Genomic DNA, 144,179 nt, shown 5'->3' with positions numbered 1-144,179 from the left:
CCAAATTTCTAAACCTCTCGGTATTGACAGGTTGTGTTGCAAGACAATATATGTTGAGAGATCTGGGATATGCATTTAGAAAGGTAATGCATTGAGTTAGATCGACATATAATAAAAGATGCCTTGTGGAAATGAAATGGGGTTTAACGCCCTTCTTTTCGGCACCAAAAGGGATATAATAAAGCCAGTTTTAAGCAGGGTGTCTTACTTCCTCCAAGCCTCCTTCTCCCTAAAACGTCAAGAAATGCCACGCAAAGAGTCAACCAAATCTAAAAGCAGTGACCAGTCATCAAATATTGCAACTGTAGTTATTAGCAACTGGCAAAACTTCATTAACATCAGTAACCATTATAACCCAGATCAATGACCTTATCTGTTTAATAAAATCAGAGAGCAAAAGCTATAGACACCAGTTATTCCATGTCTAATTTGACGTCAAAGGTGTCCCAATAACGAACCAGTCAATTATAAGGGAAACACAGAAATCTCTAAAACAAAGAGTAAGTATTGTTTAAAACGAGGAGAAAATGAACTCTGGTCAAAAATCAATTACAAAATACCAGGCAGGCACGATTCGTCTAGACTCATTTTCTTTATTAGATTAGCATTTTACGATTCGATGAGTACCTTATTGACATCTCCATTGTTCTAATCTCACAAGTTCCATTTACTGTCAGCTTATATTTAGATATAACTCAACACGCTATCCAAATATTTCAACTTCCTTCTTTCCTTCCTTTCTTGCTATTATTGGTTATCCACATACCCAAATGGTGTCTATATTTCCACCATTTAAAACCTTTGGGGAACATAAAGGAAAACATACCATGTATCCAGAAAAAAAATTCGGAATATAATTCATGTTGTACAAGTTATGGTTTGATATTATGTGCATCTCAAATCTGATTTGGATAAAATTAATTTCAAAGAATCGCTTTATTTCCAAGATTTCTTTTTTCTTGGGTCTTGTATTTTTTCTTTAAGTCTATAATTAGGCGAGTCTAAGGTCAAAGTTATGATCACTTGATGTTTACATAGATTAACTTCTATTGAAGTTGTATGCAACTTGGTTGAACGTCAGTGAGAGAGCACTGTGTTATTTAAGTTTGCAAATATAACGTTCTTTTACACTTGTTTGTGTGTGTGTGGATGGGGGGGGGGGGGGTAACGCGTGCGATTTAGATGATAAGGCCTGTCATTGAGTCAAGTCTCCTGGTTTAGAGTAGGGTCGCCTGTCCAGCCTCATGGGTCCTCCGGTTTCCTCCCATTACTAAAGAGTCCTACGCGTAAGCCAGTTATTGAAATAAAATTTAACCACGTGTGAGTCCCGAAATATATTAGTTTGTGTTGAGTGGACACGACCTCTCTCTCTTTTAAATGTCACTTTTATAACTGTATACTTTTTCACATCGCCATATTTATGAGTTCATATATAGTTGTTCTAGATTAGATAGTAACCAGCCTTTAAGTAACAAATTTCATTTAAAGAACATCAATCACATGTGTTATCCCTTTAAATTAAAGTCCATTTTGTATCTTTTTTAGTTCCCGTCATCTCTTACCTATAATTACGACTTTACTATGACAGGAAGTTGCTCACGAGATCTTAATCATTTATTGTGAATAATTGCTGTATATTTCTGTTTGGTCTTGATTTCTAATAAAATGGCCACTCATAATCTGGGATTGGTTTTTATTACAATAATGTGGATCTTGTTTTCATAAATGGAACCCATAATTGGCAGAATTACCATATGATGATGGTTATTTAGGTTCCATTCATTGCTTTAATATGGTAATCATCCTCCGAGGATGGGCAAGGTTTATGTATGACGTTATTGTGGCTTTGGATTTTCTCTCAACATGAAAACACGACTACAACTCTCGGTTAACAAGCCTGTGAAATTCCCAGTCGAGGTGTTCCTTGTAATGAACATTTCGTCATCGTGGGGAAATGTCTTAGAGAAAAAAAGAGACACCCATGGTGTTACTATTATAAGTACAATTGCTAAAGATATAAGCAGATGGTATCAGCTGTTCTAGAAACGGTAAGTATACCCTGCCTTGTACACGACATCTACCATTACTGACTAACTTTTCCAAATATACTTCTTGAAGATAAAATATAAGGTGGGTTATTTGTGCCAATCGTAGAGTTAGTAGCGATGGAAATCATAATTATTAACAACAAAACACGCCTTGGTGTACAATGGACTCTTGTCATTGACAGGTTTTGTCAATGTAGGTTTCGCATATCGTATAATACATAATATAAAGTAAATTTCTAGAAATGGATTATCTACCATAATCTTACAGTAAAATTACTGTAAAAATAACTTGAGCAACAAAACATTCACGTGGGCGAATAAATTATTAAATAAGTCTCATTATGTTTGCATATTATAGTACCCTTGACTTATGCAGACCTATTATAATAATCCAATTGAAAGGAGTGTAGCGGTTAATCCAATTTGCCGTGGGCGATTTATTGCATAAGAATATGTTCGTATCAAGATAACGTCATTGGTGTTAACTAACTGCACGCAGGTTTAACGGGTATACCCAAAAATCTTAACGTGGGTTTGAGGTATTTTCATATAGTTTCTACCAACCTGAACTTTAATGTGGTGGGTTTTTAGTTAGAAGTTTATTTAGATCAAGAAGTTAAAGGACGGTCTTTTTAGCCCACAATATAAAGCGTTGGACGGGTTCTAAATCTAAACGTCAAGATGAACGCTATGCAGATGACCCAATTAACAATCCGACTAACTTTTGGTGTGTGGAAATACCGTAATGTGTAGGCCGACCTTAAATAATCGATAAACTGTCAAACATAATGTACATATTTATTGGATTTTCCAATGCAGCAAAATGTGGTGGTGATATTTAAATATTTTTTTTTTGGATTATGTATTTCGAATGTGAATTTTATTTACCCTTTATTAATGTAATTTATACTATAAGGGATCATTTTGTTGAAAATTTCAACGTGTGATGAAATCACTTCTCGCTTATTCAGGAGGTCACCTGACGATATATATATTTTCTTGTATTATTCAATGGTGTAGCAATAGTTTTTAGCGAATGGTCATAATAAGGGATCGCATTATGGTTTTAAAAAAACTCCAAAAAACGGTTGTTATAGGCCAGGGCGAAAATGAAAATTTCACATAATTATCTGATGTATGATTATTGACTACTATAATATAGTTCGACTAGGTAGTTATTTATAGTATCAGATATGTTGTGTATATCAGTATAATATGCAGTATAATATATAATCTATATAGACCCAGATGTTCCCTAGTTATAATAGTATTATATATTATATTGTTATATACGATAATAGTTGAAGGTCGCGGTAGTCGAGTTGTTCTAAATATTGGACTACCCAATAAAATATCCAGTCATTTGAAATGTACACGTGAAACAGCCCTTCACAGGTGTAAACGCCACTGCTATGACAAAATATAGTAAATAAAATAAAACTTATTGGGTTAGTCTCAAAATAGTAACGCGTAGTCCAGTCGTTAAACCCCATTCCATGTTAAATTAGTATTTTACAATACAGGTGCGATTGCTGAAATAACCGTGAGGTTATACTTAGTACTCGGACTACCCAGTCTAATTTGTTTGGCGATTATCTCCATCTAGCTATTTCATTGCAAGACCTTCTGGAACATGTAAGTTTGGGTTCATCGGGGTTGTTCTTCCTTGTCAGTGGTGCAGGACAGGGGGTCTGGCAAGGGACGGCGTATACTATACAGTAGGCGTTCAGATGGGACGAAACCCGGGGTCCCGTGTATAAACATTGGAGTGCACTTAAAAGAAACCATGACAGCTGGACTTCGATACAAAAGTAAGCAATAGTGCCGCTAACCGGGCCAAAAATTTCACACATATAGAACACTGTATGGCGTATGTCCGTCTTCATTAGCCCAGTCGGGGAAGAACAGTAAAACGTTAAACCCATTTCATTTCATTTGTGATCATCATCAGGACGGTTGGTAAAACATGTTTATATGTTGTGTAGATAGTTAACTAGTAAAAGTACATTGAAGAAGTTATTTTGAGAAGAGAAGGCTTTTCAAAATTTTGGGAAAAAATTGATTTTGTGAAGTCATTCTGACCTGTATAAGGATGTAATCGTATAATCTGGAAGACATGTCATACGTATTTATATGTATCTGCCTCGTGCTATTTTAGTCCAGATTGAGAACAGAACCGGATATTATATGCCACATTATATAGTATCTCAACCATGTACATTCAAATCACTGATGTTTGTGTTTGTTTTTTTGAAGAAAATGCACTACGGCAATCCTTTTAAGGTCGGCTTCTGTTTTTTTTCCTTCTCATAAATATCTAGACTCAATCTTTCCATCCTACTTTATTATTAATTTCAATCTACTAGAAACATATTTTTCAAATGGGAGCCACGGTGACTAAGTGGGTAAGACGCTGGCTTACTAGCCTGTGGGTCGCGTGTTCGACGGAGGACTTGACAAGGACAGCTGTCTAGTCGTTCTCATGGAACGAAAAATCGAGGTCCCGTGTATACATTGGCGTGCACGTTAAAGATCCCTGGGCAGTTGGAATTCGATACAAGAGTAGGTCATAGTGCCGCTGCCTGGTCAAAATTTCCCTCATGTCACATTGTATGGCGTATGCCCGTCTTCATTATCCCAGTCGGAGCAGAACAGTAGGACGTTAAGCCCCATTTCATTTCATTTCTATTTTTCAAATGGGGTGGTTTCGATTCCCCGGTTGTACGTGACAAGGAGTAGGGTCGCCTGTCCAGCCTCGTGGGTTTTCTCCGGGTACTCGGGTTTCCTCCAACTGCTAAAGACCACTACGCGCAAGCGAATTATTGAAATAAAATTAAACCATATTATATGCTAGTCCCGAAATGGCCTAATGTGTGTCCAGTGGACGTTAAACCCCATTTCGCTCTCTTGTATAATGAAACATTTCGGTATTTGTTTTACAAATTCTAGATTTAGACACAGGCCTGCGATACTCCTTTCATTTGGCCCGGATTTAAAAAGTTTATTTTCAAAGCAACTGGATATTGACAATATTGGTGAGATTCTTGGCACTATAGATTGAAATATTAGTCTTCAAGATTATAGTTTGAAGGTAACCTCTAATATTCAAAACGCTGTTAGTGCAATAGATAGCATAGCGGTATAAATATAGCTTAATATGTACGTGGAACCACGATGGCTAAATGGGTAAGACGCTGGCTCACTAGCCTGGAGGTCGCGGTTTCGCTCCAGTGTTGGCCTAAAAATTTCATCGAGATTTTGCCCTTGTCAGTGATGCAGAACAGAGGGTCTGGCGAGGACAACTGTCTTGTACACTGTATATGACCGTCTTCATTAGCCCAGCCGGGGCAGAACAGTAGGACGTTTAATCCCATTTCATTTTATTTTATTTACTAATATGTACATCGGAAGAAATCAAACTGTGTTTGTTAATAGAGGCAGGTGCTGACAGACCCATGTTGCCATCTGTGTTCCTTTCTAATATAGAGGTTTGATATACATGTATAAAACAAATGTCATGATACATAAAAAGAATTGTCGGACGCTGACTGACAACATGACGACAAAGACCACAATTGCCATTCTCGCCCCAACCTAACGCATTGCAGCCTATCATATAATTTTATCGATACAGACTAGAAAATTCTCGAACGTTTAGATCACTGTACCCGGTAATTATTTGGGTAGTGTCGTAAGTTACTATAAATTAACGCTTACTTGAAAACGGTGATAAAATTTAATCGTACAAAGTATGCGATCATTTATGTCCGGAATTTCTATAAATGAAATACCACCCACTGTAAACACATCATCTACAATATAAATCTATTCTAGCGGTTCAGACAGTCTCGCAGTGTATTATAGGTCATGGTGAATTTTCAAAATAACGAAATTACGTCAAGTTATTTGATAATGCACTTAGGGAAAAAAATTAACGGTCACCGGTCATAGTCACCAAAAAAGACAAACCGGTCTCAATTCACTTCAACCATTTCTGATCCCAGTGTCACGCCAACAAAAAAGACTAAGAGCTGCTTTGAAACTCTAGAAAAAATTAAAACGTTTAGGCTAATAAGAGAAAAATTCTGGATTGACAAATTGAAAACAACAACCCCACTAGGTTTAAATAACCATACGGCTAGCGCAATAGCCCCTTTTGTTGTCCCATTTAACGCAACAGCAGCAAGTGCGTCCAAAACCATCAGAAAACACTATACGGATTTCCAAGAAAATCATCCGAAAATCTTCACACAGAAACTTATAAATGCATATTCTAAAAATAAAAATCTGAACGACATCTTAGTGCACAGTAAATTAGACTAAATAAGACCAGTCCTCACCCTAACCCAAAACAAATAATATATCAAACCCTAGCCCTATCCCTTAGTAAATAAAATCAACTAGATATAAGAACCCCTAGCCCTAATCCGGTGATAGTGGAACAAACACATCTTTAGAAAATCCAATTCTTAGTAGGAAACACACTAATGTGGCTCTCACACGAGAGCCTCAAATTTATTCTTTTGTCTTCAGAACCCAAAAAATACCAGAATACCACAAGCACTACCTAAGGAAGATCGTCAGCGCTACCAACACCAAAAAACCCAGCGAAATCAACTTCGTATATAAATCTAATGTATTTTATGTATTTTTTATGAAATTAGGAAATATCATGAGCTAAATTTTCATCATCCTTATAGGTCAGTGCTTATGTGGAGACTTAGCCTCTCCCCTCAAATTCTTAAACCTAACCTACAATCACGCCAACAATCGCGTGCCTTAACCTTATTTACATCTCAGCAACCTTGACGAAATCTTGAGTTGGCCTTAAGAAATAGATCTAGTCGCAAGCTACCAGTGTCTGATGTTTTTAAATTGTTGACAAGCCAATGCCATGACACCGATGAAATAACCCGTAATACGATTGAAATAAAAGAAAAAGAACGCATTCGCATATGCACGCTTTTGTAACTATATTATTATGATTTCTTTAACCGTTCTTATACATGTAACTATGTTTGCTTGTTTATAATACTAGACAACTAATAGTTGTGTCTTGATTTTGTGGAGTTTATTTTTGACAATATAAGTGTTGTATTCCATATTAACCACATTATGCGGCTTAAAGTATGCGTGAATATGTATAGGGTCCTTCTACCTTTTTTATTATTTTTATTTTTATGAACACAGCGTTGTAAGTTTTTTTTAAATGCTATATAGTTTCTTTATCTGTAGTATACACGCTAGCCTAGTTCAATAATCATCAAAGAATTTGTTCTTATATTTTGTTTTTTCTGATGCAGTTTTAACATAACAAAATGGAAGTTTCATTATTTCGTTATCAGATAATGTCTATAAAATATAACACACCTAAAAAATATTATGATATTTGTTTATAGCGTATATGAATGTTATTTAAGGTCAGACAATGTCTTTTCTACAGCCCATCCTTAAAATACTATTAAACTGGGGTCTAGTAGTTTGTCCTTCACTCAATACAATATGGTAATGTGACAAAACGACAGTTCAGCTTTTGAATATCAGAATACGAGATTATCATTGAAATCTCCTATATTATATTCAGCTCTTATGTTCTACATAAAAAAAACCCACGGTGACAAATATTTTTTTCATCGGGTTATTAGGTTTATTCGCTATCTTACTCCACTTGCAAAACATGCTATCAACGTCTTGCTGAATGATTGGGATGATGATTAAACTAGTGAAAAAATTATCGTCTCTTTGATTAAACAAGAAAAGCGATGATAGAATCACAGAACAGATAAGACAGCCTGTGCTAAAAAAAAAACCCCAAAAAACCATGAGAGACTAAGAGGTGAGAGGTCAAACAACCCTTAAATTTGATTCCACGTGTATTATCTTTCTTTTTAAATTAAAAATAAAACTATTGATAAATACATCACTTGGTCCAAAAAACAAAATCGAAAAAAAGAGTTTAAATAGAAGAAAGAAGGGCGGCCTGATGAATCATGAATGATCTCCTGATCGTCTAAATACTTGACATGCATCTTTGAGGACACTTTGACAAACACAAGCTATCTCATATTACAGATATAGGTTTCATGATCTGCAACTAAGTAAAAATTTGCACATACATAACATTCATCCTATAATTGTCATGCAACTCGATTTACCAAAAAATCTCAAAAGTGCAACATTGTAACCATTGCTGGATTTCAAATTTCAAATAGGATCTTATAACCATGTACATAAAGATTGTATTAGTTAGGAATAATTATAGTCGTGTATAATGTGTCTTTTAGATGTAGTTCAGCAAGGTTCGCTTATTTGTGCTATTTTCTTCTGTTGATAAACACGTGTACTTTTTGCAATTTTAATAAAACTAATAAAACATTCACATTTATATGATTTAGTATTTGTTGTTTAGTGCTTGTAATGTGGTTCATATCTTGTCCACAGGTTTGTCTTTTCGGTTTTGTTTGTGTAGTTAGGTCCTCGTATACTTACGATTATAGTAACGAGTTCCATCACTTGAAGGTTAACAAAATAAATGTACAAACATCCTGTAAATAATTATAGTCAATACAAGAAAGGGGTCTTGTAAACAGTCAAAAGGGTCTTGAAAACAATCACAAAAAACAGAGACTCTTATAAACAGTCAACAAAAGAAAACCTTTTTGTAAATAGTCAATAGGAGGGAAATATATCTTTTTTAGCGACTTAAAATGGATTTAAAGACTATATTATTTACGGTGATACCAATTTATAAGGCCAGAAACGGATATGTGTGTTTGTTCTTAATAAAAGCACAACATTCCTAGATTGTCCTCAGGCCCGTGGGAAAAAGATAACTTGTAACTCAATACATTATTACTGGAGGAACACAGACAAAGTGCCATATATTCGAAATGGTTTTTACTGCTCAGCTTGAAAGAGACTTTCATCTAACATTTTCTTTGTTTTGGGTTGGACTGGGTTATTATGACATTTAATTCTAGATCATGTCGAAGGGTCAAAAATGTCGATATTAGAATGTGGGTCATGCATTTTAGGTTATATTTACAAACATATTTATTACCGACTGCTTATCAAACCAGCATGGGAGCGGCACAAATATAGGCGCGCTATAAACTACGCACGGTAACTCTATACAAAAAGCTTTCTATATTGGGAGTTTATAGAAGAAAAAAAATTATATGATTTGAATTTTTATAGTTTTCTGGATTATTTCAGAATATTTTAGTTTTGAGGTTAAATATTTCTTTTAATACAATATATATATATGACGGGAGGTTTTATGATTTATGTATGAACAGTGTTTTATTTTAACGTCTGCTTCAACATGCGGTGATATCGCAGACAATATGAGAACTGACTAAGTTCGTGTTTACGTACGGTTCAACACAGCATGGTGTCATAGACTGTTTTTAAGAGGGGGAATAGCTGGTTTTGAAAGCAGTAGCGGTTGATTTAACGTCTGCTGTCATAGTAGCGACATCAGGGACAATTTAAACGCATATACACCACTGACAACAAGCAGCGACTGTAAAGGTAATACAGCCTGCTATCAGAAAGCCCGACATCCTCATCCGGCGGATAGGACGTACTCGCAAGTTTTACAAACGCTAGATTAGGATGGCTGTCAAGTAAGTGACGATATGGCATACCGTAAACTACTGGAAGATTTGGCATCCTTGGGGAAATCCGTTTTGATTCTGCTAGACTCTCTAAAAGCTAAATTGTATGTACAATATAGAAGAAACTTTATTGCATAACAGAGATATAAACTTACAATAATATATATTGATTTTATACAAAAGTTCCTAAGTATTTTAATATTTCAACATTCTTATTTTGCATTCGTATTTTGAATTGGTTGGTATCGTTCAATTAATTGAAAATTGGTGCTTAAAATACAATATTACCTGAAGATAAACGAGCTCAGATAATTTCAGTTTCTTTTTTCTTTCGATTCGGTATTTGAACATCGGAGATCCTTGAGTATTAGATTGCATTAGAGTATGGCTGCAATAATTCTCAAAATTTCCACGGCAGTCGAGGTTCTAAATATATAACTATCAGTAGGAAAACATATTCAAATTACTGAGAATAATTTATTTCTTGTCAAAAACACATTTTACTCAATATACAGTTTACGATTCAAGTTATATTTGCATGGAGTAATACACACTATATTATTGAACAATTAGTTGTAACCTTCGAACTCTGAAGTTGTTCAAATAGAGATTTAAAACTCGAGTTCTTAAATAAGCTTGCAATCAAAATGGCTGGGCGCTGACATTACCACGCAATGTACAGTGGTTGACACTTTGTAATAATAGTTCATTTATTGTTAGCTTATTCGTAATTTATACCTTGTCATTGGAATTATACTTTATATAACAAATTATGTTCTACAGCTGGAATATATGTTTTAATGAATATAAAAGTATAATGACTATATAATATCTATATAAACCTTGACTGTTTAAGATTATTCAAGCTGCCGGGATTCAGATATCATTTGTATATAAATAGACAAAACCACATGATAGTACAATTAATGTAGACCCATTGAAACTAGTATAAACTAGATCACTCTTAACTAGTGCAGTCAATTATCAGTATGACCTTCGGGATCATTATGGGTTGACCATTCAATATTTATAAGTAAGCATGGCGTATCTGCGGCGGAAAGAATTGGGATTGCACCCCTTTCTAAACATCATGTTTCTTCTTTTTCTACACTCAGCAGAGCAAGATCACAGAGTCTTCCTTAACCTATGGAGGTTAACTGCGAGTGCCTCTCGGTAGAGCCCCCTTCAAGTTCAAGTGCTATCCAGGGCACGTACACTAACCGACATACCGTAGATAGACCACTGACGACCTCTGGCTAAAACATTTTCTTTTAGTAAAGATAGGTTGCCAGGCAACGAAACATACGCCCACAGCAGCTATATCGTCCGGGCAGTCAACAAGAGTTGCCGGATATTTTTACTTTTTTCGGTAATGAAACATTTATAATACATTAAAATCTGATTGAGAGTAACAACTGTTGAAGTAATTATCAGAAAACCATTAGAATTTGTTTGGTTTTTATAAAGTTCTGCCCCATGCTAACGTTTAGTATACGAAACTTTTAACATCATGGATTTGGCTGTTCAAGTCATAAAGATTCATTGAAAATCAATATACTTGTTCGTCTCAAGATCTTAAACTCTGTGTGTCAATCTGAAGTCAATCGGATATTAACTTTAGCCTCTAGAGCGTCCACAAGATTTTTCAAAGTGATCAAGGGCCATAATTCTGGTAGTAATTATCAGAAATCGCTGAAAATCAATAGGCGTCTTCGTCTCATGACCTTAAACACTGTGCATAAATTTAATGTCAATCGGATATTAACTTTAGCCTCTAGGGCGTCCACAAGATTTTTCAAAGTGATCAATGGCCATAACTCTTGCAGTATGTCAATCGGATATTAACTTTAGCCTCTAGGGCGTCCACAAGATTTTTCAAAGTGATCAATGGCCATAACTCTTGCAGTATTTATTGGAAATTGCTGAAAATCAAGAGGCTTCTTCGTCTCATTACCTTAAAGTAGCTAAGTCTCTAACTCAATATCATCCAAAACCTTCGCCATTGAAAACACGAATTATTTGTCAATTATAATCAATATTAGTGTGGTGATCTTACCGGGAAAATATGGGCTTCTGATATCCAATATTTTAGATAAAATAAACATTTTACGATTGGTACACGAATCGTGTACCATAATGCGTTTCAACGCAATTTTTAGCAAGCGACTCGAAAAATGAGGTTAGACATATTCCACGAGTCATGTCAAACGGTGACCCCATATTCTTATCTGGAGAGCATGCGCAATAAATACTATCGGTGTAGACTGGAATAACCAAACGCAGAGATTGCCATTCGATTGAGACTTCTGGCGTATTTCGCCGAACATAACTTCTTTGAAATTAGAGTAAAAACGAAAAAGATTGAATGTAAATCAGTTTATTTACATTCATATTACATTATTATATACGTTGCGACCCATTTGTGTCAATTTGTAGGTCCCAAATATTAGCGATGTAGCTCCTTTAAACACTGTGTATAAATTTAAAGTGATCATAATGACGTATGACGTAGATGGATCGCTGCGTGCAGTTTGGAAGTAACTCACATTTTATTGCAACTCAGATTATTGTGGTGAACTGATCTCTACCTGCTTGTAGCAACATATGCAAAGTCATTGGATAATGGTTTTGGTCTACTATTCAAGGCATACGACTACTATTCAATGTACAATATGTACTGTACCCTCCCATCCCGTTAAACAATATATTAAAAATCACACACGCACAAAGAAAGAAAGAACGAAACGAAATTACGTTAGATTTTGATCAGAATTAGTACACCCAGGTTTTAAATGAAGCCAAATTAAAGCCCTCTCCAACCTGTCACAATAACGGTTAGAGAGTTTTTAAAACAATACAAAACAAAATTTCTGTTCGTTAACTCCACTCAGCATCTTGATGTGTTTTGGATAAATAACGTAATGATAGTTAAATATGCTATCTGTCCGTACAGGCCAGCCATTTATATTTTTCCCTTCATACAGATAGGCCTACCTTTCTCGCCGTCTTTATTGAGGGCTGTATTTATCTGGTATACTATATAATATGGTAATTAATCTTTTTGTAATTTTTGTATACATCAACAGCTGTGGTCTGTATCATCCGCTTATTAATATAGCTAGTCACGAATACATTCTTGTATCTGTGGCTCTAATCTCTGAAGTCTATTTCTAGTCAAGGATTGGGTGTAAATTTTGAACGAGGTGACATCACCATCATCATGATATTTTTACAGAATTATGTCTGGAACCACGTGCGCGGGTCTAAAAGCGTTATCGCTACAAAAGTGGCGTCACGCGATCACAGAAAAAAATGACTAATGGTACTAATGGATAGTTGATGGCAAATCCGGAAATGTCAGCAATCTTTTGTCCTTTAAAGTGATTTTAAATATCCTTTTGATTGCGATTTAATAAGCTTATTAAAAGTTAATACGTTTGGAATATTTTGGTTTGTCTGTTAAAGCCATAAAAGCAGAGCACTGCGTAATCGCTTCACCGTTTTCCATTTCTTGTCGCTTTCTCCTCTCATTTTAAACTTCTTAGAAATGAAATGAAATGGGGTTTAACATTTTACGTTTCTGCACGGACTGGGCTAATGAAGACGGACTTATGCCATATTGCGTGCTATGAGTTAAATTTGCCCGGCCTTATTTCGAATTCCAATTGCCAAGGGTTGTACGTCCCATCCGAACGACAAGACACTGTTCTATTATCGTTATAATTTTCATTTCTCTCGAGCAAGTACACGTCAAAGGGAATACCCAAAATAGCTATCTATATCGGTATCTGGAAAAAGCTTGATCAGAGTTCGGTTTCTAAAAAAACGTAACTATAACCATAGGATGACAATGAATATTTTCTGGATAAGGACTAACGAATCCCAATTGAAATGCCACCCTGTAGTAAATAATTGTTGTGTTCTTCAGAGTTGTCCTCGGTGTATATCTGCAGTTCAATAAATAAAATGCCATTCAAATAGATCCTCGATTGAACAAATAGTACAACAAACAGTCAGCTCCCCAAATAAAAAGGAGATATAGTGCACTATAGAAAGACTAAGCATACACTCTCGCGTACACAACACTCGTGACTAGCTACGGAGTGGCAGAATTGGCATGGGTTTCAGGATTTTGCTTGTCAAGGTGTGTTGGATGGCTGAAGGTCTGTCATTGAGTCAACTGGCGGGGGTTTTGATTCTCCGGTTGTAAATGACAAGGAGTAGGGTTTCCTGTCCAACCTCGTGGGTTTTCTCCGGGTTCTCCGGTTTCCTCCCACTGCTAAAGACCCCTAGGCGCAAGCGAATTATTGGAATAAAATTGAACCATGTGTTAGTCCCGAAATGACCTAGTTTGTGTCAAGTGAAAGTTAACTCTCTTGCTTGTCAAAGGTAATTTAATGCATGTCAACTTCTCAATAGTCTGACCATTGGTGTGTGTGTGAGATTGTATTTAATGTCGACTTTCACAATGGCGTGATATCAAATTTCTTAACACAATTTTAAAATAATTAAAAGTTTAACAGATTAAACAAATAATTAATTGATATTGTTTTAACAAATACTGGTTCTATCATTTGACCATTTTAGCAACTCTTCGAGGGCACTTCGACTTGAACCATTCTTCGCTCCTGTTGTTTGTCTGGGGTCGGTGAAATTGTAATGATTGTATTTTTTAAAATGACATTTGGCGTGAAGATACATAATTATATCGCTAAATGCCACTCGATGATTATTAAATTCTACTCATCGGCTTTGTTTCCTATACCTTCCACGATATGCAAACAATAGCAATCTAGTTACAAGACAGGGCTAGAGTTTGTATTTTAATTAATTTCAAAGCAGAAAATAATTAGCACACAAAGTAACTTAATCAAGAGTTGATTGTGTTTTTATAAAAAGGGTCAAAGGTTTTTCCAATCTCTGGCATGATCTGGCTTCATTGAAAGAAACCATCTCGGTTATCTTATCTTGGCTAAAGATTAGTTTTTAATAGTAATGAACAATTAGCACTAAATAATAATTATACTGACTGTAATTAACGCTCGCGCAAGTAATATATCGTTATTATTTCTGAGTGAACTTTCATGCCTTTAATAAATATTATTAAATTTCAAAATTATAATTTACAGGTTCGGGAGGGGGTGAGGCTACAGGCAAACTCGATCTAGTACGCACACACCAAGCGCGGTAAGTTTAGAAACGGACAAATAATACTAAAATAAAAGTAATCGTATCAGAGGGTAACGAAATTGGTTGTCCCGCTACGTTTTGAAAATATTTAGAAAAACCAAAATAATTTAAATAAAACAACTATCCAGTTAAAATTCGTTTTTAAATAGCCAAACATCTCTGCTGAGGCAAGTTCTTGCTGACACCACGCACATAAAATACTAAAATACATGTATAGGAATATACTTCTATAATCTCGGATAGTGCAAATGGGTGATTACAGCTGCCCTGGTCAGCTGTAAATATACAGAACACATCCGTAGCCTACGGAAAATTGACACGCAAGGATTAACGATAGATTACCTATATTCGTAATCATTAGATAAGTGTCGATTTAAGAATGATAGAAATGGGGTTGATGGTCCATTCAACACAAACTATGTGTTTTTATTAATAAATCGCTGGTGATTAGGAGACTTTAGCAGGTGGGGAGAAACGGACGACCCAGAGAAAATCCATAAGTTTAGGCAAGACGACCACACTCCGTGTTTCGTGCTTGTGTGATCGAAACCATGCCACCTGGCGCAATGACAGACCTTATGATCAAGAGCATTTCACCCACCACATATTTAAGAATGGACGGGGAAAATTGCCTCAGCCACCACCCTAGAGCACAGTTAAAGCTTTAAACTTAATATTTCGCACCCACTTCCAAATTTCATTCTATTTTTGATTTATTATCTTAAAACATCAATGTAAGTGTTATAACTCTATTTAACTTCCGTATTCTTGGTAAAGTAAATGAAAAAAAAAGTCTTCGTATAGTAACTTACTTGAAGGAGTAATCTAGAAGTGTCCGTTTCGTCACAAGGATGGATTAATTTTGATTGGTCGATTTCTGACGTAGCCACGTGATCGCCCATTCATACAGACGAGAGTTGAACATGTGTCGTCTGCATTAAGTAAATGTTGTAGGACGGCTTCGTACGCTAAGCTTTCCTATGCTGTGAATGAATGAATGTGGTGGCTTCTAGTAATGTTAATCGCTTAGTAACACGCCTTTGGATCAACAACTTTGATCTTTTTAGCGTTATTTAACGTTTGCCTTTCAAGTTTAATACAGTAGCACCCTTTGTGGATTACCGGTGTTGTTTCAGTGATATTAATTCTAAAGAACAATGAAAGACCAGGCTTGTTCCGACTTCGTGTTCATGCCTTTAAAAAGTGAAAAGGTTTCGAAAAACTCGAGAGGTGGCACTCCTGAGATACACAGTAACAGTGAAACGTCAACGACAGAGTCGTCAGAAGACAGTATGGTGCGTTCCAAGATCGTTGTCGTAGGAGATTGTAACTGCGGAAAAACTTCTTTAATACAGCGGTATGTGAAAGGAGATTATAGCGAGGTATGTAGTAAACTTATTCGTATTTTCGGTGTTCTAATACATGTACACCGCCCTTTCTTATCATGGCTAACTGTTTGCCTTCTGCTAACAAGTGTGTATGAACATGTATATTTACTTAAGACACATTCAAGTATTTGGTTCAAAGGAGCCATGCGTGATTTTGAAATGAAAAAGGTCTCCATATTGCAAAACGTTGTCTAGCTCATATATTATCCATTTTCATTGATTAACTAAGTTAAATTATATAGTAAAATTCCTTATAACAGACATGATTTCTACCATAAAGTCTTCCAATATTCTATTCAAGGGTTTGGTTAGTAGGTTAGAGGGAGGCTTGGGGAATTTTATTTTGCGTCGTTTTCCTTGTTGTTAGAATATTTATCACATTTGGTTATGTTTCTTTAATAACACACTAACTTTTATAGTGGGATTAATAATGAGGCTTAGAAATTATTCCTAGATTGTAGGGTATTTTTTCAGAAAATAATGTGAGTAAATTCCCCAAATTATACAGCCTTTTATAAAAAGCGTAAGCCAATTCAACAAAGACATTTTGTGCATTGACAGAGTTGACAACTTGAGATTTTTATCGCTATTATTTATATAACTGTAAAGAAAATAATAGACATATGAAATGCATTCATCTCACAGTTACACCGACTTAAAGGTTCTCATTCATTCAATCATATCCTTGACATTAAAATATAATAGAGGACTACATTTTATTCGTGAGAGCGGCATTAAGTATAGCGGTAACTTCATATAATAAACTTCGTTTTGATCCGTTTATGTCATATTTATTGTATCCCGATTACATACAAAGTTATACCTAAGCGTTGGAACTCTCTCATGAATAAATAGGCACATTCTTTTGATAGTCAGTTGCCCCCTTTTTTAAAAAGAAAAGCCAACAAAATGAATAATTTTATTTACATGTATTGTAGGGACATTGAAACTCACCCACATCCGACCATGATAACTTTATATATAAAACAAACTAGTGTTCTTATTGAAAACAACCCATACACATTCAAATAATGCCTCTTAGTCTACTGTTGTATGTCATTTAATATTCGTTTGGGTTAATGTTTCTTTTCGTAGGGGGTGTAAAAGTAATGGTCATCGACAATAGTGTAATGTTTATTACAAAGACTAGACAAAATACACCGTCATAATAACAATAAACCGTCAACTGGGCATTACAATACGTAAGGGTACATAAAAAGAACTGTTATAATTACGTATTTTGGGTGTATATAACCGTCCGGTGAACCCCAAACGAATAACGAGTTTCCCATTTCCTGTGTAATCAACCGAACAGTAAATCCAATGTACGGTATATAAATCATAGATAACGAATTTCATCACGGGTTATGCCCGATAGCTCACAGTTCTGTCTTATTTCAGCAGACAAGGTAATTGGAATTTCCCAAAATAAGATCCTCATTTCGAAGGGCAATCATGCAGCTCAGCCAAAGTAATGAAATCGTAATGAAATACGGAGACGTTAATAAAGACAGTGCATATAGGCTCGAGGCATAGGTAGCCATATTTTCAGTTAAGAGAAACTGCATGGAGTATTCAAACCGAATAGCGGATTTCTGGGTCCCCATTTGAAAAGTAATGAAATGTTACGGCGAACAATTATTACATATTATATGAAACCATGTTTACATGTTAGCAAATTACCACATTCTGAGTTTGTAATTACTCTTCTACTATCCATTAATATGAAACGGACCACACGCATAATCCTGTATAAACATCGGTGTCAACGAGTGTGTCAGAAAATCTGGATTGCATAATGCCAATGTACGGCTTTAGTTGTTGGTAGTTATATGATCATGCATTTTGAATTCAGTTTTCGTTTTATTTGTTAGTCGAAACTATTGTGTCGAGTGTCACATCATTAAAGACCCCTTTCTGCGGTGGTTTTAAAGTTAAGTTTTTTACACCAATACATTGACTACTTTTATGTTGAGGAACCAACCAAGTTTCAGAGTTTCGGTGGATGCTACGCCAATATAGCTAGAATCTTAGGGTAACATTTATAATTGGTATTCAAGAAAATAAGTAAAAAACAAAACATTTTCCATCTTTTTGGGCTTGAATGCTTCTAATCTGCAAAATGTCTTAAGAGTATTCAGATAGAAGGTATTTTAACTTATGTGCAAATTTAAATTTAAGGAATATATATGACTTTACACAAATCCTTTTTTTTGCGTGTTCGTGACTATAGCAATTATCTATACAAGCTCGAGTTTGTAAGGAAATGGCCACTTGAAACATAACCTTAATTTTCAAAGCCAGTTACAAACACTTGTAAACAGTCTTTTGTAACGTTATCACTTGTACTCGGGTGCTACATGCTGAGAGTCGAAGAGATCATATTAATAGTTTTAATGAAATTCCCACCAAACTATTGAAATATTTGATTACATTTAAAAAAAAAAATAATAAAAAAATAAAAACAGAGCAAGTTTAATGGTGTATTTGAACTGGCTTGACTTGCTATACATAATATTTCTTGGTACACATTTATTTTAAGCCATGATGTAACGACATTCTAATGTTTTTGTATGTTGGAGATTCTATACGACGAGTTTACATATTAAGGCAAATTAAATGAATTGTGGTGTAACATCCGGCTTTTTTTCACTATCCGATTTAATCAATGCATTTCAATTAAACCCAACAGCTGTATTATACCCCGTTCCCCGATTACAAATCCCCCTTCGCGTAAATACAGAGCCCAACCCAAACCTGGTTTAGATCAATGATATACTTAAGTTAGGCCTGATTTAAAAAACAAATGTGCAATGATTATTCAAATTACACTAGAACCGTAATTGCAATGAATTATTCTTGGAAACATATCATCGTGTCAGTTTTATCATCCCGTTTAGGAGTGCCCGTGTTTTAAATAAAATAAAATTAATGAATGACGGATTCATATTAATGATAAGTCATCCTGCCGTAAAATGATATACAACAATGTCTTCGCTCTATTAATTTCAAGATTTACCCAAAACCAGTTTCTTTTCATTGAAAAACCACAAAGAGGTTGTGTTAGTCTATACGTACATGTAGCAGACAGCCCAACCACTTCAGTGACTGCCAATTCGAGATCATTCATTTACTCTCCATTCAAGCCATATCTTAATCAATTACATGACTTTTCAATGTGATCTATTTTATCGGTCTCTCCAGCTATCTTTTAGACAACGATTATGTCAACCATACAAGTATGTCCTTATTTAAAATACCGTATCTCCCATATGAAATTAAATCAATAACGATTAAGCACAATATTCGGCACGTAGACCATTTTAATCTTTCATTCAGTAACTTTATCGTTATATGTACAGAAATATCATTCACCCCAGAAGCTTAGAACATCGAATTTATTCGTTCATAAAACTTAGTTTATATCCATATTTCATATTTTATCGCAGGTATTAAAAATTCATGCATAAATTCGAGATTATTTCAATATAACAGTTATCTCATACTGGTCTATAACTTATTCTATATTCTATGCACAAACCACTAAAACTCGCCAACCACTTTTATTGGGTATTTTTGTATTAATCGTAAGTACCAGCTTTTGTGATGCAACTGCAATGAACGAAGTCTTCTGACTGGAGAGTTTTGGGATTGTTTGAATCACAAGCTATCTTCCATAACTCGGGAGTATGCATAAAGTGCCATTTGCCGAACGAATGTCTCTTTAGACCAGCAATGGTAGATATATATTTAGACTATTTGATTGATGAACGCGATGAATTCTTGTTCTCAACTGGGGGACCAGACTTACTTTGATCTATGAACCCGCCAGATAAAGATTTACCAGAAACCTATTTCTGAAACAATTTCTTGACGCAAATTAATGTCTTTGCTTAAAGTTTACAGATGAAGTCGTTTGTCTTAGTGATAATTTTACTTTCGAGAATAACTATTATTCATTGACTAGATATAACAAGAAACCGTCAAGCGTGTCAAAACATGTTTTATTTCAATAATAAAATACACCGTCTAGAAAATATAGGTTATCATTGTCATTCATTGTGATATTAACTTACGCCTACATATATAGTGCATAACATCTGACTTATGAAAATATTAGTCTCGCGCTCTCTCTACATTTGAGTATACTTCGGTATTGTGAATTTTATATATAATATACATATAAATGAAAAAGATTTCCAGGCCAGTCAAAAAGCCAGATCATCCCGATGCCAAATTCATCAGGAACAGATAGCAATGGAATGGTCGTTGATAGAACATCACCGTAAAATTTCACACATTCACTTACTATCTCTAGACATTTCACCGCTGGTCAAAGCTAATCAGTATAACAATTTGTCACCACGGGGGAATTAGGCTCTAATCACCACAAGTAGGATTTATCACTGATAAAACGCTCTTTTGTTTCAATTAATTATCCATATTCCGATCAGTCAGTAGCCAGGATCAAACACCAAGCTACTGATATCTCTTGGAACAGGCGAAGATCATCTTGTCCAGAATTCTTGTTGAATAACAGCTATTACATTGTGATATAATTCTTTTGATCTCACGATGTAAAGTGGCGTAAAGCTAAATATTACAACTTTATTAAAAACTTCAAAGGTTACAACCATGTTAAGCCCAGATTAGTACTTGCAGAAACAAAATTATAGATATGTTCACCCGCGATTAGCTAGGGATTATAGTTATAGTGGTTTAATTAGGAAATGAATTTGTGAAGAGCCAAATAATCTTCTTTAGTCAACAAGAGATAAGTATGTGGTAGATATTTTGCCTGGGGTGTTGTGTTTTGATTGAATGGTGATAACACCGTTACTAATCCACGAGGGGGACGTGCGGTTAACAAATTCTTTTATACCGCAGGCCTTCGTATTCTTCTAATGTTCTTGTTCTTAAATCTACAGTTAAATCCCGAATTTGATTATCGATAAAGTATGGCTATTAAAACAGCAGACAGCTGCACCTGGAAGCGAAGACGGTAGCACCCAGTATAATATTTCCAACTACAATAGATTCAGTAGGTCATGTAAATGTCGAAAAGGCACTCCTTGCATAACTAACATTGCCGCGAATTGAACCATCGTCCTGTAGGTCGTTTTCTTACTATTAACTTATCGTCACTCACAATACAGATTACATACATGTACGTAAGCGAATATGTTGTTAGCAGTGTAAGTCTATGTGAAAATACTTGAACCGAAATGAATGTATCACTTCCACCGTGCAACATATTATCTACATAGTCACCATTCGTGATGGTGTCCACAGGAATGAAGAGGATGGAATTACTCCATCTTGAAACCAGTCGGAACAGATTGACAAAAATCTGAGCAATTTTGACCTTTTTTATCTGTTAGAACCACAGAAATGTCTCAGTAGCCAGTATCTATTGTAGAAATATTGACTTCGCAATAATATGAATTTAATTTTCTTAACTTAAGACCCTTTATTGACCACCTTAAATACCAAGGTTTGCAATCTGGTAAAAGCATTTATTATTTAGCCGATGACTTGCTTATATTCAGTAATATATTTTACTTGCATGGTTCAGCACTCAAAATGGAGTAGGTATTATTGCCCCAGTCACCAAGATTTCTTCAAATTATGTAAACATTTGGTACCATAACTCATCACACTATAGCAGTAATTCATACACAAACTCTTATAATTAGTGGTATACACTTAATTGGCATTTCCTGGACCGCATGCTTGCTTCTGACGTAAAACCAGTCGCTTATGATCATAATGAAATGTTTGTATGTTAATTTATTTTTACACGTTTGGGGGGAAACTAGTTTAATTTGACACACCAAAAATATACGTACATTTACCTACTACTTATATATATGCCAAAACAACTGGATAATATGAATATTGGTTATGTTACACGTGTGCGTTTAATTAAAAAACCTAAAACGTTGAGAACGTTTTAATTCAAAGCATTCTCAACGTTTTTTTTGTGTTTTGTTTGTTTTAAATCAATGTAACATAATACAAAGCAAACATATTTTGATACTTTGACATTCTTTAAGGTTGTAGTTATGTATATGTTATTTGGATTGATGAAATAAATTTATTTTCTTTTCAGGATTACAAACCAACGGGATTTGACACGTTTTCTACAACATACAACGTATCGGAAACGTACAAAATACAGATTACCATTTGGGACACATCAGGTTCGTATTTCGTTTCCGTTTTTTATTCCGTATTTTGATAATGTCAAGAGTGTATTGATCACAATGGTTGCTGTTTTCTTGTCATCAAGCATTGTTAGAAAAAAAGTTCTTTCAAAACATGTTCATAATACCATATGTAATGAAGAAAAAAGATATCTCTAATATAAAAGTTTAGCAGACATTGTGTCTACGGCTTCTTTTATCTCGGCAAACTAACAATTTGGTAGAAGCTCTTAGCATTGGGCACTATTAAATACTTCTAATGTCATTTTAAATACACACATGTTACTCAACCAGTCAAATTTACATCATTATACAATCTCCATATAAATAAAATTGCTAATGTATTTTATAGATTATTTAATAGACCTTTGGCTTTCGACAATCACAATAATTCAAACTTCGTGCATTTTTTTATTAAATGCCAGATCGTTATATGCATATCATATTCATCGTAACATATTTTAGAAAATATTTTAGCCCGAACAAATTGAATCTAAACCGATTTAATGTTTCACGAAAACGCCTCATATTTTATTAACCTTAATTGTGAGTAATGCCGAATCCATTGATGCTTACTCCTTTTCCAAAATACCCATCTTCGTTCATTCTGGTTGGGGAAATGAAATAAGAATATTCATAATGCTAAACACCCTGAGTAAGAGATTAAAAAGAACGATTAATGGCTGTGAAAATATTTTAAATGAATCCTCTCGATTCTTCATCGGTACAACAGTACCCTATTAACAATTATCAGGAGACGGTGTTAAGTATATCGTTACATACAGATAACACATGTTAATGCTTTAACTTTGTACCAGACGCATTATAAACACTTGACTTTTTAAATCAATTCAAATTGCCGATAATGAGTCCTACATAAACAAAGCAAGTTCATCTGTGGTCTAGAACACCAGGATTTGAACCTTTGGCAGCCTCCAAAATCCTGACTGACATGTGGCAGTGACGACTGTGAACGTTAATTATCGTGATGTGACGTGGGGTGCTTGTGATCGTAAACTTGCCATCATCAACATAAGATTGTTAATTATCGCTAATGTTACACCTATTAACACCCTGTAAATATTCACTTCTGTATGTCAGCACTAATTTGTTCCGTATACATGTATTCTTTTTCAATCTGCACGAAGGGTTCATGATGACGTACATGTAATCACAGAATAGCTCGATAATTACTAATATAATGATTATTTTTTCAATGGCATTGCCGTTAAACATTAAAACAAAAGTGCAATAAACTCGTGTTAGCTACACATTGCTGAGAAGTATCAAAACAGAAGAATACCCTGTTCAGTGTACGATACCCGTCACGACTGATAACCTAATGGGGCGATCGTTTGAATTTGTACTTACCGTTCCTTACCCTGTTAAATGTACATGTATATAATATTTCAAATACTGCATGCTTTAGTAAGATGATTTTGGACGAAAGTGCAAATTGCAAAGAACAATTCCATAAGAATACCATAATAACTTGTGGGTGTCATCATCAAATAGAAAGAGTGAACAAAATTTAGGTTAATGAAACCAAATTAGTCATGATGGTCTTTTCTTAATTAATGAATCAGTTCCTCCAGGCGAATCATTTGTACTTTTGCCAAATGTCTCTGTTAATTATGATATTATACTCACAATTAGGCTAATTGGTTTTTGTTTCTAGCAGACAGAACTCAAAGAGGAAAGTATAAAAAATAGGACGTTTGTGTTACATAGGATATTGATGGATCAATCAAAAAAAAAACCTACACGTGTGACTTTATTGCCATTTTCCGTTCTGATAGATCAAGGGGAATATGTCTTTGATTATGAAGTAAGAACGAATGTCAGAATGGTCTGACTTTAAACAGAAACAAATGTCCGATTTAGTTCATGCGGGTTAATTTAACATATATTCATAATATTAAAATAACTTTTGTTATCAATACGAATATTGAATTTCTCATTAATAAATACACAATATTATAATAATTTTTGATTTCTTAACACTAGGGAGTTGCGGTTGCTCAGTGAGTAAGGCACTGACTCGATCACTAACCAGTAGGTGTAGGGTTCGATCCCAGGATTGACCGAAGATTGCCAAAAGCGTAATTTTCCTTGTCACTGGTGCAGGATGGAGGGTCTGACAAGGAACATTGTCTAGTCGTTCTGATGGGACGCAAATACGACATGTTGTGTACATAAAAGGGTCTTTGATAATTGGAATTCAATTAGTGCCCGGAAAACATTTCCCTTATAGTCCTTTTGGAGCATAAAATCAAAAAGTTAAACACCATTTCATTCATTCAATTTCAGTGGTTGGAAAATGACCAAACTATAAGCTCGTCTTCTATATTCGACTGTTTGTTTTCAACTGTTAAAATTCTGAACGGAATCCAATTTATTGATTCAGTTTATATTTTGTAAAAACTTCTGCATCTTAAAGGGATCAATAAGTATTGCCTCTTGGCGATTAAAATTGCAATATTAATGTCACGGCATCAATGTTTAAATGTTATGAAACATTTTCTACAAATCATTGATTTTCCAATATCGAAAACCCTAAAGGATATCTTTTAGAAATTTGTCTTTGTGGTCCCGTGACCGGATTCGTTTAATACCGATGTTTTTGTCTATTTTTGACGTTCTCAGTAAACATTGCAACAAAGCAGTTCTTGTAATTTCTGAGTTCCAATGGTTGAGCAGGAAAGGCATGGTTTCCTTGGGATGTATAAATAACAATTGAAAGCACTTTTCCTCGAGCTGTTTCATACATTCTTGACACCCTCTATTGGAGTCTGGGAAATAAACTCGTATAGATTACAGTTCAATGTTATCTGAAGAGCATATCTTGGCCATCTTTGTTCTTTTGGAAACAAAAAATCGTTCATGAATGGCTAAGAGAAGTAGCGTAATTTTGATGCATTGTAAAAAAAAATGTTAGAAAGGCACGGTGTCGTATAAAATCTGTTCAAGATATTATGTCATCTCTGTTTTTTGGTTGTTTTTTTTGGTTTTTTTTTTTTGTTTTGTTATTTTTTGTGAAAACATAAATGAGTTCGTTGTATCGCCCGAAGCCTCCTAAATGCATTTTTATTCTAGATGTTCTAAAAGAACCAATCCAGCATGAATAAATCTTTTTGCTAGCATATCTTGAACTGTGATCTGAAGACAAACATTAAGCACATGCCCTTAGGTTTGATTTGGATTTAACAACTTATACAAAGAAGGCTACACATGACAACGGTAAAGATCTTTATACACGCACGATATATTGTTAGCAATTCGAGTGGCTAGTTTTCTCCTACTTGGGGACTACCATATTCATGTAGTTAATACTGATAATAGCTAATTATAATATAACAAACCACTCGAAGAGCCCAGACCGTGAATTTACAAGTTTTGACTGGTATTAGTTACATGATAGACATATTATCAAGAGTATGAAAAGGTTAAATTTAGGGTGTACTCTTTTTCTATATATAACGTTGTGCTATGTGTGTACAAACCAGTGATTATGTTCCATATAAATTGTGTCGTGTTTCTTACTTTTCGAGTCTAAAACAAATACCGTTTTCATTAGCCCAGTCGGTTACGTTAAACCCCATTTAATTTCATTTCTTAAACAAATATGTGATTTCAATGTGCGAATTTATTACCTTTCCTGCTATTCTGTATTTTTGGGATTCCACTTTTATAGTTTAATTGCTGATACTCGATAATTTGGACGATTTGATTAGATTTCAAATTAGAATTGGGTAAAAGAAACTTGTATATTTCATTCAATAAAATCGAGTAATTTAGTCATATATCAGTTTTATTGAGGACATCTTGTCAAGTTAATGGTGGTTATACGGATTTTTTTAATTTGAATACTACTATACTATGACCATTAAGCAGAACGTGTTTGTATCGACATCGTTAACTTGCAAACAGATTGATTTGTTAGAGGAATGAGGCCGAGGATGAATAATGTCATCATTAACTTTACTTTTATATATTAGTGTCAGAAGTAACATAGTTTGTTTCTTGTAAATATTGGACACCATACAAGTTGTAAGAGCTTCATCCATAGCCTTAAATAGCCTGATCTGTATTTGTCTAAGGTTTATTGTTTACTTCAAACTGGTTCAATCAATATCCAAAATCTCGTTTAACCTCTCCATTGATCGGGTTGTGTTCGTTTATTGCCCAGCTTGTTGATAGCAAACAGCGAACTATTATTTCACCTGTTATCACAGCAGGAATCGAAGGAGCAAAGACCTGTTTTATAGGTATAATCTGATAGTCTTGACCGTAAATACATCTACCTGTACATACATGTAGTAATCTAATACCCCACTGGTATATTTGTTTATGTTTTGGGACTTTCGTTGTGTGTGAAATGAATAGATCAAAAGTTTGTTTCTACTAGACAGGAAAGAGGAGTCCAGCCCATATTTCTAATTCGCTTTCTCTTTGTAGAAAACTTAGTACCACTTTCTATTTGATAAGTTGATAGATTACATATCAGTATGTTCAAAAGAGTCTGTCAATCTCAAATTGTACTCTTTGGATTATTATTATTTTTAACTTTTTTTTCTTAAAAGTAAGTAAGGTCAATGGGAAAATCGGTGAAAAACCCCTTCAGAAAATGAGGTAAAGAAAAACATTAAGCTTATGATAATAGCATTCATATCAGTTGTTCGTATGATGGATGATAACATTAATTTATGAATTGACAAATATCAATTGTTCGTATGACTTTATTATCAAAATTCACTAATGTACCATAATATGTGGGTCATTTAAAAAAGGGTATTCTATTTGTTATCGTGAGAGTTGGGTTGTGTAAAACGAATGATCAGTCATCCAAAATGCATTCTGATTAGATTGAGGCCCACCTCAATACTAATAAATCACAATGTGTATCGCCAGGGGCCAGTATAAATAACCACTTATATTTTTTTATCCTTTAAATTGTGTCGTACATCAGTGAGTAAGTGGGTTAATAAAACACTATACTCTACAGAGATCATAGTTGATCTGGGTAACCACAAGTCAAGAAGTTGTCAAAAATCTGTTACCCTATACCCATGACCTTTAGCTTAACCCCCATTGATAAACATATTTATGCTGTCTGGAATTGCCTTGATGAGAATTTTAACGAGACTACTGTTACCCTTTAAGTTTATCATTAAGCTTCTGAGTTAAGAATTCCACATTATATTTAAATGTTATAAATAGTTGAGGTCTGAAATATTTGTACTATGTCGTTTATCTTTGTACGGTTTTGTGTTACGCTGGCTGTTTAATGACCAGTTTTGTGTTTTTTGTGGGATAACTATAATCCTATAAAAAAACAAGTGGTAGTTCAGGATTTCAAAATGTCCTTTTGTGAAATAAAATCTCCTTAATGTCTTAATGATGTTTCAGCGGTATACTCTGATTAACATATTGTTAAGTGTCGAGATTACCTATGGTGGTGTGGTAAGGACATTAGACTCATCACTTGAATGACCCGCTTTCGAGATTTTTCAAATCTTGGTCTCATTCAATTTGTTACGTTTTGTCGTTTTGATGGGGTTAAAAACCGAATGTCTTGTTTATGAATTAATTAAAAATTTCTTCGTAGCTTGAATTCAAAGAAGAGCTGACGGCAAGGTAGCTCTCCGGGACTTCCCCGCCCCCACCATTTTACAATGCACACATCGAAATAAAAACACGTTAAACCCCATTTTTCCCAGAAATCAAGTGATATGATTTTCGTAAATATGCGGTATCTACCACTGTCATTGTGTCAATTTGAATAAATGCACTGACGCTAAGTTCTAACGTACTCTTCAAATTAAAAGTGGTCTAAATACGGTAAAGGCACACCACTTGTGATTTATTGTCTTTTATTATGTCATACACTTACTCGTACATAATGTTTATCTAATCTTCTTCACCAACAAGAAAATTATCATAATTGAGCACCTGAGTATATAAACGAAGGTTTTAATTTCTGGCACAGATTTAGGCAAGCAAAAAATCAGCCACACTTCAAAACTTTGATGTTTGTGGTTGGCAAACAAATATCGCGAGTTAATGAATCTCTTATAAGAAAGGAAAATAAACTCTCTCTCAATTGTTTAGTTATGAAACACGTAACGTTGTTATTAGAATCACGTAATAGACACCGAGAACGTAGTTTGTATAGTATGGTCGTTTCATTTCACGTGTTCAGTATAGCATAAAGTCAATCTGAAAAACCGCATTACGACGATCAGTAACAATATTGTCTACTGATCTTGAAAATTAAATTATTTTTTAGTACACGAAGAACTACCGGAAAGCATATTAAAGCTATGGTGAAGATGGCGTCTGAGCATATTTTCGTTACTACTTGATTAAGTTCATTGCATCTACATGTACTGGATGCTTTATTATAACGTTGTTTTTCATTCCCAATTAGTCGGACAGGTTGATTAGTGATGCTAATGAAAACGTTAAGTACCCCAGTGATTGACTGATCCCTATCAGTAATGAATGGCACCTTCTTCCTTTAAGATACTGATTAGTTATTCTTGTCGACCTATGATTGTTTATTATAGAATTTATTATGTATAAGTTTCAGAAGGTGACCCACGTGTTAAGTCTATAAAGGTGTTAGTAGTTATCAAGGCTTATTATAACATGTTGTACTGCCTTAATCTCATAGACCATGTACTAAATTTAGTGAAAAGATATTCTTCCAAACATTATGTTAAAGTGTAGTTCATGTATCTTTTTTTATTAATATGATGTATATTATTTAGGGAGAGGAGTTTTACATAGGCTAATCCCATTCAAATATCCTGAATAAAAATACCATTTAAACAAATAAGAAAAAACCCCTCAAATATCTGCATAGCGCACTCATCACCTATTTCAAATTATCATACTAAAAATCAATACGATTACAAGAATAATTTTTATAATGCTTTAATACTTATTATGTTTTACTAGTAATTTGTATAATTTAACTTGTGAAAATTTACGCTCATGACTCAAGAATTTCCGGGAAACATATTATCCCACGTAGTTATTACTAAATTTCTTTTAAACAACATTCGAGGATAGGTGTGCTGTGATGTTCAACACCGTGTTTTATAAGGTCGGTGTTAGTTATTAATGAGCATGATACAGTATATGTCTAGTACAAGTAATTTCTAGGATGTTAGTAATGTTATGCCACCTGTTTTGTTAGATCTTAATGTATGGTTTGTGACAGTCAAAGAGACGGGATATTAGTATGTATATTCAGTAATTATCTCATAACATACATTTAATACTTAGGGGGAATTTTACATTTAATTTTGTTGTTTATTCCCCTTGCAATACACATGTGGAAGCGGAAATGTCATGTTAGGTTAACTCCGCATTGTAGTTATAAAATGTGCTGTATGAATTGAATAGGTATTTGAATATTGCTTCCCTATAGCCAATTCATAATTTAGTATTTTAAAAAGTAATTATTTTCAACCTAATATTCTTTTAAACGAAATTAAAGAAAATGTCACGGAAATATTGTCTGTTTTTCTTATAAGCCCTATGTCTGATTTAAATAGGACTATACTAATAACTATTCTTAAGATAAAGGCTTCTATATTTAATTAAACATGTAATACGGGTCTTCTCATTGCTTCGCTGCCCCTTTAGCACTACCATCCCAAATAGTTTCTTTAACCAACACAGCTATTTATGCATCGATTATAAGTGAAATGACCCAAAGAACATTTTGATTAATCACCAGCATATCTTGTCTACGAAAAAAGAAAACACCAGCCGAATGGTTTATGTTCTGTGTTTGTAAGTAAAAAAGCTAGCGAAGCCTTCAGAGTAGATACAAATATATCTCCATTGTAAGATTTATGTATAGGTCTTTTTATAGCTGCTCTTTAAACAAAGATATAGTACTGAAAAGTACCTTAACGTATTCTATTTACAGACATTTCTGATGATTTAAAGAAGTTCGTTTCTAGTACAATCTGTTATCTTTTCTTTGAAAAGTAGAAATACTTTATAGATATCTATACCCATTAAAACAACTTCTGGTTTTTTTTATCGTTTTGGCTAATAGAAAGATGACTTGTATTAAAAATTGACGGAGTTGACGTATGACGTTTTAAACATATGCGATGATCTGTATGGCCTGTCAAAGGAATAGGAACTTCTTAAGAAACAGAGATTTGATACTATCTTGATGATTCCCAACTCTATTCTAAACTAAGTAAAAAAATGTCATTGTGTTATTTTATACCTATTTATCAGAACGCTCTTGGTTTCTTTATCTACATTTTATGGGTAGTATTTTGGTTTAATCTGTTCAAAAGTTATACGTCTGCAACCTGTTCACAACGCCATCGCGCAGGTGGTGATCAGCGTTTATTAACTATGTGGCCAGGTTTGTGCAATCAGGCATTTTCTTTAAACTTTCTTTTCTGTGAATGAATGTTAAAAAAATCTTAACGCGGAAATTTTTGATAGGGATCTTCTAAGTCTCGGTAGACAGTATTCACTTAGATTGTTCCAATAAGCCGTCGTCACTATGCGCACTTTGAATACACGGATGTAGTATACCATCAGCCCATACGCAAATTAATATAATAAAAGTTACACAGTTCGATCAATCATTTGTTGAAATTCATTAAAAAATCAGCAAAGGCTCGATTCATCACCTGTGTAAGTAATTCTGTTGTTGCGGGTCCTGTCACTGTCAGACACAAATCAATCAAAAACATAGATGGCATTAGGTACATAAATCTATAATGCACGTTTATATTTATTTAAAAAGACGTTGACTGTCTTGAGTAAACTTTGTTAAACCATTTGTTGAATAATGTTATCAATACAAAAGAAACACAAACCCCTGGCTAATCCCGCGTCGAAATCTATATTTTAAATAGAAAGAGGGAGAGAAATGACAGTCATTCAACACAAACTAAGTAAGCTATATCTGGACTAACATGGGGTTATAACTTTATTTCCATAATTCGCTTACGCTTAGGGGGCGAAACTCCGTAGAACCAAACGGAAACCCACGAGCAAGACTGAAAACGAAACCACGATGCCTTGACTCAGAGCCACCCCACGCCTATATTAAATAAATTTTCGTGTAATTAAAATAGATTACAAGCAGCCCGTACCCTAATAATAAGAGGTAAATTAAGCTTACGGGTTGATATTCGTAGCAAATTTGTCTACTTTCGTCTTTATTTATTTATTTTTATTTATTTATTCTTCAAGTAAAGGTTACAACATGACAATAATTTGTTTACTTTCGCGAAGTGCAGTTGGGATAAACTTGCAATAGTTCAAGTTTCAAGTACACAGCATACATTTCACTTCCCGATCATAATCTCAGTTAATATGATACAACTATCTTTAAATGCCTGTCATTTGTTGTTTCCTTTTAATTTAAAGACTTACAGTGATGTAACACGGTGGACTGGGGTCATCCAGAACGAAATTAAATCGTGCCGACTAATAATCATAGGCTTATGGTGTTTTATAATACTCCCACATGGTGACCATGGCCCTGGGCTATTTACATTTTGTTGAATGGAACTTCAGCATTGTCCCTATCATCCTTTTCAAATTTGTGCACATAAACAAGATTGGACAATGCAGGCATTATTGTTGGTATGTCACCAGGCGGTCATTTTGGTATGGGTTTTGTTCGATTAGGTTTTGCCTTCGTGTCAACACTCAAATTTACCAATTGGTCTTTAATTACCATGTCTGTTGCAATTTGTGCACTGAAAGACACGATCGACTACTTGAGATTCTTTTCACCGGCAATTTACTTGCTGCAGTCAATCGTGCAAATTATTTCCAGTTCGCAGCTCATGAAATAGCCGACACATGGCTTAATTTAAAGCCAGCCTTAGACCGTATATCGCAATTTATAAAGTCAACACGTAATACGTAATCGATCAATCAAACGTATCCGGAATGCACCGGAAATTCGCGAGGGTTCTCTCTGGTAGGTAATCCTTTGGCTAAGGTTAAGAGATCGATGCCATTAAAAGACAAAGATGTTCGCCAATGAACCAATTAAACGTAGCGAATGGTCCAGAAATAAGTGAAAGGAATCCGTTCTATAATCATAGACTGTTCGTGGAGGCGTTTTATTTTTGGATGAGATATCGGTATTTAGAATTTCATCGAGTTCCGAATGTCTGCAAGATATGATATGTTTCGTTGCTGCGGGCGGAAACATAAGGTGCCATTTTAGACAAGAAATATTTGTGGTGTTAAACCTCGTAAAAGTCGGATGTATGGTTAGTTTGTGTTGGCGTTTAAATGCGAGAGGTCGGTCGACAATAGAAAATATCATCTTGTTATATACCCGATATACACTATATGTTTATGTACGTGGGCTACAGGGTCGGACCTGCCAAATAAATTAGCTCTTTCTTTACTGTACATAAGATTATCTTTGATCTAGCCCATGCTTTCACCCGCCTGTCTGCAGGTATGTTTGTTTATGCGCATACACTCCGTTTTCTCACCAATACTTGAAAAAACGTCCTTATCGTATAGTTAAAATGTAGGCGAAATATTTACAAATAGTATTTATGCAGGATTCCTGCTGATGTAGCTTCATTTATGCATTCCAGTAAAATTCGTTTGCATGTATAAATAGTGCAAAGTACTTTAATTTGTAAGAAAATGGCTATATTGTATAGATACTATCTACGAATATTACTTTCTTAAAAGATCTCTCATGTGGAAAATTTGGCCAGGTCAGCGTAAATTACGATCTGTTTTTCAATCGATTTAGTATTGTCCAGAGAATTTGTAGTATGTACGGTCAATTACACCAAATAAGTAATGTCTTGTCGTACAATACAACTGCATTTGTTTGTTATGATCTCGTCTCGACAGTTCAATGCCAGGGATAAATCTGGATTGGATAGTGTGATCACCAATCTTTGTAATTAACGATACATGAGCCTTTTCCTCACCCAAACCCGACCACAATGTCCGATTGAAACATGTTTCAATTGTATCTCCTTTGGTAATACATATGTATATATTGTGCTATCGTCCTGGTCTATCTGTGTTCTGTTGTGCAGAAAATATTCCCTGATATTGTTTATTGTGATAGGTTATGAACTACATGTGCATGTGTCGGTGCTAAAAGCCAAATACGTGGTAATTAATGGCGGCAGTTGTTGATTATAATAACCAGAATGTAAACAAAGACATGTGGTACATTTACTATGTTAACATGTTCTACAATCTTTCATTAGCAATTAACTTCATGTTAAAAGTGTTTTGCCTGTGTGTGTGTGTGTGTGAACTAGCTTTATTTAACGCCCGCTTCCACCGAAGTGATATCGCCGACAATGCCCACCCAATTGCTTATCCACTTTCCCTGCACCTTGTTAAAGGCACTATTCCAGATATATTTTAGTGAATAAAACTGGTGAATTCCTTTATGGAAGACCTGTAGTAAAAATTTATTTTAGTGTCGTGCAGCAACCTGAATCTGTGTAGTACTTTTCAAATTCAAAACATAAGAAAACATTAGCGATCACTTCCGAATGCTGAAATTTTTAGGCAGTCTATTTCCAAGCATTTTAGTGTATTATTTTGTATAATTAACTCCTGTTTTATCCTTGGGTATCCTGTGGGAAATATGGGACTTCGTCTTTAATTTAGAGGCGTTTAGATCCCGTGAAAAATTAAAAACTGTATACTCATTTTGCGCTACCTATTACCCCATCTTGAACTCAATACCAACATAAATACTTTAATATAACTAGCACCTTAAACCATATTTGTTCAAATAAAATTTGATTGTGTTTGTTAGGTAATTTTGCAACCAGGATACTTTCATAACCATGAAGGCCAACGGCTTGTTTTGTTACATTGTCCCGTTTCAGTTTTAGTAAATGTGCTTAATAACATTATTAAAGGCCCCAGGATTGGTTGTGAAATGTATTTATAACATTAATATACTTCCCCACTGACATTATTAGTGTCATTAATCCGGTTTTATTGCCTAACGGACTCACGCTGTATAGATGACGTCTTATCTCAGACTAACGGTCTGAAACCAGCTGGGAAAGAACTTGAGGATGTTACGTATGGCTGGTAGCACGCCTGTCCATATGGTGGGTGTCATCAACACATCTGCTGGAACGAGATGTTTATCACTCCATGACATTTCCCACAGTCCTTACACAACCAAACTACAGTATTTATATGAGATTCATAATATGGCATGGTGATGGAGTATCATCGACATAGATAAGCGTATCACTAAAACCAATCTGTATTTTTTTTAAAATCAGAACAGCAAATGGTGCCAACAATGGAAACGCGCATAATTTGCCATTTACGTGTAGTTTGGAAATTGTAAAATTTAATCTGTGCTAGAATCACAATGTCTCTCTGAAATATATTTTGTTTCAAAAATACCCAGAAAATTTCCATATTATGAGCTACCAATAATTAGTTTTAACAAGGACACGTTTATTTCTAAATGAAATTTCTATGTTATGCCAGCTGTTAGCTTTCTGCACGCTACATCAATTATGAATAATGGTTTAAAAAAGAAAAATTCACTATATTATATCCTTTGTCTAAATATTCAATTATATTGATTGTGAAATATAGCTGGAACATTATGTATGCCCGTTGAGAACACGTGCGTCGCGGATGGCAACAACTGAAACGGCAGTAAATTAATCTGATGTTTTGAAAAATGAAACTTAGTCGCGTGTTTGTGACTTGGTTATGCAACCATATCGACCGTGGCAATAAATTTTAATGATTTGTACTGAAATGCATTCCATATGTAGTTATGTGAACTATTCATATCCGTTTATAATCATTGACTTTCATCTGTAAACATGGTTACTTGTGTTCGTGAGAAAATGTACATTTTCAAACTTAAATTAAAGCTACTCATATTTATCGATTATTTGCACACTAATTATGCTAGAAATATTTGGTATACATGTACATTAATTTAATGCCGCTCATTGTCATTTCGGGGATTCTGAATCCTTTACACTATGATATTATAAACTTTGAATTTCTAAAAGGAATAACGGTTTAAATGTTTCAATTCCCTTCAATATTTTCAAAGATAATCTGATGAGTTGGAAATGCCGGAACATTCGTTATTTTCCGCAGACAGCATCAACATGGATACAATTTCAATTCCACATATCTTTGTAAATACTGAACGGAACTGAACCATTATTGGATAGGTATTCCTATCAGAGATCCACCTTTCATCATAGTGTTGTTTGCAATTCATTCCTATTGCTCAAAATGACGCTTCAGAACTTAGATAAAATGTTAAATTAATCAATTTTGAGTAAATTAAAGTGTCAACAATAAATGAAAGTGTTGACCAGCGGCTTTCAATTGCAAAGAATGTATATATGACATTATTTTGAAAGGCTCCCCAGATGAGCGAAAAGTACTTTAGAATGTTAAAATGTTATTAAACCAGTGTTGAAATCAGTTTGTGTCAGCATACCTTTTATCTTTTCATCGTTTACCGTGAAACAAAGTAGTGCAGCTTTACGGTTGTGCTAATATTTTTGTGCCAATATATATATATATATATATTACAAAACAAATCAAAATTCTTAAGATAAGAGACTGCAAATTACTTCAGACATTGACATAAGTATGACGCCTTGCATAGCATGCTGCTTCACACGCACACCCTAACCCCCATTTAAATTACTATCAGATTCGGAAATATGACGATAATGAAATATCGATATGATCAAAAACCACTTCTGACACCAAGTGATAAGTTTTATAAGATACCACCATGTGTTATTGATGAAAATATGTTATCTCGTGAGTAAAATACACATTAAACATAAAAAAATAGCGTCAGAAAGTTTGGATATAAACTATATCTTATCTGTTTGTGTTTCACGATTTTTGAAACATCACTTTTATGTAGACATTATCAGGCAGTGGTGTTATAATATACTGCAATTAGTCTTATTTTAGAGATATTATACAACTGGTGCTAATCACTGGCGGTCATCCAATTCATGATGTCGACATCCGATATTAAATCTAGTAGCAAAAAAAACCCACTTGAAATTCCCTGTCTGTAGTTCAGATAAGAGAGGTTTAGATCTCTCCTTTCTTTTAAGAGTCGCGCATGCATGCAAACATGGGTCATCTTGGACGAGTGTAACACCTCACATTCTGTAAAGAGTAGTTCTAATCAACTGCAAATAAGCCCCAATAAAAATTTAGAGAGTTTAAAGATCCTCTTGTTAATTTGAAAATAGGTCGAGATAAGAAGGAAACTCGTGATAAAGTTTAAGTAGAATGGACTGTCTCGCCGTACACATCTTGTTATGATTACCCTGTCCATGAACCTTCACCCGACTTTAGTAACGAAGTTGTTATCGCTCAATTACGCGATTCATAATTCACAAACACAAATTGATGTATTTTATCTGTTGAAAATAGTTTATTCGTGAATGAAATCATCTGCATATTCTCATAACCACAGTTATTACGATATATTGCATGAATAAATGAAGAATAAGTCAGTTTTGAAATCAGTACTTGTATAAATTAATCTCCTGTTACAATGATTTATGATCGTTTAATATCTTCAAAATGAGTGATCTGTCAAAAATAAAGCAACCCCCCCCCCCCCCCCCGGGGTTAAATTACAGAGTTTACCAAGCACACGAGAGCTTCCTTATAATTTACCCCCTTTGGCTTTTAAATCCGGTTAATTTGAAGTGGGGACGTATTTAAGTGTATTCTGGTGATTAGGAGAAAATATGCGCTAAGATGATCAAGATATCGGTTGATACAATCTACTCAACATAGCTAGAGTAAATTCAACAGTTACAGATAATTCGTAGCTCACAGCTAGATATTTTAAGTGCAGAAAACATATCCCTTCTTTAAAAAAAACTACCTGCCAGTTTCTATTTCGAGTTTTCACAGTTACACATGGTATTTATGGCATTTCCAAAAAACAACTGTTGACGTACAACTTGAGTTTTTTTATACTCGGCAACTTAAATAACACATGCACACAATTCCACTACATCTGCATTTTACTTTTACTATACTATGTAGTATTTCTTGATTAGCTTCTAGAAACAGAAAAAAGATGATAATTAGATTAAATGCAGAATATATATGCATGCGGTCAATGTAGGAACTGTTATTAGTGTGAGAAAATTCTTTAGTAATGCTGACTTACTTACAACTAAACACTAAACTACAAACTGTTCTACCATTTTTGGTCATGAACAATGAAAAGTGCCGGGTACGAGATCGTGTGTTTGCCCATTTCTTAGTAAAATACCTGGTAGCACTTCTCATATAGGTGGACAGTTCGTATCCAACAAATTGTTGTTCCTTGGGTGTAATATTAGGCATATATACATCTTTATATATATACATATACTTAGTGGTCCGTATCAAACCCAACAGTCTCTCAATTCAAATATCAACTCCATAAAAAACATAGCAAATGTCATAGGGCTTAAGGTGTTATTTCTCGTGTTTATATTAGATATTCACATTGTTGACACTCAGCTAAGCCACCCCATTCCCCCCCCCCCCAACAATAAAATATTATAGCCATTAATATTATTTGGTAACACCGCGGCGATAAATATGTTAATCCGTAAGTCCCATTTTAAGCATTAATGATAATATTTTTAAAGGAGTCATATCGGAATTCCTTGTTGGTACCCCTCATGATTTTGAACCACATATTGCATTGGAAGCCTAACCAATCCTTTTATCCATTAGTGATCGTCATAATTGTTATTTGACAAACGTTTAATGTCTTATATTTTTGCTTTTCAGGAGATGCTGGTTATGATCGAGTTCGACCTTTATCGTATTCAGAAGCAGATTTAGTTATGATGTGCTTCTCAGTTACGGATCCAGAATCGATGGATAATATTGTATCGAAGGTGTGTATCATTTTTGCATTACAGTAAATTTAATATTCTGCCCACCCCACACCACTCACTTCTTAACGTTAAGTGGAATCAGAATTTCCAACACGAAAATGAATATAATTTATTTCATATAATATAATTTTCAAAATTATCGAATATTCAAGAACTGGCTTACTTCGACCATAGCATTGTTAATGGTCATTTTGGAATCTGTCTTAAATTTAGAATACAATTTAATTCCTACATACCCTATATAACCTGAACTATTGAAATCAAAATCTCAAAAATCAGGAACTTCTATAAATGTAGTTTTAGTGGTTTCACTTTAAGATTGTCTTAAACATTCGACATTTTTATGTCATTAATATCTCAGATTATTACATTGATTAATTTAGTAATAGCTTAAAGATATAGTTATGATATCAAAGCCATCTATCAAAAAGCTCATGTTTAACATAAAATGGGCAATTAGTTATTTTCCCATAATTAATTATGACATGTGTTATGTGATAAATGTAATATTAATACCGAATGTCTACATAGGTCATTAATCGTTGCCTTATTTCACACGATCTACAAATAAATCTTTGTATGTAAATTGAAATCGTGCCACGGCAGCACCATTTCTAATGAGAATAATGTGTTATGCGCTCAATATTGTTTTAAAAATCCCATGCGTTATAGTACGGGGGTAGGGGTGGAGATAGGGTCGTTTAGAGTCCATCAACACAAACTAGATATTTCGGGACTAGCATATGGTACAATTGTAATTTGAATAATTCGCTTGCATGTAGGGGGCTTTAGCATTTGGGGGGGGGGGGCACGAGGTCATATTCCCTGTCACGTACAAGTGTGGGATCGAAACCATGGCACTTGACTCAATGACAGACCGAATGATCTGAGGCGCTGACATGATACCATTTAGCCACCCACCCCCAAATTAATTAGGAATCAAAGCCCAGAACAATATGATTCTGGTTGTATGAATTACTGATTTATAACACAGGCCTGTATATAAGTTTATTATTTGTGTATTTCAGTGGTTACCAGAAGTACGAGAATATTGTCCCAAACAACCAATAATGTTGGTAGGCTGTAAAACTGATCTCAGAAACGAACAGAAATCCTCCTCAGTCAGTTCCACTAAAAAACAAATCGTCACATACGATCAGGTTAGTAGAACAGTAATCCGAATTTGTTTTACAATTTCCCCACCGAGATCGATTTCTTGTTACATCCCAAATTTAATTGTCTGACATACCTACTTTTAAAGATTAGTTTGAAATGAAAAAGGCGACTGAAGACGTGAAACGAAGGTTTTAAGCAAAGTTTAGACCAATTTTCAAACAGCCGAAACCAAGTCACTTAAACAATTATTTAAAATAGCTCAAAATAATCTAGCTTAATGCATTGTGTTTATAGGAATTCTTGAAGTGCTTTTTAGAAAAAGTTCTTGCAAATTGGATGTACATGACAGCAAGGGTCTAATCTAATTTGATTGAGTTCTTTATATTCAAGGCATCTAGTTGAATTCATCACATAAGTGTTATGCGTGTCTCACTAACGTAATTCAGTTACCATGATCCAAAGCAGATATTGAACCCAATTAGTTAGAAGAAATGCCATCACCAAGAACATCATTCTAATTCAGAACTCGTCTATTCCAACTTATCCCGTTGCTCATTTGCATAGCTAACCGAAATTCCTTCATGCATTCTACAACTAATTTGCAAATTAATTGGATGAATCGGTTCTGTTTGTAAGTCAGTTAACATGCTTCTTAAGCAGCCATATTGATTATTTTCAATTTCTTTTTCCAGGGTCTCAAAACAGCTAAACACATAGGTGCACTCGTGTATTCAGAAACATCAGCAAAAACGTCATTAAAAAGTGTTAGTGACGTATTAGAGGTGGCAGCACTATCGTCTGCAGGAACAAAAAGTACAGACAGTCCAAATTTCCGCAAACAAAGATCTTTTATCCGACGTAAGCGCTTCAGTGGCGTTTCAGACGCAAAGACCCAACTTCGAAAGGAGGCTGTAAAAAGCTGTGTAGTCATGTGATCGGTGTTAGTGTATTACGTGTTCGTTCCTTGCATAGAAGACTTCTAGTCACGTGAAGTGATATTGACGCTATTTGTGGTAGTGCCGTCACGTGATGTGACGTTAGCGTGATCTCAGATCGCCTATATTTGTATAACAAATAATAATTCTAACTTATTAATAAATGTGATATGAAAACTTTCTTAGCCACTGACGTTAAAGGTTCATTATATATAACCGAACCTTTTATCAATGTTCTGTTGAGGTTTTTTTTCTGTTTTGACTGTATTAAGGAATGTACTATTTATATTGTTTCGAGTCGGAGAGTGCTTTGTATATAGGGTATATGATATATGTTATATTTACCCTATTATTGTGTATATGGAGAGATAGAGTTGCTGTTGTTGCATAGCAGTCAGAACACAATTAATTGCGTGCAATAGCATATTATATTATAAACACTTGTTTTATATAAAAGCCTACAAAAATTCTGTGGATTTTTTTAATATTGTCTTTTAAATATTGTCCTTTGAATCATCATATACCAGTTTTTGCTCAGTTCATATATTATTTAAATTCAAATCAAATCTCCCTATCCGCTCACCGGATTTAAAGCCGATATATTTGTCGAACTACTGGACTGAAATACCTGTTGAATAGAATAGCAAATTTATTTGTCCATAGATGCCGTAACAGGGAACTCGATCGCGTACACCTACTCCGTCGGCGACAATACGCGGACACCCACCCTAACTAGACATCATGTGTTTAAACAGTGATTTGCGATATTAAAAAGAAGGCTAAAGAAAGAAAACCTAGCGGTTTCACGGAAATGTCCGCGATTCGGCTTCTTGCATTCCTCTAGATATTTTGTCTCGGTTACTCCGACAAATGATTAACTAATTAAGATCGTGTTTATTGGTACGAAGCTACAACTCTCCCAATTCCCATTTTTGTGTGCGAATGAAGGCGTTAGAAATATGTGACTATGATGTATACAGCTGCGAAAATGATAAGGGCCCGATCCTTTTCTTTCAACACATATATGTAAACAGACCAGCAGGTCGCCTTTGAACATGACGGTACCTGGGTGGGACTAGTTTCATACTAGACAGCAAGCTAACTGCAGAACACACTTAAAACACATTCCAATACAAAATTTGATAACACTGAATCTAAATGTCAAATTAATCCAGTATGAAATTGCCGCATGAAGAAAACCAGAAAATTGTGAGAAGGCGGTAGTGAAGACTCGTAAGGAGGCTAATAAGGAAATTGATGCCTTCGCCGATGAGATGCAGAAGCAAAGTCCATACTTGTGCACATTGACATCCACGAACTTTTCACAGTTTGAATTCGAAGACATCTATGCAAACCTTTCTGTCCTCAATGGCAGTATAGAAAATCAATTAGAATTTAGTATATACACGGAAGAATTAATTGCGGCAGTTTAATTTATACGCACATTCCAGGAATATTAACAGGGCAAGGTCCGGAACTGGAGACAACGTCAAGTTTAAGGTCGGGGGAATACCTGATAATTTGATAAAAAAAAAGAAGCTCTGAGACATTATTGTTGCTCATTTAGGTACAGTTATGATTAGAGTGGAGTGAGGCGGCAATGCGTCTCACGTTTGTTTATTCGGCGTTATTTCGATGAATGTAAAAGAAATAAAATATGATCTGCGCAAGCAAAGGGGGGTGAGGGGGAGTCCCCTGCGTTCACTCGCCTTCGGCAGCACAACTTACCCATGTCTTTAGATTTTTCAAATTAATATTATATATTGAGTGGCATTCAGCGACTGAGAAAAGTCATTTGTATAGTATACATTCACTAGCTAGACGAATTGATATAGGATCGTACTGTTCTGACCGGACTTTGCTCATGAAGACGGAGTTAGTTACACATATATCACCACGTTTCGATAGGTATTTTCTTTAAAACAATCACTAGTTACACGTATAGTACGAAGTTTTATGGTTAGCTACACATATAGCACTACGCTTCCATAAGTATAACACAGTTACATGTGAAAGTAACCGAATAAATGATTATAATGATGGGGTACTCTTTTTAACGTCTTATTTCCGCGATGCCGACCGCTCAGTAAGACGAAAATGAAATGAAATGAAATGGGATTTAATGTCCTACTGTTCTGCTCCGACTGGGCTAATGAAGACGGACATACGCCATGCAGTGTGCTATGAGGGAAATTTTGCCCGGGTAGCGGCATTATAGCCTACTCTTATATCGAACTCCAACGTGTACGCCAATGTTTCATGGGACCTCGGTTTTTCGCCTCATCCGAATGACTAGAAAGCTGTCCCTGTCAGCCCCCCTCCCCCCACACCCGTCCTGTACCACTGGCATGGTTAACCCACGTCGGGAAATCCCGACGAACTTTCTCGGCCAATGCAGAGATTGAAGACAAGATCTCCAAGCTTCCTATACGCGCACTAAAACAGATCAGCTTTTAATCAGAAAACAGGGAACAGTCGATCGGTGCTCATGTGACGGGTTCCGTTTGACAAAGAGAGTTGAAATTCGAATGTGAATAAAAAAAAGGCTATAGCTTATTCAAGGAATGAATCGAAATTTTTTAGCAGAGAATATTTGGCGAAAGACAATAAATGTTTAAAAAATATTATTGGGATACATATATTGAAAGCAACACTACTGTCGAAGTTAACATTTTGCGAAAATCAAATAAATAAATCGTAGACGAAAAATAACTCAGAATTAATTAATCATCAATTAAACAACTTGCATCCCGCAGCGACCAAACTAATCAAAAAAACTAAATCTGTTTTCTGAAATACTTAACTTATAACGCGTATTATAGCCACAAACTTGATCAAAAACATTCTCAGTCATGTCTGGTTTATTTTATGTGTGGCAAGTGAAAGACAAATGAGAAAATATTAATGTTTTTATAACTTTCTGAAAGTCGTGTGGTAAGAAAAAGAGAAACGCGAAAAAATAAGTTTTTGGAGTCGGGCGTTCAAAGCCTTAACCGGGAAAGAACCGAGAAGGAGTTAACGTATCCTGACAGGCAGAATGCGTTTTTTTTTATGATAAAAAAGGGTCACTAGCTAATGTTTCTTTGATTTATCTGTTCAAATGAACAATATAAGTAAAGTTATTATCGTATGTATGAATTATGACATGGCATCACCAGGCTTCCATAGGTTAGCCCCCCCCCCCCGTATCAGGTTTGTGGCATAATCATTTTGTCCGATGGAAACGCTCCGACCTGGTTTAAGGCTATTTTTTTATATCTTTATTGGAAATTTTAATGGTAGTAGAATACTGAATCAGAAAATGGCGAGACGTGGCCTGGCTATAACATTATTTTTCAGTGGAACCACCAAAGTCAAGCCAAAAATTCTTAAAATATGCCCTTTTCGATGAATCACCGGGACTGTATGAGTAGTTAGATAATGGAAATATAAAGCTAAGGAGAGGAAAAATTGTAATTGAAACCATTTAGAAGTCAGTGTTGATGTTTAACAACAGATGGTGCCCTAATCACCCAGTTTAAATCTCGTATACATCAAACAAATTCATTGTTTGGTAATATACTACCGACATGTTCACGCAACAACGCCATTACGTCCTAACACTTTATCTTGGAGAAACAAACACTAAATAATTACTATCTATGTATAGTTCCTGGAATTTTCACATTATTTTCTTGGGATCGGTAATGTTTTAATAAGATGCGCTAAGAGAAAAAGCAAGCGCAATGTCCTGACGACATTTTGAAATGATATATATAAAGATAGAAAAACCGTTTCATAAAAAAACATGATTTCCTTGGTTAAAGGCGCTCATGAACAATTTCCCGGCAGTCCAAAATGTAAATAAAGGTAGTTAAGTCCACCACAAGATGATATCCCTCAGCAGATCATCTCTCTTGCAAGTGAATCTTGAGAGACTGATTTTGCTTTCGCTTTGTCGTGTTTGGGTGGCCGGGTTGTCTAAAGGTGTAGACCTTAAAACCTGTTACCTAGGCATGCCATCGGTTCTATTTCGAACTTGTACGCGACAACAAGGTGGACTGGCTTTTCTTCTGGTTTCGCATAACTTCTAAAACACATCTCCACGTAAGAGAATTATTTAAATATAATGTTTCATACGTCGGTCCCTAATTACCCCTCTCGCTCTCTTTAAACGCTAATTTTCAAATTCCTGGTCACAGATGCATATAGTATAAAACGCCCAAACCTAAGTGTATCATTATCATTGTTACTCATATTTGTGCGTATATTATAATTGATTTATACCGTTACAAAAAATATCAAGTATTTGAAAGGAGACTAGTATTCAGGATGTTCTCGGCTCTTAAGGGGATAGTCAATGTTCGGTACCAGGATGCTTGAAAAGAACCTTTAATAAGTATCGTGTATCCGTCACAAACATTGATGTATTACCAAGAAGGCTCTTTATTCATTAAGTGAATCACAAACTTAACATTCCAAAATTGTTAAAATTGAAGCAAAACTACAAGGTCCGGTCGGTTAGACAACCCCATTTCATCTCATTTCGTGTCGTACTACAGGAAATGACCAGAACCAGCGACCTTATGATATGTAGTCAATACAATCACAACAATCTAATTAAAATTATATTACAATTTATTTCATTATACACGAACTGGGCCGGGATCGCTATTCTTGAGATTGGGTTGGTGGGGGCGACGCTCTCCAAGAACAAAAAGTACGATTGACGCATGAAAACCATTCGGCAAACCTCGACAGATTCTACGCATCCATGTACGCATCTAATCTCGGCTGTATGACCATTTCCGCCATATTTGAACTATTTTAAAGGGTCCGAATGAAAAATGGCTGCCCCCATGGAGATTTCTGTGGAGAGTGTATTATATCAACAAACGTCACGTTTGGCATTGGGTTTGGGGAATTACCAGGGAATTTTATCAAACCAGCAGCCTTGAGACAATATCTCTGCTCATTTAGGTATATACACTCTATAAAAGACGCAATTTGGGACTTTTTTGTAAAAGCGACACGCATCGCAAATGTATGGATGTAGGTACATATCACTTACTGTCATACAGCCGAGATTAGATGTTGGGTAACGGAATCTGTCGAGATTTTCCGAGTGGCATGAAAACTTGTCATTTGCGTGTCACAATTTCAAGATGGTGACTATGACGCTGTGCTCGATTTCTGGCCTATATATAGTATACTATCGTACTTGTATTCACTATATCCCTTATCTAATCTTTTCATGTGAGAAAGGATAAATTTGATATAATTCCCTACAAACTTCAGGTATGAAAACCAGTAGGGATAATTTGATTAGTTAAAATAAAATCATGTGATCTGAACGCCGAATTTAATCCATATATGTTAGATGTAAATGTTGTACAACATAAAATAAATAATATAAGTAAACAAATGAATTTTAAGTCTCCCCAATCAAACCCAAACCTAAAATGAAACCTCGCACAACACAAAGTCGCCAGTCCTAAATTAAAAAAAATACCTAAACAGATCACCAAGAGATACTTAAAGAGAGGGTAAGAGAACTGGGGTTTAACGTCCACTCCACACAAACTAGGTCATTTTGGGATTAACATATGGTTCAATAAACCCCTTGTGCGTAGGAGTCTTTAGCAGTGGGAGCAAACCGGAGGACCCAGAGAAAACCCACGAGGTAGGACAGGCGACCCTACTCCTTGTCACGTACAACCGGGGAATCGAAACCAAACCAGTTGACTCAATGACAGACCTTATGATAGAGCGCTCATGTGCTAACCATTCGGCCATCCTACCCACCCCCCGAGAGAGATACGTAAAGCAAATAGCGGACATTGCACATGTTCAGAAAAATTCAGCAAATTAGCGGAAGTTGCACATGTACAATAATTCATCAAAAAAAACAAGAAATGTAGCGGAAATATACGATAAAGGTTCGACTTTAAGACGAAAATTTGATAAAGCGACCGGAATAAAATCTTTTCTCTCAAAAATTATCTGCATGTTGGGTAAAATAAAAAAAAAATATTTGGAGGTATCAAAAATCTTTCTTTCAAGACTGGCTACACTATAAATCAGTAACGTGTTGAAATAAATGTCATTCCTGAGTTTGAAAACAACAAATTGTAACCGAACCTTAATGTTTGTCAATTGCTGCAGAAGAACCTTAATTTTGAACAATACACATTTATTGCTCACTTTTAGATCATTAAAAGACAAGTGGTGTCAAATAACACGGAACAATTTATACATCAACTTGTTACCACTATAAGCACAGTTCCGGGAACAATGGCATAGCTAGGAGGGAGCGGTGGTGGTGTCCGGCGGAAAATGTGCTTGGCTGTCAGATGAAATTTACCCTGGTCGACCATAAGATAAATAATGGCATAGCTACGAGGGAACGGTGGTGGTTTGCGGCGGAAATGTGCTTGGCTGTTAAATGAATTTTACCCTTGTCGACCATAAGATAAACCGAGTTCCTTGTGAAATGTGTATGTCCGTCGGAAATAAGAAAAACGTATTTTCTTACGGCTAGGCTTGTATTTCACCACCGGAAACCAGTAACTAACTAGTCACCAAACCAAGATACACGTTCAGTTAGTGTGTTTATTCATATATCGGTGCATCTGTTGGTTTTTAAGATAGACCTACTGACTATCAGATTGCCAGAACGTGATTTTTGACATTGCTCTCCAGTACGTCATTGTCCACTTCATAACAGTACTCCATTAATTTCCCATTGATTCTAATGTTAATTCCCGTCTCTTGGACCGACTCTAACATTTTCCCTAAGTTTTCGTGGGGGTTGGACGGTTTCTACCACAGATTGAGCAACATGTGACACCCTCTTGCCCAAAAACAAGTATTAGGCTTACCCTGGAAATCTTAAGATACACAATCTGGAAGTAGCATACTAGTAAACATGTAAATGTTCAACCTCTTAACTATCTTATCCCATCGCCCCCAAATCATGAATATTCACCAAAACCTGCCAGAAAACCCTTTTTCTTCGCTGCTTCTACATCAAAAAAGCCAACAAAAATCGCCATGCTAAAGGGGAGGGGGAGGGAAAGGAAGAGAAAGGTTCGTGGGTAATGGTGTCCTGTGTCCAAAACCCGTGCCTCGTCCTATTGTGGTGAACCCAGGTTTGATTGATCCCGATCTAAAATCACTGCACGGGATTGTTATCAAACCGTGGAAATTGTTATTATTATTGATAGTCACATCCATACCAAGGGTAGCTACCCTAGAAGAGGACTGAGGATGCCAATAGCCTCTGGATAATCGTGTCTACAATTACGTGACACGATCCGATTTGATGATCTGCAAAACCAATCAAAAGTGTACAAGTACAAAGACAAGCAAGGCTATTGGTTAGCCACGTATAGTTATGAACCTTGCTATGTTTTTTACTCCATGCTTTACAAACGCGTTATCCACAGAAGTGTTGGAATCGTCAAACAAGAATACAGTGTGAAAGTTGAGTATTTAGGACAATCTGTCAGTATGTCTTGGATTTAAAACCATTGTGCGCCAAGAAGAACAATGTCAGGGGAAACCCTATTTGGAGTAAAGTATCTCGTGTTTCGATTTACACAATGGAGTGCACATATTAGAACACTTGACAGTTGGAATTCGAAATTGTAGCAATGTTAGTTCCGTCAAGACATAACTTTTGTATTAGTCGAAGAGTAAACCAATTTGACTAGTTTATAACACTCTGATTTTAAATGTGCACAACATAACCAAAGAAAGTAAAAAAACATTTACTGTTTATCAAAAAGTTAGAGATACAAAACAAATTACTTTATATAAAAGGTTTCAGTTGATAAAGTGTTCATTTGCATCATCTGATATTGTCAGTTAAATGCAATGATAAAAACAGTGTGGATTTAATAGGATGAAAAACGATATGATATACACTTCAAATGAGCATCATGACCTTAGGATCGTAATAACATAGTAACTTTCCTAAGATTTATCATTTTAAAAATTGATTAAAATACCAGAAACGCTTTAAACACATTAATAATGAACTTTTTTTGGAACGGGAATGAAATGAAACCGGATGACATTCAAGTGTCATTTTTTTTAAATTTTAAGATGCATTATGTAAGATTTAGATAACAAGATGGTCGTGTTTGCTATAATTCAACAATAGATATGATTGTGTCCGGGAAGCTACCCCAACCATATACAAGTGCAATGGACGGGAAAAGTTAAGAGACCCATTGAGCGCTGTTCTACCAAAAGGTACAAGTTCCTATCTTGAATTCCGAGAGAGATGGGGGGGGGGACGCGTGCACTTTAGATCATAAGGTCTGCCATTGAACCAAGTGGCGTGGTTTCGATTACCCGCTGGTACGTGACAGGGGTTAAGGTCGCCTGTCCAAGCACATGGGATTTCTTCGGGCCCTGGGATTGCCCCAACTGTCCAAGCTCCCTACGCGCAAGCCAATTATTGAACGGTATGATAGTCGCGAAATGACCTAGTTTATGTATAGTGGATGTTAAATATCTCTCTCTCTCTCTCTCTCTCTCTCTCTCTCTCTCTCTTTAAACAGTGTAATTTAGTTATAATGCTAAATTTATAACGTATTAAAACCAGACAAACATGTTGTACACAACGAACTTTATAATAGGAATTTTCCTATACTGCATGGAAAAATTCACAAAATACAGATACGTTGCCAATTTCATCAACTGATAAAGCAGCATTTAATTAGATAATAAACTAAACTGTATTTATATGGTCATGTCTTTAATGAGTTGGGTTGTTTTTCGTTGTAAATTAAATTCAAAGTAACTACAAACATGTGGAAGACGAAGTACAAGTATGTCAAAGAGAAAAAACACAAGATCAAAATAAATGTTTTCGTTGGTTTCTCAAAAATGTCATTGTGGTCATTGGTTTGACATCGGAAATAAGGTTCAAGCCATAAATGGTGACAGTTTCTAGAAAACCCGGATAGTAGTCCCCTCTTGATTAAAGGCGCTGTTATACTTTTTAGAACCATGGATAGTATTTGTCTGGGTTTCAACAGTATTACCCCACTTATGCATCGTATTTGCTCTGTTTGGCTTTTGAGAATTTGTTTTGACTCCATTGTTTAAAGAGAGAAGTGATTAAGACAGCCCTTGGAATTATTCCAAATTATATGTTGATAAGAGATTGTGTCATGCAGTTTACTACTTAACGGTTTGTTTAGTCAGACTGATTTAAATAAAATTATCCAGGTGCTGGTTTCCACCAACACATTTTATATCATCATTATACTAGAAGCTAGAAAAGATTGTATACTTACATATTTTTATCCATGTCTATAAAAAATAAGTTTTTTTAATGGAGTTAAACGTCATGCCGGCCCTGTAACTTTCCAGAACGAATGGAATTGGATTTAATATCATGTCACTATTATAACTGTGGAATGGGGTTATTTGTTTGTTTATTGTCCTTGTATTCGGGGTTTATTGAAGAGTCTGGTGATGGCGGGGGGTCTTTTGTTTTCAAAAAATGGGTTGTTTGGACTTCTAGTGGAGTTTTTCATCTGGTCTTCTTCGAATTCTCATACGGAAACTCTGAATTTTATGTACATGTAGTAAACTCTGACTATTATACCGAAGGGAAATGCAGATACCTAAATTTCAAGCCATAAACGGTATTATAGCTCCCAATCGATTTATAACGCATTTGAATACTTTAAAGCTTAGAAGCACCATTCGTTACACTGCAAATCAAAAGGTGTTATCAATGTTCGTTTTGTATCCTTTAAACATTCAGAAATATTTATTGATAAAAGTTAGTGCCTTTGGTATCACTATGTGCGAGTTGAGTGCTAAGTATCCAAATCTTTATACTAATTCCAGATTCATATCAGATACGCACAGTTTCTTGAATCCAGATTTTATTTAACGGAAGATTTTATAAGCTGCGTTCATTGGATTGGTTTGTCTTGGATTAAAAACGGTGCGTAACATTACAGCTTATTCGGATTGAATTCAAATTGAACGCGCCTCACTGAATGCGCATAACTAGCAGAAGTGAAGGTCATTCATATCTAAGATGGATGCGCCGGTCATTCGTATTCGTGATCTTCTGTTGCTAATATTTAATTTCTTGAGGCGCGCTAGACTACATCAGCGACACCGTGTCTTTCATCTTCGGCTTCTTGCCATTGAGCGTCGGGCACGATTTCGTCTGCACCAGAATCAAAAGCCAATGAGGGTGATTACTCTTCTAGTTGCGTTTGCTATGCATCAACAAGTATGTATATGCACTTCATTCTAGACTCTGTACTAGCGATGATACGTTTCGTAATTAAAATCCTTTCAGCACCAAACATGTACAATGCAAAGCAATGAATTTTGTTATCATTGTAATCAAACTACATACAATACATGCTAGAAACTAGACTCTACTAGACTCAAGACGTCTGGAACTGCCCTGCCCTGCCCTGCCCCTAATGACTAGACCTTAAATGAACAGCCGTGATCTTAACACACCATATCTTTGTAATTGGAGTTTTTAACTGGTTATGTTACCGTAGGATATGTTATTGAGGTAGGGCTACGTCTATGTAGGCTATACCACAACTGATTTTTGTTTGCAACATAAAGTTTTATGTTGTCCCGGAAAATACACGTTTCCCTCCAAGCTATGAAACGCAAGTAGAAGTGAACATACGCGCAAAGTTATTCGGTTCGGATAAACCTGTTGATCTGAAAGCGAGCCACTTTCAAATTTTGACTGCCATTAGGAATAGTTGTTCCAGATTGAATTCAGTGTGACGCCTGAATCCGGAATAAGACTTTATTCTGAATTCAATTCAGATTAAATCCCCAGTGTGAACGCATACTGTTTAAACCGCATTTAGTAAATGGGCACATTAAAATATACACAAAAGTTTTATGGAAAACAATTAAATGTACCGTATTTTAATCTGAGCTATAAATCTCTACAAGGATTCCCATGTATGTCGTTTTCAAGCACAATCGACAAGAGAATTATTAAAGAACCGTAGCTCCGATTAAAAAACAGTAATTGTTTTCCATAGAATTGATATACACTTTTTAAGTAGAACATCCACTTTTAAAGTCTACTTATTATATTCAATGGTTTGCATTTATTGACTTTGAAATCATTTTTGCTGTTCCGAATCGATAGTGCTACGTTGTATCCCCTTTAATGACTTTAAATCTGAAAATTCAATAGAGTGGATTCACAGGGGTTTGTAGTTGGGAATCTGTAGGAAACATACCGAATGAATTATAAATCTAGAAACACTCTACTTTCTGGTTCGTAACAATCAAATGCGTGTGTATTATATAAATGTAAGATTTATGACGGATACTATTATCATCACATCGACTTTAACCTAGGTTATATCAATAAATAAAATATTTAAACACACCCAATTAACACCTGTATAGAATTAGAATGTAACTGATATATTGTAAAGTCTTCTATATTCACAGTTGGATAGCTTTAGAATGAAACTTTTTATGATCTTGCTGTGAAATAATTAAATTTAAGAATCAGTTTTAGCTAAATAAAACAGGTGAAAGATGTACATCTTAGACGTTTTTTTATTTATCTCTGTTTTAATCAATTACTAAGTATTTGAAATTGTACAGAACCGCGATAGCCATAGTTATTATCCTATGTCTGTATACATGAGTAATAAAGATATATGGAAATGAAAAGAAATTTAATGGCGTTTAACGTTCTACTATTCTACACCGACCGGGATAATAAAGACGGGTGTACGCCGCACAATGTGCTAGATACGCGGTACGGCCTACTCTTAAATCTATTCCAACTGCTGTCTTACATCGGTCGGATTTTTACACTGTAAGATTTATATATTGTGTTTATGTCGATTTCTGACTGTTTTATACTCAGGGTACGTTTAATTGATCTTGCTAATTTTGAAGAATCTTTTGAACGCTATATTTAATATGTGATTCTAAGTTGGGGATATTATAACCTGGTGTGATATAAGCAGACACGCCATTCATTTAAACAGATTATGCAACTATTTCTTTATAAAATATAAACCCATAAACTATATTGCTTTGTTTTTATCATTTCATGACTCAACATTTTGGAGGTTTAGTTTCATCAAGATGATTACTGGTTTCAGTCATGTCTTGATCTGGTATCTGGATTGAAATATTTTGATAAGGACTTATATGTTTTGTAATAATATTCCTGGTAGTATAGCCACTGAATCTTTAGGGATGATTAAATTACTGGAACCATTTCAGAAAACGATACAAAATAAAGAAATAGCTGAACGAAAGGTAAACAAATGGTGTATTATCTGGAATGGAAGAGAATATCCTGTCTGCCGTTGGTTATTATTCCTGAAGTTTCTCTTGTGAGTCGTAACAAAAACATTGAGATTACACGATTCCGTCAAATAAATACACCCTTACCGCAAATCTGTAGTACATAAACTTCACTATGTTATAGTGGCAAAAATTGGTGGCTTAGTCAGTGATGGGGAGAATTTCATACGTCCGAAAGTTCCGTTACCCGTGTTTGCCCGTCACCCGTTTCCCTCTAGAATTCTATTGGGCACGGATCAGAGCTTTTGAGAAAATTATTTTATCAAACTTGCTGGGGTTATTTGGCTAGTTTTATGAGGAACCCTCTATACGTCAGAGTTCTAGCTGGATCTGTATTCGCTAGCCATAAAAAGGAACGTCATTCATACACCAATTATTATACTTTTACAATTAATATAATGATGAATTTAATTCTGAGAAATTGTTCATCTCGTATTAAATTTACGTCGTGCGAATCGCTAACATCTATACCAACCAATCTATCTCCAAACTAAACACAAATAAATGCTTTCAAGAGTTTTTACATTTGGCTTTAAAAATAGAGTTGCTAGAGGAGTACGTGAGAAATCACAATATCGGTATAAGTTTCAGCAAATCGACAATAGCATGCCATCTTTATCTCAGGTGTTTTATGTCTGAATTCTGGTACACCTGAACAATACACGTCGTGTGAAAGATGATCAAGCAATAAGACCAAAAACAAATTTCTTCTCACCCCGCATACACGGCCCATGTCATCGGAAAAATATAAAAGGAACAAATTAGCATTAAACCAACCCATGGCCATAGGCCGCGAGTGAAAAGATGGAGAATCATATTGTAATGTACAGGAGTAAGTTTCTTGTCTGCGATATAACTAATGTGAAAGCAGGTGGTAAACAACATCGGAATATGACATTGCAAAATCAAAATTCCAATCCTACACTCTTGGAATTTTCTATCTACGCACCTCGCTTTCAAACGTGAAATCTTTCCTGCGGGTCTGTTTTTAATGCTGTAAGAAAATGATTCTCATCCGCGTGATTATACTACGTCATCGTTCATCACCCGTGGGTGCTTTGCTCGGTTCCTGCCATTTAGAAATTTTTAAGCATGAAAACCGCGCCTAATTACCTGATTAAATCTATTCATGATGACGAGAGTACTGGTAGTAGATGCGTCAAAGGGTAGTGATAATCATATTCATTATGGTAAATTACTTGAGTCGACGAATGCTCATGATATATACTCTGATAATGGACCCGGTGTTCATGACGAAATACGTTTTTTCCATCTGCAGGCAAAAATAATGCCAGACACCTATTATCAGTAGATGGACTATTAGAATTAGACCGAATCTATACTAGGATTGCATATTTGTTCACATAATACGCTGAGTGTAGTTAAGTGTAGCTTGTAATACGGATGTAAAATTTAAACAGCCAGTACTTAAAATTCCAACTACAGATTCTTCGACTAATTGTAACTTATAACCCTTTTATAAATTGAATGTTACACAGTCTTTTATCTGTCGTTACACAAATTTCTCATATTAAATCTAATACATGTATACTATTCAAAAAAAGTAGGGGATATTTGATTTTTAAGTGTTATTAAAGTCACCTAATGAAACTGACGAAGAAACAAATGACAAAATGAAATGAAGTTCACATTCATCGATTTATTCCAAATGATCGTTAGACTAAGTAAGGCACAGCAAAGTTACCACAGCATCACAACCAAGTCAGTAACGGGTAAATCCTCCTCTGTTTGCCAAACAAGCATTGATCCGACGTGGCATACTCTTAATGAGACGTCTAAGGTCATTTTGGTCCAGATTGTCCCATTCCTGTTGCAACGCAGCAGCAAGTTCTTGGACATTGGCAGGACGTTGTTGACGTTGACGTAACCTCTGTCCAAGCATGTCCCAGACATGCTCGATGGGGGAGAGGTCGGGACTCAGTGCTGGCCAAGGTAATGTGGTGATGTTCTGTTGTTGGAGGTAACCTGTAACGATCCTGGCCCTGTGACATCTTGCGTTGTCATCCTGGAAGATGAAACGGCGGCCATGACGTCGTGCGAACGGCACAACATGGACTGCCAAGATGTTGTCCCGGTAGTACTGGCCTGTAACACGCCCTGCAACAACATGTAAAGCCGTTCTTCCAGCAACAGTGATGCCTCCCCACACCATAACAGAAGCACCCCCAAATCGATCATGTCTGATGACGTTAACGTCTTGGAAGCGCTCGTTTCGACGACGCCACACCCTCTTACGTCTGTCCAAAAAATCAACAGTGAACCTTGACTCATCTGAAAACATCATATTGCTCCAGCGTCGATTATCCCAGTGTTGACGATCCCTACACCAACGACGTCTTGCCTGAATGTGATGATCTCTCAAACAAGGGATCACGCGAGGACGTCAGGCGCGAAGGTGACCCCTATGCAGTCGATTCCGAATCGTCTGGCCACTCACTCTCACACCAGTGTCTGTTTGAAGACGAGCGCTGATCTGATTTGCTGTGATGACACGATTTCTCAAGGCCAAGGTATGGATAAATCGATCCTGGGCTTGAGTTGTCGCCCTTGGTCGACCTGAGCGTGGTCTGTCCTGTACAGATTGTGTATCACGGTATCTGGACCATAGCCTGCTTATGACAGACTGAGAAACATTCATCGTCCGCGCCACAAGCGCCTGTGTTGTGCCGATCTGTAGCATGCCAAGGGCACGTAACCTTTCATTTTGGGTAAGCCGACGCATATCAAAATTTGTTTTCTGGTCACTAAAACAATTAAACTGATGTTTCCACCCTGGAATTCAATGCCACAATGACTGTAACATTCAAAGTCAGAGTCGTGCAAATCTTGGGTTGGACCCCCATGATGATCCCAAGCATCACCTGCATTCCATGCGGTAGCTCTTGGTGCGTTTGGGCGTCACATGTAACTGGAAATGTTTCTTCTGTTAGGTTCTATAGTGACTTTTTTCGTAGTCATTTGCATATTTTAGTATTATGCCCCCAAAATCAAATATCCCCTACCTTTTTTGAATAGTATATATAGACCAAAACTGAAAGTGGTGGTCTGTATTTACTAAGAGAGAGAGAGAGAGAGAGAGAGAGAGAGAAAGGATTTAACGTCCACTCGACACAAACTAGGTCATTTCGGGACTAACATATGGTTTAATTTTATTTCAATAATTCGCTTGCGCGTAGGGGTCTTTAGCATTGGGAGGACCCGGAGAAAACCCTCGTGGTTGGACAGGCGACCCTACTCCTTGTCGCGTACAACCGGGGATTCGAAACCACGTCAGTTGACTCAATGACAGCCTTAATTTAAAGCAATATGGCCACGTTGATAGGTTGACTTTTGTATTGTCGCCATTTTGATTCTACATAATCCACACTTCCAGGTATTCATAATATTTGTGACTTTAAAGATGGGTTCCCAGAAAAGTATTTATCGGGTGGTTATTTCCAATAAAAGTATGGTATATATGGAAAGTAGAGATATCCAATCTTACTAGAAAATTACTGGATTCCCCGAAAAACATTCATGGAGCGTATACAGGACAAAAATGTAAGGGTTCCCCTAATCAACAGCCCGGCGATTAGGAACTTCTGCACACGTGATGCAAAGGTCACAAGCGAAAATTGAGCGCTTGATGTACAAGTTGATAAACTTTATGAAGAGTTAGACGTACAATACTTTCTGAGATAAAGATGACGGAAAAAGACGCGGGTTGCGGATAATCCGAGAATTTAATAAGGATTCGATATTTGTAATAAATAGTAAGCGATTAAAGACAACATCGTCTTATGTATGCAATGAATTCTCCTCTGACTCCCAAGACGTGACGTAAACATGACCTGGTTTGATCGAATTTTAATAGCAGGGCATTCCTGCGCAATTACAATGTTTGAGAAGGATTTGAAGCATAATTATGACAAATTAATTAGTTTGAATATGTTTTTGGTCCATATACACCATTAAATCACCCAGTTTGTACGCGGGAACCCATCTTTAAACATCCTTAGGTAAGAATCAGATTGGATTATTAAACTGGAGAAGATTGGTGTTTGAATGTAAAATGATTAGGGTTTAACGTCCTAAGTTTCTGCACCAATCACTGTATGAATGTAAGCTTTATTAGTATTATAGGTAGTATTCCTATAAATCCTCCTTTAACACAGGCTATTTAAATACTTACATTCACCGCTGTTTTGAATTAAAATATAACTATGTGTTTTATGAGCTCGTTTGTAGGCTAATTAAAGCGCAGTAATGTTTCAGCTCATTTTAAAATGTGTTATGACAATGTGTAGAACTAATTTTGTTTATCTCTGTTTTCTAATCAGTTAATATATTGAAAATGTTCTATAATCAGCCAGTCTAAAACACAAACCATTCACATCTGTATAGTTTCCAAATAAAACTGGGGGTTTGTACGTTCCTGTTTGTTAAGTTGTCATAACAACACGCGCGCTTATGAAATGAAATGGGGTTTAACGTCCCACTTTTCTGCGCCAACCAGGCTAATAAAGACGGGCATCGGCCGTTCAGCGTGCTATTATGGGAATTTTGCCGGGGCAGCGGCGCTACGGCTTATTTTTATTTCGAATTCCAGCTGTCGAGGGTTATTTTATGTGCACGCCTATGTGTACACGGGACACCATTTATCGCTTTCCTTGACAGGCCCTCCGTTCTGCACCGATGCCACGTGAAAACCTCGCCAACACCGGATAGCGACCCAGCCAAACGCCATACCTACTGAGCCACCACAGCCTCCCTAGCGGTTCAGAAGTTAATTAACATGAATGAGTGGGGTAAGTGAGCGCCTAATGGTTATTACGGTGATACGTTAATTAATTTTTTTAAAAATACGACCTTTTGCACATTTTAAAACGTGGCAGACGACATGTTAAACTATTTTGGGGTATCTCTAATCAATTAGAATCAACTAGAAATGGTCCAGGGACCTACATTGTTTATATTTGTAATTTAAAGAATATACGATATGTCTGAAAATTAACGAGCAAAAGAAATCAGATGTATTTTGGGAGACTCAATGAATGATTTGCAACACGTAGCTATAATGTGATGGATAGATTCATTTAAAATTCCGTTTGGGATTTGAATCAGTTTTAATGTCTAATCAACGTACAAATACGATGTTCTTCGTGTACACTAGAACAAAAATAACCAGAATAAGTGATATCTGATGTTCTAGATAGAGTGACTATACCCAACCATTCATAATAAATTGTGTATAGTGTATAGTGGTTACACATAGTTATATAATCTAGGTTGCCCGGCAGCACATCTGCCAATACCAGCAGCTTTGTGGAGAAAAGCAGATGATTTATGTAATGTAATGTAAAAAACCCAGCTTAAAATGGCTATATACAGTATATATTTTACATGGTTCGGGTTAAAACCACAATTATTCTGCATAAAAATGTTGTTGGTAGTAACTAAAAAAACCAAGATAACAACAACTGATGAGCGATTCTGAATTTCGATAGGTTTCCTCTAATCAAACGAAAATATATTTGTATAGAAGTCTATTCAAACGTTTGACTTTTCTACTTTGTACACTAAAATTCCCCATAGTAAATTAAAAGCCAGGTTGAAAGACATTATTCACAGTGTCTTTCCGTCTAAATCAGGTACAGCTAGATATCAATATTTAGTTGTAAATTACAATTCCACATATTTCGTTAAGAATCACAGTCATTCCAAAAACAAATTCACGGCCATCAAGATAATTCAGATGTTGGATTTTTTAATTGATACCATCTTTGTTGAATTTGGAGGGGAAATATATCAGCAAGTGGTTGGCATCCCCATGGGCACCAACTGTGCACCTTTGCTTGCTGATCTGTTTCTCTATTCGTACGAAGCCGATTACATACAGACGCTCGTAAAAACTAATAAACGATCAGTCAGAATTTTTAATTTCACTTATCGATATATCGATGACGTTTTATCACTTAATAATCCTAAATTTAGTGATTATGTAGAATTCATATATCCTGATGAGCTCGAAATTAAAAACACCACTGACAGTGACAATTACGCTTCCTACTTGGATCTGCGTCTCGATTTTGACAATTGCCATAAACTGAGTGTTAAATTGTACGATAAACGTGATGACTTTGACTTTCCGATTGTTAACTTTCCATTTATTAGTAGTACGTTCCAATATCACCAGCTTATGGAGTGTTTGTGTCTCAGCTAAGTCGTTACGCGAGAGCTTGTTCCTTTTATTCTGATTTTTTAAGTAGATCGAGGCATTTGTCATCTAAGCTTCAACTACAAGGATACTTGCGCACTAAACTTATTAAAACCTTTAAAAAGTTTTATGGCCGTCATATTGATTTGAATGGTAAATATAACGTGTCTCTCTCGGCTATTATTCTAGATATATTTAATTGACACGTATACTATTACTATCTCCCTGATAATGTCTACTACATCGTTAACACAGTTAATCGCGTGCATTTTGCATACCGTTAGTTCATTGGCCAATCACCCTATTTTACCGACATTTCGCCTAATAGTTTGGATGCAGCTATGGCGGGTGTGGCGCCAGGCAGGGTAAGCTTACTCTTCCGGACACCTGTTACCACTGTTTGTCGTGTATTTTGTACACGAGGAGCAGTCCATTTGCTGATTACACTATTTTGCTTGAATACACTATTTTGCCTATAACGTTTTTTAGGACTTCGAATTCTGTCTTATGGGTTAGATTGTTCGTACTTGGTTTTATTTTATTTTGTCTAATCAGCAACAACTATAATACATCCAATAAACTCAATTCAATACGTTATAATTTACATAAATCAAAGCGTTGTATAGTCCCTTTCATCTGCAATTAAATCTTTAATCAAAAACTAATATACTTTGGTAACAATATAGGTTTAAAGACATTGCCAGAAGATTTAATTACTGAAACCATCGTAGAAAACTATACCTAAAAATAGAATGAATAAATATACTACAGTAAAACAAATGTCGTATCCTGTAATGAAAGCCGTTTCTCTTGGGAGTCGTAACACGGCAATTTGAATTGCATGATTCCTGTAAATAAATGGAACACCCTAGAATGCATCGTAAATATGTAGGACAAAAACAGTTCTGCGCCAGCCATCATGGCGCAATCTCTGAGTACTAATTAACCTAAAATAATACAAATGAGATTGCCATGAGATGGTGACTTTGTCTTGTAGAACATACAATAACTTTAAACCCCATACCCAATTTCATTTCCACAAGAAAAATAATGACAAGACCATAATCATGCCATCGGATATCTCCAATATTAAGTAGATTTAATTTAAAAATGGAGAAGCAAGGGATAGCTTTGAACAACCAGTACGTTGGTTACAATTAATGCACGCATCTTGTCAAACCTTCAAAGGCTAATATCTTCGATAGCAATAGAGTAATTTGAATAAAATTTTCAATATATTAATTTTGCATTATCTATTTTCGAAATATTATAGCACGAATGGCTAGTTATTTTACTAAATCTTACATAATATATCTTCAATTAAAAAACAATAAACAAATATTTACTCTAGCAGAAATACGCAGGATTAGTAACATAATTTTAAATTCATCTCGTATCCAAGCCAGTGACGAGCATTGAATGGATATTTAAGTAATATTTTGGGGACAAAGATGCTGGGGAGACAGTCCTCCAACACCTTCAAAATATCCACTTTTAATGGGGTTTTCTCAACAGAATATATATTAAAGTAATATCGGTGAGCTAACATTCTGCCGCTTCTGACTCTATAAATGTGGAACTAGAATTTTAATGATCTGGAAACAATATTCATCCACGTGGTAATGTTATGTCATTGTTCGTTTATGCGTTGCTCGTTTCAAACGATTTACATATCTTTTGACGTGGAAACTACACCCCATATGCCTGACTGAACTATTCATAACAAACAATACGGCTAGTCACGACGGCATCAAGGGGCAATTAAAGGCAATAAATATTTATTTTACATTTTGTGGTGTTAGGGTGGGGTGGTTACGACCTGTTATCTGTGCAAGTCATGGGTCGACCCCACTCTTGTACGTGACAATGAATTTCTCTTGACGCACGAATATTTTAAGATAGTATTAGACTATCGGAGTAAAGACGTCAAGTATTCAAGCCTAAAATTTAAACCAATTTACAATAACTGCCATTCTTTGTTAGACATTACATAATGTTATTTACCTTGTTCTATTTAACAAATATTAAAACTGAACACTGTATTAAAGGTAAATATTGCAAATATTACATCTGTGCTTAACGATGTGATCTGCCTTGTTGACAAACGTCGACGTTGTAAGCTTTCAATATCCCACTAGTAATACGTCAAAACATATGACAACCGTATATTTTTATTCTGATCGAAGTTTATTCTCGGAGGCTTTTATCAATACGACTGGATAATTTCGCTAACTTCACTAATTCTTTCGTTTGTTATCTTTAAGGGTCAATATGATGCGCGTAAATATAGTTCAGATTATTCAGGCAATATTCATTTTCAAACTGTTGGCGTATTTATGTTTAGACCAATTACATGTATTTCCGATTACTGTTGAAACAGATGATATTTGAAACACAATTTACATTAAATATATATTTAAACTTATGGTACTGTAGAGTTTGGAATCGTTACTGAAATATTCCGACATGTCTTCCCCTTTAAGATGGTTGATCTTTAAGTGATCTTGTGTGGTGTGATTTATGAAACCATTTGCGATAACATATTCATTTAAATCATAACTTGATAGTATTTATTTATTTATTTGGATAACCGTGTCTTTGTTTTCAAGAATGTAGCGCTATTTATCCAGCACGTGGGAATTCATTTTATACAATGTATTTAAATAGAACGTCTGCTTCGACTATTAGCAGGCTCATATTTCACAGGAAAAAAGTCCCGTTAACTTTAATGTGGTTTACATCTGTCTTCAGACATCGATGTATATGGTATGATTGTGACGCTCTAACGCGTTTACTTACAAAACGTATTTGCTATCTGATTTCTTATCATCGTCAACCAGAGTGTAAACCCTAACGAGTCTCGGTTTTCAAGGTTTGTTTGCGATATCACCTTCGGTGGAAGCGGACGTTAAACACTAAGAACAACGACAGACCTAGTGGTCTAGAGTGACACGCTTCCACCTATAGCTGGCCGGTCACCTCTGGCTTGTGGTTGTGGTTTCGATCCATGGTGTGGGCGTATTATATGGCTTGGAGATAGGGTCGCCGTCTCAACCTCGTGGGTTTACTCCGGGTACTCCGGTTTCCTCCCACAGGAAAGACCATTGCGCTAAGATAATGAAATTAATACAATTTGTCTGCGATATCACCTTCGGTGGAACGGACGTTAAGCACTAAGAACAACAAACATGCCACACATAGCCCCAAATTCATTTGACCATATTCAAATTTTTTTCTCTATCAGTCAGTGTTTTCAAAAGGTAAGATGTTATAGCCCATTTCATTTCATTTCATTACAACAAACGACGATGTTTCAAGCGAATATTTACCACACACTGAACAAAGGAGAGATGTTTCTTGCTCGGGTAATTTCAGATATAACGGTATCAAATTGTTGTATTAAGTTGCATTACTTCAAGCTAAATTAACTGCTCTTATACAATCTTTAGAATTCAGTGTAACCACTTCTGTCATTCTCTCAGCATGTTCTAAACATTTTTGATACACGCGGTCAACCATTCGTTGACAATTCAAAGAATTATATCTTCTAGTTCAAGGGTCATTTTACTTATCTAACATACGTATATACTTTCAGGTGACGGCTGTCTTAAATTTCCACAGGACGTTGACTTCAGAATTCGTTTATTTGCCATATTACGCAAAATGCATTCTAATATAATCTTCTATACTAATATTTGTGACTGTCGTTTGTCTGTCTGTTCGGGGTTGGCGGCTACACTAGGTCTGCCCCGAGTCTGAAATTTGGGGTATAGGGGTAGCTCGGACCGATGAGTAACATAGGCTAGGTGGTGTTAGTCTACCACTTCCGGATTCGGGGTTATGACCCCGGGCTGTTCGGGGTTGGCGGCTACACTAGGTCTGCCCCGAGTCTGAAATTTGGGGTATAGCGGAAGCTCGGACCGGGGAGTAACATAGGCCAGGTGGCGTTAGTCTACCACTTCCGGTTTCGGGGTTATGACCCCCGAGCGAAGCCGGGCATTCTTCTAGTATATTATAGACTAGCAGAATGCCCGGCTTACATGGCAAGTATATTATGTACTAGCAGAATGCTCGGCTTCGCTCGGGGGTCATAACCCCGAAACTGGAAGTGGTAGACTAACGCCACCTGGCCTATGTTACTCCCCGGTCCGAGCTACCCCTATACCCCAAATTTCAGACTCGGGCCAGACTTAGTGTAACCGCCAACCCCGAACAGACAGACACACGACAGTCACAAATATTAGTATAGATATATGACTGTTGAACTTGAACCAGACGATATATTCCTTTGAATTGTCAATGAATGGATATATGAAAATTCTCGCCCTTAGACAATGTGGGATAACTGCATAACAAAACAAGGCTAGAACAAACCAAAGTATTAGACCGGCAAAATACTGAATAGATTAATATATGAACGAAAATGTCTGTGGTTGGGAGTAGGTGGGGGTAGATCTAGTGCGTAAGTGTGACGTGTGTAACGTTGTCCTTGTTTCCATGCCGGAATATGAACCTTTAATTGTCATTCTTATCTGAAGTCCACTGCCTGACGACTGGACTACAAAGATCGATTTGACTAATTTTATGATCAATATGCTTTTTTATGAGACTACTTTTTATTGTGTATTGTCTATTTTTGTCTTTTAGTCTGGGCCACTGTACCTGTAAATCTTTATTACACAACTGTTAGGGTATGATTACCATTTTTATAGATTTTTTTATCAACTTTTTTTTCTGGTAATTTCATTTTTTATACTAATGGCAGATGTGCTCGAGACACTAAATATCACTCATAATTTCAATTATATAATTAATCTGTCTTGTGTAAGAAAACGGTTGTCATGAATTTGAAATTTATAACAGATAACTGTTAAATTTATCTTTAACGTCATTAAGAATATCATCTCCAAATTTCAATTCTTAAAAAATTATCATGCTTTCTGAAAAAATGCCATTCTACAGCCACTTACACAAACCATCTGAAACCAAAATACCAGTGACAGCAGTCATCAGCTGTCGTCTGCCATGTTCATCAAAAACAGTTTTTCATTCCCACAGGGAATATTAATAATTATATCAAAACAGAGGCCATTAAAGGTACAAACTCATTGTAAGCTGCCATAATATACTCTTTAAAAATGTCAATTCACTGGACATTGTTCTCAGACTAGCCAGCCTCTGACAATTGATTTCCGTGAGCTATAACGTCTTTTAACACCCGTTTGTTGATCTTAATCTTTATGATCACAATAAGTCACAAACATCTGATTAAAATATTAAAGAGGGTTGACCATCTTGATTTTTTGCTACGCCCGGTCAAAGGAATCTACCTGATTTACTTACCGATAATTCCACCTCAAATTCTGAATGAAACACTCTTCTTTAATTCTAGACCAAAAAGTCTACAAAAATGCCACTGAAAGCGGAAAAGGAGAATTAATATAAACAAACTTCAAGATACATTAGTTCAGAGTTTAATAAAGAGTTGGCCATAATAATTCAAAAATAGATGATAAAAAAAGAAAATATTGAAAATTTCAGTCAAATTACTTTGATTGACAGACGATAACTCCACCCAAATATTCTCGATTATCAAGTAACATTCTCAATGGCTACGGTACTCTCGCTTGACAGGCCTTTCATCGGCAGTCACCGCTAGTGACATCAGTGACTAACGGTAAACTTTAGCTTGGTCAGCGATTTATTGATTTAATTTTAAATGGACGCCTGTTTAAATCCCAGCTGTATCCAAGCCATCCGTGGGTCTACAGAGTTGATTTTGAGCTTGCCGTGTTAAAAAATGTCTAATTAATCATTTCTGTAACATCTGAAGCCTAAATAAAGACTTGCAATAGGCAGATTTAGCTCTTGCATAATATATGTTTAATTACAGCTCCACCAGTCCTGTTCAAAAATAAACGTGTTGTCTTCCTTCGAGATATTTTTGGTCAGTGGATGTTTCTTAATTAAATTTACTTTCTTGTTGAAAGTGGTAATGCCTCTTTAACTTAGCATTGTGGGGTTTTATTTATTTTTGCTAAACGAAACTACTATTAAAATTAAATTCGTGCGATATCAAGAAAATTTTGCTATGAGATTACAGAAAGATATTGAAATTTTTACTTTTTTCATAAAGTTCAAATAACGTTTGTGAAATTGATCAGTTATGTAATACGCACCCTGCAAAATAAAATGACATTGTCAAAACTACATTACTGGATTATCTAGTGACATTTTTCCTGTCCATTTGTAATCCGTCATGCAACTGAGATTTGTTACACCGTATTAAACATAATCATGCGGATTGGTTCAATTTCAAAAGAATAGCTTCTCTATTTTTTTTTGGTTAAATGCGTTTTATATTATATGCAATAATCTGTTGTTTCATAATAAAGTAAGAATTTAAAGGGGCAGTATGGAAACTGTAAATGTACTAAATGAGATCGGGCTGGGGTGTTTATTTAATGCGTGTCCAGTTATCGGTAATTACAAATGGTAAAATCTCGAAATACTAAATTCGGGTATCAAAAATATATAAAATGATCGTTTAATCAGTACTATAAACTGCAGGGATTAATCTATAAAGTGGAGGGGAGATTTGCGGGGTGGGGTGTAGATTATAAGACAAGCAATTGGTTCGATGCCGCCTGGTTCCCCGACAAGGAGTATTGTCTGTTGGACAACCTCGTATTACTCTCTCTCTCTCTCTCCCTCTCTCTCTCCCAAAATAACCTAGATTGTGTCGAGTGGACGTTAAACCCCAGTTGTGCTTAATAACACAATAACGACAGCCATGACCATAGCATTTTTGCAATATATACATGTACATGAACAATTTGGCTTATGTTGCCTTTAAACTGACATTTCAAATCATTAATACAATTTGGACGTTGATGACCTCATCAAAGTGGATATTAATCCGCAAGAGTCACACAATTGCATTCGGTTCATGCACCCCTTCATTGTCCCTGTCAGGCTTTTCGCTGCTTCAGTCATATGACTTGTCAGAAGTGTTATTGTTACTGGTAATCCAAGTATATGGAAGGATGCTTTAATCTGGGATGTGAAAGATTAAAATGTATTTGTGCTATTTTCTCCTGTGGTAAAAATGGCGAGAAAGAAATTGATTGAGAACTGTTTTTAAATACAGCGTGATTTGTTAATCTACTCCATCATGACAGAAAGATTAGCAATCCTAGTTTTTTAAAACTCTGACAAGATGCCTTATATTTCTTTTATTTCCAGGAATCGATGGAATAATCCTCATTACAAGATGTGTGTGGGTTTCTCATATTGATTTTATTTCAGAAAAAACGCGAGAAACTTCAACAAAGCTTAGCCACATTAGTAATCTGAATGATCAGTATTATGTGTGAAAAAGACAATCTACTTCAGGGTTGTGGGATTTTAGCTTTATAAATATTTAGCTTAAAAAGTTTTGTTTTTATTGGTGTCTACAAGTTTTCTAATTTAAGAAATGTGTTATAGCTATGTAAATATACATGTTTATACGTGTATTATTCTGTATTTATGGCAATAACGAATACAGCTACAGCCTTAGTGCCGGATTTAGATGAAGAGAAATGAAATGAAATGGGGTTTAACGTCCTACTGTTCTGCTCCTAACCTGGGCTAATGAAGACGGGCATACGCCATACAGTGTGCTATGAGGGAAATTTTGCCCGGGCAGCGGCACTACGGCCTACTCTTATATCGAATTCTAACTGCCAAGGGATCTTTTACGTGCACGCCAATGTGTACACGGGACCTCGGTTTTTCGTCCCATCCGAACGACTAGACAGCTTTCCTTGTCAGCCCCTCCGTCCTGCATCACTGACAAGGGAGAACCACGCCGGAAAATCTGGACGAACTTTCTCGGCCAATGCAGGGATCGAACACCCGACCTCCAGGCTAGCGAGCTAGCGTCTTACCCACTTAGCCACGTGATCCCCTTAGATGAAGAGAGATCCTAGGCTATTCGAGGTCTCTCCCCAATCCTCACCCTAGAGGAAGGCACGGGTGTGCTTTCTGTAGTTCTATCATCAACTTTCAAGATTACGCCCAAATGAGTAAAACAAAACAATTTGAGACAAAAAAAAAACAACAATAAAAATAACTTGAACTAGTTACGGACGGAAAACGTCAGAAATTTGATGTAAGGGGTGAACACAAAATGATATAAAATGGGGTTTAACGTCCTACTTTTCTGTAGATGGGCATATATCTTGCCGTGGGCTATGAACGGACAGTGGAATTTTCACCAAAGTTTCGTCGAATTCCAAGGATTCTGTTACGTGCTCGCCTAAGTGTACAAGGGATCTCGATTTTCGTTCCACGCCAAAGACTAGACACTGTCCCTTGCCAGGTTCCCCTTGCTACACTACTGATAAGGGAAAACCACGCTGGAAATCTCGAGGAACTTTCTGGCTAGTACGCCATCGCTACACTGACCCACCGTGGGTCCTAAAAAAGTCAATATAATCAGGCACCATTATTAATCTATCACATCTAAACTTAGATCTAACATCTGCCTGGCATAGGCAACAATGTGACATATAGGCTTTATCAGGCCCGTAACTAGGGGAGGGGGCGCAGGCGTGGGAGGCTTCCCTGCAAAAAGTTTCGCCCCTCCTGTGAAAACATTGTCAACCATAAAAACAATAGATTATATATACATTGTCCGTCAATTTTACAGCACCCCTGAGAACACCCCCCGCCCCCTCGTTGCTCTGAGCTAGTTACGGCCCTGAGCTTTATATAAGATACTCAAACAGCCGAGATATGCTGAATGTGGAAACATGTTTTATCGTGGTGTTATTGACCTTGGTAAGATAAAGAAAAGGGTATATAGATCTTATCCATTTTATTATATTATTGGTTTTCCATTGAACCCTCATGTGAAAAAAGATAAATCAGATATTTCAATACCTATTTTATTATTACCCTTTAATTATAACACCACTCCAATAGACGCTACGTCACGCTGGTATTTAACTGCCTTGAGAATATAACAAAAATAGACAGCTATTTGTAGAGATCTATTATCTAAATCAAAATAGCGTGACATATGTGAACATAGCATAACTTATAAAGAAATGTGGGTTCAACGTCTCGTCCACATATTCCTTCGGTCGTTTTGAGACTAACATTCGGTTATATTTGCTACGGTCTCGTGTGCAGAAGACACTTGTCCCGATAATATTTATCGGGTGGTTATTTCCAATAAAAGTATGGCAAATTTGGTATATATGGAAAGTATAGACACCCAATATTACGAAAAAAATACTGGATTACCCGAAGAACACACATGGGGCAAGCACTGGACAAAAATGTCAGGGTATCAATAACAGACAACCCGACTGTTGTCTGCCAGCTTATTTTGTGCTAGCTTGACCGAGGGAGCCATTGCTATTTCTTGATGAGGAATGGTTAAGCGGTTTTGGGAACATTGAGGGGTGTCAACGCAATTAAACGGCGGAAGAAAATTGACAGAAAATAACGAAGAAATTACTTAGGCCTCAATATGTACGGTAAATGGACAGTAAGTAATGAAAAATACATTCTGAAAAATGCACCCTCCCTCAATGAAGTGTGCTGACAGTAATGACGTCTAACAACAGTTTATTTATACTTTCCGTTGTCTCCCCGCGAAAACAAAGTTTTGAGGGGGATTTGAAGCAAATTTTAGATAGATTAATTAGTTTGGATATCTATAATTAATGTACACGCCAGTGTGTGTGTGTGTGTGTGTTTGTGTGTGTGTGTGTGGGGGGGGGGGGGGCTCGAGGTTTTTGGTCCGATTTGAGTGACTATTCAGCAATAATCATGTTAGTACTGTATGCATTACTCATTATTGTGAATCGGAGATGTTCTGCTCGGGTAGGCTACTCCGTGTCCTTATAAGTTATTCTTCGAATGTTCGGCCATATTTAACAGATTTCAGAGGACTGCAGTAAGGCTTGTGGCAATGATGACGAATGCCAAATTTCAGATGGATTTTCCAATCCATGCCTGTTTTATATTCGTTCAGAGAACACTTGTGACGAATACTTCCATCAAAGTCTTGGATATTTGCTAATGACGTCGGGCTGGTCCAGTTCTAGGATATTCACTAATTACACCGGGCTTGGATTTGAAATATCACACTATTTTAAATTTTAATTTACATTTTAATCTTTAGTTAAAATTTCTAATACTTCTTTAAATAGGTATTATGCAAGAGCTAAATCTACCTATTGCTGGTCTTTCCTTATGCCTTAAATGTTATATGTTATACGATGCCATCGTATAATCTAGATTTTAAAGAGACTTAAACAGATTAACGGTAAAAATGGATAATCGAGACTTTGTTTAATATCGTAACTAGAGCAGCAATGACAATCGAGGCTAGACTATAATTGTATCGCCGGTATCACAGAAATTTTCAAGATATTCCCTTTACATTATCAATATTTCAACTATTATAACGATAACTGCCAGCTCTTTATCTAATCTTCCATAATGCCGCTTTAAGTCATCGCAGAATGAATGTGTTAAGCTGTTATCTATTTCTCGGTGAGGGGTATGCGATTTCAATTTATTCTGTCTATAAAATAAATATAGTGAGTCCCTTTCACACAATATTCAGCCTTCAATTTGTATGATGAGCGTAATATAAAGAATTAGTCTAGCATGTCGTTGTATTGTAGACACAGACAGGGGAAACCTGCTCTACCCCGGTTAATAAAACGCTTTGTATTATGATAAAAAGATATATAAACAGATATGTGTTAAACAAATAGACAATCATGTCTGGGAAAACCGTTTTTTTCTCACACGACTACTTCTGTCATTTTGAATATTACTACTTCTAGTAGAATGGGGTTTAAAGTCCGCCTAGACACCTTATGATATAGAGGACGACTATCTTTCTCCTACAGAAAATATGTCCTTTTAGCCCCCACCCCCTCTCAAAAACACCCATTGTTATGCGTATGGGTGTATTGTGTCGGGTGGGTGGTCGAGGTGGGGGGGGGGGGTGAAGACAAGGGTAATGCTCTGTGCTATGGGGGAAATGGTGCCTTGACGAGGGGATATCGAACTTGAAGGTCCCGAGTTAACTTCTCAACCGGGGCCTGCTGGTTAACGTGTCAGTGCCATACCAACGCGAGTCACTGTGGCTCCTCTGTCATCGGAGGGAGTTTTAATATACCTATCTAAAGCTTGATGTAGCACAGACCATGTCGATGCTTTTTGATCATCACCGTCGTCGTCATCAATATTATCCTCGTCACCACTTTAGAGTGATATAGGCTCTAGCCATAATTGCGGTACAAAAATATAATTTGTCGATGATATTGATGTCAAGAAAAGACAATTTTTTTTTAAATGAATTGAAAATGAACTGGAATAGGGTTTAACGTCCTACTTTTCTGCACCGACCAATGAATTTGATGTCAGCATTCCAATAATAGTTCTCAAAACCAATAGCCATGGTATCGTCAAGGCGAGCCAGTCACTTTACAGAAGTTTGAAGTTAAAATTTCATATAGATACATATATACCAAGTAAGGATTAAGATAGTTATATAATAATATTTAATACGAAATGTAAAATGTACAGAGGAAACAGAAATTTAAATATAGAAACTGATGGCAACATAGCGAGAATTCGTGTTATGTATATTACGTAACATGTATCTACCAGAATAGATTCTACTTCAGGAAGCTATTTTGTAAGCAAGTTGCTAAGTCTCTAACTCAATATCATCCAAAGTCTTTCACATTGAAAAGTTGTCAATTTAAATGAATTTAACTGATATCCAATATTTAAGACAAATAAACATTTCACCATTGGAATATGAATCGTGTACGATAAGGCGTTTCAGCGCCATTTGTAACAAGGGACTCGAAGAATGTGGCTAGACATATTCCACAAGTCATGTCAAACGGTGACGTTATATTCTTATCTGTTCTTTCGTTCGTTCCTAGAGTTTTACGTCCACTTCCACCATAGGTGATATCTTAGACAATTCAATCTGGAGGGCATGCGCAATAAATACTATCGATGTAGACTTGAATAGCCAGACGCTAGATATTGCCATTCTATTGAGACTTTTGGCGTATTTCGCCGAACATAACTGATTTGAAATTAGAATAAAAGACAGAAACGATTGAATGTAAATTATATATACATTCATATTGCATTATTATATGCGTTGCAACCCATTTGTGTCAATTTATAGGTCCCAAATATTAGCGATTTAGCTCTTGTAAGTATATAAACAGTTAAAAGACTTGGAAGATTAGCGAGATGTCAATTTAAACATTGGTCAACTGTTACTTGAACTAATACTGAATACTAATCAAACGCTGTAACACCTTCTTATCATTGTGGTTGACTTGACTTGAAGTCTTGCTTATCGCACAGAGTATATAAATATATCTATTTGATAGAGTACCGCCTTTCTGATTGATTATGGGCGTTTGTGGTTATTGATGTAAATTAATATATCAACTTTCTAAATACTATATTGACAAACGAAATGGTTTGTTTATAATCATCTTCAAAGCATAAATCAAAATTATGACATTAATTTATCAAGAATCGTTTGATCTTCTTTATCTGGTATGACTGTACATGTACTTAAATAAAATATCAGTTTGTTATTTTGAATTAAGGTATTTTGAGTTTGATCGTTTGTATATTTTATTATTGTTTTAGGTAAGAAACCATTTAATATTATGATCCCTTATTTGTTGCATTCTTTCCATGCGGGATCTGTGTAGAAGATTACAATGAATGCCCCTCCCCCCTCCACCTTTACTCCACCTACCCTAATGACACAAGTCAACTTGTTTTGTCTTTTTATTTTAGTTGATTTAACTATACAGTGTATCATTACTATTATGCCTACGTATTACCCAAATACATACACCACCATAATAAGCGGAGTTGGGTTATTTTATTAGGAATATGGTATTTCAATTTAACTATGATATTCAACAAAAGTAAATACACAAAATAATTACTGAACAGAATTGTGAACCTCTCTGTTAATTCCCCACCACCACCACCACCCACAACCCACACACCCACAACGTTCGAAACTGGTATTGCATCACAATTCCAAGATGGCTGCGGTTCCTGGTCCATAATACGCTTGTTCGGTTGCCATTAATTTGTCGTTCTCGAACAACACTCACAAATAGTTATATTCATTAAAGTGCCCTGGTCTTTACGTGCTGGTACCCGCATGTCTGTTCTGTGTCTGTTTCCGCCGATCACGACGAGAAAATCATCCACCCACCTGCCTTGATATTCTACTTATTTACATATAAACAACATGACGGAAAGGGCAGACGTAATAATTTAGATACGAAGGTAGACCATTATCTCATGTCAAACTGTGTTGATTTGAAGATATTGTTACACATCATACCAGACCTAAAGTCATAACTGTCAGATTTGGATTGTTATGCGTTTCGGGGAGTTTTTGGCACTTGTCATTCAAAGTGTCTGAAAAAAACACAAATTAGTCAGATTTATATGAATTCGCAACATCTCAAAAAGATACATTGAAAATTTTGACAAACATGTGCAAGAAATGTATTTGAAATGAAAGTAGGTCCAAGATCAGACCCCAAAAATATATTTTAAATTTATTCTAATAAAAATATATAGTGCATATGGTTATTGCCCTTCGGTTAAAAAAAACTACTTAAAAATGAACTCAACGATGTTACATGAAAATAATAATGAGGTAATTTTATTTAAAGAAGAGCTATGGATGTTCATATTAAACAACATGCAGATTCTAGCTCCGGCGATCATCTTAATCTTCCATAACAACCTTTTCTGCATACAGAGATCCATCTACTTTATACGACTCCGAGAATATTCTCTGCCCTAAATGGCCGCCATAGCCAAAAATTAGTTATACACGCAAAGACTAAATAAACCCTTTCATTAAATGGAAGCAGAATAAATACTTCTCACAATTCAAGAAGTATACTTAGTGTTTTCGACTAAAGTCATCGATTTAGATGTTAATAGGTCGGTCAACTAGCATAGCGTCTGTTCTCAACTTGCGCTAACTGTAGACAGGCAGCCAAAGTTTAGTATGGTAACAACCGGGCTAATGACGACGGCAAAGAGGGAGGGGGGGGGGGTAACGTCCACACGACACAAAGTCATTTCGGCACTAACACATGGTTCAATTTTATTTCAATAATTTGCTAGCTTAGGTGTTGTTTTTTTTAGCAGTGGGAGGAAGCGGTAATGACATACTCCATGCATAATCCATTCGAGACATATGGTTTGATAGAAAACTACGAATCGTATAGAATCTAGGGTGCTATTCATGTACAAACACAAAATCGTTATTAACGAATTTCATACAGTATATGGTATTTAAATGGTACATAACAGAATTTTATTATAAAACCATACTCTATAATACAGGTGGCTCATTAAATAAAGTACATACTCGATAATCAGTAGGTCTCGGGTTCGCTGGTCGTTTTGCCCGACATATTGTCGCCGACGAGAAAAGGGTTGTTGACGACAAAAATAATTCTTTATGTGCGCATACCATTAACATAAATATGGGGGATTCGATCATAAGTCCCACCATCGATGCAAGTTTCATGGTTTCGATTTCACGCTTGTAAGAGCCATTGTGTAATTTTTCGTGGTTTATCTCCCAGTTTAATCCTTCAGTTAAAGCCATTGCACGAAAGCGAATTATTGAATTAAACAAGTACGATCGTACTATGGATCAGGAACTGCTCATGTTGTTGAATGCAATTCAAAAATGTAATTCACCAAATCGGTGCAGTATTATTTAAAGAAGAAGCTTGCCAATTTTCATATCGATCTGACTTGAATTGACGGGGCCTTTGAGTCATAGACTTTTTTTGAATAACGTTAGCGACCAGTTCCGGATCCTAAAAATATACCTTAATACGTACGTTTTACCGCTAGTCCTTGCTAATCAAATATCGGAAGTAGCTATCCTATAACCCATTTTTTAAAAGTCTGATACCTAGAATTTCAAATATTTCGTAACGTGATCACATGTATAATAACAATTTTTCTAAGATATTTTAAGTGATAATATACGTGTTAACCTATTACATATAAATTTATTAGGGATGTTATATCTGTTAAACACATTTCAGTCTTGGATAGTTTGTTTAGACATTCTCTTCGGACTAATTATGGCTTTTAAAAATTGATACATGTGTACTATCCTTTAATCTTGAATCATGAGTTTAGAACATTAAAATGATGTTTTTAAAACATGCTAGCATGCGTGGAATTTGTCGGTTAATTACCTACACTTGTGATTTTCCATTGAATAAAATGTTATTAATGTTGTTTACTAATAACAACTGAAGACTTTATATAATGGGGAACTCACGCTTTTTTTTTAAATGACGTCATCAGTATAATTGGGTTTGGATTTACTCAGTCTTCTTCAAGTTTGACCATACCTGTTTACAGTGTATGTGGAAGAGTGGGTTAAGTGATCCAAACGCGTGCGCTTTAGCTCATAAGGTCTGTCATTGTGTCAGGTGGTGTGGTTTCGATCCCAAGTTTGACAAAGAGTAGGACCCTCTGCTTTCCTCTCACTGCTATAGGTTTAACATGGAAGGGTTGTATCGTCTCCAATCACCTCGGGTCAATATTTCAATTTTGGCAACGGATTAACGCACCTGAAACATTTCTTAAGTTATTCTGAAAATAACACATTCATAGTTTCAGTGGGGAATTTAACTGGATATCCACGTTTCTTATAACGACTCTTGGTCTGTTAAAAGTTACTTTTAACGCCAAGTGCTGGACCTCGTTTTTCTCCCATTCGAATGACTACACCCCATCGTCCACTCTTCTTCGAATTTCAATAAACGTGGAAATCTAAATATCGGTCATGCTTATTATACATTAATAAAGTAAATCAGTGCAAATATTTGTACAAATATTTATCTTGGAAAACGGTACTAATGTTGAATATTTACTTTAAGGCTTGTTGTTTACGGTGCTAATGATTTTTATAATAGTAAATCACGCTCTTATTTGAGTATAATAGTTATATCTGATGTGATGATTGTTGGAACTTTCTCATTACATGGGAAAATAATACACAAATTCTTCTAATTGCAGTAAAAAATCGGCATTCTGCAGAAAGCCTTGAAACAACTTTTAAAAAGGAATGTAATCTTCACGTTCTTATATCTCATAGAATCTGATATAACTGTTGTTGGAACAATCTCATTACATGAACAAATAATAAACAAATCCTTCAAATGATAGTAATAACATCTTTCCAAAGAATGCTTATGACGTGTAAAGTACAATGTAGTGCATCACGTTTATATTGCATCCGTATATAAAAAGTATATGGAGGAGTACAAATATTTGAACAAATATTTACTTGGGAGACGTTACAAGAATTAGATGGCTGGTTCAGTGACTGTAGACGTGATTGTGATTCATAGTAAAGATTCTTTGATTAGCTCAACAGGTGGCAGTCTATAGGTTACGTCATTGGGTGCAGCTAATTTTGGCTCAAGAACAATATCTAGTAGAATTCATCAAAGCTTTAAAAATAAAAATTGGTTACGCGATATTTTGATGTATTTTAGGTAAACCCTGTGTTGATGTCCCGTAGTTCGTTAAACCGTGGCTTGAACTTCAGAGGAAAATATAATAATTAAATTATTTATATAGCCTACCTTAAATATTTGAAATAACTGAGTAAAGTAATTTTTAATCAAACCGGTCGAGAACCCCAATATGTAACATGAGCTAACACCTAAGCCTTTTCATGTCAGTTTTAACAATTATTGGACTTGTGTGGGGATGGGGGTACATATAAGCTGTTTAGTTTCGTATCATCAATGCCATGAGCGTAAGGATTATACAAATCAAAAAATGCATGTATCCTTGTCCCAGTAATACAAGCATAGCCCCACCCTTACCGGGTGGAGGGGCGGGGGGGGGAGGGGTCGTTGTTATTAACCAAGGGGAAGAAGAAGAAGCGGACCGTGCCAAGTTTATTTTAATATAATAAATCCTATATAATTTCAGGACCTTTTGCTCAAATGCTTTCAGGATGCGACCATGCTCTATGCCCCACAATATCATTGCCACGTAAATCATATGGTTGGTTTATAAAATAATCTATAGGCTTGTAGTCAATAAATTATTGTGCGCATGCATCCAGGGCTCAGTTTACACCGGTTTTAAAGTGGTTAAAGTCGTTAGCTTTTCCAGATTCATAAAGTTATTCGTTGATAAAATAGGGTTTAAATGCAAATTCAGTGCCAAAATACGAAGATATGTCCCAATTACCTTTTGTAGAAACTTGAGAGTTTAAAGTCCACTCGACACAAACCATGTCATTTCGGGACTAATAGTTCAATTTTATTTCAATAACTCGCTTGCGCGTAGGGGTCTTTAGCAATAGGAGAAAACCGGGGGACCCAGAGAAAACCCAGGTTGGACATTCGACCATACTCCATACCCCCCTCCCCCCGCCCCCTGCGTGAGAATCGACTGATATTGAAATGGTACCAAAGATATTAGATAGCGTAGAATTTAGGGACTCTTCACAAAACTGTTCGTGCGTAAGATATTGGCAGGAGACACGACACGAGGATTCAAATGGGCCTTTACCACAGTAATAACCAGATTGATTCACTAAAATACCGGAAACTGATCCTTTATTGCCAAGTTTCCACCGTCATGCGATGCATTACGATAGGAATGACCCTATTGAATCCACGATCTGCTACGTGCAGATACGTTCGGATAGTTTCGATACGGTCAACTCGATTGCTACAACTGGCCTCAATATATAAGACCTGATAGGATCACCATGATTACTCTAGGATTAAAACCACGATTTCAAACGATGCACGAATCGTGATGGTGGGGACCTTGTAAAGGTGGTCGTTGATTGGTAAAACAAAAAGAAACAAATTTCGAGAAAGACAGAGGTTGCTCCTGTAACCAATTTCGAATACAGACATTTTGATTAGAAAAAGACGAAGTGTGTAGAAATATGCAATGATAATATAGTGTTTTATAGACATTATATTTAAAAAAAAGTACGAACTTATTATGATCAGGGGCCGAGTGTGACGCATAACAGCTATCTCGGAATTGTGACGTCATATTAAAGATCTATGCGCAATTGTCCAAGGAACAAGTATGGCAAGTTTTATGTCGACCGTACTTGAATTGGCGAGCACACCCAAGCAGAAGAACACTAACAAGAAGACGAGTAGCATTTCCTGGTCCAAAAATTGAGTCTAAGCTACGCAGTGAAATGAAAGAGAATCCAAACTGTCATTCTGAGTTGATGTTGATGTGCAGGCTGGGCGCGCTAATTGTTTCTGAAACACCTGATAACATTTATGATTTGCTTGGGAACTCCATTTAGCTAACTTTACTTAATACAAGTATTGTTGCCTCTTTAAACAGTCTGGCCTACATGAACACAATTAGCGCATAATACATGCGTAACACGTGTGAATTTATTCGGATTTTAAAATCTTAGGTATTTTAAAATATCTAATAATTCAGCATTGCTGGAATTTTATGAGATGGGAAAATCCATTTCAGCTGTGAACTTTAGCCTTGTTAAGGAATAAGAATGACAACAGTTAAACGACAGCTGTAATCACAAGTTGTGCATATCGACAATGTCTGCACCAATTTCTATATCTTACGTGTGTGCCATAAGTAAAAGGAAAGCCAAACCTAACCGAGTCTGTAGTCAAAATATTATATAATCGAGGTGGAAAGGAACGCATGCCACTGGATATACTATAGTCAATAGCTCTCGGTTAAATTATATTACTAAATACCTTGCTAACATTACTACTACTGAATACTCTGATATGACTTAATTTTCCAGGTACAATACTACAACTACTACTTATTATATAATAAATAAGTAGTAAAACTAAAGACTCCTTAAACACACTACTACTACTACTACTACTACTACCAATACCACTACAACCACTACTGTTACTTCGTTGATTGATTAATTCTATTGAACCCCATAAAAACACAACTATGGGGTTGGGTTATGGTAATTTGTCCACAGGGGCAGCACCAGAGTAAGCTTGCATGGGACCCCTGGCTGAAAATGTCACCAGGACCCTTGCACCAACGGTGAAAAGGAGACATATCCTGACAATTTGTATGTCCGTATGATAGATAGATAGATTTATTTGGTACAAACATATACAACATAATAAATAAAATCAGAAAGTTATACATAAAACATTTTTTAGAACTAATTTGGAGGCTCCTTTAATATTGGGGCCCCTGGCTACAGCCAAACCAGCCATCCCTTTAATCCGGCACTGCATGGTGGTAAGTATAAAATACTTTAATGGCAACGGCAATGCTTAGCTCAAAGATGATTTTAATTAATTAGAATCGTAGAAACATTCTATTTGTGCTACTGGTAGATCGTAAAAACACAAGTAGGGATCCAGATTATCTATTTGGCACGTTTTAGCAATTATAACATAGTAAGGTGTTCTTTTCACCACTCTCATTTTGTTTCGTCACAAAATCTGACGCAAATAGATCGTTAAAGTGAAAACAGTACATACTAAATCAGATAAAAATACAATTCTACAACTTTTCATTTCTAAAAATACGAAACTAAAGATGGGTGTTTTGCAACGTAAATCTGTTGTCTGCCAACCTGTGATGTAATAACCAGAGTGAAAATGGCAGTTTATTGAGGGTATTTTTATATACCGTGGGAATACTGTGGAATTAATTTCTAGTATCTTTTGACAAAGAATATTGTTTTTGCAATGTTAACTTCTCCAATTTCATTGAGTATTGCGAAGCAAAGTAAGTACCAGATAGTTCAGGTGGAATGATGTGCATAATGTGCTATAATACCCGGGCGATGAGAATTAACTTGCTTATTTGAAGAGCATTTTTGTCTCTGTGTGTGTTGGGGGGGGGGGCGTCTGGTTTTCTTCGTTATAGGCCCACTAGGAAGTTTCCCCCCCCCCCCGCACACACACACTAACTAACTAACCATGCATTATGCGATCTAGAAAAAAATGTTCCACAAAATACAGACGGACCCTTATTATCAAAGGAAGCTGCCGCCTTAATTTTATATGTAGCCATAATAATGTTTCAACATACAGACATTGCACTATATGATCTTTATTTATAACAACATATTTTCCTGACGGTGTACATCTTGACAGATGGGCAAGTCAGTGATGCCAAAGATATCGTTCGTATATATAGTTTGTTAATTAAACAAGAAGTTATATAGTGTGTGTGTGGTGGTGGTGGGGGGGTGTTAAAGGGTTAAAGGCTCATTTATACCTAATTTAAGTTTCATTGAATTATCTGTCGTGTCTTGGATGGAGTCTCCCTTTATAATATAATTCATTTTAATGACGGACTAAGGTGCGTGAAACCCCAGCCTGTACACGATATATCCCGCATTCTTACGAGTGAAACTAGATTGAATTTTTGTTTATTTTACGTTTTGCATTTTTGACAACTCTAACGCGCCCTTATAGTCTAACATCATCTTAAACAAGCTGACCAAACCCGATAGTCTCCACAGGACGAGACTCTTAATAGTAACACGGGGAGGGGACTGAAAAATGGGCGATAAAAATTCATTGTTCCCTCATCCGCATAAGGCCCTCGGTGTCCTATATTAATGACTTATCATTGCTGATCTTGGGCATGGATGGTTCAGATTTTTGATAAGCATGTCAGATCCTCTGTACACAATACAGAAAATCAAACTCGGATAAAAGAAAGATCTATGTTTAATTATTTTACAATTTCTTATTATCAGTACAATCAAAGATTACAGCTGAAATTTTTTATCAAGCACGCTAACGTTTATGAAGTCACGAGTTATTCCCCTTTAATTAGAAATTACAAATTCAGGGGTTAGACTAATTCATGCGAAACAAATATGACATTATAATAAGTCACTTTATTGATCTTAACACAAAAAATATTGGTAACAATAATTGTAAATATACATTAAATAAAGACCCTGGTCATCATTTTAGCTATTTTTTTTTTCATTCCGTGCAAAATACAATAGGGTGAAAGTGGAGGTCGGATGGATCTCGAAAAGGAATATCAGTTCAAAAATAGTTTAAATTTATTCTGTTTAATATGTACAAATTGTCAACATTCAGTATCCTTTGCATAAGGTCAAAACAAGCCAAATCAAGCTATAATCCTCGCTATACTTTTGAGGACTTCTTTTTAATCCGATGAAGCCGAGATATTATCCAGTATTTTTATTTTTATTTTGCTACGAGTGCATGTTAGATTGGATTAAGTCGCCAAAAGATGATGATCAGTAGATTTATCACAATTATTCGTTATTTATTCCTGGACTTAATAATTAGCAATCTTCTATTTGCTCTTGATTCTCTTCTTGGTGCTCAAACATTTGCTTTGGATAACCGATTCCAGGTCCGCTTGTATCGCTCACCCTTTGGTCCTCTTCCCCCTCTAACGTTTCTTCCTCGACCGGTGGACCTTGACCTTCTTCACAAATATTCTGAGTTAGTCCGGATTGTATAGCTCTTAATTTCCTCTGCAAGGCGATTTTCTTCAATCGTTTAGTTTGCTCAGCGTCCTCTACTTTAATTACACGACTTCCTTTGTCTGTCCTTTTGTTAGGTGTTCCGCTGACTGACGCCGTTTCTGAGGTTCCGGCATTTTCTTCCGTCTTTTTGATCATGGGAACAGGTTTTCCAATTGTTATTTTGCTTCTAGGATTATTTTCAGGATTCGCCTCTTCCATAGAGTCTGTTGGATAATCATCGGCTATGTCAGTCTGTCTGGTATCGACTACCTCGGCATTTCTTTGGTTTCTGGTCCTGGATGGCGGTTCGTCAGTTTCGTTAAATCTGACTCTCGTAGGCCTTCCACGTTCATCCCTACTCTGGTCTAACCCTTGTTGATTTTCACCTAGACGATTTGGCTCATCAGATCCCTCATTGCGTGCACTTCCTCTTGCCCGAGTACTGTTTTGTCTTTGTTGGTGATGTTCGATTTGGTCATAAGATGGTGGTGCTTCGCCTATATCATGGGGCTGACGGGTTTGTGAGTGTCTATTACGCGAGCGGAATTCGGGATCCAGACCATCCGATTCGTAACCTGGCAAATAACCTGGTATCATTCCATATTCCACCCTGGCTTTATTATGAAGATACTCAAACTCTTCCATGGATATACTACCTCTATGTAGACTTGGAGTTACTGCTCTTATAGGACGTAGTCTTCTTCTTGGGCGATCATCGTCCATCATATCAATATCCTGCAATGATATTATAACGTACAAGGTTATCATAATCAGTAATCGAACGTGTACGATGTTGGCCGGCGTTTTGGAGTATAACCTTCCAATCTGATTAAAACACGGACCCTATTTCGTTTCGTTTTTTTATAGTTCAAAATTTCGTTTTACTTGTCTTCGCTACCTTGAGATCTGGAAGAGATGTTAAATAAGCCGTGTTCTGGTTGATGTTCAGCATTAGCCAATGAAATGGTCCCCGGCTACTGTTCTTCTTGTCACTGGTATGGTGGGCTGCAACACTAATTCACTAAACCCAAACGTCATTCAGAACCATCCAGGACGATGTTTTTGTTCAGCGCGAAAGCAAGACTAGCGTTATAATGTGAGAAGCGTGTGAAGTACAGTTGAATAGAAAGGTCCAGACCCAGGAATTAATCCTGAAATGATTAATTAGAATCTTATAACGCTTGTATGGAAATCAGCAGTGTAAAGATTTTGCATACCTGTTTCTTGGACACCCAGCAGCATATACAACATATTATAATGGCTACCAATACAATGATTCCCAATAGCGACCCACAAGCTATTATTATTATAAGTACGGTATTGTTGGTCATATCTAATGCTGTAAAAAGAAATAACAATAGAATGAAATGGAGATTTAAGATCTCGTCTTATGTCGGTGTCAGCAGTCATGGGATATTTATGTGCACTAAACATAATATGCACATGGGTCTTTGGTAGTGCAATCGCCATTAACGTGTTATTAATGAGTGTGCGCACCGGATTCTTTAGCAATCGGGGTCACGGTGGCTAAGTGGTAAGACGCTGGCTCGCTAGCCTGGAGGTTGGGTGTTCGATCCCTGCATTGGCCGAGACACTTCGTCTCCCCCCCCCCCCCCTTTCTCTTGTCAGTGATGCAAGACCGACGGCCTGACAACACAGCTGTCAAGTCGTTCGGATGGAACGTAAAACCGAGGTCCCGTATACACATTGGCGTGCACGTAAAATATCCCTTGACAGTTGGAATTCAATATAAGAGTAGGCCGTAGTGCCGCTGTCCGGGCAAAAATTTCCCTCATAGCAAACTGCATGACGTATGCCCGTCTTCCTTGGCCCAGTTCGGAGCAGAACAGTAGGACGTTAAATCCCATTTCATTTCTTTAGCAGTTGGAGGAAATCATTTAATCTTACAAACCACCAAATAGGATAATAATGTACGAGAGCTGGCTGAAAAGTTCTAAGCCTGAACAGGATAGATGAATTGGGTTGAAACAAACTGAAGAAAATTTCTTTCTGACCGGGATACTGGCCTTGCAACACAATTGACTTTGTACTGGTCGTTCACAGATAGGCTATGAACTTTTCAGCCAGCTCCCGTAGCCTACACGGAATATCTGTTTTCATTCTATGTGAAAGACACGAAGGTCAAATTTTATCCTTTTTTATAGCTTCTTTGATCCAACTATTTCTTTCCAATTCGGATACGCATAAAAATAGGCTATCGATGTGACAGAGATTTATATTATAAAAAAGTAAAATGAAGAAATATTCCTTGCCCCTATCTTTAGTTTTCTACAGAATAATTTTACTTACCCAGTGCACTGTTAATAAAAACACAGACAAATAAGAGTATTAAAATCATTTTGAAGTCTTAATGGCGGTTCAACATTGATAAATAATGAACCGTGTTTATATCTCTGAATATGTCCCAAGTTTGAAAAGGGTACAAAACACATACAAGGTAATATGACCATATAATTATATTAGTATAAAATTAGTACTGTTTTAAAGTATTGTGTTTTTGTATGTTTTGGCACTATATTCCTTAATTATATATTTAATAATTATATGATATTTTATACACTGATAAAGTCAATACGAATATGATGATATATATTTTCATAAACGTTATACCTGGATCCTTTGCTCATCGCCGACAAGAATCGATAGGAGCGTGTTTTTTTTATATCTTCTTTTTTTTTTGGGGGGGGGGGGGGTCAAAGGCGTCCAAATATTGTCAAAAGTGACCGACAAGGAACGATATGCACATTCTAAATATCCAAACTCTGAAATGATTACTACACACACACACACTTCGCCTATTGCTAAGTGAGGTTGTAATCATAATATTTGAAATTGAATAAAATCTCCCGATAGAGAGCTCGTTAGATATCACTTTTTTAGTAACATATATATATGTTATGTATTTAGACTATCGGCTGTCGAGGAAATATATCTTTAATTCTGGTCACAATAAAAGCATGAAGCAACAAACGAAACCAAGAGATCTCAGTATTTGTACATGTGCTCACCATTTTAATAATTTGGAGTTTTTATAGAATTCCAACTGGTTTCTTTTTCTTTCTTTTTTTAACCCCCCCCCCCCCACAACATTTCAATGACTTTGGTTATAAGAGAGCGATGACAAATAATCGCAAATGGTACAGTGTATATCAAACACGGTAAACCATAGATTAATTACACGGTTTTGATATCAAGAGCAATAACTGACTTTCGACAGGGCCCACCCTTATAACTAGCTAGACAGTCCCCTCACTCTGAAAAACTCGGACTACAGCGTTTTGATGACAGGGATACTCATCAGCTGGCACGAATAAGTCCAAAACATGAATCCTATTTTATTTCGTTTTCAAAATATGTTTACAAAACGAAAACATTTATTATTGTATTTTAAATAGATGTTTATACAGAGAATCCCTAAAGGTTAAAGTAGCTAAGTCTCTAACTCAATATCATCAAAAATCTTCGACATTGAAAACACGATTTATTTGTCGCTTTAAATCAACATTGATGTTGTGATCTTACCGGAAAAGATAACCTTCTGATATCCAATATTTAAGACAAAATAAACATTTTACAATGTTTGTAATAAGGGACTCGAAAAACGAGGCTAGGCATAATTATTCCACAGGTCATGTCAAACGGTGACGCTATATTCTTATCTGGAGAGCATGCCCAATAAATACTATCGGCGTAGACTGGAAAAACCAGACACTAGAGATTGAAATTCAATTGAGAATACTGGCGTATTACAGTAAAAACAGAAACGATTGAATGTAAATCAATTTATATACATTCATATTACATTATTGTATGCGTTGCGACCCATTTGTGTCAATTTCTAGGTCCCAAATATCAGCGACTTAGCTCCTTTAATAGTGGTGCCAAATCGCATTGCAGGTTTAGTAATGACTGGTGTCGATGGGCCCTTGGTCCATTTATCCATTGACTTCTCAAATGCAACCCATGGTAGTGCACGATCCAGTGTATGCTTATTCTTAGTAAAACATATGGGTTCCAGGATAATATTATACTGTCGTAAAAGCACTGGATTCAGCGAAGGATTAACAGATAGGCACAGTAGTCAAAGGGTTAGTGGTAAGGGACCCTAGAACCACCCCTCAACCCCCACGCCGGAATAATATAATAAAATCTTGAACGTGCCTGATTCGGTGTCTAATTTTAATAAAAACCTGTTTGTCTACGAATTAACCAGTTGCTTCCAAAAGTTGAATGGCTACAGGATCTGGATGGTCGGTAACATGGAACATAGACCAAGTAACTATAAAACGTTTAGTGCTAAATGATAAAGCCAGCTCAGTTTTTCATCATATGTCACGAGATGTAAACAGGACTAGCGCTAATCTCAACCCTAACCTTATTTACATCTCAACGACCATGACAAAAATTGAGATGGCCTTAACAAATAGATTTAGCCATAGGTTTAACCATGACAAAAATTGAGCTGGCCTTAACAAACAGATTTAGCCCTAGAAAACTGCCTAACATGATGCAGCTCTGATTTTTACGATAACTAATATCGACAACCTCGTCATAAAAAAACGAGGTCCGTGTTAAACCATTGGTATTATATATGTTAAAGATTACCGAAGAGTTGAAAATTTAAATAATATTAGCCGATGTCGCCGCTGTCCGGGCAAAATTTACCTCACAGCACATGTTCTTATCTTTTCAAATAGGAATGAAGTTAGTTATTGTGAAGCTTCCCTGGTCGTTTGATTTTCTCCTGCATTGCAAATGTCTGATATAATGATTATTTTGTTTCTTTTAGCGATGTCTTAAAGATGCAATATTGAAGAGTTAAATCTGCATATTGCAGGTCTTTATTTTGGCGTCAATATTGATATATAAACTACTATATAGACATTTATTCACATGATAAGCCTATAATCCACTTTCTAGGGTGTCGAACGACCGAGATTCAGATGGATTAAAACATTCGCAAAATTTAAAGGGAGAGAGAGAGAGAGAGGGAGAGGGGAGGGGGGGGGGGTAACGTCCACTCGATACAAACTAGTTACTATTTAAAGGGACTAACATACAGTATGGTTCAATTTTATTACAATAATTCGCTTGCGCGTAGGGGTCTTTAGCAGTGGGAGGAAACTATTATACCAAGAACGGCCAGCTCTTTATCTAAATATTAGATAAAGCAACTTTAACTTCTATGATTATTATTTCGATCAAAGTGGCGGTGATTAGAATTGTGTAACAATAATGGAAGCTTTGGGGTCTCGTAAATGGAACAAACAAATATAAGTTACAAATCCCACTATTTTATTTCATAAAAAAGACAAAAATAATGCACAATACAGTTCTTGTTTGTGCTGCTTTAATGTTTTGATCGTGGGGACTATAATTGGTTAGGATGGGGCTGATTAAAATCGTCTAACTGTATGATATTCCAGGAACCTAGGCGTAGGACCCGTGGGGGTGGGTAGCTGCAATTTTTAGCCGTGATAATTCATATCTACAGCTGCAATTGATGATCTATCCGAGGCTTTGAGGAAGTAAAATTAGGTTCAATTGCAAACTTTTCAACATATATGATCACAGTTTGCATGGAAATAAGTGACTATGCTACAAATAGTGAAGAGTGGAGCACTGAAATCTTAATCTTATCTTACCGAACAGTTTTTATGTATTTTCAAGTGACATGACGCCTCGTGATTCTGGTTCGGCGAAGTTTCGCATAGCAGTTGGGTTTAATCAAATCATATAATTATACGGTAAGGTTTCACCTTTATTTCAATGGGAATTGGTTTATTATATGTTAAGCTATGTACAGTACTGTTTGGGGTCAGTGTTATTGGAAATTAAGGGATATATAGGCCAGTAACTTTTTTGTAGTCAATTTACAAAACTTGCTCAAAGTAAGGCCTTAGGACGGTAAACAACTGTGGCTGGAGCAAGACGGCAGACATCAGTAGGGGGTGGGGGTGGCTGCAGATTCGGTGAACCGTCCATTTTTCGGGCAATTTATAATTGTATAAGGATTGATTCATTCTGAAAATTCGGATGACAAAAGAAAATATTCGGGTAAATATTACTTGCTTTATAGAATCAGACTTAAATTTGTAAACGAAACGAATAATGAAAAATTATCTCTATAGAAGTAATGTATCATTAACCCATATTTTTCATTATTAATCATCATCATCGCTGCCACGCAGTTTTGGCAAGCGAGATCCAATTTTTGGCAGAGCCTTTCGCCTGGTACGTGGCATCTCGGTACCAGATGGTGCTGTTTGTGTTGGTGGTGTAACTCCTAGACTTGGTAATACTCTCCCGCCATGTCGTTTAGGTAGTGCTGGGAAATCAGGTAGAGGTGGAATGTTGAGTCTATCGGACCGACGACTATCGCCTCTAGACGTTGACGGTTTAGGAAGGCCATCCCTATTTTGTTCTTCTGGTTTGGGGGCAGATCTGGCAACTGGAGATTTAGGTAAAATACTTTCAGTGCTGGCAGAAACACATTCTTCTTCGTCATCGTCTTCTGGTAGTATCTTTGTCTGCAGAACAAAATGTAGTATTGATGACGTACAACTTAGTTTCATTTTTTCTTATGAGGTTTTGGCTAGGCTAGGCCTAAGAACCTGTACAATCCCCGCTTGATAGATTCTGTAGTCGCTCCTATGTTTTAGAACAATAGGGAACTGTTAAAGAGAGTCAACGACACATTAAAGCATTTTAAAAGCATGTTAAATAAAATTTATATGGGGCGGACATCGTATGATTATGCATCTTCAGTCATATTCCTGCTGCATTGTAGTCAAGTTTTAAAGGTATTTTTAAAATCACCTGATGCTTTTTCTTATAGTAGTAAATACCAAAGCCTACTCCAACTGCTACCAGAAGTATCAACATTAAAGTTATGGAAATGATCTTCACTTGACTATCATCTGCAGCAGTACTAGCACTTTGTCCTGTAACGGGTTCTGTAATATAAATGGATAATTAAAAAACGCTACATTATTAATTCGGTTTTTTTAATGCTTAAGAAATCTAAATATAGAGATATGTAACAATTTGGCATAGATATTTACAAAATGGCTGACATCTTAGTACCCAATACTGATAACTAAACATCCTATTCTTACAACTAAGTATCCAACACTGACAACCCAATATCCAATACTGACAACTCAGTACCCAATACTGACAACCCAGTATCCAATACTGACACGCCAGAATAAAATACTGACAACTCAGTATCCAATGCTGATAACTCAGGGGTTGTAAATTAATTACATAATAACATTGCATCCATATCGAGACATATAGTGCACTTTAATTCTCGAGACCGGGTTATGAATTCCTGTAAATTCAGGTGTGTATGAATTTATACTTGGACATCATGTGAGTGTTTTTGTTTTCAGTTAGCATGTATGCATATCGGATATTCTGGAAGGCAAAGAGAATAAATTGATATTAATTACCTTCTGGTGTACTGTTGGTAGTAGGTGTTGGAATATCTTGTCTAAGTACTGTTGCGTCATCTGAATAAAATTCATTCCATAATAATTTGACAGGGGTATCTACCAGGAAGAATAATTTAAATTTAGCAGACCAGATAATATTTGTTCTGTAAACTCTACACGAAGAGAGGCTGATTATTTAAAAGTAAGATATTCTACACATATAGACAAATATAGACTTTTAGACTTTGCTCAATAATCCAATGACATGGAATGGGGTTTAACGCCGCATTATCAATTTGATTTAGTAATGCTAAAAAATTATAAATTTAGAGTATGCAACAATTTGTTATAGATACAATCTGGTTAAAATACAGATCTATATTTCGTTTCGTTTTTTATACTTTCAATGGCCTACACTACACGAAGGTCTGACCAGTTGTTTTGGGAGGTCGCGTCAGAGGTCATACCTGCGGCTTTTGGCCCTATGACGTCAGAAATTTGATCAACCAATCAGCATTTATGTTTCTAGTGGATTACCCACAGTTCCGCGCACCTCACGCCAAAAGCCCACCGTAATAGGCCGTTTCATTGGCTAATCCCTCACATCATTCAGAACACGTCAATGATAACAACTCTTCCAGATCTTAGTGTAGTAAAGACAAGTAAAACGAAACGAAATAGGATCTGTGTTTTAATCAGATTGGCATAGATATTTACAAAATGATTCACATCATAGTGCACAATACTGACAACTCAGTATCCAATACTGACACCCCAGTATCCAATACTGACAACTCAGGGGTTGTAAATTAATTGCATACTAACGCTGCTTCCAGATCGAGACATATAGTGCACTTTAATTCTCCAGACTGGGTTATGAATTCCTGTAAATTCGGGTGTGTTTGAATTTATACTTGGACATCATGTGAGTGTTTTTGTTTTCAGTTAGCATGTATGTATATCGAATATTCCGGAAGGCAAAGAGAATAAATTGATATTAATTACCTTCCGGTGCACGTTCGGTAGTACGGATTGGAATATCTTGTCTAAGTACTGTTACGTCATCTGAATAAAATTCATTAACCATAATAATTCGACTTGGGTATTTGCCAGGAACAATAATTTAAATTTAGCAGACCAGATAATAATGTTTGTTCTAATATACTTGAAATCGTGGCCACATTTGAAACCATAAAAGACCTGGTATAGGCAGTAATGCATCTTTCAGCAACTACCAGTTTAGACATTTGATCTTTTCTGAAGGTCTATAATGAATTCTTACTTATAGGTTTAGTAGTTGTACAGCTACTGGCTGTTTTAGCGGCAACTTTTCCACATCGAACCGTGACTTCTGCTGTAGATGTAGATTCTGAAGAAAAACAAGATTTTTTTTAAAATTTTGCACACGAAGTGAAAATGAGCCAATATATATATATTTTTTTTCCATGCTAGTCATTGAACGTGTTACTGGTGACCTGGTTTGTACAGTAACGTTAGAGATCTTTCAGTGCCGATAGTTTTGTCTCAACACAAACGAGGTCATTTCGGAACTACTATATGGTGCATTTTTATTTCAATATTTCGCTTGTCCGTTTGTGTAGGCGACTACACTTGACTCGATGATAGACTTTGTGGTCTAAAGCACACCCAACACCGCCCCCCCCCCCCTCCACGATCCCATCCACAAGATCTCATGTCACATCCAAATGCCACACCCCTGGCAAGTGGGGACCAGGTTTTGCATATTCCTAAAGGGTTTCATAGAACAGTGACTTCCCAGTTCTCAAACCACGCAACCGTTTCTCTGAAATTATAAATTTTAGAACTCAAATTCTGTCGAACTTACCCATAACCGCCAGCCACACAAACGACCCTCCTTTACCTTTCTGCTGGTTTATTATGGTGAAGGTCATGAAGTTTGTCTCGCTGACGTAATATTCTTCTGTTCGGAAATTATTATTATTGAAGCAGTCTTTACCGGTCAGGATTGTTTCGTCTTTTAGTTGTATTTTCTGTTGACAGCCTTCGCCCTTCTGATACGTTAAATGGACGTCCAGTGCCACGAGTTTAATCATTTTCCCACATTCTGTTTCCATGGAGCATCGAAAGGAGCTGAAGGCAGGCATAGCTGCAGGATGATCAGAGTTTATCAGATAAACCAGGGTACCAGAAAGCTTCGAATTATCTTCAAGTTTCAGAAACCGAGCTTCTGAAAAATTGAGTTGTTATTTTGTTAATTATATGTTGGTGAAAATCGGCTTCCATAGATCATATTATTATTGGGTAATATTATTTTTATAATTTCCAAATTAAGATGTCTAATTTCCGTTTACTCGATTTTGTCATTCTTTTGATGACCTTGTTACGGGCCCCGTTAATTTATTACGTACTATATCTGTATTGGCTGTGTATTCAATTCAAGAATTAAGTCCAACGAATTATGATTGAACAGAAGAATTGGGCTTAAGAACAAACGAAGCCTTGATATTGACATCAAGGACTGAACAATGTTTCCCACCGCGACAAATTCGAAACCCAAGTCCACTAGGAACCGAAGAAAGATTATATCGGACCATAAACTGCCAAATCTTTGTACATAAGTAAACATACTATATCAGGTGCATTATAGTCGGCATTTAATAGACATTAGAACATGGCGGTTGACTTTGATGAAAACTGAACCAAGCTTACCATCTACCAAGTAACTTTTACGTCACAAATCTATTTCTCTGTACTTAGTGACAGCTGTCGTACACGAGACAGGTATGTTTAGGCACAACATAACCAAGTGTGTCAAAGAATCACGGAACTCACCTGGAATACAATAAAAACTAATACCAGCGTAATTCGGTCTGGTAATAGCTGGTGTTTTTGGACAGGTCATCGTATCATTATAGAAGGTTATGGAACAGGTTTGTCTTCCAATACATGGTGTATAATAGTCTTTATCGGTTTGAATAACGCAGTCGCTTTGTACGTTTGGGAGACAGCAACTTTGAGCGCCTCCGTTGCATTTAGATTTAGTTCCGTCCTGGCAAGATTTGTCTTTCCTTTTGGCACCATAGAATATCCCTTTAAATGCTATTCTCTCGTTTGCTGAACACACAAGACTGGCTTGTGGCGTTTCCTGGCAATCCAAACATAGTGTACCAGACTTTGCTGTCAATGATAACAAATCTGAAAGGTAATGATGATCATAATAATGGAAAGAAAAATACAATGAACCTAAAATTTTGACAGGTTTAAACCATTCGTTTTCACTCCGAAACATCTGGAAAAACTAGGAAATTTGTCTATCGATGAAATTTCTAAAGTTGAACAAACTTCTAAAGCTTCTGCAAAAAAGTTCTAAACACTCATAAAATTTAGAACAACTTACCAGCACAGAGGATAACGCTGACCAGTAAACTCAAACAAAAGACATCAAATAAATAATATGTCACCATGGTCATTTTAATCGTTGGGACTACATGTTGTGTTAAAAGACCAGTATAGATATATTTTGTTCATGATATATACCCATTGTTTAATATCCCCACAGCAATAATTACATCTTACAACCTCTAATTAAAGCTACAGTCTCTATAGATTAAATTTAGCCAAGACATATATCGTAGCTTATAGTCTAGTCATGTAAACTCAACAGTTATCAATCTATGATCGAACCAGTTCTTTCACGGGAGTCTTTTCTGCGGCATCTATACTATTAATTCAGGGTAACTATCAGTATTTATCCACCATAAAAACTACTTTAAAATCATTGACTATGGATCAGTTCGTGATTGAATTTGCGGAGCCTTCGACTTGTTTCAAAGGGCGTCACCAATAACACGGTGAGGAGCGCTTATGGAACAAGTCCTGGTCCAATAACTAATTTTAAATATTACAAGGAAGGTGACGAAATAAATGAAAATGAAATGGGGTTTAACGTCCTATTGTTCTGCTCCTAAAATGGGCTAATGACGACGGGCATACGCCATGCAGTGTGCTATGAGGAAAATTTTGCCCGGACAGCGGCGCTACGGCCTACTCTTATATCGAATTACAACTGCGGAGGGACCTTTTACATGCACGCCAATGTGTACACGGGACTTCGGTTTTTCGTTCCATCCGAACGACTAGACAGCTGTCCTTGTCAGGCCCTCAGGTGACAAAATAATTCTGTGGACAGATCTGTGCTAAAGCAATATAAAATTCATTAAAGTTACCCCAACTTTAAACCCTGTGATTATCTTATACAAAATGATATGAAACCCCATACCTATAATCTGTACGTTAATAGCATTAATACATATCATATAATTATCTAAAACATGCTATGTAGAAACAAACCTACCGGATTAATTCCGATAAAACAACTATTGTTAATAATAGTTAAATATTCAGTGAACCTTGTATTAAAAATCTAGTTGACATTGCTTTAAAACCTTGATTAAAATTAAATCAACGTAATCCTGATTAATAACAAAAAAAAACCCAAAAAAAACAATTTTTAAATTTTCATAAGAAAATGACAAAATTTCAAGGAAAATATATTTTGAACATGAAACTTTAGCAGATGTTTGAATGCATATTGGAAACCAGCACCGTATATGTGATCTATGAAAGGGCGGGGTGAACACATTTTAAATGAATTAAATAAAAAGTAAGCACAATCAAATACTAAGTCCAATGGTCGTATTCGGCATAATCGAATAGCGGAATTCAATTGACACGTCGAGTGAGAAGCATATCCTGCCAAGCTCGACACTCGACACTCGAAGTTAGCTTGGATTAAAAAGAGCTAACGGGGTAAAAATGCAGAATCTATGAGCAATTGAGGGCGATGAAGGAATAAAGGGAACAACTACACCAGGACAAATAAGATTTCATATGTCTTTTTTTTTTAAAAATCTGACTAAATGAAACAAAAAGAAAAGCTGAGTAAACTTGTGAACATATTACAGTACATGATTTTCATGTTACTTTGTAAAAAAATTAATTCTTTACTCACCTGGAAAATTTTGTGGAAAATTGCATTAAACTGAAACCCAAGTTTAAAAATCTTACCTGGAATTTTGGTTTCAGAAAACAATTTCTGAACTCTACCCTACACTTTGGAACAAATTCACGATATTCGTCATTGTCTTCCGTACTTCATAACATGTGGAACAACGGTTCACATTCTCACCAAAGACGGAGCTGATTGAACATCCTTAACCCAAATGATCTGAGGAGACTGCTGCTAACCACAATCGCCCCCAATGTCGAGAAGCTGCTACGGTCGTACCAAGCACACTCATAACATTAGATTAGTGGGAGATGAGAATAATAACTAGATTATCGATCTCAAAAATTCAAAGGATGACTTTAATTTGACAACAGCTACCTTAGGAAAAGAGGCGATTTCTCGAATGAGTTTTTTTTTAAACCGCTGACCTAATTCAACCAACCTTACGTGGTAAAAGAATACACTTGAAGTATTTTTAGGGGGATCCGGCATTGATGTTTTGTTTTACCTTTTTGTGTTTTGTTTTTCCTTTTGTGCTTTGTTGTTTTTATTTCCGCAAATTACGTACATGTATTTTTAAAACAAGTACATTGTGAAATGCTTACATCATCGTAGATAACAATATCTTACAGAGGTCGAATCTATTTGATTTAAGTCAAAAAAAAGTATGAAACTGTCTTTATCTACAGTGTTATTTCTATCAATAATGCGCCACATTTCGCTTGGGCTTCAAGAAGTTGGTTTGTTAACAAATTTTAGTTAATGCTAGTTTCCGATTATCACGATTCGCGCTACGATTGAAATTGTGATTTTAATCGTGGTGACCCATCAGGTCCTATCATGGGGCCAATCCTATCGTAACGTATCGCACGACAGTGGGAATCTAGCATTACTTCGTTTGGCATTACTAAATCAGTTATATCTCAGGTTTCAGCTACTGACTCCCATCTTTCAAACCAAATTAAGACATGCAATTAAATCGAATACACTTTTGGGGGGTTTTACCCCATCGATTACACTTTTAATTTCTGTTCAAACATCTCTCCACAACTGAAACGTTTCTGGGATTTCTCATTGAATAAATTCATCTGGACTTTCTTGCGTAGTTTACCCTTGTCAGTGGTGCTGGACGGGGGTGGGGGGTGGCAAGGTAGATAGTCAAGCCGTCTTAATGGGACGAAAAACCGAGGTCCAGTGTACATCTTGGCGTGCACCCCCGTGGTGCTGGACGGGGGTGGGGGGTGGCAAGGTAGATAGTCAAGCCGACCGGTTGGGACGAAAAAACGAGATCCCGTGTACATTTTGGCGTGCACGTAAAAGTTCCCTTGACAGTAAGAATTTAAAATAAGAATAGACCGTAACATCACTATCTGGGATAAATTCCCCTCATAGTGCACTGCATGGTGTATACTCGTCTTCATTGAGCCAGATGGTGCAGAGTTCATTTCATTCCCTTTAAGATAAAATACCTTAGTGAATTTGTAGGTTGTAAGGCGACCAGGGTTAACTGAATGTGACTGAATTATCAATATAAATACTGATGTATCTATATGACATTGTAAATTAAATATAAGTACTTTCAATGTCCTCATTATAAATTATCTATAGGTTGAGACTGGCTATATTACACCTCACTCGTTCGTTTAGTTATTCTTTCCAAAATTCAGCCGACATGTCGGTAGGTAATGAAATAACGATTGAAAAGTATTTACGGGGGTTGTGTACGAAGCACGGTGTTTTCATTTACTGGGTAGTTGTTTGCCAAATCGACACAAATGGGCATTACCATTGGGCTACATCCCGGAAGGCGATTTTTCAACCGATCCGTTACTATCATATTTTCGGGCTTTCTTTAGAAAATCCATTTTTCTCATTAAATATTCACTTTTTTGAATAAGACGGTCATTCATTTTATTCAGCTTTCAAAATATAGTGTTTACTCTTTTTTACTGCAGGATTCCGAAAGTTCTCGGGGAACATGGGGATCTCAGTTGGAGTTTATTTTAACGTCTATAGGATGTTCCGTTGGTTTAGGAAATGTTTGGAGGTTTCCATATTTGACGTACACCAGCGGTGGAGGTAAGCTAACCTGAGTTAATTTCTAAGACATTCAATCTGACCAAATTACATATGACAATTCTTTGTCTTGATTTTTATCCTTTATATTTCACTAAAACGATACGCTCAGCCTTTTACGATAATGCGCGACCACCCTATGATCCTTTAAAATGACAATTCCATCCATTTCTACCATGCCTGGCAGTAACGATTCTCTCATTCCGCTTTAATTTAATCTCGATTATAAAATGGACTGTATGGTATCTAAGAGAATATTACAATCAGTTGTAACGTATAAAACTGCTTCACTAATTTGTATCTTTGGGTATTTTTTCATGATACTTTTTTTATTCCAAAGAATGCTCGTTTAATGTTTTTTTTTTCATTATTACATCGGTATTATGAAAGCAATTACCACAGAAAAGATTGAGAGCGGAAACCTGAAAACTAAAGACGCAAAGGTACCAGACACAGAAAACATACCGTAAAATATCAGAGCCCCTGAAGGCAGGTGCCAATGTCCTTGCAGATGTTCTATATATAGTTTTACCTCTTGTTAGATGTAAGTGAGAAGGAAGTTGTACCACAGTAGTAGCAGATGGGATATTTTTTAAAGTTAACAAAAAATGGGGTTCGGCTTCTATCACTACCAATCTAAATTATCTGGAAAGAATGAATTTTGCGGTGGATTCAGACCTCGGAGAAAAATAATTGGATTTTGAAATAGAATATCGTGTATATGCATAATCAGCAAACAGTCCCTAGAATGGCAATTACAACTTTATGAATTTTGTGGATTTCAAGAAGGCTATTGATACGGTGATATGGTGAACAGACCAACGATTTAGAAAATACTAAGCCATTATGACATACCTGCTAAGATTCCCAGATTCATCCAGAAACTATTTATGATGAAACAATCTTTCACGTTATCTATTCCAGTCTTTTGCAGTAGATAGATGAGTGGGTACAAGGATGTCTCATATCACCACAATTGTTTTCATTGGTAATGAATATAGTTATATGAACACACCAGCATAACTTTCCCGAGAGCATGGCCAAGACCTTTTGTCTAGCGATAAACACAAACAAAAACTAAGATTCTGTAAAATTCGTGATCGGATCAGCATATGGAAGCGTTATAGAACTTCATCTATCCGGACAGCATCATCGACCGACAACACTCTGGGAACTGTGTTCGTATCACAACCAGCGTGGAGGAATAACAACAGTTCTCTTCAGTTCAAACTAAAGTTTTTCAATTCAAGTGTGGAGTCCGTATTACTTTAGGGGATGGAAACGTGGAAGCATAACAAGAGCATTGAATGCAAACACCAGCTATTTATCAGCATGCGTATGAGATTGCCAGGTCGCATCCCAAACCCAAAATTATGTGAGAAAAATGAACTTGGGGCGGACATACAATGCGCCGTCTAGATGCAAACATTCGAGTAGAAACAAAAGGGCAGACAGATGCTTGGACGTTATCTGACAACCTTTATGAGAAACCTGGACTGAAAGCCCATTGATATCTCATACTAGAAAGAAGTGAAGAAAGTTGCTTTGGTTGTTCCTTCGAGTTAAGTCTATTGTAAATTCTTGTCTTTCACTCTGAACGTAAAATGACTAAAGAAGAGGGAGGAGGCTGGAGAGATCATGAAGGATGCTTATTTTCAGATTAAAATTTTAGACTTTTTACTTATTATTCCGATTGCTAATCTTTGTTTTTAATATCGTCTGTTTCAGGGGCCTTTCTTGTACCATATTTTATCTGTCTTTTAATAATTGGAATACCACTGTTTTGTCTGGATATAAGTTTTGGACAGTTTACTAGTCTTGGTCCAGTAGCTGCTGCTGGCAACATAAGTCCTATATTTAAAGGTAATAGGGTTATCGCACTTTTAATGAACAAATTATCACCACACAGGGCGCAATTTATAGCCCTATATGAATGTGAGCGTCAATTCGTTTCGGCTTGGGGTATTCAACCATAGAAACATGGGATACTTTTTGTTTCAAATTGCATATGGCCTTGGACATTTTCAAATATTTAAAGGGACAGTAACACTCTTGCTGGCTTGAAAGCTCCAGAAAATAAATAATATCTCTATCTAAGTACTAGATGTTTAAGTGTCCTACCTGTTGCGTAAATTATCGATTACATCCTATTTTACTTGTCCAGACGGTTCGAAAATATTTTTAAATCGAAGTTTCATTTGAAAAGGTTTACGTTAGACGTTTCAAACCATTATGTTGAATTTTTCAAAATTTTTAAATAAGGTGTGTTAAGATGAAATTTGTATCATCAATTAATTGAAATATTCTAAAATAGTGCAATTTGTTGACCAGAATAAAGATTGGGACATATTATTCAGTTACAACAAGAGTGGTATTGAGCCTTTAAATGGTAGTAACACACAAGTGAAAACGTACGCAATAGGTGTATATAGATATGGTGACTATCAATAATCTGTGTATTCGGTTTGACCTTTGATTTAATTCAGGCAAAGCCCAGCTAAGGCATGGGCAGGGGGTGGGGGGCCAGAGCCCCGCGATGCATGGCAAAAAGAGAAAAAAAATTCAAATTCTAGATGAAAGTTTCACGGTAATCGATCTAGTGGCGTGAAGGCGGATACTAAGCTATCCCTCAACCTTCAAAAGGCTATGAAATAATCTTTTGGTCGCGTTAGTGGCCCCGCGATTCTAGTCAGGCCCAGGGCCCCGCTCCGGTAAAGCTGGGCTTTGAATTCAGGTAGGTTCCTGTCAGGACTTTAGGGAAGCGACCGAGCAATCTATGTTTATTTTAAGCGGCATTAATAAGTTTTGATTTTACGTGATTTGACTTACATCGACAATGTTCAAATTTGATTGTATGCAAAATTTGAAGGAAACCTGCCACGCCATCGCTCAGATAAACACGTTTTGACTTTCAGTCAATTATGAATAGTTTACAAGGAATTTAATCCTCGTAAACGACTTATTATAAGTAGGCCAATTCTTTGATTTTTGATCATTAGATGTGTCTTAGGTTATTTTTAAACGGATATTATTAAAACAAAACAATATATATTTATTTTCTTGTTGAAAGTGATTTGTTCTTTTTAAATTCCGTTATCACTTGCCAGTAGAGGTTATGATGACATTGAAGTTTTCCTAGAGGAAAGTTCACTTAGATAATATTGTTTATCTACGTTGCTATCGTAATAATTATAACTGATTACAACGTTCCGGGTGAAAATCATATCTTACACGTTAGGAGAGCACGTAAAAAAAATATTCACTGGCAGTTCAAATTGAAAGAATTGCCCATGCAAGTCGCCATCTTGAGTCGGTTCCTAAAGAAAGAGCCGCGTCTAAACAGTCCGAATTCGGGGTACACCCACTCTTCAGCATTTCACATATATTGTAACTTATTATGATGCATTAGGCGTAAGCAAACCTGGAATATTTAATCCTATATTAAAGCGCTAATTGCATTTTTTTAAGTCATATGATTGAAATATGTTAAAATAAAGCGATAGAATACATGGCATCTATACACACAGTCCTACCTTGTTAAAGAATTATCCTAAATCCTATAATTCACTTGTGTTAGTTGAGAAATTGGGAAAATCTTTAATTTTCTTTTATAATCCAACGTTTGATTTTATGTTGTTATTTGTCACGTGTGCACGTTTGAAATGACTCGTTAAACCAGGCATCATTATCACGGACCTTGACAATCGAGACAACTCTCTTCCAATGTGTAAACTTAGGTTTCCAGTGAAAAGAAATGATACAAATTTAAAATACCGTCGGCGAGTAGAATTTTTTTCAAATTTTTATGTAAATGTTTTATAAGTGCTAGAACGATTTTATAGTAGTGGTTTAACAAGCTATTAAGTAATCGATTTATAAATGATTATGTTTTGACTTTCCTGGAAAGTATGCAATTCTCGCTTAAGTGCATTTTTTTTTTTAAAAAAAACGTCTTAGCGGTAGTATGATGCAATATTATCATGCATTGGGTGTAAACAAAATTAATATACAATCCTGTATAAAGTGCATTTAAAAACGTCAGTGTCTTAATGGTAGTATGATGTATTGGTTCAATAAAACCATAAAAATCTTAAGTATGGGGCTTGTTCATTCAACTCAGATTAGTTCCAATCACTGAATCAGTGTGAAAATGTCTTTAGAGTAAATTGTAAAAAAAAAGAAATTAGTCTATTTCAATCGTGAAAAGAAATCAAAGTCTGATATAACATAAGTTGTGAACATATTACAGTTCATGAGTTTCAGTCAGTTTTGCAAATAAAATCCGTTAGTTCTTTACTTGTTAGGTCGACAACAATCTCTTTTTCTTTAATTAGAAGATTCGGGTGAGTCCTCTGTCATGGGGTATCGAGGGTTGCAAAGTAATACTGCACTTACAAAATATTCATATTTTTGTTTGCTTTTTAATGAAATAAATTTATCTATTGAAAGAATACTTAAGGCACATCCATCGCATTAGATTTGTAGAGTTGATATTAATATAGAGAATTTATTTTTACGGAAGTGAGTGGGCGGGGGCAAGGGAACAATAGCTTAAAAGGTATTTGGGAACCACTCTTAATTTTTAGAGTTCCGAGTTTGGGAAGTGTGGAGAGTTGAATGATTCATTAAGTTTGTAGATGACTATAATAACCCAAGGTAAACACTGGGCGTGTGTGGCTATTATAAATCAATAACAATACTACTACTTTAAGATAAATACTGAATTTATACCTGTCCTAAAATATGTAAGTATATGATTGTAATTTATAGTCTTCAGGAAAAGTTTATTTATCTAGATCAGAATACGAAGAGCTGTGTCATGTCTTCTTTGATTGACATTTAGTATCCTCGTCGAAACGTCGCTTAGTATTAAACTCAATAATTGTGTATCCATAAAACTGTACCTTGTGTTAGCTGTGTTATTGTACAAAACGTCTTTCACTTGGATCATGTCTGCTATATCACCCCAGGTGGGAGCGAACGCTAAGCCCCAAGAATGAACGAATGGGAGAAAATAACGCATTGAATTACGGTTGATCTTGTGGGTTATTTCCTTCAGTGATGCTCTATACGAATAAAATTATTATCAAATTCTAACTTGTATTGCCTCCATTTCGACTACAACAGATCATAGGCGAAGCGGTCAATCCGTTTTAAGTTGGTGTGGCGACATCCTATTTTTCGGTAATATTGTCTCCGTGGGTGTGGTTAATTCGGTAACAAGTTTGACACAGAGTTTAAAATCTACTGGATGAGCTAAGGTCGATTAACGAACACAAAATCAGTATTGGTAAATAACTGAGCATCCGTCAAACTCCTCAAACAACAATAAAAGGTTTCTACGACGCGTAAATTGAACGTTACAAGCGGTGGTTTGGACGATTTGTCTCAAATTCTATTTACATTTTAAAATGCCCGATGTAACCTCCTAATCTCTGTTTAATTCCAATGGCAGGAAACATGAAATACAATTTAAAGAAACGCCATTTAGTGTCAACACTAAAAATTCCAAAGAAAAATGTATACGACTGTTAGCTGCTTGAACTTCCTATCAAAATGCACGATACCAACCTAAATATTTTTTTATTGCAGGTGTTGGGATGTGTATGGTGACGGTTATGGGTTTGATTATGATATATTATAGTGTTGTTATAGCAACATGTATACATTACTTTTTTGCATCTTTAACGGATGTGCTACCGTGGACCGATTGTTTGAATGAATGGAATACATGCAATTGCCGCCAAGATACAAACGACACAGATTATCTCCGTAATACTTATCTTAATTGTAGTAAGTTTACAGATTATCTCAAAAATACTTATTTTAACTGCAGCAAGTTTACAGATTATCTCAGTAATACTTATCTCAACTGCAGTAGGTTTACAGATTATCTCAATAATACTTATCTTCACTGCAGTAGGTTTACAGATTATATCAATAATACTTATCTTCACTGCAGTTTGTCCACAGATTATCTCAATGGTACTTAACTGTTATGTTTACAATTTATCTCAATAATACTTCACTGCAGTAAGTTTACGAACTATCTCTATAATACTGACCGCTGTAAATTTACAGATTAACTCAATGATACTTATACAGCAGTATGTCTATCTGTTAACAAACGATGAAGAGGAGTAAATGACCTAAAATATTGAATTAGTGTGTATTCTTCGTTTACAGCTCAAATAGACAATACAGGAAGTGCTTTTTCACCCAGTGAAGAATACTATACGTCAGTATTTTTTTATTATTTTTTTAAAATATATATACATGTAGATAATCTCTCATAAACTAACAACCACTGGTAAATCGGTAGTGAAATAATATAACATTAAATAGGCTACACTCCAATACTGCGAAGACTTCATCACTTCTTGGTATACTAAGATAGGTGGAATAATCCCCATTACAGTGCTGCCGGATGATAACGTTGGGGTATAGTCCATTTTGTTGCTTGGGGATTAGTATCTATGAGTTAAATTAAATAGGCCTACCTCTCAAATAATTTTCTTTCTCTGGTAGGAATTTTGTGTTGGGTGTAACAAGCGGTATAGGTGAAGCTGGTGGATTTCAATGGAGGCTGGTATTAAGTAATCTGTTGACATGGACAATCATGTTTTTTGTACTCATTAAAGGCGTCAAATCAATTGGCAAGGTAAACTCTTATATTTACATTTTTTTTTTCTTTTTATGTTCCCATTTTGACGGTCGAGGAGCATTATCTCACTTACCCAGAAGCAAGATTTAACTAAATATATTACAGATAACGATAGACTTCTAGGGTGTGTGTGTGTGTGTGTGTGTGTGGTGGTGGGGGGTGGGGGTGCTCAAGACAAGTCAAGAGACCGTAGTACCCCCCAACATGAGAAATTAAATTTTATTTTCTGCAATTTGAAATTATCATTGTAAACTTTGTTCTACAGGCTGTGTATGAATATTAAGCAGCTGCTTTTTAAGACCTTTTAATTATTAATTTATAAAATTGATCAATTTTACAGGTTGTTTACGTATTTACCATACTACCGTATGTACTATTAACAGTTTTATTAGTACGTGGTCTAACGTTAGAAGGCTATTATGAAGGTATCAAATACTACCTAGATCCCAACTTAAATCGTATTGCGGAACCACGGGTAAGCAGCAATATGACTATAATGTTTTAAGCATTTTATACATGCACATAATATATCGTCACTGCTCCTGTTTGTCCTTTCATCTGTTCAGCGCCTTGTAATCGTCCTTGTATATTCCAAACTCGCTAGGTTTATATTCAACTACTCATAGACAGGAAACCTTTTGAAATTCAGAGCCGTGAATCATTTTTTTTACAGAATTATTGCCCCTGTTCTTCCCATACTGCTTCTACTATGAGGGATCCCTATGTCGGACTGCGTGCCAGACGGCTTTACGTTGGACAAATTGTGGACGGGTCACTGACTTTTGTTTTCGCTCCTTGAGTCTACGTTACAATATGGAACGTAATGATCGAAGATGGTGAGGTTTTGTTGACTTTCTGTAGTCTGTATATTATGACAGGTATGGGCTGACGCAGCAGTACAAATTTTCTATTCTACTAGTACATGTAGTGGAGCTTTGATAGCCATGGCCAGTTTTAATTCGTTCAAAAACAATACATTCAGGTAAGATACAACACGTCTCCATTCCCAATATAAAACTATCGCCATATTATATTCCGCAGATAGAGTTTGTTCAGAATATTCCATGAGAAACGTTCGCACTGAACTTATATTCCGCAGGTGGAGTACTGTTCAGAATGCTCCATTCCCCCAATACAAATGTTTAGTTCATGCTCATACTGAACCTAGTTTTTAACTCTTTTTTATATAAAAAATAATTATTCAAAGATTGAAAGGGGTTGGGGAACAGGCATGGTCCTAATGTCATCTCTTAGAGAAGTGGTTTGAATTTTGAAATTTTAGATTAGAGTTTGGTGTAATATGAATTGATATGAATGTCCCACAAAGCAAATGAACTATCAAATCCAATGAAAACAACATTTTAAACATGGTATATAATGTTAAGAGGACTTTTCGATACCTCTCGGTTAAAATGTTAAGATGTCTATAATACAGAGATTCCTTTATGATACCAATAATAAATGCACTAACCAGTTTCTATGGTGGATTTGCGACATTTGCTGTTCTTGGTTTTATGGCGTTGAAGAAAGGTGTTCTGGTTTCAGAGGTTACAAAACAAGGTATTTAAACTATTTGGTTGTTGTTAGGTAGTGTATTTTGAATACAAATCAGATCACGACCGAAATATACTAAGATGCAATAAATGAATGAAATGGAGCTTAACTTCCTACTCTTCTGTTCCAACCGGGGTAATGCAGGCGGTGTGCTATGAGGGAAGTTTTACCCAGGAAGCAATTGAATTCTAGCTGGCAAGGGTTCTTGTACTTGCGCGGGGCCTCGTTTTTTTTCGTACCACTCGAACGACTAAACGCCGTTTCTTGCCTGGCCACCTGTACTGCACCACTGCTGTGGGGAAACCACGCCAGAAAATCCGACGGAACTTTCTCAGTCAACATCATGATCGAACATAAATTATCTAACATAATCATGTACGTATATTTAATGATTCAGTTTACTTTCAGGTCCAGGATTGGCATTTGTTGTTTATCCTGAAGCATTGTCTAAAATGCCAGCAGCTCCATTCTGGTCAGTTTTATTTTTCATGATGATGATGTCCCTGGGTATCAGCTCTATGGTAAGCTAAACTTTCGTAACTTTTTTTTAAGTTGCTGGTTGTCATCTGCATTCATCGGAAATATCTAATTTTCACGGCTTAACCCATGCTAAAATGTACTCAAAACAACTAAGAAAAAAACCCCTAAAATATGAACGAGAGATAATGTTCCTACTTTCAGTCTGATTAAAAAGAGGCCCATCAAAAGATTTTACTCAACACTTGTGGCGCTGGTTTGTTTATGTCGTCTGATGAGTGTTACAGGATTGACATATCTTTGTAAATACTGGGGAGTCGCGGTGGCTAAGTGGTTAAGACTAGCCTAGAGGTCACGGGTTTCCTCCCGGCGTGGTTTCCACTTGTCAGTAGTGCAGGACGAAGCCCTGACAAGGACAACTGTCTAGTCGTTCGGATGGGACGGAAAACTGAGGTCCCGTGTACACATTGGAGTGCACGTAAAAGATTCTTTGAAGTTGGAATTCGATATAAGAGTAGGCCGTACCGCCGCTGTCCAGACAAACACTGTATGGCGTATGCCCGTCTTCATTAGCCCAGACGGAGCAGAACAGTAGGACGTTAAACCCCATTTCATTTCATTTCATTTGTAAATAGTGAACAGAGTGAACCTTTGGTTGATATTCCTTTTAAGAGATTCGGCTTTCACAGTATTGTAGTTTGTAGATGCAAAATCCCTCAAATTGCTATCAGCGGCTATTAGTTCTCATATGGTGCCATATGATAAAAAAAATACGTTTGATTTCTATTTTGGGTGGTTGTTTTTAGTTAACTGGTGTAGAAACTGTAGCTTCAGCCTTTATGGATGAATTTCCAGCATTAAGAAAAGGGAAGAATACGTACATCTGTAGAGGTATTATATGTTTTTGTGGATTTTTACTGGGATTACCGCAAGTTACTCAAGTAAGTATAGGTCACATAGATAGATCAAGTAAATATAGGTCCACGCAAATAGCTACCGCAAAACAACTATTGAGCAATATAAACTCATTATCCTTTGACGCATATATTAACAAACAGGGCAATTGTTTTCATTGGTCAACTAGTTTTGTTTACCGACTGCAGATCTGGCGTCCACTCGACACAAACTAGGTCATGACGGGACTAACACACGGTCCAATTTAAATTCATAATTCGCATGTGTGTATGGGTCTTTAGCAGTGAGAGGAAACCGGAGGACCCGGAGAAAATCCACGAGGTTGGACAGGTAACCCTACTCCTTGTCACGTACAAGTTACTACAACCAGGGAATCCAAACCACCCCAGTTGATTCAATGACAGACTTTATGATACAATGTTCACACGCTAACAATTCCATCCCAACCCGCAATCACCTGGTACTTTATAATGGTAGATCATTTTGGATCATTATTTACCTGACAGCACACTGGATGACGTATGCCCATCTTAATTAACCCGTTTATGCAACGCAGCCAGACGTTAAACCCCATTTCATTTCATTTTTAAGATTATATTCAAATGAAGTATTGGATTGAGTGACGGGGCATACTCTATACCATTCTGTTTCACAGAGAATTACGATTCCTCTAATATCTCTGTAAAAGATGACTGCCTTTAACACGTACCGTCCCAGCACGTGGCGTCAATCATTGGCTGAATGGCGCGTGCATTGTTTACATAAGACGTTACTGCTTCGGGCAGAATGCTGCCTTTTAGTCAATTTAATACCCATTTACACTAAATAGGAAATAATTTTTACCTACAAATACGACAAGCGTCTTTATTTGTTTTTCTAATACATCAAAAAGATGTTTCAGAATTTAATTTATCGGTGAAAAAAAGCTAATATTTGAGACTCATTAAGTCGCATTGATGTCATCCTTATCAGTGATTGTAGAGGCCTCGCGAATATTCACTGCTGATCAGTGTGACTCTACACGAGGGAGTTGAGGTGGGCGACATCAGCCTCACAGTTGGTTTGTTTCAATGTGGATATCATAAAGTTCTGAGAAGACTAACCCCGCACTAATGTTCATTCCCTTCTGTGGACTATACCCTTTAACCTGCATTTGTTTATCTATAATTTCAGGGTGGTAGCTATATTTTGAATCTGATGGATACGTTTGTCGGTGGTTTCCCACTACTCTTCGCTGGTTTATTCGAAATAATAGTCTTAGTATATATTTACGGTAAGTATTGAGTTACCATAGAAAATATGACTGTATATATTGTCTTGTCTTAGAGGGAAATAAACCGATCTAAAAAAAAGAGTTTTGTCTATTTTGTGTATTATCTATATTTTATATGAACTCTGTGTTTTTGTATACTCAGGTTTTAAGAAGTTTTCGTCCGACATAAAGATGATGGTCGGTGATACACAATTTGCCAAATATTCCTACTACGGTTTCTTTCTATGGTGCTGGACAATTATTACCCCAGCAGCCATCTTTGTAAGCACGTGTATAATAACATTTATTCAATCAAATCAGAATTTCTCTCCATGAAAAAATTAATTTAAATAGGTAGAAAATCAAATAATTTTTTCCCGATATATGAAACCATGAAACAAAATTAATTTAAATACTACGGTAGAAATCCAATAATAATATGAAAAAAATAATTTAAATAGGTAGAAATTATGACAAAATTAATCGATGTCAATTGTTAAATTTTATAGGCTGTTATAGTTTCTAAATATTGCTTTGTATTTTACAGGCAGTGATAATATCTAAGTGTATTGACTATACACCTATTATATCAGAACCAACATATCCACCGTGGTCTGAAACATTAGGCTGGTTTCTAGTTATGACACCTATAATATTAATACCGGGTTATGCTCTATATTACCTTGTTAGATATTGGAAAACACAGGTGAGTTTTGTTAATCTCGTTCCGTAAATATGTTATGGTTTTAGAAATATTTGTCCTTCGCCTTTCAAAGGAAGCAGTGGACTTTTTGGAACACAAATAACTCAAGGAACTCTGCTTCTTATTGAGAATCGTCAAACGTAACGCATTAGGTGAATGTTTTGACTGATTTCGATGATGATTAGGCTAAGCAGGGATAAGCTATTTAATTTGATTGCTAGCTGGTTTATAAAACCATAAATGTGATGGGAAATAAAATGAAATGGGTTTTAACGTCCTACTGTTCTGCTCCGACTGGTTTAATGAAGACGGGCATCCGCCATACAGCGTGCTATGAGGGAAATTTTGTCTACTCTTATATCGAATTCTAACTGCCAAGGGATCTTTTACGTGCACGCCAACGTATACACGGCACCTTGGTTTTTCGTCCATCCGAACGACTACACAGCTGTTCTTGTCAGGCCCTCCGCACTGCACCATTGACAAGGGGAAACCACATCGGAAATTGTGACGAGTGTCTTGTTTTAAAATAGTAAAGAGCCTTCTTTTTAACACTCTACCTTTCTGTTTTAATACTGTAATGTGTCTTTTTGGTTCTCTATCAGTGATATGATGTTTTAATATGTATAAGCACCACTGAGCAACACTGAGCACAGTTAGGTTTTATGCATACGATTAATTGAATTAAATTATCATTATATTTTATACCGATATAATCTTACTAGTTAACCAAATAGGTTTGTTTATTTTCCCACAGAGTTTTTCACAAATGTTTAAACCGACACCACAGTGGGGACCATTATTACCAGAGAATAGAACCGGTGTCTATGCTGATATGGGTGTCGAATTGAACAGTAAAGAAAACGGAATTGAAAATGGTGGTGGTGAAATTAACCCAAGCTATGTGACGGAGAAGGAATAACATTAGTAATGATATAGTTGGGTCCGAATAAAGTATTAAATTGGATTTTATCTGATGTGTTAATAGATTATTGCTGGGACAAGCGCTATACGATCAGTGCCGGGCCCACCTGTCAGGTCATTAACCAGGCCCACACAAGTACGCGCAGAAGACGCGTCACGAGCGCACCGAAGGCGCGCGAACGTCCGAGCGGGGTCTAGGTGGGTTCTCCCCCCAGGAAAATTTTGAAAATTGACAACCGCAAACCCATTTTCCAAGCATTTTCAGTATAAAACAGAAGGCAAATTTTTTGATTTCCTGATACAATTAGATAAATTTAAACATGCCAAGGGGCAGAAATAAAAAGGCCCTTATGTGTACGTCGAATGAATACGCGTGAACAATATGTCAACGGTTTTATGGTACAATATTTATTTATGCCCCCCCCCCCCCCCCCCGCCTCCACTTCCGACGATGGAATTATCATTCAAAACTAAATTATATCCAAAAAGATCTATATATCGTTTTGTTTTTTTATACTTTCGCTGGCCTACACTACATGAGGATCTGACCGGTTGTACTGGAAGGTCGCGTCAAAGATCGTACGAGCGTCTGTTGACCCTATGGCGTCAGAAAGTGATTAATCAATCGGCGTTGACGTTTCTAGTGGTTTACCCACAGTTCCGTGCATCAAACGCCAAGAACCCGCCGTAACAGATCGTTTTAATGGCTAATCCCTCACTTCAACCAGAAGGCCAGTAATAAAACAACTCCTCCAGATCCTAGTGTAGTAAAGACAAGTAAAACGAAATTTTGAACTATAAAAAACGAAACGAAATAGGATCTGTGTTTTAATCAGATTGATATCCCAACTCCATATCCAAACACTGTCACCTCTTTCTGATCAATGTTACAATCATATCTGTTGATCTGTTCCTTATTCATAACATACTCAAAACCTTGTATTAATCTGTGAATTTTTTTTTTTAAATTTAGGGGAAGACCACTGTGTCGTATTATTTATCATCCATCTACACCGTTATATGTAGACAAACTGTAACAATGTTTTATTTGAGAATAAGAGAGATTTATTATCAGATAATGTACATACAATAAATATATATATACCTGACTAGAACACAAGACAATTTATATACATAACATATATAAAGGACATCTACATTCACAAGACTACAAATATATTGGTAGTTTAGTTTTAATATCACACATTTGTTTAAGCTAACTTACTAAAATAATAACTTTGTATATCCAGAATAAGCTTTTCAATTGAAGGACCAAATTCATAATGTGTTTACAGAGATACAAAGTATTTTGTTATATAAATTATTATTATGATATCTATTCATATGACAAGCCCATTATCAACTCTCTAGACCAGTGGATGGATGAGATATTGAGTTGTTAATTAACGGAGTAATGGTACTATTTATGCTTTTTGTTGCGAAAACTGTCATAACTTTGCTCAGAATACAGTGACTGACTGAAATTTTCAATATATTCACGTTTCATTACCTTTTTTTTAAACTATCATAGTAAGGAAGGTCAGCTCATTTTCAAAATGTTACATAAATCATGTTTAAGCCTGGCTACCATTATAATAACATCATGTTTCTGTGGTTGTTATCAATATATACTTTTAAAACTTTCCTTCCATGTCAACTAGGAAAATAACATTTACTGGGTCAATTCATTACATTGTTTCAAATAAATATATAGTTGGACTAAAAAAACAATCTGATTAATATACAGATCTAATCTTATTCCGTTTTTTTTTATATACTTTGATGGCTCCAATATAGTAGTGAAGACAAGTAAAATGAAATTTCAAACTATAAAAAACAAAACGAAATTAGATGGACTAAATTATAAGGACAGGGTAATTAAACATATATCTTAACAATAGGAGGGGACTAATCTGGACTATATATATGTATATAACATCAAATGTATATAAGTGGCCTGATGTACCTTTCTAAGGCATCCATTATAGGATAATTAGTAAAGTGATGATTTAATTAGTGCAAATTAGGCAATAGGTCATGTGTAGGCAATCTGAGCCAGAAGGAATTAATAAATATTCCCAAAATGTAAGACACAATTTTTTAGGAGCAAAAGCTGGCTTGCTAACTACTTTAATTTTTGTTTGACTGTGTTGACAGTGGAACAATAAATCGTTTTTATCTTAAAACAGGCATAATGAACTATTCATCAAAGAAAGATTTTTAATCAAGATAAAAAATTCAATGAAATCAAGATATTTGATTTTTTTACCCAAATCGAAGAAGTCATTTCAGTCATTTTCTTAATATAAACATATGTAAGCTATAATATCATGACCTGGAAGGGTGAACATCTCAATATTTTAATATAACGATAGGAAATTTATCTTCTTACGATTATCTATGTATCTAAAGTCTTGGGAGTCCGATACCCTTATTAAATATTACATTTAAATTTTTACTTACTGAATATGTGTGATTTTTCATCATCCCTTATATAAAGTTTACATACTATTTGTATAGACATTTAGTCAGGTTTATATAAGTACAAAAACAATCAATTCAAACAATACATATGACAAAACATAAAAAATACAGGGAATATTGAAAGAGGTAGAACTGAAAAATAGCACAACTTGATTTACAAACTCTATTAAAATAAAATAAACAAATTTTAACAATTGATGTGCTGCAAAAGAATTTTCTGGAGAATTAAGCAGTACAATCATAGATTGGGTAAATGTTTGTACTAAGACAAGTATAATATGCTACTACAGAGAATTTGATTCACCTAGATGAACAGCCCTAAATCTAAGAGATAGCTAAAGAAAAGTTGGTTTACTTTCTAAAGTCATCCAAATTATAAGTGGTAATTTTGTGTATTGCATTGCATTTGTAATCAAACCATTAGGACTTCTGTATAACATGATCACTTGCAATCATCTTTCGTGTCAGATCTGAGTTTCATTAAGTAGAGGCATTAAACTAGTAATATCATTATTAGTTCATAGCAATCTAGAACTAACTGTAGTCTACAAACCTCCACAGTGTTGAAAAAAACTCAATTCCCTAGATAAACAAATGATGGTATTGGAGAGGTTTTTTATGATGTAAATGTTGGAATTTGTATATTAGACATACATTATGCAAGAGCTAAATCTGCCTATTGCAGGTCTTTCTTTAGGCCTGAAATGTTATCTAAATTATTAATTAGACTTTAATTAACTTATCCAGACCATAATCAACTCTTGATGTCATCGCTAGCCTGCGATATTTACTGGATTTGAATCGGATCTGCGATATTTACTGGATTTGAATCGAATCTGCTGCTCTACGCTCATTCATGATTATATCAAAAAATGGATAATCGAAATTATATTTTTTATTGTACCGACTTTAGTAATGATGATCGAGGCTAAGCCTAAAATTCCATCGCTAAATTCTCGGTTCAGAGTGGACCAATTTGACTGAAATTTTCAGCAAATTCCCTTTACATCATCTAGTTTTTAACTATTATAGTGAGAACTGCCAGCTCTTTATCTAATCTCCCATAATGTATCTTTAATATTTAATAAGAATATTTAACAAAAGATTAGAGACTGTTTAATGACTACATTTAAACTTGCAAAAACAGTCATATTAATTTATTTAACATTAGTCAACCCAACAACAGGGTTATGGTCACCTTCTGGGCTAGCAAGGGATCATTCCTCATTGTTTAGAAAAAAGATAAATATGAAAAGAAATGACAAATCTATAAAATAAAAATTAATTCTGAGTACATTTAGATCTATATAGCTTAATCATCAATATATTCAATGGTTTCTGTCCCAATTCCAATTTGAACTTCAAGATTAAATTTAGTTTTTGTCAGGTCACCCAATACTACTTAAGCTAAAATAGAGAAATTGATTGCACTTGATATCACAGGATTCAATTGGGCAATTGACCAGCCACCCTCGATCTGATAGAGATACTTGGTGTTCCTAGTTGAATACTATCTTGTCAAAAACGCAACAGTTTTTGAATACTAGTCCTATCAATAAATTACATATATATTTGAAAATATTATGTTTTTTAGAGAGATAGACTTAATGAATCACAATCACAAGCTTGACAACTATACGAGTAAGATGGAATTAGTAGGACAAGTTTCAGGAACCGTTGGAACCTCCACCTATGATAAGACTTTCTGTTTGTTCTCTATCCAATTCTCTCAATCTGAAATACAATTATAACTATTAATAGATGCATGTATGTGTTTAATTTCAATGTTTCATTAGTATAATAAAAGGATACTATGACATGGGTTTAGTCGTGACATAACTAGGACAGAGCACTTTTCTGACGTCCCTGTGTCAGTGGTGCAGGACAGAGGGCCTGGCAAGGAACAGTGTTTTGTTGTAGGGAAGATATGAAAATCCTAGGTCACATGGACACGTTGGCGTGCACAAAAAAAAAATTGCTGTAATTTGAAATAAGGAGTAGGCAGCAGCGCCGCTGTCCATGCACCATTTCCTTCATAGCATACTTCATTAGCCTTGTGGGTGCAGAAAAGCAGGATATTAAAGCCCATTTTATTTCATTTGAGGGCAGATCAAGGGAAGTGAAGTATTTATAATTGTAACCTTTGATCTGAATGACAGACAGATGTGAGTCAATAAATATGCAAATAAATTTTTATCGTTATATCTTTTGTGTCCTTTTTTTTTTTATTAAACTGAAATGACTAATTAGACAAAATTAAGATATTAGTATTTTATTGTAACCATAGACAACTATTGATAACCATTACCCCTGACAGTTTGTTTAATTCTCCCGTCAAAAGTCAAAACCTAGTAACTCAATTTTTTCTTTTTTATCAAAATTGAGTTCGGACCAAATTTATAGTTAGTAGGGTATGTGCTTCCTGTTGTTGTACTAGATATTCCAATCTTTTGATTTTGTAAGCAGTTACACCCATGACACAACCTAGCAACTTCCTTCATTTGCCTAATATGCCACAGAAAAACCTAGTAACTCAATAGTCAAATCAATGGATAAGCTGGGGTTTAATATACATTCATTACGTTTTCCTTTGTTTTCTCAAAATAAGAAAAACGTGAGTTACTAGGTGTTGCCTTTTGACGGGAGAATTGTCCTACTGTTATCCTGTATTTAAATATATCAAACTAAACAAACCTTGGTTTTAATCTCTTTTTACAAATACAATGAAGTAATTTTTTAAAAGCCACTAAAACTGGATCCCAATTTTCATAATGGGTTAAGAAGCTAATGGCGAAAAATGATGCAAAAATTGGAACTGCTCCTAAATAAAACCTCCATGTATATTTTACCTGAAAACCATAAAACATAGAAATTATTAAAATTCTGATTGTATATCTTTAGAAAACTTTTCTAGTTAACAATTCAAGAATATATATTTGTGACAGTGTATTTTAATTGACCACACTATATATTTATTTCACAGCCATACACTATTACAACACATCATGTTAATGCTTCAATGTACAGAAGACAACTGCACACATTATCATTACAACTTAGTTCATGGCTGTACACACATCTAACTCATTACTATTCATATATACAGAGGTCATGCATTCATGTTATCAATGGAGAGATCCTAATGATCCTACATGTAATAATATATAACCATCAAATATATATATATCTGTTTACCAAAACAATATATCTTAATCTTATAAGACACTTGAAGCCAAGACACCTTCAATATGTAAATATTGATGTACGTGACATTATGACACTTTAAGTTTAAGACAAGTTGTTAACGCAGGTGGAGTTTTTATCATACAATATAAGTTTATTATATAATTTATCCTGATCAATATTAATATCAAACATTCATATAAAAAGATTGCAATGCCAAGCATGAGAATATGCTCACACAGCCATAATGTCCCGACAGCAGATTATAATAAAGGAAGACACGACACTGACCAAATTTGTTATCTTGACAAAAGGGGAAAAACTCCAGAACGGAAAATCATGGAATGTCGACCTCAATGCTTCACACTAAATTTGAAAAGAAAGTGTCAAAAACTGTAGCCTCTATCACATTCACAAGCCAATTGATGATGGCCGGAGGAACGGACCAACTGTGACGACATATGATATGTGGGCGTATAATAAAGTTTCAGATCGATTAGATAACCTAATTAAGCTTGAAGACACAGGCCAAAAACTTGAGACTGATGTAATAATTTACAATAATATATGAGGAACACACGAGACATTTTTAACCTACATGTATGCTTAACATATTATTCTAACCTTACCTCTTTCATAACAGAATCTGCTATCATTGTTAGAGGTATTGTTAAACCTAGAGCTAGAGTACCAATTAATGATGATGTTAAAAAACAACCCCTATAAATAAAAAGATAAAATATATATATTATCATGTTCGATCCCTGCATTGGCCAAGAAAGTTCACCGGGATTTTCCCGCGTGGTTTCCACTTGTCAGTGGTACTGGACGGAGGCCCAGACAAGGACAGCTGTCTAGTTGTTCGAATGGTACAAAAACCAAGGCCCTGTATACACATTGGTGTGCAAGTAAAAGATCCCTTGGCAGTTGGAATTCCTTGTAACATAAGGCCATACTGCCTGGGCAAAATTTCCCTCAACGAACACTGTATGGCATATGCCTGTCTTCATTAACCCAGTCGGAGCAGAACAGTAAAACGTTAAACCCCATTTCATTTCATAAACATATGATAAAATAAATCTAGAACCGTTGAAATGTGATGTTTGTGAGAAATCATTTACCAACTACCTCTATTGCAGGGCTTCCACTTCAAAATTTTCACTACCGGTCATTTTTGATAACTTTTCAAAGTAAATTCATATTTCATGTTTTTTATTCATGGTATGGTATTGTGAATTCACGTGTCTATACCACTTTGTCACCATGGGGTACACAAAAAAATATATTTGACTTAAATATATTATGATGATTATTTATTAATTAATTAAATATTCCATTTTGGCTACTTAAATAACGAAATAGTTGAACTGGCTGTAGAAAAACCATTTCAGTAGCTCACACGTAATTACCACGTGCTCCATAGTAAATACACTGACCTGGATAATTTTGAGATGTAACACAATAACTTCGATATGAAGATAAATTTATAATTATCCACGGCATATTTCCCACATTTATTGGTTTTAAGACCATCTCTTACGGAACTATGGGTCGCAGAATTGTGACGTAAATCCTAATAATGTACAACTAAATGACTAGCGGATAACTTACTTCCCAGCTAACGACACTAGCGCCCCCTAGAATATCGTCGTGTGTAAGAGTAACCGTATATACACGACATATTTTCTACACGTGGAATTATCAATATCGCTGCACAATAGAACTGGAATACGTAATTTTCTTAATTTTTCGGTAAGCAAGTTCACTATTCTCTAGATTTTATTTCTACAATTTCAACAAGGCCATAATGCCGCTATAAAAATTTATAAATGCATTTTTCTCCCAACACGTACATGTACGTTGTTGAGGACTTCCGTAATTTCTATGCTGTTTTTATTTTATATGACAGTTGGTTGGATGCGAAGAGCAGTATTTTATATCAATTGCCTTTTTTCGAAGCTCATAATAACCTTGTTTACATCGTGCCTGACCGTAATAGCGGTAAACGGCTTTGATGTTGAAAATCCTTATGACACGTGGACAATACGTGAATGATTAACGATGGACCGCTTCACACCGTTGATTAGATTCCCACTTACCAATTAACTTTTATTGTTCTACTACCAGACATTTATCATTAATTATCAACACAACACTCAGTATAATCTGTTGACGACTATTGTATTTATACAACTCTATAACACCAATCACTAGATTGGCTTCTATACGTGTGCATTCTTGTATAGTTACATAGTGGAGGTCGATCGTAGCCATGTTTGAAAATTGGGTTTTGGAAAAAAAGACTCTCTTTCCGGCGTGCAAAATGACCGTTTGGTCAGATCTAGGAACGGTCATTTGCCATAGCCGCAGGTCTCGACCGGTATATACGGCAGACGTGGAACCCATGCTCTATTGCCATATCAGATTTAATTAGTATGGTCTAATGAAGGTAATTTATTCTTCATATATTAACATAATGATAAAATACATAACAATATATAGTTAGATCTAATAGAAATTTCTCTAACATAACCCAGTATCAGGTAGCACAAAGGAAACAATATTAAAACTTACCAGAGCCATAGGAATTCTGAGAAAACAGTCCCCACTAGACCATTTACAGTAATAAAAAACCACTGTGATTTAGTTGGCCAAACAAATTCTTCAGATTTTGAATAATGTAGTATAAGAAATCCAGGCCACATAATTAAACTACAAAATAATCCTACAAAACCTGTAAACAAACACAGAGAATAAAATAAAATATGATTATAATTAATCAGTGGCTTTAAATATAATATTTAACACTGTAAATGATGGGATATCTAGTCACTTGCAAATTACAATATTGTGAAGTTAATTCTTCAAAAGGAAGTATCAGTTATGGTTAAATTCTGCTCAGTATTTTGCTTTAATTTCTTAATTAAATGTTAAATAAGTGGAATAACACATGAAAAACTAATGATGATCAGAGGCTTTAATGATATTCTGATATTTCCCAGGTGTGGATCCAGGTGGAGGGTACTGGGGTTCTGGAACCATTCCTGATCAGGCTCAATTTGGGTGTCTGTGGCACACAAAATGGTTAAAAATGAAACCTACAGCATTCAATTTTTTCAAATTTTTTGGGGGAGGCCAATGAGATCACTTTGTCGTTGGCTTCATGTCTTTGCCGCTTGAAAGTTGTCACTACAATATGGAGATCTGAAATTTCTGGACCTCTCCCTGCAGTGGTGGCACCAAGGAGGGGCAAGGAGCTGATCTGCCCTCTGTTTGCCCCCTCCCCACAATAATTTTAAAAAATAAATTAAAATATTTGTGATGTGTTTCTACAGTGATTAAATCACACATTCCAACTCAGTCATAGACTTAGCGAACCCATCCTGCTGTAAGCCTACTATACACAATAACACTTTCCTCTCTGGTCGGATAAGCTAGTGATTGGGCGACAGGCGATATCCAGTGACAAGCAGCTCATCAACTTAGCTGTAATAAGTTTCCACAGGGAGCTGGCAATGAAGTTGGACATTCTTGGGTGTTCTGATAGCAGTCTTCACTTTATTATCGAATTATTGCATTTCGGCCCACAGACAAGTTTTTATAATTTTTAGTGTTTATGAGTAAAAATCAGCTCTATTTATCTCAACGATTAATGCCTGAAATACTGCCGGAAATTAACCCCCTCAAGCTGGGGCTTTGCTTCAATTTGTCCCTCCATCCAGCGGCAGCTGGCGTGCCACTGTCTCACTGCTGAAAATCCTGCATTTGCAACTGTTTCCACTTAATCTTCAGTGTTTTTAGTTGAAAATGACAAAATGTCGGTCACTAGTGATACATAAACCTGCAAATCTGTATAAATTATAGGACAAAATTCTATTCTATACTTACCAAAAAACATTGGTATATCTAATTTATCTTCATGGTCTACTTTTCTACGTAAGGAAACAAGATAAAGAGCATATAATATAGCTCCACATAAAGCCCATAGAGCTCCTACAGGTATTTCATCTTCAAAGTTTAAATCTGATATACTAACTACCACAACCCCTCCAATACTGAAATAATAAACAGGATAAAAATAATTGTTTTTCATAATCTACAATAAAAACATATACATAACATTCATTATATTACAAACTTTAACAGACAATTTGCTGTGTGGATATCTTATATGTGGTAAATAATTTGTGACCGGCACTGGCTCTCAACACATGTCAAACTTGTGCTTTCTTTTAATATTGACATTTGGGGGGGGGGGGGGGAAATATTGTAAATTTAAAAACAAGTATATTAGGGGGCCGTGTCCCAGCAAGTCAGAGCTGGTTATATTTGAAGTTATCCTTAAAAAAATATCTGAGGAATCGCACAAAGGGAAACTAATATTTACTATATAACTAGTGGCTTTTGACCAGTATAATCAGTAACTAGTTACATGATAATTTGTATATAGAACAGTCTGGGGGGTTTCTCTCCCACAGCCAACAATGAGAATAAAAAAAGATTCTTATCTTTAAAAATAACTATTGCAATGCATACACAATTGGTTTACGACAACTGTCCTTGTTGAAAAGAAGTGTAGTGAATAAAATACAGATAAATATAGGGCTAATGAAGATAGGCATACACCAGGCAGTGTTCTAGGAAGGATATTTTGAGGGGACAACAAATGAATTCCAACTGTCAAGGGTTCTTTAATGTGCACACCAATGTGTACAGGAGTTTGATTTTACTTCCCATCTGAACAACTAGATGCTGTTCATTGCCAGCTCCTCCCTCATACACCACTGAAAATAGGAAACCACCCTGGGAAATTTTCTTGGCCAACACCAGGATCTAACTGAGCACAGATTAAATCAAGAGAATACTGGTAATATTACCTGAACATAACAGCTACTAATTTAGATAGAGAGAATCTGTCCGAACTAGAACTAGGATAGACAGCAGCACATACAAGTGTAAATAAACCAGAAGTAGATGATAAAACATTAACAATAGCTGCCTCTGTATCTAATAATGCCTCTTGATAGGCAAAATTAGCAAAAAACCACTGAAAAAACAAGTATATTTATAGTTTTAAAAAAAACATAACATTTTGCCATATACAAAATTATTCTGGTTCCTAGATACCTCCATGACATTTAAAAAGGTCCGTGTGACCCTTTCATTTTTTTTTAAATCAATATTTCTTCTAGTCATGGGAAGTTACTGTTTAAAACCTTAAGAGTATCATTGACTCAATTATCAAGTAAACAATGTTTCTGACAATCCAAAATGATATTGGACTAATGGAGGCATTAGTTATTAGGAAATGCCACAATTTTCTTTCCCCTTTTAAGTAAATGCCAGGGTTAATTAATTATTGCTGGGTTTGGTAGTTATCTCCCTTGAACTTGTGTATTTGTGCAATGCTTTAGTAAAGCTCTTTTCCGGTAACACAAGAGGGTAACTGAAAACAAGCTATTGAATCCCTCTCACAGTAATGGCTTCAAAAAATTTATTATGTGGTGTACAAAGTTTGGAATTTCACTTCAAAACAAATTATTCAACATTATTTGCATCTATTAAAGGTTTTATATTTGACAAAAACCAGATTCGCTCTAGTCTGACAATGTCTGTTACATATTGAATATGTCTGGTATTTAAATGTTCTACTCAGAAATGCGTCCTGTCTTCGTTTGATTGACTTTAAACCATGTGCCAACAAATTTATTTTCGATTCGTTCAGGGATGTATATGAGAGAACTATTAAACAATGATTAGTATTTAAAATACTGGAAGTACTTGTATTCTTTTGGGAGAAGTCACAAAAAAACAGCCACTGAATTTATACAATACTCAACTGACAGAGTTATAAAACAATTTGATTAAAGATCCTATATGGGGATTAGTGATGCCATTTCTATTATTTTATTAGAATTGTTCTGGAGTCAAATTCATAGAATACAACAATACTTACAATAACTGAGAAAATAAAACCTAATTTGGCAACTTGTTTGACTGATAATTTACTGAGAGCATTAAGGCGATCTTCTTCTGCCTTTAAAGAAGCTGAATAAGACAATCTGGATATAACTGCATCTTCGGCATGTACCTCTACAAAAACATGAAATACCAACACATTACCCTCCTTTTGATTTTAGTAAATATATTATACTAGCGGATAACCAGGCACCTCCCGGGTTGTGCCTGTAACTCCGAAACTCGAAACGGCAGGCCAACGCCACCTATCCTATGTTTCTCCCAGGTCTGAGCTACCCCTAAACACCAAATTTCAGCCTCTGGACAGCCCAAGATTAGCTGCTAACTCTGAACAGACAGACAGACAAACGCCAGTCATTAGAATGGTTACATATGGTGAAAGATCCTTTTCATTTTTAGCCCCAAACCTGTGAAATGATTTAAAACCATCTGGTACTGATACTGATATTCGTTCCTGCCCCTCGGTACAATCTTTTAAATGTGCTCTTAAAACTTACTTATTCAAAAAAGCTTTTACTTAGATATATATTATTTTAATATATTGCATATTTTTGTAGTCTTTTAGTTGTTTTTATTTTTTTTTTTTTTACTGTTATTTGATTGTACTCATTGTTTTGTAAAGCGCTTCTGAACATTGTTGGTGAAACTAGTGCTATATCAATGTTTAATAATAATAAAAATAAAAATAATAATAATAATAAGGAAATATATATTTTGGGTATGACAGTAAATATGAAACTTCACAACCGGACCAAATTGTAATCTATTGACCTAAAATGATCAATACTGTTAGTCAATGAGTAGAAATCATTGCAAAAAGACAAAGCTACAATGGTGGCAAGTATATCACCATTTTAGCGTTGGTTTCTGATGTTAAAATGTTCAGAAGATTGTTTACTCTGAAATCTTTGTTCTTCCAAGCTGCGCATTAGCACGGTAGCTAACAATACAATGTGTTCATTTTTTTTTTCTGAATTTGAGGCTTGACATCCAAAATTAACTTCTATGACTTGGATATGTTTATGGCTTATAAATTCACCACGGTCAATCTACTATCAACCAATTATATATATTTATACCTGATAATTGTCTAACTTCAGATAAATTGTTAAATCGAATAGAACGTCTACCTACAATAAAAAAGAAAGATTAATAGAAGTTACAACCTAATTACAAATTACAAGGTTAAGATATAGTAAACTGAAATAAACTACCAAACAATCATTTGTATTTTCATGATTATACAAAATGGTGATTTCCACATTCTATCATATTGAAACTTTGATTATATTTGAAATACATCACTAAATGAAATAAAACATCAAGCCAAACTAATTCAACAATTTATTTTGACTGAAATGTAAAATGATTAGCACTATACTTACCAGAAGAATCATCTGAATCAGTTCCACTATTTTTATCATATTTAACAGGTACATAAATTGGTTCACCCTGTAATTAAAATATCATATATTAATTACAAAGGCATTGATTGGTTGGATTGGATAAAAATCATTCAAATAAAACTGTATTTAATATTCGTAACAGCATATAAAAAATGACTAATAATATGCGATTAATAAAATCAGCATTTAAGGTGACCACTAACTTACCAAATGTTCCTCAACTTCTCCTTGTTCTCCATTAATACCATATTTCTAAAACATAAACATCAATATACTTAATACTTGGCGTGGTTTCCGTTCTGGGATTTTTTTTTTTTTTTTTCGGTTGGTGACTTCCATAACAACAAAAGTCTAAAAAAAGTTCTGAGTTTGAGAAAAAACCATCTTTGATCATAATTAGATGCTAATTCCCAGTCCTATTTATTTTTGTGTGCAGTGTGGTTGTCCTACAAAGATGCAAAAGTATGCAAAAAGGTATCTTTTGAAGCTGAAATATTTCTTCCTACCTGTACATGCTTACACTGTAATCGCCATGGTTTCCAAATAATAAATCCCAATAAATAAACACTCATCATTCCTGTTTTTACAAATGTGGTGAAAAATGGTTTTTGATACTTGTGAAATATGTACTGAAAGAAATGAAAAATTAAAAAACATCTTTTATATAGCACATCTATATCTTAGTACTCTCAAAAATTTGAACACATTGCAAGTGATTAAAGAAATTTGCTTGATGAATAGTCCTAAACATAGACTGCCAGGATATAATCTTAAAGATAGGTTGTCAGGCAATGAAACATATGCCCACAGCAGCTAAGTCATCCGAGCAGTCAACAGGAGTTGTCGCATATTTTTTCTATTGTCGGTAATGAAACATTTATAATCTGATTAAAAGTAACAACTCATTAAGTAATTATCAGAAAATCATTAGAATTTGTTTGGCTTCTAGTTCTGCCCCATGCTAATGTTTAGTATATAAAACATTTAATATCATGGATTTAGCTGTTCAATTTACCAAAAATCATTGAAAATCAATTTACTTGTTCATCTCAAGACCTTAAACTCTGTGTATCAATGTAAAGTCAATCGAATGATAACTTTGGCCTGTACAGCATCCGCAAGATTTACGAAGTAATCAAGAGCCATAACTCTGACAGTAATTATTGGAGTCCTTGATAATATATAGGTGTCTTCGTCTCATGACTGTAAACACGGTGTATAAATCAATCGGATGATAACTTTGGTCTCCAGAGCATCCAAAAGCTTCTAGATCGTACACAAGCAATTGTAGACACTGGATGGACAGACAGGGTTGACAACAATATACAACCACATTTCAATATGGGCGTATAAAAATCAGGAGCTTTGAGAGTATAAATATGCTACCCCTTGTCTGGTGGCAATAATCTTTGTGCATTTAATGAATAAATAAAATGTTGTTTAATGGAACGTCAGTTCCGTGCATTTAATGAATAAAATGAAATACCTCTGTAAGTTCTGATGAAGCAACCCAAATAACATCAACAATCAGCAACACAATAATTCCTAGAATTAGTCTCTGGACTCGCGACAATCCACCTAAACCAAACATTCTGTTCTATAGTCACACACTGCACACCATGTAAAACAATCTATCTAAAAATCAAAAATAAACAAATCACTATCATTTTTGTTTATTGAAAGGTAGAACAAACAATAACATCAATACAAACATCGATCCTGCTGGGGAATTGAATTCTCTCAGTACTACACGTAGGTGATATGACGACGTTTCAGTCCTGCGACCTTTCAGATTCCACAGAAACGATGGTTCGCATTTAGTCAGACGATAGTATGGACACAGTCTGATGATGGTAATTGGTAGATCACTGCCGAGAGAAGTTCATCAATGTTTTTATAATAAATATGGGTAATGACATACATGTATTGAGTGCAAAATGGGGATTTCAGGCTGTAGCACAGCACTAACAAGAAAATATCTTGACTAACCACCTCATAAAGAAGCACATTTACCGTACTGTGTTTAATTACAACACAAATCTATTCACCCTACCTCAGTTATCCAAATGAAGAGAATTGTGAATTATGCATAATTGCTCTGGGACATTCTACAAGAATAGATTCCACTTCTGGAAGCTATTTTGTAAGCAATTATTTAAAATTGCTAAGTCTCTAACTCAATATCATCCAAAGTCTTTGACAATGAAAACACAAATTACTTGTCAATTCAAATAAACATTGATGTTGTGGACTTACTGGGAAAAGATGGGCTTCTGACATCCAATATTTAAGACAAAATAAACATTTTACCATTGGTACACGAATCATACCTACTATAATGCCTTTCAACGCCATTTGTAACAAAAGGAACGAGGCTAGACATATTCCACAAGTCATGTCAAACGGTGACGTCAAACTCTTATCTGGAGAGTATAAGCAATAAATACTATCGGTGTAAACTGGAATAACCAGATGCTAGTGATTGCCATTCGATTGAGACTTCTGCCATATTTCGCTATATATAAACATAACTGATTAGAAATTACAGTAAAAACGGAAATGAGTGATTGTAAATGTAAAACAGTTTATAGTTATTGCCTATGCCCTATCCTATATCTACAATACATTCATATTACATTATCATTATATCATATGCATTGCGACCCATTTGTGTCAATTTCTAGGTCCCAAATATTAGGGATTTAGCTCCTTTATTAATCTTGCGGACAGGTTAATTCTTTGTAGCTAATGCAAAATACAGGCTAATATTGACAGCAGTAGTGTTTATTACTGTAGTGACTGTTTGTGATTTGTACCTGACGGGTGGGGTATTCGTTGCCCGCTTTTGCTTGTTGGGGAAAAGAATACTGTATATTTACGCCAAATTTTGACACCAACGGCTTACCCTTTAACTACATTTCATAATTATGCAGAAAGTCTTATATTCTCAAGGCTGACATGCTGAAATACTGAATACTTCAAGGTAAATTCACATAATTTAGTTGTATTTTTATTTCTCGTGACCTCATCTAACCGGAAGTAACACTTTGCTACAGACACAATTTGGAAGTTTATTGCAAAATTTATAATATTCTCCAAATGATAATATTAAATTCGCTGATGCGATTATACTAATCCTATTAATGACCAGAAAGGGTAGGAAAAATCTTTATCAATAAAGAAAGTTTTATTGACTTTAATTTTTATTTGCTGCAAAACTCTATTTGTAAAATAAAAGTAGAATTATTTGATAGCAATGTTTCATCATCATCTTTTTGGGGGTTGGACTCGTTGCGTGATAATAGTTACTTTATTATGTTTAGGAATTTCGTGTAGATCTAAGGTCTATTTCTATCATACTCTGACGAGGGATTGAAATTCTTGCATTGATATAGAAACATTTACAGATTCTGAGGAGACTGTCAGAGGCCATCCAGCCTGCTGTTGAATTGTAATTTTTTTTTATATTTATTTGTGATTTGACATTATTATTATGAATGATAAGAAGACATTGTTTTGACTACCGGTATGTAATTTCATATTGCCGTGATTTTTGTTTGTGTATTGAGTATATTTTGTAATCGATTGTGTACAAGACTATTGTTATTGTTAATAAAATAGAAAGTGACAATTAATATAAACAAGCTTATACTTATATAGGGCGTAAGCGCCGACTGGTTAGGCCTACATGTAGGCCCAACTAAAGTCTAATGTATAGGACTAATCAGTTAAACATCGGGAGTAAAAACTAAGGGAGAGAGAGAGAAATGGGGTTTAACGTCCACTCGACACAAACTAGGTCATTTCTGGACTAACATATGGTTTAATTTTATTTCGATAATTTGCTTGCGCGTAGGGGTCTTTAGCAGTGGCAGGAAACCAGAATACCGGAGAAAACCCACGAGGTTGGACAGGCGACCCTACTTCCTGTCACGTACAACCGGGGATTCGAAACCACGCCAGTTGACTCAATGACAGACCTTATGATACAGCACGCACGTTCTAACCATTCAGCCATCCAACCCCCCAATTAAGGACTAAGGAGCTGGCTCACTATAGTATAAGTATAACCAGGAGGTTCAAAAGTTCCTGGCCTAAAAAGTTCCTGGTGATTTTCTAGCGTGGTTTGTCATTGGTGCAGGACGGAATGCCTGGCAAGGTAAAGGCTCTACCGTAGTCATTCGGATGGGTTAAAAAAAGTTGAGGCCCAGTATATATGTGGGCCTAAACTTTGGCATGCACGTAAAAGAAACATTGACAGTTGGTACAGTTGGTATTTAACTGCTGTCTAGGAAAAATTTACCTCATAGACATGTTTATGGTGTATCCCCGTCAAGGGTTGGTGCAGAAATGTAGGACCTTAAGATTAAACCCCCATTTCATTCATTCATTCATTCAGTTGATCCTTAGTCAGTGGTCATATACAAAGTTCAGGAGACAAATTTGAGTAACCACAGTACCTTTTTAGTGTACATGTAGGCCACTGCAGCTTGGCATTGCATTACATTATATTTTTTTATTCAAACAGTATTGTAACCATAATGTCCATATGACTAGACTACATGTACTATATACAGCACATGTATTTTGTGCAAATGCCATATTTTCTTTTAAATAATCAATCTGAGTTAGAGTACCTTTTTATATGTCACTTTTAATTATTTATGAATTTGAAAATCTGTGATCTACCATTTCAAGGACATTAATTTCAATTTAATATACCATGAATACTATTTGTAACAATGATTATTACGTATATAAAAAAAAATTGAATATATTTATTGAAACGGTTTTAGTATCACTGCATCATTGTTACATAAAACTTACTTTATTGTTACTGATTTTTTTCTTTTTTCAAAATAAATAAAATTCATCTTTGCTGAATTATAATGGCCTAAATCTAAGGAGAAAAATGATCTATGAGTAGGATGCTAGTGATTGAATTTAATCTAACATTTTTATTGTTTACTAGGAGTATCTGAGAACTAGAATATATATATTTTTTTTTGGCCCTACCAGTTTAATTTATTAAATTGTCATTCAAATAATATTTTGAGGAAGACATTGTAGTTGTATTTTGATAAGTATTTATAAATAAGTACACATGGGAGGGGTTGTGTGTGTAGAAGGTAGACTAGCTATTTGTATTTGTTGCTCTAACGAGAAAATTGAATAAAGATTTTTAAACAAGTACTGGTACTATCATACTATAAACCAGAAACCAACCCACATTTTCATTTTGAGGTGAGAGCCTCAACTGGAATGTGATCACTGAACACTGTCAAGTTAATTTGACAGTGAAACACACTTTGGTTGAGCATCTCAATTACGTAAGATCCAAATATTACTTTTGCCAGTCATTACAGAATTTAATTGCTCAACAACTTACTTTTTATAAAACTTTAGACTTTTTAAAAGAGACCGTTTTTTATTAAAAATTTTAAATTGTATATATACATATCTTTTATTTTCATAGTTTAATTTATATGCATTGTTTGTGATATTTATTTTTTAATTATGTATATGAATATTGTTTTGTGATATGATTTACTGGTAGTCTGTCTCATATTTCACCATATGTTTGGCGCAATATAGCATGATTGGAGATGATGTGCCATAAAACTCCATTTCATTTCTTGTGACGTTGGATCAAAAATTGAAGCATGTCAATTGATACACATCTTTTTATTTAGAGCATTGCTCCAGGAACAAGAACAAAATTACCCAGTGTATGGAACCAGTTGCTGGTTCTAAAAGCACATCATGTTATTTTATATTCCCTATATAGAAGAAGTAGAAAAGTGTTGACTGGACACTATATAGAACATTCCATAACCTTATCTAGTGGGGTCACTGAACAGGTTGATGATTATTTTTGATACAAAATCATAGATGCGTGGCTTTTGTTGAAAACAAATCTTGAACATTGAGTGTAAATAATCTTAAAGACAGTGGCTACCTTATAACGGGTCAACCCAACACAACTGAACTATTATGCATTTCTTTGGTGTCCTCACATTTTAGTAAATATATTTTAGAAATACCGGAAACCTCTCTTAGTCAACTTAGTCTGGTAGTATTGATTTTCATTGCTATTAAAACAGAAATTGAGAGTACATTGTTAATTAATTAAATTGTGGATTTCTATGGATTTTATATGTCAATTTGTTCTGTGGGATGAAAATCTGGCTTTATTGAAAATTTTACATGTATGGATAGGGACATAGAGCTAGTATTATAACTAATTCTTTACGGTCTATTTTCGACACAGTAACATTGATTAAGTAAAAAATATTTAAACTAAAATTAGTAAAGAAAAAAAACCTTTGGCATTAATTTTTAATCATAAATAGAATTTGTTACAGTAAATTCACTAATCAAATCACTAATAGAAATAACACATCAGATAAACCCAATTCAATACCTTAGTTTAACATGAATTAAGATTTAGTTCACCATGACCCTCAACTATATATATATATATAGTGGCTACTATATTAGGCTATGGAAGATTCCTTTACTTGTTATGGAAAGATGATAGAAATCAAAAGGATTGGCCAATGTGCGTTTTGCCTTCTTTTCTTTAACAGGTGATGAGCCAGTGTACAATAGACTGAATAATACGGGTGGTTTAATTTTGGTGTTAATGACCTATGTAGGGTACTTCTATTGTTCAGATCGTAATAAGACAATGATTATAATAGGACAATGATTATCTATATGCATGATACCGGTAGTTTTATTTTTTGAATCAGTATGTAAGGTAAGCTCAATGAAAAATCTGTTAAAATTAATTAGTCACATTACTAAGACACTTTTGATTACATAAATGGACATTTTGGCATAGGAAACTATAGTTGTACCATTATAATATTAATTACTGGTTTATAAGCCTGGATGATATTAATTGTACCTGACAAAATCTCAGACATTTCTCAACTAGTACCTGTCATTTTGAACATTGTGCAAGGCATGTATTAATAATATCAATAAACAAATGGAAAAAAGACAAATCTATGCCAGACAGAATGACAAGCTCCAGAGTGGTTGTGTATGAAAAAGTCTGATTTTGTGCCAGACATTGTCTGTGACAGGTGCATTATTTCTAGCCTTGTTGGTTTGATATCGGCACGAGACTGTTAGTCTGAGACCAGTAACTTTTCTAACAGAAAAAAAGACTCCCTCCCCCACACCTGTCCTTACCCTTACTAATCTCACAGGTACTTGTATCTTGAGAAAAATATCAGATAAATGTATGTCATAATCTAACAAAGAAGGATTTTGGACAGGCAGCATGTACATGTAAATTAGTCATTTCCTGACAACACATGTTTTTTTTAATTTCAGAGACTGTATTTTTCCTTAAAGGAAAAATTTGAAGAGAATGGAAAATTATTTGAGTAATAGAAGTGGTAGTACATATAATTATAAAATAGGTATTTATCCAAGTGTAAATATATGTACGTCATTATGATGACAGTTCATCTATAGATAAGAAATCCATACTGTAAGTAACAATTACGATATTAAATAATAGAACAGATCCACAAGCATAAAAATCCTCCTCAATGTCAGTCATCTTTTTACTATACATCTGACAAAATATTGAAACTGTCAGGTAAAACTGTTATTGAGTCGGGATGTGGGGTCAGGGTGGTCAAATGTGTGCTCTTCAGATTGTAAAGACCTGTACATTGATTCAAGTACTGTAGTTTGTATGTGAATAGAAGTAGGGTCGACTGAAACAGGGTTTGTTTTTCCAGATTCTCTGGTATATTATTACTGTTAATTTTGATTTCTGTTTTCCAGGGTTTTGATAAATAAATAACCATTTTGTTTAGAATTTTAAAACTTACAGATTTGGATCTTTATGTTTTAAATAGTGCTACCAAATACTTTTGGTTTTTAAATTAGTCTTTCTCCTAAAGAAATGAGAAGAAGAACAGAAAATTAAAATAGTGTGCCCTTAGTTTTAGGGCAATAAACTTATAGTTTGTTTTGTGTAGTCATAAAACTTTAGAATTAAAAATCTCTAACTCACGCACTGCTTAAAATGGAATGGCCATTTAATAGGGAATGGGAATTCAGCTGCATGGGGAAAACACTTATTGATTCTGACAATTGCTAACTTTAAATTCATGAGTTAGGTCCCCTCATTACGAAACCTAACTACTTGTGGGTGTATGTATTGTTCACTGTCAAACAATTAGTCTTGGTCACCCAGAACCTTCTAGTCTTCAACATACAGAGGGTCTGGGAATGTTGTCAATATTTGACGAAATGTTCCATTGCCCATGTGTAACCGGGAGTTCGTTTTTTTATGTGGTTTATTATCCAGTATCTTTGGCCAATAAATCCCATAATTCTTGCATTAATATAAACAAACATGAATCGTGACAACGAATTAGGATTAATTAAAAAAAACCCAGAAATTTTACAATAAAAAAAAAAAAGAGTGTTGGATATTGAACTGCATTTTCTGAAATGCCATTTTTAAATTAATTTCATGGGCGTCAACATCTTGTTTTAGGTCTAGTTACCTCCCAGAGACTTTAGGTGATAGAGACTATCAAACAGTGTTTTGGATTGGGAATTTATCAAGTAGAAAAAAATCCCTTAATACCAAAAAAAGGATAAACATTTCTATTATCTATCCTTGGTAGATACTAGATAATCCTCTAATTAAAAGTGAATAATCTTTGTACTCATTAGGCAGCCTTGACTTCTGTTGCTAATCCATATTTAACCCTTTTAGTTTCCATTTTATCCTCGTTATCCTAACTTATAATGACTTGTTGTTTAATAATCACTTATTGTTAATCGCTTGAAAAAAAAACCCCTCTTAACTGTTTGTTTTGTTGTTTACATGTAGATATGAACAGCACTGTTCTATGATCAACAGACAGTTGCATAGTTACATATTAGTTTAATAGGCCAGGCTGTCAACAACCTCAAGCACATTTAACCATCATCCTGTTCAGTACACAGTTCAGTACATATATTTAACAATAATCGTTTTTATATCTTTCAGATATTATATTCAGTTATTGTGATTCTATAACCAACCAACTTTCAGAATTATTGTGGATTTTACACTCTTAGTGTAGACTTGTAAAATAATAGTGTATTTTCAAATATTGTGGAATCAGTTATTCAGAATTTATTTACAAGGATTTTATAGACATTTCAATGATGCATTTACCCTTGGCAACAAAAGCTTTGTTGGCACCTAATTTTTCTGTGTATAATTCAAGTAAATATGTAACAGTACTTTCAAGTTTTCTAAATCAACACAGTTTTCACAGTAAATCAAATTCCAGTACACTCTGTTTGAATTGTTGTGCTTTAAACTGTCAAGGAAATTGTCAGAATAAAAATGTGATGAGAATTCCAAAGCGGTAAGTATGGTTTACAATTTTTCTGAAAAAAAAAAAATTCAATGTGTTCCTCTAACTTTAATCCTTGATCTGTAGATTTTTGGTGTTGATTTGTTTTGTGAGATGACAATTCACTCTTCATTGACATGTTTACGTGAATTGATGAATCCAGTGTTATGATATATCCTACAATGTATATATTCCACCGTCAACACAGAAAGCAGAAATTGAAATGAAAATTAGCAAGCCAACTTTTGGCCAAACCTTTTTTCTGAACATTAGCAAGCCAACTTTTGGCCAAACCTTTTTTATTATAGAATCAATATAATACATCAAATCATTTTAAACCCCAAAATATAATCACTTTAAATTTTATATTTTGATTGTCAGGCTATAGTTTTAATTTATAAATTTACACTGGTATCATTAGATTTGAGCCGGGGGGGGGGGGGGGGGGGGGGGGGGGGGGGAGCAATTGAGAAAATATAAATCTGATTAAAATATTGTTTTAAAAAAAAAAGATTAAAATACAAATCTATAATTTGTTTCGTTTTTATATGCCCACATTGAATTGTGGTCGTATATTGTCGTCCCCGCCCGTCCGTCCGTCCGGCGGTCCGGCGTCCACAAATGCTTGTGGACGCTCTAGAGGCTAAAGTTAATATCTGATTGACTTTAAATTTATACACAGTGTTTAAGGTCTTGAGACGAAGAATCCTATTGATTTTCAGCGATTTCCGATAATTACTGCCAGAGTTATGGCCCTTGATCACTTTGAAAAATCTTGTGGACGCTCTAGAGGCCAAAGTTAATATCCAATTGACCTTAAATTTATACACAGTGTTTAAGGTCATGAGACGAAGAAGCCATTTGATTTTCAGCGATTTCCGATAATTACTGCCAGAGTTATGGCTCTTGATCACTTCAAAAAATCTTGTGGATGCTCTAAAGGCCAAAGTTAATATCTGATTGACTTTAAATTTATACACAATGTTTAAGGTCATGAGAAGGAGAAACCTATTGATTTTCAACGATTTCCGATAATTACTGCCAGAGTTATGGCCCTTGATCACTTAAAAAAATCTTGTGGATGCTCTAGAGGCTAAAGTTAACATCCGATTGACATTAAATTGATGCACAGTGTTAAAGGTCATAAGATGATGAAGCCTATTGGTTTTCAGTGATTTCTGATAATTACTGCCAGAGTTATGGCCCTTGATCACTTCAAAAAATCTTGTGGATGCTCTAGAAGGCAAAGTTAATATTCGATTGACTTTAAATTTATACACAGTGTTTAAGGTCATGAGACAAAGAAGCCTATTTCTGTCATTTTTATCTCCGAAAGTGTTGTACGTCTAACTCTTCATAAAGTTTATCAACTTGTACATTAAGCGCTCAATGTTTGCATGTGACCTTTGACATCACACGTGCAGAAATTCCTAATCGTCGGGCTGTCGATTAGGGGAACCCTTACATTTTTGTCCTGTATATGCCCCATGAGTGTTTTTTCGGGGAATCCAGTATTTTTCTAGTAAGATTGGATATCTCTAATTTCCATATATACCAAAATTGCCATACTTTTATTGGAAATAACCACCCGATAAATATTTTTCTGGGAACCCATCTTTAAAAACAATTAAACTAAAAGCTTTTGAGCAGAGCAACTGATTATTTTTTGTTTTTAAATTATTTATACGCTGCCCTTGCCTGAAGAGATAGGAAATAGAATTTAATTTCGAAAGAATAATCTGTGTAATAGTTTTAAACTTGAAATGAAATGCTCTGCACTTTTAAACTTGATAAATCCGGTTTGGTTGGGGCATGTCAAGACCATATGGCTTTATTATTGTTTACAGATTTAACATGTTCTGACCTTGTGTTAGATTACTCACAGTAACATTATGTCAACAGCAACCCATTATAAACATGTTTTCAATAAACCATTATATAAATTCATTTTTTGGTTTTCAATACATAACTCTTTGCATGTAAAATGTGATTGTGAGCTTGAATTAAACAGAAGTATAGATGAGATTTGAAAATTAAAGGAGAATATTTATATCCAGTGACAGGCGCAGGTGTTTCCTCTGTTAAAATTTTGAAAAATCACGGTGTCACGGTGCATAAATAGACTTGAATATAACATTTAATTTCGTCAGCTATATCACCCCAACCAACAAAAAGCTGAAAATTAAATGGTTCATTTACACTGTCATTTAGCATCTGGAATAGCTCCTTGTTATGAACAGGCTTCCCCTGTAGCATATTTAGGGAGTAGGAGTCATTTTCTCCCATTTTCATAATCTGTGTGTCTTATTATAAATTGATTTATATTGTTCAGTGGTTTCATAAAATTTAATTCTAAAGATCTTCCAATATTTTCGTATATTGTTGATAACATATTCTTATGTTTTTGTAGGTATAAGAGTCTGTCTGCAAAAAATGATGCTAGCAATGCACTACCTTTAAAATCCTGGGGTTCATTTTGTGATTTCTCTAAGAGAAATATGTTGACCTCAGATGAAACATCATCAGATTTAAAAAGATTCCTTAATGAGGTAAAGATATTTTACCAAATTTTGTTGTTCAGTGTTTCAATTGTAGTTTTTAGACTATTAGTAATTTCATATAAGAAACCCTGGTGTAAACTGGAATGGTTTTTGGGTGGGGTCGGGTGGGAGGCATGTCTAGTCCTGAAAAAATGAAGAGTTCTTTTATATAAGTCTTATTTAAAATTATGAATTATTCACCTGAATCTGTAAATGAAATATAGTCAGTAGGTACATGTAAGTGGATTTAAGATGGTGTATGGACAGAAACTGCTTATTAATTGCTTATTATTATCTTTCTTTTGTAACTTTACAGGTTGGCACCGATCCTCGAGAAGCCAGGTTTTGGTTAAAACATTTTCGTACTGTAGAACAACAGAAACCTTTTGCTATCTTTCAGATAGACCCAGAATTATTTAATCACCCAGAAGAGGTAATTTAGTATTAAATTTTTGCGTCAAATTAAATTTTGCTATTAAGTTTAAGAGTTAAAAATTTTAGTCTTTATTTATTCTAAGAGTTAAAAATTTTAGTCTTTATTCTAAGAGTTAAAAATTTTAGTATTTATTCTAAGAGTTAAAGATTTTAGTATTGAAGTCTGAGGGTGTTTGGAAACAAATACCTGATAGACAATGAATAAATTTCAAACATTTACACAGTCATAAATTGTACTTGAAATTAAAGCCCTCAATTCATTTCTAGACATCTGACTGAGCCTTACAAATAAAAAAAAAATTCTTTAAAGGGCTAGCAGTTTGCATGATTGGCAGCTTGGTATCCAAAACTCTGAACCTTTATTTACATTCCTGTAGAGTGTTTTGGTATTTGACATCTTTAGAAATTAAATGAAATAGGGTTCAAATTTCTACCTTCTGCACCAACCAGGCTAACAAATATGGGCATATGTCTGGCAGTTTGCTATAATAAACAGCAGCATTTCTGTCAATGGTTGTTTAACCCTTAGATTTGTGTATTTTATTTCCAGCTAAAGACTCTAACATCCAGTCTTTCGTTTTTACATCGTAATAATATGAGACCAGTGATAGTGTGTGGTTCCTATGTACATTCTGAGAAAGATATCAGTCAGCAGGAATTTAAGGTAAAGTTTTTAATTTTCATCCAATATTCAATTTTGGGCAAAGTACAGACATACTGAAATTATACTTTTATTTGATTTTGGTTTTTATAATTTCACAGAATTCTTGGGTTTAGGTCTTGGCTTGAGCTGAAAATAATCTTCAGGATTTTTCAATTTTCAAGCACAACTTTCTCATGTCGGGGCCCTTATTCACGAAAACTTAAACTGAGATACAATCGAAATTTTAAGAAATACTGCAATTCGATTGGCTGACCAATATGCAAATTGGATATATGCAAATTGATTTTACTGGTCAGCCAATCGAATTGCAGTATTTCTTAAAATTTTGATTGTATCTTAGTTTAAGTTTTCGTGAATAAGGGCCCAGGGGTAGAGCCTGGGATTGAGAAGGAAAGTGTGCCTGGTGAAACAGAGATTCTCCCATGTACACATGAAGAACTGCATGTCCGCTTAAAATAAGCAAGTACTATTCTGAGAGACTATAACAGACATCCACTAAATTGGCTGTCTGATCAGGATCCAAGTAATTGTTATGCTGATGTCAGAAGAAGGTCTCCATTAACATGTCAGGATTGACCAGCCAAATAAACAGAACAAAATCAACTTTTGGTTTAGTCAAAACCAAAAAAACTTCTGGTTTTGATTTGATTGGTCATGACACACAAGAAAATATCCGACAATCCAATTAATTGAGAGTTCTGTTTAGCAAGTTGGTAATATTGTTTATTAATGTTTATGTATGGTAGGATTTAAAGAGTAAAACAGCATTAGATATGACAGTATTTACAAGTTTATTAGAAGCTCATGGCGTGAAAGCTAGACCATTGTTTGTCGGCAGTGGATTAATACAATGTAATGAAAACAATAAGTAAGTAATTGATGTTTGTTTTTTGAATGTTTGATATATGAGCAATTAAATGTAACATGTGGCAAACTTATCAAATGTCCTTTCAGAAACTTGGGCCATTATTTAATAGTTATTAATTTGTTTAGTTGACTACAATCGTTTTATTCTATCCAAATCATTGGAGGAAAAAATTATATCTAGAAAGGTTTTAAAAGGAATGATCACCAACTAAAGGCTGTGTCTGCCCTTGTTTCGAGACAGCTGATTTAAAGGACTTTGTCTGGCCTTGTAATTGGCTTTAATTGAATTAGTAAAATGTAAAAATAACAATGTCTTGCTTTAAGTTATATCAAAAAATGAATACCAGTTTCAGTAAATATATAAAAAAACAACCTTCAGGTTGTACATGTATTGATGGTTAAATTATTCTAGCCAAGCATGAAGCCAATTATTGCTAGCATTTTCATTGTTAAAGACAAGCCAGTGAAAAGATGTTTAAAGATATTTCAGTAACAGTCAAGAGCATAGATACAAAACAATTGACTGAAAAGTATATTCAAGCTACACCCCTCCAAACCAAAAACAAATTACTTGCTAAAAATAATATGTTTTGTGAGATATTTAAAACCAAGCACATTTTAAATAATACAAATTTTTAATGCAGGAGCAATTATGAATAACATTTCAATCTAGTCAACGAGCAAGTTCACAAAATCGCATGCCGCTAGACAAAGGAGGACAAATGCACCGACTGACATTCTCATTGCAGATGAATTCTTAATTGTCATCTATTATAATTTTTGTAGGATGTTATGCAATTTGATACAATAATTCTATTTGATTCTATTATTCTGTTTTTCCTAGTCATTAGAAATATAGTAATTTCAGATAAAAAATTAAGTTTTGTGGGTTGTGACTGACAGGCCATAAATCTAGAATAAAGTTCATAACTCTTATGAAAATATGAAAAACATATTGTTGACTAGTTGATATAATTTCTTTTACAATTGTATTTATGTAATTTTTGTTTGTTAGTTGTGCGTGCATGATTTTGATATAAATATGAGGTCATTCCAGTTGCTTGCACAATCGCTTTACAAGTCATGCAATTGTTAATTTTTGTTGAAACTTTCTTGCGTTCAGTAGCAAATTTTTCAGAATCAAAAATGTGTGAAGTATTAAAATGTATTAATAAGTTTTTATGAAGATCAATTTAAAATTTATTTTTATGAATTTAAAGATGGTGACCCTGAAATAACAGAAACTGACCAGACTCATGTCAAAACCAGGGCCTAAAATAATGTTTATGTTTCGTAGCATGGATTCGGTGTCAGACCGCCCGCTAGCGCCGGTGGTGAAAATTCAGAGCTGACTATTCTGGCGCAGTTTACATAGGAGTTTATTTGGCTATGCACAGCTTTTTTTCGCATGAAAACTCAGCACTAGGAAGATAACACACCACTTTTGTTACGATAATATTTGAATTATATTTCAAATTCTATCATCACATCAATATCAAAACTCAAATTCTATCAGTAACAAGGATACAAAATATTAAAAAATCTGATTATTATCTTTTAAAGTCTCTCTAGGGAGTGAATCCATTAGGGGTCGTTACATTACACTTTTTCAGAGCACTACACTATTTTCGTAGCACGGATTTTTGATTTCAAAGCACGTTCGTGCTCCAAGGCACGTTATTTTAGGCCCTGGCCAAAACATACAAGTACCTGTTTTGACTTTCATTCTGACATGATGAAATCATGTTATTTAACATAACCATAAAAACTATAATGACTAATTTAGATGATCTCGATATTATATTTTTAGGAAAAAATATGCAGGTCAAATAAACAAGATAAACATAGATTTAGTTCAGTGGTGTTTACATACAAAACATATTCCAGTTATCTCAGCACTAGGTGAAACACCCACTGGTCAGATTGTACTGTTAGATTTATGGTCATTAACCGATGAGCTGTCAAAAATACTTGAACCACTAAAAGTGATGAAGATAAATTTAACTGGTGGTCTAGTCAACGAAAATAGTCAGGTGGGTGATATATTTATTTATAGAAATTAAATATTAATGCATGGCTGTTGTAAGATTTTTTAAAATGATTTCAATTGGTTACCAAACAAGTTTAACCCAAGTTATTATGAACAACAATCACTGGTTTATTGTACACATGAATGTTCCAATAAGTATCAAGAACAAACCAAAATGACTACTGTCCAATTTATGTATTTAAATTAAAGGGCTATTGTTAGATTGTTTTAAAAACATCCTTAGGTACTTTGAATTTTCTGAATAGAATTGAATAATTCTGTTTTAAAAACATCCTTAGGTACTTTGAATTTTCTTAATAGAATTGAATAATTCTGTGTAAAAAATTCTTAGAAACGTTTATTCAAGTTCTGGTAAAGTGATAGTTGCGATCATCAAATCACTCATAAAAAAACAACAATGAAATTCCGTAAATGCACTGCATCCCCTTAGACTCCCCAAATGGCAATTGGAGAGAAAAGAAACACAACTAACAGCTAACTTAAACAACAAAATAAACCAATTTGTACAATTTATAATCATATTTCTGCATGAGGATGCCACATTAAAAGAGCTGGTACTACTGATGACATCCACTAACAAATTCTTTATTTAAGACAGTTCTTTAATGAGGGCACCTAGAATTTACTACTTTTTGCTAAACTGTAGAAAGATGGATCATTGCCTTTAGTACTTGTATACAATGTTTTACAGGTTATAACCTAATGTCAACTTACCTTTAACTCTTTGTGTTACAGGTTATAACCTAATGTCAACTTACCTTTAACTCTTTGTTTTACAGGTTATACCTAATGTCAACTTACCTTTAACACATTGTTTTACAGGTTATACCTAATGTCAACTTACCTTTAACACATTGTTTTACAGGTTATACCTAATGTCAACTTACCTTTAACACATTGTTTTACAGGTTATACCTAATGTCAACTTACCTTTAACACATTGTTTTACAGGTTATACCTAATGTCAACTTACCTGCAGATCTCGACTCATGTCAACAAAAACCCTGGTTTTCACAAGATGTCAAACATAAGGTAAGAGAGAGAGAGAGAGAGAAGTAGTATATATGTCATCAGCAGGGATGAAGGATGAGTGCTACTCTTTGGAGTTTGAGAGAGATATGGGGAAGAGGTGATCAGAGATAACCAGGTCAAATAATTCCTTGAGAAGGAAGATTTATGACTGAGACGAGCATTGTGGTAACTGTGGAAGCATATGTCGACATGTTTAATCAGTTAGTCAAGAAGACAGAGTAGAACACCTGATACCACTTCCCAGTTCAAAGAAGTCCTGTAACACTTTTTGTTATTATATATTTATGTTAGCATATTTTCCTTTTTCAGACGTTAAATATATATAAATTGTTATGTTCTATGCCGAGAGAAACATCGGTGGTTATTACATCTGTTAATAATATTCTACAAGAACTTTTTTCTCATCGAGGTAACTTTAATCTTATTTCCTCTTAGTATTTGATAAATATAAACTTAACACTACCGTAGCAATACAGTATTTTTGCATCAAACCATTAAATCTGTACTGGTCAATCCAATATATAGCTTTCATCGGGTGGGGTTTTCCTACTTTATAGTGACAAATTTAATACAGAAGTATTTATGACTCTTTGTTACATTATTTTTACTGATCATTAAACTGTATAAAACATACATCAGTCAGCCGGAAAATAAGTAGAGATTATTTCACATCAAGATATGTTTATTTGCTATATAATTTAGGATAAGCTTTAGTTTGATGACCTCTTGTTTATCAATCCTTATACTTTAGTACAAGCTGACTGAAAGTAAATTATCTAAGGACCTCATTAATGAAGCTTTGGAATAGTTTGATGACCTTGTTTATCAATCCTTATACTTTAGTATAAGCTGACTGAAAGTAAATTATCTAAGGACCTCATTAATGAAATCCCTCTTATTGTTTTTAATGTATATTTCAGGGTCTGGTACATTTTTTAAAATAACTGAACCAATCCATGTTTATAAATCATTTGATGGTATAGATCTAGATAGATTAAAAGACTTATTTAATAAGTAAGTACAGACAATTGTTACTAACTTAAGGCACTTTGCCCAGGGCTAAAATACGAAGATTCAGCCATAACAAGACGTAAATTAACATTAAAATATATTTTTATTTCGGGTTGAAACTATTTTGATATTAGTTATTGACAAGGCGGGAAACTGGGCTTGAACATCCTGAGACACCAGGATTGAAGTCAATGGCCTCATGTTCACTCGTGGAACCACTAGAATATAAAGAAATGGCAATGGCTGAAGTTACTAAAATTGAATTCCATAATATTGATTGTTACTGATTTGTAAAATTATTTTTCAGGTCGTTTCAGAAAGATTTAAAAGTTTGTTATTTTGATGATGTTAAAGATAAAATAGATAGAATATATTTATCTGAAAAGTAAGTTATTGTTTTAATAGATTAATATGTACTATTAAACTCCATATAGTGATATGTGTCATGCATGAAGCAGGGTATGTTTACTCTTTCCAAAAACACCTGAATTTACTTCTCATTTGAAGAGTTCACATAGCTAAGAATTGTTTTGTACCTTTGTGTTTACTCTGTCTACTTTATATTTTAAAACTTTTATCATTGGATCAAACCTTTTTTCAGGTTGATTTTGCGTGTGTGGAAATGAAATGAAATGAAATGGGATTTAACGTCCTACTTTTCTGCGCCATCCAGGCTATTAAAGACTGGCATACGCCATGTATTTTGCCTGGACAGCAGTGCTACAACCTACACTTATTTTTAATTCCAACTGTTAACAGGCCTTGGGTTTTCTTCCCATCCAAACAACTAGACACTGTTCTTTGCCAGGCCCTCTGTCCTGCACCACTGACAAGGGGAAAAACCATACCGGAAAATCCTGAGGAACTTTCTCAGCTAACACTGGATTCAAACCCGGAACCTCAAGGTTAACAAGCTAGTATTGAACTCACTGAGCCACTGCAGCTCTCGAGTTTGCGTTCAGCAGCAAAACTGACTTATGACTGTATTGTATATATGCAGATATAATGTCAAAACTATTTTACATGTTTTTCAATCTTGTTTTATTTCAGTTATAATGCTGCTGCTATTATACTGCATGATGATACCAACATTCCTTATCTATGTAAAATAGGTGTGTCTGCTAAAGCTCAAGGGGAGGGAACTGGTGATATGTTATGGCAATCTGTAACCAAAGATTTTAAACAACTATATTGGAGATCTCGTATTGACAATGTCATTAATTCATGGTATGTTGATTTTATATAGACTTGACTGTAATCTACATCCTTATACAGATCATTGGTGGAAGATCTGCTGTTCTTCTATTGAGAGTTTAATTTAGGAAATGAAATGAAATGAAATGGAGTTTAACGTCCTACTGTTCTGCTCCGAACTGGGCTAATGAAGATGGGCGTACGCCATACAGTGTGCTATGAGTGAAATTTTGCCCGGACAGCGGCACTATGGCCTACTCTTATATCGAATTCCAACTGTCAAGGGATCTTTTATGTGCACACCAATGTGTACACGGGACCTCGGTTTTTCGACCCATCCAAATGACTAGTTTAATTTAGGAAAGAAACCATAATTGTATCAGCTAAACTGATCGCAACATGTCTCTGTGTTGTGGTTGTATGTAGAAAACTTTCTCTGGATTTTATTCTTGGCTGGAAGACTGCCCTATTATATACAGAACGTAGGATACTCAATTGGTCGCTTCAGATTTAAATTCTCTCAATCTTACAAATAGTGATAATCAACAGAATATGAAAATACCTCAACCAATCTGAAACAGTTAGGAGTATGGTGGCCGGTTGTCCAGATTTATTCCTATATTATCAATATGTATATTGATCTTTCATTGAAACAACCTTTTACCCCCCACCCCACCACCCAAAGTTTCTATGTATAATAATCTAATTGCATTTTTCTAGGTATTTCAAGAAATCAGAAGGTAGCTGGACAAATGGAAAATGGACTATATTTTGGTGAGTAGAGTATAAGGCTGGTTCTGGTATATCTTACTTGCTAGTTACTATGCTTTTATGTCTCATTAATTGTTTTGTCACCCACCTTTCTGAGAAAGCAGGTAGCTTGGCTTGTTAGATTAATTATGGGTGTATATTACGAGGTTTACTTCAAGTGTGGAGTATAAGTTGAATCGTCATTTATACTGTTTTTCCAACATCCATCTATATAAAAGTCAAAGTGGTATATAAGATGAATGTTGTTCAACTCCACCTTAGCAATCTTTTATTGTGATACAGGAGTTTTATTCTTGTCAAATACTCTGTCAATATATGTCAAAAAATGACGCATGATATTAATTAATGTAAAGTAATCAGTTTATAAATGTAAAACTAACTTGAATAATATTCCAAGTTTGTTCTTGTTAGTTTTTTCAATAAATACTAGACAATACACACAATGTTTGTGATCGCACATGGTAATATATTATGATGAATGTTACTAGATATGATTGGTTAATTTAACAGAAAACTAAAGTAGAACTCTCGTGAGACGCGAGAAAATATGAGAGATTGCACATGAATATTGTCGGAAGAAAGATTCTATTTTGATGGTATTTTCTAATATTTATGATTATATTTTGAATAGGGGTTATGTTTTTAAGTAAAAGTTATACAAGCTATAGATATTTAGAAATGTCGACAAGTATTTGTATTGGAATACAATAAGTAGTTTTATAAGATAGCAAAAGTTTGACTATACGAATGCTAGTTTGTAGCAGACGATGTTACTCAACAGTTGGGAAATGAGAATTATTTTTTGGGGATGTAATTTTTTTATCTTCATCAATATATAAGTCGATGTAGAGTATAATACAAAGGCCCAGCTTCCGCGGAAAAAAGTATTGACTTATAGGCTCCCCCGAAAAATACGGTAACCTGTCTGCGATATCACTGTTAGTGAAAGGGGAAAAAAGAAAGAAACATTCGCACCAAAGTCATCCTTTCAAATACAATAACGATCAACAAGAATCCTAGTTATATATAAATCAATTATTGTAGCCAATAATTATTTTTTTTATTTTTAGGTATGGTGTCAGTGAACCAAGTACGTCAACAGAACTAATCAATAATGCTTTACATAAGGAACAATCTTTTCAAATACCCAGTGAAAAACTTACTGCCTAGATGTTTTGTGTGAATTAGTGCTCGGATGTGTTTTAATTTTATTAACCTGTTACTTGTTGCTTGTATATATTGGAAGATATGGTAATCAGATGAGTTTAATAAATGGGAAAATTAGCCACAAATAGAAATCCAAGATTATTGTTATATTATGGAATTTTTTTGGTAGCAAATTTGCAATATGTTTTGGGACTTATTCAAAGACAATCCACAGTTAATTTAAATTTGTCCAAAGAAAAATTGAAATATATATGTTTTGGGGAATAATTTATACCAACCAATAAAAGAGTAATGAAATTAATATTTATTTCTACTACGGTTGGGGTTATGATATCTATATTTATACTGCTTAATGTAGGATAGGGGCAAATTTATACATTTTTGACTTGTCTAAAAGTGCAAGCATACTTTATGGACCAGGAACTGATTGTAACAGAATGACAGCCGTCTTGAAATTGTGAGGTTATAGCAAAAATGGAAGACCGTCCATCAATGCACAATTGTCCAAGGAACAAGCATGCCAAGCTTCATGTCAATTGTACTTGAATTGGCAAAGCCTTTGGCGTTCCCCACAAGAAGAACAACAACCAGATGAGTAGTGCTTTTGAACCAATTCCCGGTCCAAAAATTGATATATATGTTGCTTAGGTTGTTGTTGCTTAGGTTTGTTCAAATGATATTTCTTGACCCTATTGCAATGTTGTGTTGGATATTTTTTAATTAGTAGTCAAATTTAATTCATGTGACAATAGTGGGTGCGCAAATTATTCGTGCAAATGTAAACTTGATATTCTTTCAAGATAATTTTTGCCGCAGCCTATCTGTCATGTGCCCATAATCAAATTTCTGTCTTAAGAGTCTCAATTTGCAGTTTTTGTCAAATATGTGTGTGTCAGTATTATGAAACTATTCACGATAAAACTAGTCTATTTTTGATATTTTGTAAGAATAATTGTCTATATTCTAGTAAAAGAGTCACTATCAATCTCAGGAAGAAATTAAATGTAATTGATTTATTGAAAATATTCTTATGCCACCATATTATTGAAAATTCAACATATTAAACTCATTGTACGACTTGTAAATTGAAAGTTTAAAATGGGCAGATTTGTCTCCAATATTGTATAGATCTGAACATGCTCAATAGAACTGTATAGTCAACTCATGTCAAATCGAAAATTATTTTTGATCAATCGGTGAAGACCACCAAAATACTAATGTGGGACTTTCATAGTTCATAAGGGGGGTTGGATGGCCAAATGATTAGCACGTGCGTGCTGTATCATGAGGTCTGTCATTGAGTCAACTGGCGTGGTTTCGATTCCCCCGGTTGTACGTGACAAGGAGTAGGGTTGCCTGTCACCTCATGGGTTTTCTCTAGGTCCTCTGGTTTCCTCCCGCTGCTAAAGACCCCTACGCGCAAGCGAATTATTGAAATAAAATTAGACCATGTGTTAGTCCAGAAATGACCTAGCTTGTGTTGAGTGGACATTAAACCCCATTTCTCTCCCTCTCTCTCATAGTTCATACACTGTACTTAAAGATGTTATTGAATTATTCTTTTTTATGTATTGCTGTTTAAAGTATAAGTATACTTGTACAGCCATATTTTTTTATTTACATATTACTGCCATTCACATACATGTAAATGTTTTTAAGTTTTAATGCATTTGTTGAATTATATGAAAAATTTAAAACATATTTATTTTTGGGAATTGTATATAACTCTGGCATCATTTTATTGATGCTAAAATATTTATAATACAAAATATTTCAAAAGGGGAGGAATGCGTTGTCTTTGTTGATAGAGTTGTGTCCCCTTGTGATATTACTATTCAGAATCATGGTTTTATCTACAAACTCAGCAGTGCTGCAACTGTGATGATTGGTGGAGATGTTTTATTTGTCCCTATATTTTTACTCTATTGTTGCCATTTCTGGGATTAATAGAAATAAATTCTGGTTTGCGTAATTAATATTTATTGACATATTTTCAGTCTAGTTATCATAAATTGAGATAGGACTGGAGTTTAACATCTCATTTAGACATTACATCTTTATTTTGAGACTAACATGTCAGTAACTAAAACAGCAAAATAATGTAAATATTTCTTAGCACAAAGATAAATACTGTCTTCTTAATGTAAATAAAAAATAGTGTGACATTGCGTTAAAATGAGTGCTATAAACTGCCTCGAAACTGTGAAATATCAACATTATGTTTAAACTGCATTTTCTTCCCTTTCATTTTTCTTCCGAAAGTGTCATTTTCTTGTATTAAATTATGAATATCTCCACAAGTTATCAACCGATTTTGATCATTTATAGACCATTTTGATCCCCAATTTGTGCTTGATGTACACATACCCAAAACATTTTTTTTTAAATTTTC

At 35.2% G+C, this 144,179-nt stretch overlaps 5 protein-coding genes and 1 long non-coding RNA gene across 8 annotated transcripts; 3 read left to right on the top strand and 3 right to left on the bottom strand.

Moving 5' to 3' along the window:
- The first annotated feature begins 15,778 nt into the window (after window positions 1-15,778).
- Window positions 15,779-40,916, top strand: LOC126832156 (uncharacterized). The gene is made up of 5 exons (XM_050562857.2): window positions 15,779-16,239; window positions 22,358-22,448; window positions 38,286-38,395; window positions 39,424-39,555; window positions 40,204-40,916. The coding sequence occupies exons 1-5, from the start codon at window positions 16,015-16,017 to the stop codon at window positions 40,444-40,446; spliced, it is 801 nt and encodes a 266-aa protein (XP_050418814.1). The 5' UTR covers window positions 15,779-16,014; the 3' UTR covers window positions 40,447-40,916.
- Window positions 40,917-80,208: 39,292 nt separating this feature from the next.
- Window positions 80,209-81,880, bottom strand: LOC130014362 (uncharacterized). The gene is made up of 2 exons (XM_056103452.1): window positions 81,821-81,880; window positions 80,209-81,338 (listed from the first exon to the last, which is right to left on the bottom strand). The coding sequence occupies exon 2, from the start codon at window positions 81,327-81,329 to the stop codon at window positions 80,418-80,420; it is 912 nt and encodes a 303-aa protein (XP_055959427.1). The 5' UTR covers window positions 81,330-81,338; window positions 81,821-81,880; the 3' UTR covers window positions 80,209-80,417.
- A 5,018-nt stretch (window positions 81,881-86,898) lies between these two features.
- Window positions 86,899-89,127, bottom strand: LOC126807755 (uncharacterized). The gene is made up of 4 exons (XR_007674160.2): window positions 89,069-89,127; window positions 88,082-88,141; window positions 87,444-87,580; window positions 86,899-87,154 (listed from the first exon to the last, which is right to left on the bottom strand). It is a non-coding gene; the product is annotated as an uncharacterized LOC126807755 (long non-coding RNA).
- Window positions 89,128-94,725: 5,598 nt separating this feature from the next.
- On the top strand, window positions 94,726-107,616 carry LOC126807696 (sodium- and chloride-dependent glycine transporter 1). The gene is made up of 15 exons (XM_050532444.1): window positions 94,726-94,731; window positions 95,009-95,132; window positions 96,858-96,992; window positions 100,722-100,922; window positions 101,316-101,367; window positions 101,658-101,790; window positions 102,134-102,268; window positions 102,672-102,775; window positions 103,229-103,353; window positions 103,756-103,868; window positions 104,631-104,765; window positions 105,913-106,012; window positions 106,155-106,273; window positions 106,539-106,697; window positions 107,452-107,616. Exons 1-15 carry the CDS (start codon window positions 94,726-94,728, stop codon window positions 107,614-107,616), a joined length of 1,806 nt encoding a protein of 601 aa, XP_050388401.1.
- Window positions 107,617-108,666: 1,050 nt separating this feature from the next.
- LOC126807752 (solute carrier family 35 member F5) lies at window positions 108,667-123,711 on the bottom strand. Its single transcript, XM_050532527.1, has 13 exons — window positions 123,576-123,711; window positions 122,157-122,305; window positions 121,177-121,299; window positions 120,878-120,922; window positions 120,650-120,716; window positions 120,344-120,394; window positions 119,242-119,378; window positions 118,163-118,332; window positions 117,174-117,340; window positions 115,860-116,019; window positions 113,915-114,005; window positions 112,797-112,951; window positions 108,667-111,836 (listed from the first exon to the last, which is right to left on the bottom strand). The coding sequence occupies exons 2-13, from the start codon at window positions 122,259-122,261 to the stop codon at window positions 111,770-111,772; spliced, it is 1,338 nt and encodes a 445-aa protein (XP_050388484.1). The 5' UTR covers window positions 122,262-122,305; window positions 123,576-123,711; the 3' UTR covers window positions 108,667-111,769.
- A 206-nt stretch (window positions 123,712-123,917) lies between these two features.
- Window positions 123,918-143,777, top strand: LOC126807694 (N-acetylglutamate synthase, mitochondrial). 3 transcript variants are annotated; one of them, XM_056103381.1, is made up of 16 exons: window positions 123,918-124,121; window positions 127,261-127,433; window positions 128,018-128,177; window positions 129,702-130,068; window positions 132,467-132,605; window positions 132,913-133,029; window positions 133,582-133,695; window positions 134,442-134,563; window positions 136,373-136,595; window positions 137,564-137,644; window positions 137,954-138,053; window positions 138,565-138,658; window positions 138,963-139,040; window positions 139,706-139,882; window positions 140,570-140,623; window positions 141,691-143,777. In XM_056103381.1, exons 4-16 carry the CDS (start codon window positions 129,860-129,862, stop codon window positions 141,788-141,790), a joined length of 1,608 nt encoding a protein of 535 aa, XP_055959356.1. In that variant the 5' UTR covers window positions 123,918-124,121; window positions 127,261-127,433; window positions 128,018-128,177; window positions 129,702-129,859; the 3' UTR covers window positions 141,791-143,777. The 3 variants fall into 3 exon arrangements, with proteins under 3 accessions (XP_055959356.1, XP_055959355.1, XP_050388400.1); XM_056103380.1 differs by lacking the exon at window positions 127,261-127,433; XM_050532443.2 differs by lacking the exons at window positions 127,261-127,433; window positions 137,564-137,644; window positions 137,954-138,053; ... (3 more) ...; window positions 140,570-140,623; window positions 141,691-143,777 and adding an exon at window positions 137,392-137,454.
- The last annotated feature ends 402 nt before the right edge of the window (window positions 143,778-144,179 follow it).

The sequence above is a fragment of the Patella vulgata genome, chromosome 9 (genome assembly GCF_932274485.2).
Source record: "Patella vulgata chromosome 9, xgPatVulg1.2, whole genome shotgun sequence".
NCBI lineage: Eukaryota > Metazoa > Mollusca > Gastropoda > Patellidae > Patella > Patella vulgata.
Note: the sequence above shows the minus strand (reverse complement) of the source record. Positions and strands in the feature narration are given on the sequence as shown.

Bases quoted from the DNA above. Each gene is read 5' to 3' on its own strand.
- LOC126807694 (XM_056103380.1), top strand. From the start codon at position 129,860: ATGATGCATTTACCCTTGGCAACAAAAGCTTTGTTGGCACCTAATTTT. The intron at 133,030-133,581 runs GTAATTTAGTAT...TTTTATTTCCAG, and splicing joins TATTTAATCACCCAGAAGAG to CTAAAGACTCTAACATCCAG. The intron at 133,696-134,441 runs GTAAAGTTTTTA...TATGTATGGTAG, and splicing joins TCAGTCAGCAGGAATTTAAG to GATTTAAAGAGTAAAACAGC.
- LOC130014362 (XM_056103452.1), bottom strand. From the start codon at position 81,329: ATGATGGACGATGATCGCCCAAGAAGAAGACTACGTCCTATAAGAGCA.
- LOC126807696 (XM_050532444.1), top strand. The intron at 103,869-104,630 runs GTAAGCTAAACT...GGTTGTTTTTAG, and splicing joins CCCTGGGTATCAGCTCTATG to TTAACTGGTGTAGAAACTGT. The intron at 106,013-106,154 runs GTAAGTATTGAG...TTGTATACTCAG, and splicing joins AGTCTTAGTATATATTTACG to GTTTTAAGAAGTTTTCGTCC.
- LOC126832156 (XM_050562857.2), top strand. From the start codon at position 16,015: ATGAAAGACCAGGCTTGTTCCGACTTCGTGTTCATGCCTTTAAAAAGT. The intron at 22,449-38,285 runs GTTCGTATTTCG...TTTGCTTTTCAG, and splicing joins TACCATTTGGGACACATCAG to GAGATGCTGGTTATGATCGA. The intron at 39,556-40,203 runs GTTAGTAGAACA...TTCTTTTTCCAG, and splicing joins AAATCGTCACATACGATCAG to GGTCTCAAAACAGCTAAACA.
- LOC126807752 (XM_050532527.1), bottom strand. From the start codon at position 122,261: ATGTTTGGTTTAGGTGGATTGTCGCGAGTCCAGAGACTAATTCTAGGA. The intron at 120,395-120,649 runs GTAAGTATAGTG...TTTTTATTGTAG, and splicing joins TGATTCAGATGATTCTTCTG to GTAGACGTTCTATTCGATTT. The intron at 111,837-112,796 runs GTTTGTTTAGTT...ATTGTATTTCAG, and splicing joins AAAAAGAGATTAAAACCAAG to ATTGAGAGAATTGGATAGAG.